Here is a 144179-nt window from a genome sequence, read left to right on the forward strand (position 1 = left end):
AGGCAAGTCTATCGGTGCCATTTTTCCAACAGCATTTGTTCTTTGAGTCTCTGTGTCACATTTTGGTAGTTCTCACAGTATTTCAAATTTTTTCATTATAATAATATTTGTTATGATCTGTGATTAGTGATCTTTGATGTTGCTATAACTCACTGAAGGCTCAGATGATGGGTAGCATTTTTTAGCAGTAAAGGTTTTGGTTTTTTTTTTAAATTTATTTATTTTTGGCTGCATTGGGTCTTCGTTGCTGCGTGCGGGCTTTCTCTAGCTGTGGCAAGCGGGGGCTACTCTTCGTTGAGGAACGTGGGCGTCTCATTGCGGTGGCTTCTCTTCCTGCAGTGCATGGGCTCTAGGACCGCAGGCTTCAGTAGTTGTGGCCCATGGGCTTAGATGCTCCGTGGCATGTGGGATCTTCCCGGACCAGGGATTGAACCCGTGTCCCCTGCATCGGCAGGCGGACTCTTAACAACTGCACCAGTTGGGTGCAGGGAAGCCCAGTAAAGTATTTTTAAACTAAGGTATGTACATTGTTTTTTAGACATAATATGATTGCACACTTGATAGACTACAGCATAGTGTAAACACGACTTTATATGCACTAGGAAACCAAAAAATTGCTTTAGTGAGATATTCGCTTTATTGGGGTGGTCTGGAACCGAACCCACAATATCTCTGAGGTACACCTGTCTAAATCTTTCTACTCCAATTGGCTGATATGATTTCATAGTCCAAGATTTACAATGACTTAAGAAAACGAATGTGTTTTATTTTACTTTCCACGAATCCTTGCTACCATGTAGATTTCAGTTGATTATCTATGGAAACAGGACTTAGAATTCTTTGTCTTTTTCAGTTTTCAAAAAGGCTCTGGCATCACTGATGGTAATGGGGGTGATGACACATGTCAGAACCTGCCTGTTACTTCAGTTTTACTTCTGTTGTTTTTTCTCCTGGACCCTTAAGGCAGGGGCCAGACTACACACCTGGGCATGGGGACGAGGAAAGGAGGGGAGGAACTCAAGAAAGCCAAGAGAGGCTACTAGCTCCATGCGGAGAATGTCTCAGAGCTATGCCCTCCGAGGGCAGGAGAGGGCAGGATGAGAGCCGTGAGTGGGTACCAGTCATTCTGGGAGGGAATCATGGGCCAGTCCTGCCCTTTAGCCTTCCTGCGGGGTAGGCAGGGGTACAGTTCATAATTAATGCTCATTCAAGGCCTCAGGGATGGAGTTCTAGGAGTCCCACGCTTTCCTGCTCCCCTTAAAGAGTGGCCCGTTGTTGACAACCCTGTCTGAGATTCCTCAGAGTCCCCTGACCTTTGCACATCCTCTTCTTGTTGTCTGGAATGCCCTCTCTTCCTTTATCTGCTTCGCAAACTCCTCTTTCCCTTCAAGACGCAGCTCAGGCCTGGCCCTCCCAATCCTCCTGTTTATCTCTGAATCCTGCTTCTATCCCCAACATCTGGCACAAAGTAGGTGCTCAAGGAATGCACGGGATGAATGAACTTTCAGGCAAGACGGTTGGATTATGGAGACAACATGGGCTCTGGCACTGGAGAGAGGTCCATTTGCATGTCATACCTGAAATGCACTAATGGTGAGACCTTAAACAAGAGACTTAACCTTCCTGTGCCTCAGCGTAATCACACAGGAAACAGAAGTATTTACACTGCATTTCCCACAGTTTAGCTAAGGTGAAAGCATTACGTGAATTTTTAAAGTGCTTTGCCAAGGTCAGAAATAAGCAACACTTCCTGTGTTCTTGTTGCACACCAGGCGCTCTCACCTCCTACCCCAAGGAGCCCCACCGTGACTATGAGATGGATATTCATACCCTAAATTCAGACAGGTGCAGGGACTTGTCCCAACACGTGGCGGACCCAGGCTTCACCCAGACCCCTCCCACTCCTGGAACGCACGTCTGCTTGATGTACCGCAGGAAGGGGCATATCCGGAAACAAGGACCCCAAAGAGCTCATCTCCAACTGGTTATAGCCGAAGGGCCAGCAAACCATCCCTCACTTATGAATTATTCAAGCCCAAACCTGAAACCCCAGTGAACGTTTAAACGCACTAAACGCTGCTGTTTATCTCAAACTTCATAATCAGTTTATTTTTTTCCTCTCCCGAAGGATCCCACTTGCATCTCAATGGCACAGGGGTGTTTCCCACTCAAATCAGGTTATTTCCCGGTAGGACCAAGTGAACCAGGACACAAAGCAGTTTCAAATCTGATCCTTTGCTAAGATGTATTCCATGACTGGCAGAGACCAGGCAGCCGCTCTTCCTCTTCTTGTTTTTCCCTTTGAGTGGAAGGAACCAGTTGTTTCTCGAGAGAGGAGAGCCTGCCTGTTACTTACAGGTTGTGTTGAAGATCCACTCTGTGTGTCAGCCATGCACGGCAGGGTCAATCAAGGGTTCAAGTTCTGCGGCTGTGATGTGCTGCCCAGAGAACAGGATCCTGCTTGCTTTGTGACAATTCACATTTTCCAAATAACAAAACTGGGTGAGGGCCAGGGCAGTGCATGGTTTCAGGGCTTTTACTATCAGTCATCCCCAGCAAATGCCAGTTATCCACTGCTCTGTAACGAGTTCTCCCCAACACTGGGCTGAAAACAATAATCATTTTATTATTATCTCTCATGGTCATGGGTGTGGACTGGGGTCACCTGGGCTGTGCTTGTGGGACTGCTGTCAGCCAGTGGCTTGGGCTGCACTCGTCTGGGGGGGTCTTCTTACCTGCATGTCTGGTAGCTGATGCCTGCTGTCGGCTGGGAGCTCAGGATGGGCTGCCAGCCCAGACACGTGGCCACCCCGTGTGGCCTGAGCTTCCTCGCATCATGGAGGCCGGGTTCCTAGAGAGAGAATCCAAGAGGACCAGATGGAAGCTATTCCACCTTTCAGGCCTGGCCTCAGAAATCACACCATAGCCCCTCTGTAGTCACAGACCCCCCGCCCCCCCAATTCAGAGAGGGAACGTGGTCCTGCTTCTCAAAGGGAGGAATGTCAACATCACATCAACACAACATCACATCAACACAACTTTTTAAGAACACGTGGGATGGGAGATGGTGCTGAGGCCGTCTTGGAAAATATTATCTACAGGGTAGAACCTGGACACGCTTGGCCTCATGACTTCTAGGTCAGTGCTTTAACTCTAGTTCATGCTGCTTTGGGAGGTATGTGGGGTAGTAAAATTGACTACCTATAGATTAAACCCTTCTATATGGTAAAGAAACCACAAAGACAAAAACCGAAAATCCCTGGGATATATTATTTGCAATGTCTATGACAAAAGGCTAATTAACTTTAAAATGTATAGGGCCCTTATAAATCCATAAGATTGTCCCAATTTTTTAAAAAACTAAGGACTTGAAGACTAAATTTACAAAAGAAATTAAAATAGGAGCATACATTTAAAAAGTTCAACTCAACTAAAAAAATTAGGTTTTAATAAACAACACCCCCGTGGGTATCTTCTAATTGTCAAAGATTAAAAAAAAAAAGAGAAGAAAAACAAAGAACCACCAAAAGGCAAAAATATAGGGAATGGGCCCTTCCAAACACTCCTGCTGGTGGGTGTAAGTTGGTACAAACTTTCTGAGGGGCAGCTGGGCAGTATTTATTAAAAGCCATAAAATTTCAAATAATAGTGAGTTGGAATTTATCCTAGAGAAATGAATAAGGACACCTTGGTACACCTGAAACTAATACAACATTGTAAATCAACTATACTTCAATTAAAAAAAAGGTTTAAAAAAAAGTGCTATTCATGTGCACATTTAAGTGGAAAACAAAAATATCTAAAAGTATATTTAGCAGGATCCCACTTTTCTTATGTAATTTTTACAAAATATAACAATTTTTAGAACATTTCTGGGATAAGATACCAATGTATGAATGATCGCTGAATAATGAGATTTCTTCTTGTACCTTATGTTTGTTTTCCAGTTTTGTAAATGCAAATGCGTTAAATACAAAGAAATAATAAAGTAAGATAAAGTAAAAATAAATTTCCACTTAAAATATTTTGTAAGGGAAAGGTGGGAAGGATGTGAAAAGCATGGCCTTTAGAGCAAACCAGATCTGGAGCTGGACTCTGCTCTGATACAAAGTGCATGATCTTTGCCACGTTTACTTCACTTTGGGCCTCAGTTTCCCGAGATGACCAATGGGTGCAGTAAATTCTACTTCACAAGGTTCTAATGAGGAGGGACCCCATTTCCCATTACATTCAGTAAAGGAAATCTCACTCTGGGATCCCTGCTGGGCGCCCTCCCTTCTTTCATCTCTTAAAGGCCTGAACGTTGGAACTCATCACTCAGCACCACCTGGTACCCATGTTGACTAAGCAACGAGACACACTTGTGGGTGAGGGCAACGTCTTGTTTGCAAGGGGCCTGCATGGTCTGGAATTTGCCTTGTATTGTGTGTCATTCTCCACTGAGGTACACCGGGAACCTGGTCCCTGAAGAGAAGGGTACACTCACGTGTACACAGAGGCACACTTAGGAATACTGTGTGTTCCTCGTCACTGTGTGTTCCTCATGTCATGTACAGATGTCTATAAATGCTTACTGAATAGAGATGACAGACTCACAGACACAGAGAACACACTTGTGGTTGCCAAGAGGCGGGGGGGAGGGAGAGGGATGGACTGGAGGTTTGGGATTAGTAGATGCAAACTATTATATATAGGATGGATAGATAACAAGGTCCTACTGTAGAGCACAAAGAACATTATCCAATCTCCTGGGATAAACCATAATGGAAAAGAATATTAAAAAAGGATGTCTACATGTATATAACTGAGTCACTTTGCTGTACAGCAGAAATTAGCACAACATTGTAAATCAACTCTACTTCAATTAAAAAAAAAAGACTCTGGGAGGAAATGCTGGGCTGTTTGGGGGAAATCTGCAATAAAATATAGAGGCTTGAACACATTTGGGACACTAACATTTAGACTTCCTTTGGTAGCAGGTTAGGCAACCTGACTTTTAAGGAAGTTCGTTAGCAGGACGGTGGGAAAGCTTGAACCCCTCTTCTTTCGGGGGAAGTTACGTGAGCGGCCAGGCATGGGAGCCTCAACACCCCGCCCCCCATGCCCAGCAGGCATTGAGAGGTGTATCCTGCCCTCTAGTGGTCTCTTCTGGAATTGCCTCCAAGGAGAAACCTTGACGCAATGGGGCTGGAGAGCTCTCACGCTGTCGTCTGGGCCCGTCTACCTTCGCCTGTGCTTCAAGCAACCAGGGCGTCATTCTCAGAGCCTGTTTTTCAAGGCTTTTTGGCCCTTTCATCTCTTAATTGCGTCTTGTTTTAACAAGGGCCCCTTGTAAGGGTTCTTCTCCAAAGTAAGAGGCTCTGCTTTAGGCATCCTGGCTCAAGAGGTGAGGGAGCCAGCAGTGCTGGACCTCAGAGCCATAGCTGGGCAGTGACCGCTCCGCCAGGGGGGCTGGGGCCCTGCCTCCACCTCCTTCCAGCCCTCCTCAACCTGCTTGCTCCAGGATCTGAGAAAAGAATTTTGCAAAACCATGTTTCCTCTTACATTTTTATTCAGAACATTTTTCATCATAGGTTCCCTCAGCTGTAAAGAGATGTAACTTCAGAGTATTGTCCATGTTGGTATTAAAAAAAAAAAACTGTGGGCTTCCCTGGTGGCGCAGTGGTTGAGAGTCTGCCTGACGATGCAGGGGACGCGGGTTCGTGCCCCGGTCCAGGAAGATCCCACATGCCGCGGAGCGGCTGGGCCCGTGAGCCATGGCCGCTGAGCCTGCGCGTCCGGAGCCTGTGCTCCGCAGCGGGAGAGGCCACAACAGTGAGAGGCCCGCGTACCGCAAAAGAACAAAAAACGAAACAAACAAAAAAAAAAAAACTGTTACAACCACTCTACAAATGTATCCAGTGAACCCCAATACAAGAGCATTTCCAACCTACCATCAGCTGTTGAAAAGGGCTGTGAATAAGCCCTTTAGAACGTCCTTCCCATTCCCCATAAAATGTTATTGTAATGTGATGTGTTTTTGTCCTGGAAAGTCTTTTATTGACTACCTTGAACTGAATAACCCAGACTAGAGGGAAAGGAAAGGATGCCGGAGTGAGGCACCCCAGGGGGAGGGGCAGGGCAGCCTGTCAGGTGGTGTGGACCCACACAGCAGGGAGCAGACAGGGCTCCAGGGCCAAGGAGCAAGGCTGAGAGATGTGCAGGGCTGCATCCTCCTCAGACTATTTTCTATCGTCCTCAATTCCCTTGCTTGCTTCAGGAGGGTCTGTCACCCTCAGCACAGTAGCTGGGGCAGTACTGTGGAAGGAGCTGAGGGGTATGGGGAGGCGGGGTTTGCTCCGTGCACTGCCCTCTCCTCGGAGGCCTTTGAGCAGGAAGTCGGCAGTAATGGGCCTGGGAGGCTTCAAGGGGCACATGGGCATCAGCGCCAAGGACATCAGAGGTCCCCACGGAGCAGAGAGGAACACAGACCCACAGGCTCAGCAGCTAGAAGGCAAAAGACATAAGACAGCTGGAAACTCCAGAGGCAGGAGGTATAGGTCCTGAATGCAGCCCCTTCTCAGTACAATCCCTGGCCCCAGAGAGCTCAGCTCCTGCGGGAATATGCCTGAAAGCCCCTCACCTACTTCTGTTACGAGACCATTCATTTCATGCCTTCTGTAGTGTCAGAAATTCTAAATGTTGGGACTTCACTTGCTGGTCCAGTGGTTAGGACTCTGCGCTTCCAGTGCAGGGGGCACGAGTTCGATACCTGGTCGGGGAACTAAGGTTCTGTATGCCACAAGGAGTGGCCAGAAAAAGAAAAAAAAGAAAGAAATTCTAAATGTTAATATTTCTATTATCTGAGGCCCAACACTATATGTGTACATAACAGATACTCAATGCGTGGTGGTAGTTTTTAAACTAAATCCATGAGTGGATAAATGAAATAGTGGAAGCCCTCTTGGGCTTAGTAATCAGACCCCCAACATTTATTCCTCAGGTAAGAAAAGTTAGCTGCTATAAGTATTAAAATGAAATGGCTTAATAGAGAAGGAGAGTCAATTGGCTTTGAGGATTGCTGATCAAAGCAACTATATTTGCACAGTGTGTCTGTTTTTTAAGACCCAACATCTTATTCCCAATAAAAAGCCTTTCTGGATCAGTTTTACCCTTATTATTTCTTTTTTTTCCCTGGACGCACCGTGCTGCATGTGGGATCTCAGTTCCCCCACCAGGGATTGAACCCGTGTTGCCCTGCAGTGGAAGCACAGTCTTAACCACTGGACCGCCAGGGAAGTCCCATTTTTATTGGCCTCTTAAAGTGTGTGTGTGTGTGTGTGTGTGCGTGCGTGCGTGTGCGCGCGCACACACGCAGGTAAATCAACCATTGGAAGCATCAAGCTATGGGGTGTCCTTTCTCTCTACACCCCGACCCTCTGGGACTACACCACTGGGACTACATTGGTCCCAGGAGGGCTGTTGTTGGAATGATGGTGAACAAGGTGTGAGACCGAAAAGACTGCCAAGGCCATGCCTGAGGGCAGAGGAGTCCCCACTCTCTCCGCCCCTAGAAGAACTCAGAGCAGGGGCTGGGGGAAGGGAGGTCAGGGCACTCCTGACCCGGGAGCCGAGCCGGCGGGAGTAGGGGAGTGGCCCCCGAGAACGGGCAGTGAGGGAGGAGGGCAGCCCACCGACTGCCTTGTCTCCCTCGGGGAGGGAAGAACAGCGCACCTTACCCGGTCTGCAGAAGGGCCGGGGAGCCGCAGCGGTCCAGGCAGTCGGGATGAGGAGGCTGCAGAGTGACCCCCGAGGATCAGGGGACCAAAGACACCCACGGAGGGAGACCCTGGGGCAAGAGAGCCTCAGAGCACAGCAGCACCCCCGGAGGGCCACTCGGAGGGAAAGGCTTCAGGCATCCTAAAGTAGCACGTCCACAAGCTCCAGGTGTTACCAGACACAAGTTCGTGTGCCCCATGCATAGTGAGGCTAAATAAACCGAACCCTCGAAGTGAAACAGGAGGGAACGGGGCAGGGCACAACCTTTAAAAGGATGACATAGCCATTGAGGACACGACAAAAACTGGTTAGAACCGATTAGGCCCAAGATGGCGGAAGATTCGACTTCCGGTAGACCTCGAGCCTCATTATGCACTCATTGTAATATATTAGCATATGATAATCACGCACGCACGCACGCGCCATGACAGTTCCGAGGCTGACCATAAAAGGCCAAAAAGTGGCCAGTGGCCCAATTCCCGGAAATCCCTGCCCCTTTCCCAAAACAATTGGAATAATCCTCCCACTTGTTAGCCTATGAAATTACCCAGCCCATAAAAACAAACCACTCCATATTTCGGAGCCGCCCTCGTCTTTTGAGATGGATCGCGTTCTGTCTATGGAATGTGTATCTCTCTAAATAAATCCACTTCTTACGTCTCACTTTACCTCTTGCTGAATTCCTTCTGAGCTGAGACATAAAGAACCTGAGCTTCATGAAGTCCTGACACCAGGTGTGCGATCTCAATTAAAAGACAGTGGGTTAGAATCCCATCTGAGTTGTGAGGTTTCAGGAGTTTGGAGCAGAGAAAGGTTTATTGAAGGGCCAAGGAGAACAAACGGCTTGTGCTCAAGAACCCCGAACTCCCCGATGGTTTTGGGGGTGAAGTTTTTAAACAGGCAAAATTTGGGGTGAGGGCTGCAGGGTGTGTGTTCTTTCTTCTGATTAGTTGGTGGTGAGGTAACAGAGTAATGTTCCAGGAATCTTGTGCTCAGCCTGAAGTTACCATCCTCCACCTGGATGGCGGCCTTAATTCCCGCAGAAGAACTGAAAGATATTATATATATATCCCTTGAGGAGGAACGAGGATCCTGCTTTAATAGCTACACTATAGTTTCTTGACTGGTCCTCTTCTGTTTCTGCATTCCTTCCCTTCCCTGATTAGTAATTGTTTGAATCTGCCCTGTGGTACTCGGGAAGGTCTAGGCGGCTGAAGTCTTTATCCTGTAAATAAGAAACTGGGGACAAAAAGGTTTCTGTGCCCAAGAGGACCTCATGGGGTCCTGCTCAGTTTCACAGGGAGCTTAGATTTGGGTCTGGGGGAGAACCTGAGGAAGGATGGGGCAACGATGCTCCTTAATATAACTGAGTTTGACCCCAGAGTGGCTGAGCATTTACTGTAGTGAACTAGAATTCCCCAGAGTGAGGAAATTAAGTTTTCTGCCGTTGCAGGCTCTGCACCTGAAAGTCAAAATGAGCTACAAAATAAATAGGACTTTTTGGTACGTTTTTCTGTACATCTGTATAATTCATACCTGCTAGTTACACTGTAACTAACATGTATCCTAACTGGACACAAGTACATGTGAGGTGTGGTTATAAAAAAGCTTTTTAATTTTTTTTAACTAAACTACAAACATTTAAAAACATACTCAAAAGGAGATCATAGAGTTATGAACTTACGTGTCAGTTAGGGTTTGTGCTCGAAGAATGTCACCTGCCATATCAGTAAACAAAGGGTTTTGCTGCCATCAGTCACTGCAGCCACCCTGGACCATGCACCCTGAGGGGATTCAGGATGGAGAAAACCAGAACACTGGCCCTAAATACTAAGGTGCATATCAAATGAGAAATTTCAAGAAGCCCAGATTCTTGCATCTTTCCATACACGGAAAAGCGCTGAATTCATTAACTTGAGATGTCTGGTTTTCTTTAGTTCTTTAATTAACAGGAATCTTTTGATGTTCCAGCTCCCTGGGGGTTTTTTTGTTTGCTTTTTGTTTTTGTTTTTGCAAAAACTATTTATCCGGCTCCTCCCTTGCCTCTTTGGAGCCGAGTCTCAGAGTGATCTGAGAGGCTGTGAAGTCCTCAGTTAAGTCTGCTGAATAGTACATAATTCTCAGCTTTTAGGCTGTGCAATTTTTTTTCAGTCGCAGTCTCAAAAGCCAGATGTATCCATGTTACGATAATATGAGGGAAGTTTAAAGTTATGGCTGGGGTGTGAGGAACCTCAGAGGGAACGGAGCAGTCCTAGGGGAAAGTGCCAGGAGGCTGTTACCTCCCTGAGGTCCAGAGACCAGGGAAGAGAGTGGTTCCTGGGACCCTAGCAGACAGCGTGAGAAGGGGGACACCTGGAGAGGGGCAGTGACCTTCGGTGGTCAAGGGGTAGAGATAACCTTCAGCAAGTCGGCAGGGAGAGGGAAATAAACATTTAGATTCACTCTCCTCTCTCCCTCCCTCTCTGCTAGGAAACCAGGGGGCAAGGGAGACACAGAGATCATCCTTAGATGGACTGGCCTCTTGGGGTCCAGCTAACCAATAATCTTAATTCCATCTGCAAAGCACCTAGATTAGAATCTTGGAATCTTTAGAATTCAGCCAACCACAACAATGATCAGCATTTTGCCAATCTTAGGTAACTCGCCTTTCTTTAAATTACAGTGTATTCTTAGAAAGCAGGTTTATTGAGATTATAATTCATATGCCATACAATTCACCCATGTAAAGTGTACATTCCATGTTTTTTTGGTATATTACATTAGTAATTAAAAAAATTGTGGTAGAATATATATTACATAAAATTTGCCATTTTTAAGTGTACATGTGGCATTAAGTACATTCACAATGTTGTGTAACCATCACCACTATTTATATCCAAAACTTTTTCATTACCCTAAGTAAAAACTCTGAAACCATAAAGCAATAACCCCCATTCCTCTTGCCCCTAGCACCTGGTAAACTCTAATCTACTTTGAGTCTCTATGAATTTGTCTATTCTAGGTACCTCACATAAGTAGAATCATATAATATTTGTTCCTTTGTGACTCGCTTATTTCATTTAGCACAGTGACTCCAAGGTTCATCCATGTTGTAGCATGTGTCAGAACTCCATTACTTTTTATGGCTGGATATTATTCCCTTGTATGTGTACACTAGATTTTGTTTATCCTTTCATCTAGTGATGGAATCTTGGGTTATTTTCATGTTTTGGCTATTGTGAATAATGCTGCTATGAACATTGGTGTACAAGTATCTGTTCGAGCTCCTGCTTTCAGTTTCTTTGGGTGTATACCTAGGAGTGGAATTGCTGGATCATATGATAATTCTGTGTTCAACTTTTTTTTTTTTTTTTTTTGCGGTACGCGGGCCTCTCACTGTTGTGGCCTCTCCCGTTGCGGAACACAGGCTCCGGACGCGCAGGCTCAGCGGCCATGGCTCACGGGCCCAGCCGCTCCGCGGCATGAGGGATCTTCGCGGACCAGGGCACGAACCCGTGTTCCCTGCATCGGCAGGCGGACTCTCAACCACTGTGCCACCAGGGAAGCCCCTGTGTTCAACTTTTTGAGGAACCGCAAAATGGACTTCCTTGGTGGCTGCACCATTTTACGTTCCCACTGGAAATGCACAAGGGTTCCAATTCTCCACATCCTCCTCAACACTGTTATTTTCTGTTTTTGATAGCCATCTGCCACCCTAATGTGTGTGAAGTGATATCGAATTGTGGTTTTGATTGGCTTTCCCCTAAAGGTTAATGATGTTGACCATCTTTTCATGTGCTTATTGGCCATTTGTATATCTTCTTTGAAAAAATGTTTATTCAAATCCTTTGTCCATTTTTGATTGGGTTGTTTTTGCTATTGTTATCGTTGAGTTATAGTTCTTTACATATTGTGGATATTAACCCTTATCAGATATCGGATTCACAAATACTTTATACCCTTTCATGGGTTGGTTGTCATTTCACTTCTTTTTTAAAAAGATATTTATTTGTTTATATATTTATTTGGCTGTGTCAGTTCTTAGTTGCGGCACGCGGGATCTTCGTTGCCGCGTGCAGGATCTTTTTAGTTGCAGCATGCGAACTCTTAGTTGTGGCACGTGGGATCTAGTTCCCTGACCAGTGATGGAACCTGGGCCCCCTGCATTGGGAGCACAGAGTCCTAGCCAGTGGACCACCAGGGAAGTCCCTCATTTCACTCCTTTGATGCACAAAAGTTTTGAATTTTGATGAAGACCAATTCATCTTTTTCTCTTGTTGCTTGTGCATTTGGTGTCATAGACAAGAAATCATTGCCAAATCCAACATCAGGAAGACCTTTCCCTCTGTGCTGGCCTCCAAACAATTAAAAGCAGCGATCAGAACCCACACATCTGATTTTTGGAGAGCAGTGTTGTTCTTGTCGCTCACCCTGGCCCTAACAAGCTGCACTAGGAACGTGGGCTGCTGTCCCCACAGCTGAGTGTCTTGGGGCCGAGGGGTGGGTGATGGTTGCCACTATTAAGAGGAAATTGACCAAAATGTATCAGCCTTTCATCAAGCTCTCTCCTGGGTGCTGCAAGCATTCTACTGGACACAGAGTTCCGAAGTACTTTATTCAGACGGCTCCTGCCAGTTCAACTGCTGTTTTGACGGATGGATGGATTCCTAAACCTTCCTACTCCACCATCTTCCCTGACATCACCTTTATGATTTTATGACCAGAATCAAACACTGGAAGTTTTAGCCCTAACGTAAGTTGTCCCTGTCAATAAATCCACATTGGCAGGCTGTAACTGATTCCACTACGGTGCCATTTTACAAGCAGGCCCTGACGTACCAGGTCCCTTCTCTACAACAACTTCAGCTCTGAGCACCTTGTTCCTGCTATTTCTGAGCCCCCTTCACTCTGTCCAAGTCAACGGTCCATTCTCATCCCCCCAGGGGTCGGCACGGGTGGCACTCCGCATTGGTGGCAGCTTAGAACGGAACGGGGGTCTCACTCCGTGGCCAAGGTCAGGAAGGTATCTTTGTTCCTTCTGGACATGAGGAGGGGAGAAAAACACAGCTCATCTTCAGAACTGAATCAGGAAACCCTATTGCCTGTAGCTAAAATTTTTCTAAAAAATGAAAACAATGTTTGGGCTTCCCTGGTGGCGCAGTGTTTGGGAGTCTGCCTGCCGATGCAGAGGACATGGGTTCGTGCCCCGGTCTGGGAAGATCCCACATGCCGCCGAGCAGCTGGGCCCGTGAGCCATGGCCGCTGAGCCTGCGCGTCTGGAGCCTGTGCTCCGCAACGGGAGAGGCCACAACAGTGAGAGGCCCGCGAACCGCAAAAAAAAAAAAAAAAAAAAAATGAAAACAATGTTTAAAAGGGTGACTTGATGTCCACAATAGAATTAATTTTTAAGTCAAATAGCAGCCCCTAAGTTCAGGGACTCACTTGGGAAACAAACCATCCCTTATAACACTGGTGACTAAATAGGTTTTGCAGATTATTAAATGGCTATCTTTCCATTGTGAATCCACCTCCCGAGATTAAATATCTTCATTCATACAAGATAGAGGGAGATTTTTTAACAAAAAAAAAAAATTTATTTTCTGCACTAATATTTATACAGCTGTAAACTCAAATAATCATCCAATACTTGTACAAATCTGGGGAACAGTTAATAAGCACCTTCAATGGTTTCCACAGTTTAAGAATTTATCATTTACAAAATTTTAGAATGAGTTTAGTAAAATGAATAAGATAGTTATAAACATTATACAAAGTCATGACAAAACATTTGATATAGAGGGCTCAATATGGAATGATAAATATAAAATTAAACTAATTTACGGGGTTGGGCTATATAAAAGACCCATGTGTTCCCCAAACCTTGTGATTCTTGGGGATATGTGCCTCTCAAAACAAACTCCAATTATTCAAGGAAAGGCTCTCTTGATTCAGGTCTCATGTACTGCAGAAAAGGGGGTGGGAGGGGCTGAGTGTCCTGAGGTTTGCAGGTAAGAAGAGGGGTCTCTTCCTTAAGGAGAAAAACAGGCATATTCTTCCATGTCAAGTGTGTAAGTGTTCTCTGGCAAGGACATACCATTTTTTTCTTTGGCGTTATTTAAGAGTTTTTCTCATTGCTATTGTTAAATCCCCTCCTCCACCCTTTCTCTTGGGCTTTCCATTCCTGCTCTTGGTCAGTCTCTTTGAGATACTTCTGAGTCTTCTCTACTCCCTTACCCCGATCTTTACTGACTCAAATTCCTTAATCTCAGCTTTCAATCCAAAATTTCTATCATTTTAGGACTCTGGGAAGCAGTTGACAAAAAAAACAAGCAAACAAACAAAAAAACCCACTAGCTATATATAGTCAGGAGAGGTTTTCTAAACAAACTGTAGAAACATACACATGAAATGTGGCAATGGTCCTTTTAATTACACCAATGAGCAATAAATGGTCTGGATCACTAGTATATTCAGTTTGGCCCTCCTGGATTGTGATTTTGCATGAGAATACAGCCAGCAAGGGCCATGGATAGAGGGAGAAACAAAGGAGAAGAAAGCTTATGGTTGATTGTAGATTGGATCTCATGGGTGGAGGCCAGAGGTGAGGGACTATACGGGGTGTCATCACTGGTACCAGCCCCAGCCTGTGTCTCAGATGGGTCTCCATTGGGAGGCTGGACACAGGCGCCAGCAGTGGGGCTGTGCCACCCCAGAGACCAGATGCTAGGATCCAAGTGCTCTGGTAATCTTTGGTATAATTTAAGGCACATCTATAGAATCCCCATCCTCAAACATCTGACTCTACACATTGAAAGTCCTACTACAGGACACTCCTTTGATTTGAGCATTTGACTACCAAAGACGACTGCTGAAATGCCAATAATTTAGCTGGGAGAGGCTTCTCAGTATCATCCACCAAATACCCACGTATCCTTCTGACAGGGTGGGTTTTGACCAAAAAGCAGGGCTTGCTCTCTATAATGTGGGCCTTGGGCAGGATGCAGGTGGTACAGAACTCAGAGGCTAAAAGCCAGGAGTATAAAGAGGGAAATCAGAGCACCAAGACGAAAGTGTGGGAGGGCTAACTCCCTCCTTTGCTCACAGCCTTGCCTAGACAATCCTGGCTGGTGTGTTCAGCAGCTGACGGGATGATGGGTATCTCAGAGTGAGGCTGAGCTCGTAAGGCCACAGGGAAGGGGCAGTTCAGGCCTGGGGAGGTTCTGCTCACCCCTGGGGTGTTAAGGTTGGGGAAAGTTTCCAGCACCAGGATGGGGCATATAATCTTCACTCAGGGCTGTATAAGCTTGTCTGCGGGTTGGGGTCAGGGAGGTTTTCTGTCTTTGTGTAGGAGTAGAGGCTTTCCCATTCCAGAAGTGCAGGGCATATGTTTTGGGGAACAGTGAGGGCAATGCTGTTGGGGCTCAGGCTGGGTTGGCCCTGGACCTGGTGGCCACTTAGCCACCACGTCAGACAGTTTTCAGTCTGGACCCTTTCAAGTAGGGTGTTGCTGTGAAATACTTTAGAGAGGGAATGAGGCACTCTTGTCTTCATTTCCGCTCGATACAGTCAACGCCCAGGGTATTGTCAGGGCAACGGCAGGTCCTGCTTCCTGGGGTGGCCAAGCAGAGGTGGGTGCAGCCACCATTGTTCACTGAGCAGTAGTTGTGACCTGGAAAAGGCAGAAGTCAGCTCAACAGCTAAGAGAGTGGCCTCCATACTAGACCCCTTTTTGGTCTCTGGGAGGCCAAGCTTGTGGGGGCTCCTGGGGAACAGGGAAGGCTGCACAGGGCACTCAGCTCAGCTTATCTATCGGCTGTTTCCTCATCATTAAGGATTTGCCAGATGTGCAAAAACCTTGATTCCTGATCTGGGGGCTATGCAGATTTACCATTGAAGCTATTAAACAGATCTCAGGGAGGGTTTTCCAGCTCTGAACAGAACATGGGGTTGGAATTTTAAAGCACAATGTGTTCTTTATCTAGCTTGGCCACTTGACTGGGGGACAGGAGGGAAATCAGGAAGGAGGTTGGGTTAGGGGAGAGAATTTGGAGAGGCAGCCTAGCATAGACTCAAGCCAGGCTGCATAGCTCATCCCTGGTTCTGCCATCGTGAGCACCATAAGTGACCATGTGACTCTGGGCAAGTGGCTTCCGTTTCCTTATTTATAAGGTGAGCATAATAACAGTACCTACCTCATAGGGTTGCTACAAGGATTAAGTGAACGAGTGGATACGAAGCACTTAGTATGCTAAGTGACTTAATATATGTGACGTACCTAGCTCACAGTAAGTATCACATCCATGTTTGCCTGGTAATTATTATTATTATGAATTACTGCTGTTGCTGGCAGGCCAAATGGATGGATTTTAAAGCAGCAGAGATCCTAACACTGATGTTCCTCCTTGGAACCTGAAGACCGCATACTTTTAGACTTTTCCTCACCCTTATCCTCTATCCACTTCATTCTTTAACATTTTCTATTGATTCATCTTGGCTCACCTACTCAATAATGAAGACCCATGACGGAAGGGACTGTGTCTCACCTGCCACGTGATAAGGGCTATGAGAGGCCACATAGGTAGCAGCCGGAGTGTGGGCTCTGAGTCCCAGAGTGCTTCCAGCCCCCTGACCAGTTACAGCACAGGTGAGTTACCTTCAGGACACTGAGACAGGGCGGTGGTGATGCCATACAGCCGGGTCTCTTTGTGGGGATGGAAGGAATCCGTCTCTCTGGAAATAGCGAGATCCACAGCGACCACGGAATTCCTACAGAGCACCAAAAGATGGGAGGTTACAATACATCTAAGGTCTTGAACTCTTCTCTAGGGGGCAGCCTCTTTTGTTGTTTGGAGGCCATAAACAGATTCACTGGCCTTGCTTCCTAGCCATCCCTCCCTCTTCCTGGGATGAGACAAGCGTGCAATTCTCTGGCTTCTTAAAAAAAAAAAATTGGAAAAGGTCAGCTAGCTCTTCCCTCCGGCTCTAAATTCCAAGCTGGGAAATCGACTTTCTGTACAGATGCCCTTGCCACATCTGCTTGCTTGGTTTAACCCCACCTTCCTGCGGGAAGAGCTGGTCAAGAAGCGGCTTTGGGAATACTGCAGTTTATAAAATAAAATGGGGGCATGGAGCCCACCAGCCAGGTGACCGAGATCGGCTCCTGGGGAGAGAATAGACATGCTCAGGAAGTCCAAGTCTGCACTTGAAGCTGCCCATCAAGGAGCATCCAGATGATACGTGGCACCCCCTGCTTCCCTAGAAGCCCCGCCTCCCATTCCTTGCCCTCCTCTCTGACAACCAAAGGGCGAGGCAGAGGGGGCACCTCTGGAGGCGGGAAGGTCAAGCCAAGAGGCCACTTGGGAAGGGTGTGGCCTCCAGAGAGGGCGGCAGGGCAGGCCCCCCGGCCCCCACGCTCCAGCTGCTGACGTACGTCTTCCAGTCTGTGTAATAGAGATTCTTCCCGAAGCTTGTAACGGCGAAAGGATACTGGAGCCCTTCAAGAACCTTGCGTCTGCTGGGCTGATCGGGCTTCAGGCATTCGGCCCGATGGGTGCCTGTGTGGGGCAAACACAAATCGTCCATTGTTCATACAAGAAATGGGCCCTTTGTGTCCAAAAACGAGAGTAATGAGGGCAAGGGTGAGAGGGAGCGCTACAGGCTCATATCCTAGAGAACACAAGAGTTGCTCTTCTAAACTGGAAAGTTGTCTGTTCATCCTCCCTGGCCCCTCATTGATCAACACCCCCTCCATCCAGTACCCATACCTGGTTCTGATGGGGAGACAGAAGCTGGAGCAGAGGAAGAGCACCCCGTTTCACCAGTTCCCGGGGACTTAGGAACGATGCCATCTTCCAGCTCCTGCTCAAGCCCCTCCTCCTTGAAGCCTCTCCACACCTCCCCTCCCTGCATTCAGAGCCCTTAGAATTGCCGAGCTGCACAGCCTCGCATCAATACCCGCATCATGACCAACTTAAGGCTTGGGCTTTCACTTAACTGTGCACGCTTTACTCCCTGCATCCCCCATGGCACCCGACAGTGTCTAGAACAAAGCAGGAACACAAGAGAGACTTGATGGATGGCTGACATTCCTCCCCGACTGAGCATCTTGCCCACATCCCTCGCCTGAGGGACACCCCAAATCTGCCCAGGCAGGAGCACACATCAGGGCTGCATTACTTTATCTTCCTTGGCCTCAAGTCCTGCCTAAGCCCCCGGGGACAAGCGGGAGCTACAAGAATGTTAAGTTGTGACCTGCTTAATAGGTATCAGGATGAGGACAGGCTCTGGGGGGTCAGCAAACTTTTTCTTAAAGGGCCAGTTAGTAACTAGTTTAGGTTTTGTGAGCCAAGAGGCAAAAACCCAGGACATTATATAAGCATTTATATAACCATTTATTTATTTTACAGTATCAATCTATTTTATTAATGTAAACAAATAGTTTACTGAAAATGCCAAGGTTTAGTTTGTCCCCAGTCTGAAAGGTGGAGTATTTATATCAAATTACTTGGTCTTTGGGAGAAGACTTGACCGTACTGAAAATGAGTATGACTAGGCTGAATGCGTGATTTGTACTACATTTCTGAGATGTTCAGATTCTTGCATGTGAAACATAAAATGAGCCTCAGGAGTGTGAGACTAATAAATTTGAGCCAACTAGTTTGTCTGCGACAAAGTCTATGGATTGAAAAAACTTTTAGATAGCTCTAATGCCAACTGAATTAAGTTGTCATTGCCTTAAATCTGAAACTCTGAAGCATCCTATAATAAGAAATGTTGCATTACCACTTGAGCTTGCCTAAATAGTCCTATAAAAATGCAAATTAAAATACACAGTGTTTTGGAGGCCTCGGTGACATCGTATGACGGCGTAGTACTCAGTTAGAAATGACCATGTAGATTATACACTCAGTAAAAATGGGTAGAGTCCAGAGCACACGATGGCACTGGTAACTGCAGGCAGGCCCATCAAACTCTGCTTCCATCTTTTAAAGCTTTGTACACAAGTACTATTGGATGTGGAGGAATGAGACACCTTCTTTATATCTTTGGAAGTTCTTTTCCCTTTATGTGGCCCTTCTCTTCCTATGTGAGGTGGGAACTTGCCATGGAGGCCTCCCTGTTTTCCAAGAGGCAATGAGAATGCATGATCCTGGGCTGCTTCTTTAAGGCTCTTCACCGGGGCTTCTTAAAATGCTTGAGGGAAATGAGTAGGAGAGAGGGAGGGATCGATAGCGCACGGTTGATGCAAGATGCTGATAATTTTGTTGGTGGCAAATAGGAAGCTGAAACTCCAGCTACAGTTTTCTCTCTCCAAACTCCAGAACTCCACACTCCAGAGGCCCTCCTTTCCACGTGCTGTATATAACCTTTTAAAATGTAACATTTAAAAATGTGAAAACCGGGGCTTCCCTGGTGGTGCTGTGGTTAGGAATCTGGCTGCCAATGCAGGGGACACGGGTTCGAGCCCTGGTCTGGCAAGATCCCACATGCTGCGGAGCAACTAAGCCTGTGTACCAAAAGTACTGATCCTGCGCTCTAGAGCCCATGAGCCACAATTACTGAAGCCACAACTACCGAAGCCCGCGCGCCTAGAGCCCATGCTCTGCAACAAGAGAAGCCACCGCAATGAGAAGCCCACGCACCGCAGCGAAGAGTTGCCACAACTAGAGAAAACCTATGCGCAGCAAATGAAGACCCAACATGGCCAAAAATAAAAACAAATAAATTAATTAATTTTTTTTAAAATGTGAAAACCGTTTATAGCTCCTGGGTTATACCAAGGAGGTTGGATTTGTCCCAAGGCTGTAGTTTGCTGACCCCTGACCTGGAAGATTAAGAGCGCTCCCTAGACTGTGTCAAGCCTAGAGAAACAATAAATTTCATAGCAAAGATATGCAGCTATTGTTTGTGCAGGAAAAAAGCAGTTATCTTAAGCTCTCTTCCCCATAACAGATAATCTTGATAGTACAGGGGGTAACAATAATTGTTTGGTAAAAAACGAGGCACTGTTCCAACCCCAGGAGCCAGGCCTGGGGCTTTCCATCACCTGCATCCACCCAGCAGAGTTGAGATGAGTAGGCGTCAAAGGTCAGCCCGTTGGGCAAACCCAGGTCATCCTGCACAAGGATCCTCCGGTTTGTGCCATCCATGTAGGAAGTTTCGATTTTGGGGCTATCTCTGTTCCAGTCTGTCCAATAAAGATTCCTGGAGGAGGAAAAGGAGGAGAAAGAGGAAGAAAAACATGAAGATGCATGAGAAGTTCACTTAGAAAACACTTAAGACTCACAGTCTTGGAGAATGAACTTATGGTTACCAGAGGGGAAGGGTTGGGGGGAGGGATAGTTAGGGAGTTTGGGATTGACATGTACACGCTACTGGTGGCGCAGTGGTTAAGAATCCGCCTGCCATGGGAGGGAGGGAGACGCAAGAGGGAAGAGATATGGGAACATATGTATATGTATAACTGATTCACTTTGTTATAAAGCAGAAACTAACACACCATTGTAAAGCAATTATACCCCAATAAAGATGTTAAAAAAAAAAAAAGAATCCGCCTGCTAATGCAGGGGACACGGGTTCGAGCCCTGGTCCTGGAGGATCTCACATGCCACAGAGCATCTAAGCCCGTGCGCCACAACTACTGAGCCTGCACTCTAGAGCCCATGCGCCACAACTACTGAGCCTGCATGCCACAACTACTGAAGCCCAGGTGCCTAGAGCCCACGCTCTGCAACAAGAGAAGCCACCTCAATGAGAAGCCCACGCACCGCAACAAAGAATAGCCCCCGCTTGACGCAACTAGAGAAAGCCTGCGCGCAGCAGTGAAAACGCAACGTGGCCCAAAAAATAATTAATTAATTTTAAAACAATGGATAACCAGCAAGACCTACTATATGGCAGAGGGAACTCTGTTCAATATTACGTAACAACCTAAATGGGAGAAGAATTTGAAAAAGAATAGATACATGTATATGTATAACTGAATCACTTTGCTGTACACCTGAAACTGACACAACACTGTAAATCAACTTGACTCTAATATCAAATAAAAAGTTAAAAAAATAACAACAACAACAAAAAACTTTAAAAGAGGGGAATTCCTTGGCGGTCCAGGGGTTAGGACTCTGCGCTTTCACTGCTGAGGGCCTGGGTTCCATCCCTGGTTGGGGAACTAAGATCCTGCAAGCTGCAAGGTGCAGCCAAAAAAAATGAAAATAAAATTTAAAAAATAAAGTTCATTATGGAAAAAAAACACTTATAAAGAACCCATGGTGAAGACATTAGCAGACACTGAGACACAGAACGGCTGAAAAGGATCTGCAGGCGTCTAGACATTTCCCTTTGCCAAGACCCTTGGATCTGGCTCTTCACTTGAATTTTTCTGTTACTCTCGATTTCACTCCCCTTAAACGTAAGTTACATATTATATCTCAGTAAAACTGTTTAAAAAACCCCAGAACGGGCTTCCCTGGTGGCGCAGTGGTTGAGAGTCCGCCTGCCGATGCAGCGGACACGGGTTCGTGCCCCGGTCCGGGAAGATCCCACATGCCGCGGAGCGGCTGGGCCCGTGAGCCATGGCCACTGAGCCTGCGCGTCCGGAGCCTGTGCTCCGCAGCGGGAGAGGCCACAACAGTAAGAGGCCCGCGTACCGCAAATACAAACAACAACAACAAAAAAAAAACCCCAGAACACCATAACTGACATAAACACATGGGAATAATTCCCATATGCTGTCACCACACAGGAAGGCACAGCAGACCCAGGGGATGAAGCCCAGAAGCAAGGCTGGCAGAGGCAGTGGTCAAGGCACCTGCTGTCAGGCAGGTGGCTGAGCGGCCACAGAACAAGAGGTGTGGTCTCAAAGGGAAAGAGTCAAAGCGTCAAGGAGACACGGGCCCGGTGTGTAAGATGTAGAGCTTGCAGTAAGGGAAAGGGAGAAAAAGCACTGATACGCTGACAAAACCCATAGGGAGGGACTCCAAGGTGTTCATGCTGGGTTGGCCCCCAGGAAGGAGCCCCAGGGGGACATTTATGCTACCTTGATACTCTTCTGGGATCGATACAAGTCAGGTGTTGATTCACATTCAACCCAAGTGGAAATATCCAATTTCTGAGCTGTCAGCTTACAAAGGCTCTTGGTAAAAGATTGGAAAGTGGAACACGGTATCAAGTCCATGATCACACGTAAACATACTGCCATTTCGCCATGGATATCTGCAAGCCACCGACTGTAGACTCACTCATCCTAAACTCATTCATTTCAGGAGAGCAATGCTGGAGTTATAGCCTAACATTTGAGAAAATCCAAAAGGGCAGATGCAAATAGGAGAGACGCACACACAGATTTACACAAAGATACCCTCTCACGGAATCCGTCACGATGCCTCTGGGATTCACCAAATCAGTCTCAAACAGCACCCGGCGCTGGGTCCCATCCAGCTTTGCAACTTCTATCCGATCCAGGTGAGAATCCGTCCAGAAGATGTTGCGGCCAAGATGGTCAAGAGCAATGCCTTCTGGGCTTCCAAGATCTAGAAGCAAACACCAAACATGGGCTTCCAAGATCTAGAAGCAAACACCAAACACTCCTGATTTTTTTTAAAGCAAGTCAGATGAGGTTTTTCTGATTACTCAGTGCTATTTCACCTGGCATCCAATCCTTGCACCTTGAAAAAACAAATGGGAGTGTTAAATGCTTGTTGTTTAAGATAAGTAACACTTAGTGACAAATTGAAAAATGCTACTCATTCCCTCGATGGACATCCACCCTGTGCACTACATTGGGAGCCAGGCCCATAAAGATGCTGAAGCTGTGGCCCTGCCTTCAAGAAGAAGCCCACAGCCAATCACAGTTCAGACCGAGTTCCAGGTTCTGTGGGAACATGAAGGAGGGACACTGGACTCAGCGTGGGGACACCAGGGAAGGATTCCTGGGGGAGATAACACCTCCTAAAGCTGGTTCCTGCAGAAACAACAGGACTTTGTCAGGCAAAGATCCTGGATAAAGGTTTTCCAGGTAGTGGGACCAGCACATAGGTCTAAAGGAAGAATAGACACGGCCTGAAGTAAACCATATGTCATTTTGTGTGGCTGGAGACCCCAAGGGTGGAGGGTGGCCAGAGATGAAATTAGGATGCCCGTGTTAATGCGCTTAGAGCTTATCCCTTATGCAAAGGGGAGGCACCAGAAGATCTGAAGATGGGAACGGGACAGATTTACCTTATTCATCAATGGGGGAAAAAGGTATTTCAGAGAAATAATATATGCAAGAAATCACAGCGTTACTACTTCGATACAAGTATTAGGATTACAAAGAAGGGGTGTCAGGAATTGTGAATAGCACCCAGAAGTCCTACTAGGCTATAAGCAACTGATTTCCAAGCCAGGGGTTGCCACAGCCTCAGCTGACTGCAATGGGAACCTTCAGCACCCACCTAACCCAATCAGGAGTTCAAGATTGCAATGGTTTCCTGACTAGAAATACAATCAAGTTAAAAGCTAAAACCCCACCAGGGTTTTACTGGTGTCATCTGGGATTCTTTCCCCTCTGCTGATTATAGAATCGAAGGTCATCTAGTACAGCTGGAAGTGGAAACAGGAAGGGGGAGAGCCGAGGATGGAGCTAACCTGCCCCAGGGGCCTGGAACGAGGAAACCAACCCAGCACTGTTTTATTTCTTCTTTATTTATTTGGTTGCATCGGGTCTTATTTGTGGCAGGCGGCCTCCTTAGTTGTGGCTCGCTGGCTCCTTAGTTGTGGCAGGTGCAGCACTGTGTTCTTTCATCAATAGAGGAGCAATCCCGACCTTCAGCCCCCTCCACATCGGCTTTCACTAGACCCCTAATACAATCATGACTGTGAATGCCGGCAATGTCTAAGCCCCCTCAAAGGACCCCCAACAGAGGAAGTTTATTAAGGATTAAAAACAGCAGTTTCTAATTTTAAACAAGTTCTTTATTGTTCTATCCAAAAGTAAAGATTTATGAAGTATTAAAATATTTTCCATGTCCCTAGAGGCAAAGAGATGGTGAGACTGAACTCCAAAGGCCCCTTTCAACTTTCAGACAATATCAGAAGAAATCATTCTGGGGTATATTTGGAATGAGTACATCCTGTCTGAGAGGCATGAGCTATTCAGACACACATAGAACAGTGGGACCAGGGAAGGCTGTTCAATGAGCGTCTCTTTACAAGTTCCAGGAAGGAACTCCGTGTCACGTTGTCTCTTTATAAACAGCCCTGCTCTTGACGTCAAACCCAAGAGCAACCCTACCTCCTTCCCCAACCAGGGAAATACTTTATGGGATAAGGAGCCAAAGGAAAGGCCTGGAAAACCTCATCCTTTGCTGTGAGTCAGGGCAAGATGGGAAGACGTCAGGGCAATATATTCCACACTGATTATGTTGAAAGGAAACAGATGACGATACTTTTCAAAGATATTTGGCTAGGACTTTAACTCAAGGAAAGACAGAGAAACCCAGGATTCAGACGTTACGAAATTAAGAAGAAAAGAAAAAGAAAAGATACACACTGCCATTTTCACTCACTAGGAATGTACCAACACATACCACGATGAAGATGTAAGTGGAAGTTTCTTTCTCTCTTTTTGAAATTAAAAAAAAAAAATGTATCCCTAGGGATCTTTCTTCTACAAAGATCACATTCTGATTTAATTCTGTGTTTTCACAGTGGGCTTTTGTCTGGAATGTTTCTTACTGAGCTTAAAGCTTTCTTGGATTATCAGTTCCAAAAGCAACAGGAAATAGCAAACGATGACCTACTCCCCTCTTCCACTGGGTTTTGAAGTTAAATCACAGATAATAGCAACAACATTTTTAACAGTGATAAGATGCAAAAAGGCATTTTCAAACTTCTGTTCATTAAAGCAAGCCATGAAAACTAGCAGACATTATTTAAATAGCATACTGGATCCCAGAAAAGGATTTGAGGTCTATGTCCAAAGTCGGACATATTTAACTCAACCTCAGTTTAATTCCTGCTGCATCATCTCTTCCGAAGGAGCCAAGGAAGGAAAAACATGCCCCAGGGGCTACTCCGCAGACACAGGGACCCTTCCAGAGTACCAGCTTCTAGGGAAATGTTAAATTGGAAATTGGAAAATCTACAGTTGGCCCCAAGTAAAAAGAAATACCAAAGAGGCTCATATATTTTAAGGATGTATCTTTGATTTGAGTGTTTTGCAGAGGAAACAAGATGATTTTACACAGCAAATATCATTGGCATGACAATGTCTTTTGATTGAAAATATCTGCAAGTCAGCTGATGAGTCACAGACTTCGTGATGTGTAATATTTGACCTTTTCAGTACAGGAGAATTTTTACAGGCCCTTGGGTTTTTGTCATAATGGACTTGAATCTTGATACAACATATCTACGTAAAATAGCCTTGGCTTGTTGAAGGTAGGCATTAACATAATAGAGTCCTCAGCTTAAATCAGCATCCGTAAGTTAAGGAATTGAGGTTAAATGTTGAGGGGTAAGCTGTGCCAAAGTGCCATGTGCTTTATCATCAGTGAGGCAACAAAAACAGAAATGTCTGTAAGAGTTCAGCCTGATTTTCCGTACTCTTCTGGCAATCTGAGCAAGGTCCAGTGGGGGTGAGGTAGAAGAGAGGAGACCCACCCCACCATGAGATTACAGGTTGAAGTGACAACCCTTCAACTGGAAAACTGTCTTGCGAATAGACTCACTTCTCAGGGACAATATTTGCCAATATGCTCGTGATCCTTCCATCTTTACGATCTATCTGCTTATTGCCTGATGGACCACCCACCCTGGGGCAGACAGTCTGAGAATCGGTTCTAGGCTCAGCAGCCAGAGGGTGAAATGTATATCCAAACTGGATGGTGGAGTTTGGCCTTTATTATTCCTTAAAACTGGCTACAGAAGCTTTCAGAGACAGGCATGGACATTTACCCCGTTTTAATTTTACTCTCCTTAGGCTAGCAACAAATCCCAGCTAAGATGTTCATGATTTAGTGATGAGTCCTCAGAGGACTCTTCAGAGAAGGTTGGAAAGGGCGATGTTTGAGGTTGAGAACACAGCCCCTCTCAGATTACCATATCCTGCAAACAACCATACACCGCACCCCTCCACTCTCTCCCAAGAGCCACGTGGGCTGCTAGAAGCAAAACCCGAAAAGGAAGACTGACACTTGCTTGCCCACCTTGTCGAATGATGGTGCTTGGCTCTCCACCATGCAGACTGGCTCTCCCAATGGAAGGCTGACTGATGTCGGTCCAGTAAACCATCTTGTCCACACAGTCGAAGGCCAGTCCAATGATGACTTTATCCTGGAAGTGCAGACCAGTGGTGAGAGTGGTCCACCTACTAGTGAATGATGATGGGGGGACTCTTTCCTGTGCTTAGAGGCATTTAGATACCTTTTGAAATGAATTGTCTTCAAGTCTTTGTCTTTTTCTTTTTTTTGGCTGTGCCACGCAGCATACAAGATCTTAGTTCCCCAACTAGGGATCAAACCCATGCCCCCTGCAGAGGAAATGCGGAGTCCTAACCACTGGATGGCCAGGGAAGTCCCTCTTTTGTCCATTTTAAAAATTAAATTATTGAGTTGAAGGAGTTCTTTATATATTTCAGATAAAAATCTGTTGTCATACACATATATATACGTATGTATGTATATTTTTTCTCAGTAAATAGCACTTTTTCATTTTCTTAATGATGTTTTTGGAGAGCAAAAGTTTTAAATTTGTATTAAGTGCAATTTTATTTTTCTTTATGGCTAATGCTTTTTGTATATCATCTAAGAAACCTTTGCCCAACTGAAAATCATAAAAATTAAATAAAAGACATAAATATTGGAAAGGAAGAGGTAAAATCACTCTATTTTAAGACTATGATTATTCATGTAGAAATTCCTGGGAAATCTATAGTAATATTTTAACTAAAAATTGAATCTAGCAAGGTTGCAGGATCCAAGGTCAATGTAAAATTGTATTTCTACATACCAGCAAAAAGTAGAATTTTAAAATAATAATGTTTATAATAGCAGCAAAATATTTAAGAATAAGTATTTTAAAATGTGCAAGATTCTATACTGAATACTATAAAACATTGTAGAGTGAAATTAAAGAAGACCCAAATAAATGAAGAGACGTTAGTTTAATGGATCGTAAGATTTAATATTGCTAAGATATCCAAAATAGAGTTTAGGATATCCCTAAATAGAGTTAAAGATCCAGTGCTACCCATATCAAAATCCCAGCAGGCTTTTCTTTTCTTTTCTTTTTTTTCCTTTCCTTTCCTTTTCTTTTCTTTTTGGTAGAAACGTATAAGCTTACTCTAAAATGTATATGGAAATGCAAAGGGAGGCCCTAGGGACCACAGAAGTGCAAGACCAGGATGCTCTTTTACTGGGAGAATCAGGGTTATCAACAGACACTTGCCCTCCAAAACTCATGTCATAAAGGAACAGAGATGCTTACCATACACCATATACAAAAATTAGCTCCAAATGAAGCGAAAGTCTAAATGCAAGAGCTAAAAATACAAAACTCTTAGAAGAAAACATAGTTGAAAGCCTCATAACATTGGATTTGGCAATGATTTCTTGGATATGACATCAAAAGCAAAAATAGATAAACTGGATCTTATCAAAATTAAAAGCTTTTGTTCAGTAAAAGACACAATCAACAAAGTGAAAAGGCAACCAACCCATGGAAGGTGATAAAATATTTGCAAATCATGTAACTGATAAGGGGTTGATAGAATATATAAAGAACTCCTACAACTCAGTAACAATAAGAACAAAACAACCCAATTACAAAATGGGCAAAGGATATGAATAGACATTTTCCCAAAGATATATAAATTGTCCGTAAGTATATGACAAGATGCTAACATCACTCATCATTAGAGAAATGCAAATCAAAACCACAATGAGATACCACTTTACATATATTAGGATGGCTACAATTAAAAAACAGAAAATAATAAGTGTTGACAAGGTAGAAGGGAAATTGGAACCTTTGTGCTCTGGTGGTGGGAATGCCAAATGGTGCAGTGCTAAGGAAAACCGTATAGTGGCTCCTCAAAAAATTAAAAATGGAATTACCATGTAATTCCAGGTCTTGTTTATATACAAAAGAAGTGAAAGCAAGGACTTGAACAGATGTTTGTAAATCCATGTACATAGCAACACTATTCACAATAGCCAAAAGGTGGAAGCAGCCCAAGTTCTCCACGGATGGATGAACGGATAAACAAAATGTGATACATCCATACAATGGAATATAATTCAGCCTTAAAAAGGAAGGAAATTCTGACACGTGCTACAACATGGATGAAATTTGAAGATATTATACTAAATAAAGTAAACCAGTTACGAAAGGGCAAATACTGTATGATTCCACTTATAGGAGGTCCCTAGAACAGGCAAATTCATAGAGATAGAAAGTAGAAGGGGATGCAAAGGGCTGGCAGGGGAGGAGGGATTTTTTATTGAATGGATCCAGAGTTTCAGTTTGGGATGATGAAAAAGGTTCCGGAGATAGATGGTGATGATGGTTGTACTTAATGCCACAGTGGCATTAGCTACAGTTAAAACAGCTAGATGGTAAAGACAGTTAGATAGATACATACATACATACATAGAAGGACAGACAGATAGATGATACATAGATAGGAAGGACACAGTGAATATTTATAAGGTTGTTTCAGCACTCTCCCTCCACTGATCCCATCTCAATTTCCTGCTTTTCATAGCCTCATTTGGCATTTAAGCCTCTCCCCTTGGTCTTGGGGGAAAACGACTTTCACACGGAATTTAACCCACTCCCACTACCCGGGAGTGTGTGCTAGTGGATACGAGGAAGAATGATGATTACCCCTTGAGGGATTTGTGCTTCAGTGAGGCAACAGGAAATCACAAAGATCACTTACACATTTGTTCAGCAAATATTTTTCAAGTGCCAAGCACTGTGTGGGATCTGCAAATACCCCTGTGAAACAAACACCTCCATGAAACAGACGGACAATTTCTGATCTTGCTGTGCTTATATTCTTGGTGGGAAGAGATACATCAGACATAGAACATGTACCCTGATATACAATGTTTTGAGTAGTGCTGGGAGCCTGATGAAAGACAAAGCAGGGTAGGTGGAGGCTGCAGTCTGGACAGGGCAGCCAGGACAGGTTTCTCTAAGAGCTGATATGCCAGTAGAAATTCAAGTGACATGCGGCAGCGAACCGTGCTAGTGTCCGGAATGAGAGAACTCCAGGCAGGGGGACAGCAAGTGCAAAGGCCCTGAGGTGGGAGTGTGAATGGTGAGTTGAGGACTCAACTCAATGGTGAGTGAGGGGGCAGTGGTAGGGAACGGGGTGGGAGAGGTAGCCGGAGGCCATGGAAAGAACTGGATGTTTTTCTGGGTGAAGGGAACCCATCAGAGGGTTTTGTGTTGGCGAAGAACATGAATCCAATCACGGCTGCTTTGCAGGAGGCTTTTTGAAAAGCATTTTTACCATGGATGGACCTCGAGATTATCATCTCTAGTAAGTTAGTAAGTCAGGAAGAGAAAGACAAATACCATATGACATCATTTATATGTGGAATCTAAAATATGACACAAATGAGCTTATCTATGAAACAGAAACAGACTCACAGACAGAGAACAGCCTTGTGATTGCCAAGGGGGAGGTGATGGGGGTGAAGGAATGGGAGTTTGGGATGAGCACACATAAACAATTACATGGATAAACAAAAAGGATAAACAACAATGGATAAACAAGGTCCTACTGTAGAGCACAGGGAACTATATTCAATATCCTATGATAAAACATAATGGAAAAGAACATGAAAAAGAATGTGTATATATATATATATATATGTATAACTGAATCACTTTGCTGTAGAGCAGAAATTAACACAACGTTGTAAATCAACTATACTTCAATAACATAAATTTTTTTAAAAAGAAGCATTTTTATTTTGCAGACTTTTTTGGATCATGTTTCCTCCCTGGTCAAAAAGAAGAGGGGGTATGGCGGTATGCAGAGATCCATGCAGGAAGAGAAAATAGGGCAGGTGGGAAAGACAGGGGAGTAGGGAAAGGAAGATGAGAAGAAAGTAACATTTCTACCCGGAACCTTTACGCAGGCTCTGCAACCAGCACGGAGGGGTAATGAGGATTCCTGCTGGACTTTCATCTCTAAGAGCTGGTAGCCCACTCGCTGCTACTTCTTCGTTCCTTAGAGGACCCTGATGGCCCCCACTGCCCTGGCAACCCTGAGTCCACAGCCAGAAGCCTCCACCAGGTCTCAGGTTTATTTTCCTGGCAGGAGGTCAGGATCCCAGACAGAAAAGCTCCTCAGAAGTGTCTGACCTCTAACTAACGGACAAAAATTCCCCAACTCACAAAATGCATCTTTGAAGCTTTGAAAAGCTCTGGTTACTTACTACTGCCTCTGGGCAGACAGGCGCATCTTGAGCTGAGCGGCTGCGGAAAGATGAGTCACGTTGCTAATTTAGCAGGGACGGCAACATCAAACCTGGCAGATGCTCGCAGACAAGAGAGCAAACTCACGTGATGCGCCCACCTGAGGGGTCAGATACCAAAGGGGTCTCTCTGGAAGGCCTCCTGTTTCTGCTCCCACCCTCGAGCCTCACGGGGGTGCTTAGGAATACAGTGGCCCCATTTAGAGGTGGACACCCAGGGCCACACAGAATGAAGAGGTCCTGGGTCCAGGGGTCCAGCCCTGGTCCCTGGGCTGACTGCACTCCACTCGTTGCTCCAGGCCATTGAAGCAGAAATTGTCACCAAGCGCCATCGGCCAGCACTCACCGGGGCATGAAGCAGCGCCTTGGCTTCCGTCTTGGTCATGGTGTTTCCCTCCAGGGGGAGGTGCTCTATCTTCCCGGTCTGGGCGAAGAGTAGGTGGGTCCCAGGTGGCAGGGGGATCACGGCGGTAGGAACTGAGGGTCCGTGGTGAACCGGGGGAGCCACTGTACTCAGACCTGGGTGGTGGGAGATGGCAATGAGTAAGGCCCCCGTGCAGTAGGAATGCACAAACGCACACGTGCGGGCGCGTGCATGGACTCACACACACGCACCCACACCGGGTCACGTCGCCTTCATGGCACCACAAACTGCACCGTCACATGTGCACATTTAATATCCGAAAGCACAAGGAGCAGGAAGACCTCAGTCAATCAAAGGGCATTTGTGATGAAGATGATGCAGGGCCAGAGTTTAACATTAAAGGTCGATTGGAAAAAAACAATGGCTCAGTCTCCCCGTTAATGGAACTAACCTGGCTATCGGTGCCCTGCTCTGCATATGGGCTGCAGCAGTGAACAAAAACAATGCAACAGCAGCAACCCTGAAACCCTGACCACAGAGAGCTCGCACCCCAGCAGGAAGCTGCTGAGTATTTTCATGCTCGAGGAGACCATCTGAGTGGACTAGCCCCACTCACCCCATCCCACGGGGGTGGGAGGGTCTCAGACGCCACAAACGGGAACATAGGCCTTCTGGGCTTTCCAGAACGAAGTGATGGGCAGGGCTAATCCTCCCTCAGACTCGGCCTTGCCTCCTACCTGCTGACCTGGTGACCCAGCACAGCTCCTGGCTCACCTGACAAGAGAATGTCCCAGGAGGGGACAGGCAGCCTGTACTGCAGGTAAGGAACATGCAGTGGCTGTCGGGAAACCTGGGCCCCAGACCTGGCCCTGACACTCGCTGTGTGGACACGTCGTGGACCTTCCTGGGCTCGTTTCCTGCTCTCTGAAGTGAGAGAATGGGACCAGGTCATCACCGAGCTCATTTTCAGTTATTTCCTCTTGTCCATCTTGCCTGTTATACCCAACCAATGATATAAAACAATCTGGTGGACCTTTTTAATATCTCTGGAATCTATCCCTCCAAACTCACTGCCAGCATCTCAGTTCAGACCCTCGCCAGTTTCTCACCTGCATTAATTAGAAATACTGCAATTAATTAATTGCATCCGCCTCCCCACCACCAGGGTCTCACTCCTCCCTTTCAGCTCTTCTAAAACTGAAACCTGGTCACATCAGCGCCTGCTCGAAACCCTTCCTGGGCTCCCTCGGGACCAATCCAGACCCCTCAGCGGGGCACCTGATGTCCTTACCTCCATTCTGCTCCCCTCCCACAGGACACAGACCCCTGCGGGTTTCTTTCCTGCCTCTCCGCCGGTTCCTGCTGCCTGGACCACGGGTCTCCTCAACCCCTTCTCCCCAGCGCAGCTGACTCCTGACCCTGCTCAAAACCTTGGTTCTCACAGTACTGCTCTGCAAAGCCTTCCTGGGCTAGCCCGCAACCCCCCAAGCCACTGTGCTTCCTGGCCCACCTATTCTCTCTTAAGGTTCCTTTCCCTACCCTGCACCTGTTTACCTGTCCTCTGAGGTTCTGGGGCTGGCACTGGGGCTTCCTTCTGGGCTGCCAGCACTGACCACACCAATCTGACACTCAGTTAATGCTGGCTGGCTGGCGTAATGAAGATTGTGAGTGATCACTTGTCACTTCCCTTTTTTTGGCCGCCCCTCACAGCATGTGGGATCTTAGTTCCCCAACCAGGGACTGAACCCACGCCCCCCTGCACTGGAAGCGCGGAGTCTCAACCACTAGACCGCCAGGGAAGTCCCTGTAAGTTATCACTGCTTACTCAGCAGCCTCTTAGCAGCTTTGGGAAACTATCTGGTAGGGGATCAGTTTATGATTATTAGCTAAATGGAGAATGGAGAGGCAAGGATTGATTGTGTTAGATTTGGGTAATTTGTGACAATTACCATTTTCTACGCCTGGGACAGAATTTCAGAGCTGAGAAGCATCCTAGAGATTATTTTGCTTGAATCCGATGTTGAGGCCGACTCAGGCAAGTATCTGTCCAGGGTCACAGAGCCTGGCCCCCAGCTCGGCGCCTTCCCACCGTCGCAGAACTATCTTGCAGAACCCTTTGCGGCTGTTTGCTCCTGGCGTTCTAAATGGACCGAGTACCTAAAGGTCCAGGAGCAACTGTGAAAGAGGCAAGTGTCCCAGGAAGAGAACAGTTCCACGCCTGAGTAAGCCCCTCCGTGCCTGGGGAGGGGCTCCGGTTGGTCTCTCCCATCCCTGCGCTGTGTGCCGGCGCAGAGCCGCTGGAATGCTGGGCCACCCACTGCAAGGTTTACCTCGGGGACCCCGGAGCACACATCCTCTCTGCTACCAATTGCAGCCTCAATGCAGCGGGTCCTGCCCATCATTTGCACAGAACAGGTTTGCACAAAACAAGAGGAGGAAAGGCTAAGAGGGAGGAGAGGGAAAGTGGGGAGAGAGATGGTGGGGGTGGGCAATGATGGGGAGATGGAAAAGGGGGCTGCAGAGGGGAGAAAGGGAGGGGGAGACGGGCTTCGAGCCAGTGGTGCAGGTCAGGATTTAGGGCAGGCAGAAAGTGCCAAGTGCACCTTTGGCAAGGGTCCCCGGCAAGCGTCCCCGGCGATACTCGCAGGTGCTGAGACTTCCGGTCTCCAGCACTGTCCTCTGACTTACACGGTGGCCTCATCCCGGGCGTGGTCCTGGTGCCCTCCACCTCGCGGCCGTCGCGGTCCACACACCAGCAGTAGCCAGTGCTGCCATGGCACTGGGTGGGCGCGTAGTATCCGTGCTCATCACACTCGGGAACAAACAGTCCCGGAGGCCGGGGGCGCTGGGGGTCCACCGCCCCGAGGATGTGTTCTCGTTCATGCTGGCATCGGGTTTTCTCCACTTCTGTGAGAGAGGCGAGCAAAAGGGGGGTCATCAGCTCAAGTCCCCAAATCCAACTCAGAACCTCAGGAGCTGCCTGTTCACTACTGAGTTTTGTTTCATTAATTTAAAAAAATGTTTAATTTATTTTTATTGAAGTATAGTTGATTTACAATGTTATATTCGTTTCAGGTGTACAACATAGTGATTCAAAATTTTTATAGATTATACTCCATTTAAAGTTATTATAAAATATTGGCTATGCTCCCTATGCTGTACCATATATCCTTATAGCTTATTTAAAAATTTTTTAATTTAATTTTTATTTTATATTGGAGAATAGTTGATCTACAATGTTGTTAGTTTCAGGTGTACAGCTAAGTGATTAAATTATACATATACATATGTCCATTCTTCTTCAGATTCTTTTCCCATATAGGTTATTACAGAGTATTGAGTAGAGTTCCCTGTGCTATACAGTAGGTCCTTGTTGATGGTCTATTTTATATATAGTAGTGTGTATATGTTAATCTCAAATGTTTTATTAATTAAAAAAAATTTAAACATCATTATTATTTAGTGAATTTAACCGTCAAGAAGAGTATATCTACATTTTCTTTTCCTTCCTAGGCCATTTTTTTTTTCAGTTTTGAAAAACTGAGGCAAACTGACATAACATAAAATCAATCTTTTTTTTTTTTCTTTCTGGCAGCACCCCGCGGCTTGTGGGATCTTAGTTCCCCGACCAGGGATCGACCCCGGGCCCTCGGCAGTGAAAGCACCGGGTCCTAACCACTGGACCGCCAGGGAAGTCCCCAAATCAACCACTTTACAGTGAACAATGCAGTGGCATCAGTACAGTCACAACGCTGAGTGACCGCCTCCTTCCTCTGGCGCCAACGCATTTCCTCACCTCAAAAGGAAACCCCAGACCTATTAAATGGTTGTCTCCACTTCCTCCTTCATCCCAGCCCCTGGCAACCGCCAGTCTGCATCTGTCTCTATGGATTTACCTATATTCTGATTATTTCACATAAATGGCATCGTACAATATGCGACCTTTCGGGTCCGGCTGCGTTCACTCAGCAGAACGTTTTCAAGGTTCATCCATGTTGTAGCCATGTAATAGTACTTCATTATTTTATTGTTTTAAGATTTTGTTTGTGTGTGTGTGCGGTACGCGGGCCTCTCACTGTCGCAGCCTCTCCCGTCGCGGAGCACAGGCTCAGGACGCGCAGGCCCAGCGGCCACAGCCCACGGGCCCAGCCGCTCTGCGGGATGTGGGACCTTCCCGGCCCGGGGCACGAACCCGTGTCCCCTGCATCGGCAGGCGGACTCTCAACCACTGCGCCACCAGGGAAGCCCTAAGATTTTTTATTTTTTTGTTTTTTTGGCTGCACCACGCGGCATGTGGGATCTTAGTTCCCTGACCAGAGATCGAAGCCGCGTCCCCTGCAGTGGAAGCGCAGAGTCTTAACCACTGGGACCGCCAGGGAAGTCCCAGTACTTTGTTCGTTTTTGTGGCTGAATAATATACTATTGCATGGCTACACCACATTTTGTTTATCCATTCATCACTCGATGGACAGCGCTGATATTTGTTTTAAGAAATTTCAAGTGTTTCTTAAATTTGTCCTCTTTATCATCACCAGCTTCTTGATTATCCACACTGAGTCTGGGTCAAAGATTTGGGGGACCAAAGATCACAGGGCACATTTACCAACATTTGTATGTTTCCTTTTAATTACGTGCTAGTGTTTGGCATGAAACATGGCCTTTTGACTGTGTAACTCAGATCCCAAGGCTGGGAAATACTGCTCTATCTTTGGGAAATTGCTGATGAGAAGCTATGAACTGGAGTAAACTCCCATGTTTATAGAGTTGTAAGTGGCAGAGTTGCAGCTGCTTCCACGCTGGCTAGACTCCAGCCACCACAGCATCCAGCCAGACCAGCGCTGCCATCATCTCTGCGGCAACCGCCACCCAAAGCGATGCCCAGACACTGCCGAGAGCCACACATCAGCCAAACTGAACCACATCTGCTGCCCCTCTCCTGCGGGCCTTTCCATGCACCGTTCATTGTGTGACTCCCCACCCACCCCCGCCTTCTGCCCGGTGAATCCTTCAAGAATCAGCTCAGGCATGTGCTTCTCGGGCCCTCCAAGAGCTCCCAGGATGCTCTGGGCTCGCCCGCCCTGTGACTCTCATCACACTGATGCTGAGACTCTAAGGCTGTTCCTGGTCTGTCTCCCTGAGCAGATTCCAGCCTCTGAGAAGGTAATGAGGGACTGCATCCCCTTAACCTTGACTTAGGAAGCCCCTCCTGGGCTGGAGTGGGGATGGACATGGGAATAAACCCCAGGCCCTGCCCTCAAGGAGCTCCCAGTCTGGAGGGAAGGGAACAAGCAAACACACAGTAACAATCCAATGAGTCAGTGTCTTGACAGAAGAGCCCAGGACACAGCACATACACACAAGAGGTCCTCTCAGTAGGGCTTGGAAAGCAAAGGCGTGCTGGAGTGCCTTTTTTTGATCTATACTGGAAGACTGTGGTTATATAATCGAGGGCAGGGCTCCACTGACTTTTCCTGCTAAGGAGCAGAGAATAATTATTTTTGGTTATATGGGCCATATGGTCTCTGTCACAACTCAACTCTGTGGATGTGGCATGAAAGCATCCAAGTTTAATACATATTGTAAATGAATGAGTGTGCCAATAAAACTTTATTTACAAACAGTGGGCCAGATTTAGCCTGTGGGTCTGTAGCTGTCAGCCCCTGCTCCAGGGCATTGCTAGTTATGTTAGGGAGAAATCTTATATAAATACTCTAGTTAATATATTAATGTGTATTAATATATTACTGTGTTCATAATATATATATTGTAATAATAGAATATATAATAATATATTACATATTTCACAGAATTTCGTGTCTGAAAAATGTTTTTGATCCTCAGTTCCACCACTTCTGGCCCTGTCAGCAATGCTGGTTGACCAGCGATGGCAGGAGTAACTAATCCCACGGTATTATTTGAGGCGTGAGCAGAATGTGATGAGACAATGTGAACGGCTGGAATTTTAAGTCTTGCACTCCAGCATTCATCTGTGACTGTATCTACGCCGGATGACAGAAGGAAAACAAGTCTGTGGGCCACAGATAATTTCGGGGAGTGAGTTAAGCTAACGTGTGTGTGTCACCGTTGCCATAACACGTTCAGTGAGCAGGGGGCGTCCTAGGCACTGGGCATGTGGGTGCAGAGGGCCCGGGGCTGGGCTAGGAGTCCAGAGACCCGGGTTCTAGCGTTCATCTGTGACTGTATCACACAAGAGATCCTCTCTGTAGAGCTTGGAGAGCAAAAGCGTGCTGGAGTGACTTTTCTGATCTTTACTGGAAGTTTGTGGTTATACAATCGAGGGCACGGCTCCACTGACTTTTCCTGCTGAGGGGCAGAGAATATTTTTGCTTATGTGGGCCATATGGTCTCTGTCACAACTCAACTCTGTGGATGTGGCATGAAAGCATCCAAGCTGAATACATATAGTAAATGAATGAGAGTGTGTTCATCCGGGACTGTATCTACACCAGGCCTTCACAGTGCATTCGGTGACGTGTTGCCGATGAACGTTTAAAGTGCCTTTGTGCTGCCAGTTCTCATGTCAGCCTGCTGGACATGGCTGGCCCCTCGATTAGAAACAGCGAGCCTGCCAGAAAAGTGTGTGTTGAACCTGGGAGGGGAAACTGGGTCTGCTTTCTCTTTTGTCCCAGAGGCTAATATAAAAAACAAAAACAAAAGGCCCTACTGTATAGCACAGGGAACTATATACAATATCCCGTGCTAAACCATAATGGAAAGAATATAAAAAAGAATGTATATATGTGTGTAACTGAGCCACTTTGCTGCACAGCAGAAATTAACACAACATTGTAAATCAACTACACTTCAATTAAAAAAAATAAAATTAGGGCTTCCCTGGTGGCGCAATGGTTGAGAGTCCGCCTGCTGATGCAGGGGACGCGGGTTCGTGCCCCAGTCCGGGAAGATCCCACATGCTGCGGAGCGGCTGGGCCCGTGAGCCATGACCACTGAGCCTGCACGTCCGGAGCCTGTTGCTCCGCAACGGGAGAGGCCACAACAGTGAGAGGCCCGCGTACCGCAAAAAAAAAAAAAAAAAAAAAAAAATTAAAAACAACAACAACAAAACGTATTTGATGTAGGAAGAGCCAAACAAAGACACAAATAAGCCGTCTGGTTGATGATAAAAATGTTGGTTTTCTTCACTCTTGGATGTAGGGCTTGTTTACTTCCTCAGCATCTTACATTTGTACAGGGCTTTAGTTTCTGTACAAGCTGTCTCTGCTCACACATCGTTCACTTAATTCTCACCATAATTCTATGCAACAGGCAACTGCGGTTTTTACGTCAAATGAGAGAACGGAAGCTCAGATTGGCTTCCCCAGGCCACAGCACTAGCGAGTGGCTCAGCTCAAGCTAGAACCCGGGTCTCTGGATTCCTAGCCCAGCCCTGGGCCCTCTGCACCCACATGCCCAGTGCCTAGGACACCCCCCGCACACTGAATGTGTTATGTCAACGGTGACACACACAAGTTAGCTTAACACACTCCCCCAAATTGTCTGTGGCCCACAGACTTGTTTCCCTTCCATCAACATATGTGTATGGTGCCGCCTTTCCAGCTAGAAAACAGGCTTGGTATTCTGTGTACTGTCAACCAAATCAAACTTTTAAGGGAGGAAGAGGTACCTCCCTTGTACGCGGCTGACAGTTTTGGGTTAGCCAATACACAAAATCTCAAGTGATCTAGGATTTCCAGTGGAGCTGTATCTCAACTGTATCTTTTTTTTTTTAACATCTTTATTGGGGTATAATTGCTTTACAATGGTGTGTTAGTTTCTGCTTTATAACAAAGTGAATCAGTTATACATATACATATGTTCCCATATGTCTTCCCTCTTGCTCAACTGTATCTTAAGTGCTATATCTTGAACTTATATTAAGGTGGGGGAGACCTCAGTTGTGACTCAGGAAACAGAATTTCAAGTGTGTGTACTTTTTGTTTTTTGGCCGCTCTGCGTGGCTTGTGGGATCTCAGTTCCCCGAACAGGGATTGAACCTGCGCCCTCGGCAGTGAAAGCACCGAGTCCTAACCACTGGCCCGCCAGGGAAATTCCCCAAGTGTGTCTATGGAAAGCTGTGATATCACTGTGTTCCCTGGGATGGCTTCTCAGCCTGGCCCACAGCAGCCCCTGTGGGTGCCTCCTGTTCAAGGCTCCAGGCTCCCACAGGGAATGTCCCACTGTGGGTGGGGTGGGGAAGGGCTAATAAAGACACGTCGGCCTTGCTTCTGGTTGATAAAATAACTGAGGCAAGACTCTCTTTGTTCACCTAGTTTAATCTGCTCGGGGGGAGGAAGCATTCGAGACCTGATACTTATCCAGGGAACAGCAGGGAGTCTGGGGTGACTCTTCTCAAATTGGGGACAAAGAGAATGAGAGGAAAAGGAAATAGATGGAGAAGAAAAAAAGCACAGTTTTTGTCTCTTGATTTGCATCCCATTCCCTTGCCTGATTAAACTTCTCCCTAGGTGTTAATTCAAATAAATAACTCTTGTAGCCTCTGATATACTCAGTGGGATGGAGGAACTCGCTGGGGGGGGGGGGGGGTTCCGTTTATTCAACCTCTTCCTGCACAGTCCAGCCCCCTCCGTAAGGGGCCATCTGCTCCCAGTGGCACTGCCACACACACGCATCTTGGGATGAGCGTGGTTTCCAATACCCATCTGATGTGAGGTTTACTAAGGACACCGCCACAATCTCCACCACCGATGATGATGATGGTGGTGGTAAAAATTTCTCTACTTATGAACTCTCTTCAGGTCCCTTCCCAACATTTGCCCCCAATCCTTACAGGACTGGTGAGGAAGGAGATTGCCCAGAAAGGGGGAAGTAAACTCGCAATTGGCAAAGGGCAAAAGGAGAGGGGAAGGCAAAAAGGTCATAAAGCATCAGGAAGAGAAAATGCACCTCTAGCCTGTGTGCCGTCTCATCGTGTGAAACTGCGTCTTTGGGTTTTACTCCCGTCTCCTCGGCCCACCCCCTGCATCCTTCCTCTCCTGACACCCCATAAGTGTGGGCCTTTTTTTGGGGGAGGCCCATTGTGTGGCTTGCAGGATCTTAGTTCCCCGACCGGGGATCGAACCCGTATCCCCTGCAGTGGAAGCGCAGAGTCCTAACAACTGGACTGCCAGGGAATTCCCTAGTGTGGGCTTTTTAAATTTGTGTATCTCTCAGATCAGGAACCCCATAGACCCTTGAATCATTTATGTATTTGCTATAAGCATTTACTGAAACCTCTGCGAGCCAGGTGCCCTGCAGGCTGCGGGCATTGTTGCTAGATACGAGGGCCCTGGGAGTTCACAGGACCCCACCAGGGTAACGCATTGTGAGAAGTGGCTGGTAGCGGTCGAACAGGCTGCTTGGGAGCTGAGAGGAGGACCACCTCGGTCAAGGGGTCACCTGACACCGAGGGCAATCAATCTGCAGTGTTCCTAATACACCCCTAATGCTCTGCGTGGTTGAACCCAGTGGCCTGGGTGTAGGACTCACCTCAAGCTGGGGGTTTTCAGGCCGTGCATGGAGGAGGATAAAGAAGCCAGGAAATTCAGGATATTGGTGAGGGCGGTGACATGATGCTTCTTGGGGTTACGGTGAGAGGACTTCGAGAAAAAGAAGGGATGGAGAAGCCGACTTGGAAATGAGGCTGTGTGAGGCTGCAAGGCAGGGAGGTAGTGGCCAGAGGGGGCCACAGGCCTCAAGACCATAGGAGTTCTCCAGCCTCTGGGGGCCTGGTTTTCGGGATCCTCTATGTCCTGACCTCACCTGAGCTGCTTAACAGTATCTCGTCCCCACTATTCCTCCCCATCTCCTGTTCAAATCCTACCCATCTTCCAAGGCCAAATCCTACTTCTCACGCTTTCCCTCACTTCCCTAGCCCACCTGGATCTCCCCTCCCAGCCACGAGTTACCACTTCCAGACTCGCTATAGTTTCAAGTGCTCTCTTTTCCTGCACAGGGACAGTGTGAGCTCCTCCCGAGCGCAGACGTTACTGTTTATGTGCCGAGTACAGTGACAGGCACATCACAGATGCTTAAGAAATATTTAGCAGTTGATATTGGCTAGTAAGCCAGGTGCCTTGGGCAAGTTAGTAGCCTGTCTAAACCCTCATCCATTCAATGAGGTTCATCGTACCCCCAGTGACACATACCAGACAATGATGGAGAAAACTAAGAGGTGTGGTACCCTGGACACCAAAAGAAGAAAGTGTTTTAGGCGGGAAGGTGAGGTCAACTGTACCAAGCGCTGCTAAGCAACGGGGGCGGGGCTAAGATCTAACAAAGTGAAGGTCATCGCTGGCTTTTACAGGAGCAGTTCCAGGGTGGGGAGGGGGGTTGGGGGACGGTAGGGCAAAGCTGGCTGCAGTGGTGAAACCAAGCAGGACCCTGTGTGGCTCCTGGGCACAAAAGCCTTCCTGTGTCCCCCCCCCATTTCTTAATTACAGGAAATAGGCTTCATTCAGCCTCCAAGACCTTCCTTGAGTTCCAAAGGGCAGGTTCAGACCGTTGTTAATCAGGGAAGGGAGGGGATGCAGAGACAAGAGAGGAACAGTCAAGAAACAATAGCGCAGCCTTGGGGCAGGGTCCTGGTTCCCCCTCAAGGGATACACAGAACAGTATCTTTTAACTGTTTTGCAGACACTGAAACCCTCACCAGGTGGAGGAAGTTAACTGTTTGCTGCCCACAAGCACTAGACCCCAGACTGGTTGCAACCAAAAGGTTGATGATGCAGACTCCCGCTTACCTCACCACCAACCAATCAGAAGAAGGTCCACGAGCTGATCACACCCTCTTTGAACCATTGCTATAAAACTCCTCACTACTCCCTCCAGGTCAGGACACACAGTGTTGAGGGCATTAGCCCACTGTGTCCCCCTTTGCCTGGCAAAGCAATAAAGCTCTTCTTTTCTACTTCACCCAAAACTCTGTCTCCGAGATATAATTGGGTATCGGGGTACAGAGGCTGGATTTGGCTTCAGTAGTTCAAGAGGGAATGGGAGGCTCTGGGAAGAGGGTAACAGCCTAGTTTTAGAATCTAATTAAAGACAGAATAGCTACAAAGCCATGGGCAACATTTACAATGAAACGAGGTGACCAGGTTGTCCTATAAACCCCCAGACACAAGCAGGGGTCACAAAGCCCCCCTGGTGTCAGCGTCTGTGTAGAGAAAGGAGAGGGAAGCGGCAGGGCATCTAACAGTTCTGGGAACAGGAGAACCCAAAGAGCTAACAGGTGCTCAGCTGGAAAGTGAGCCAATTTGAAAATGGCAGCTGAAACTGGAGGGATTTTTCTATTCCAAGGTGGAATGTAAAGCCAACAGCAGCTGGAAGATCTAGCCCCTACTGGGGAGAAAGTGCTGGGAATGGAATCAAAACTAAGGAGGATGAAGATGACACGTACAAGGAAAGAGAAGGTCCGGCGGGGGAGGGGAGCAGAGCCAGGAAATTGTAATGTAAGCTGAAATATTTTTAAACACTTCACCAAAAGAGCAGAAGAGGAAGCTCTGTGTCGCTAGAAAAAGCTATCTGCACCAAGCTTCTTTCAGAAAGTTCAGGAAAACTAAAACTCTCATAAAAATGAACAACAGAAAAGTATGGAAGGCAAATCCAACACAAAGTTACTATAAGGAAAAAGGATATAAAAGGATAGTCAGGAGTACAACAACCCTACAGAGAGTGAAAGCTTGCCAAAAAAGATGTGCTAACGGATCAAAACTGTAATCGTCTATTGGGTTGGCCAAAAAGTTCGTTAGGGTTTTTCTATAAGATATTATGAAAAAACCCAAACGAACCTTTGGCCTGCCCAATATTTCAAGTTAAGCGAAAAGACAGTAGAAAATGATTAAAAAAACAGAAAAGAACAAAATGAATCAGCATTTGAAAAACTCAAAAATGAGGCAACAGAATTCAGGGAAGAAGTAGAAACTTTTAACAAAGAATCATTTCAGAAATGAAGACTCAACTAGACGGAACACGAAGTGAATAAACAGAACAGAGTATGCCTTAGGAGAAACAGAAGGTGGAAGCGAGGAAAACGTTTAAAGAAAAAAAGAAAGGATATCAAACAAATTTAGGAGATTCGGGCGAATACTGGAGACAGGCAAAGAAGGTTCAATACGCAAAATGGAAGTCCCTAAAAAATAACCCAAAGCAAAAGGAAAGAGAACAGAAACTAAAATTCCAGAAAACTTTCCTGAAATTAAAAGATGTGAAATGACAAATTGAAAAAGCACACCGTGTAACTAAGACCCAGAAAAACCAACACCAAGTCATATTCTAGTAAACCTGTTGAACTTTTGAAGGGAACTATGGAAGAGAAAGAAAAAGAATCCTTTGGGCATCCAGGTAAGAAGGGGGAAATTATCTTCCGATGATCATTTGCCCTTTGGACAGCCATGCTTTACGTCAGAGGAATATTTGAGATAGTCAGAGAAAGAAAATGAACCAAGGAATACTGTTTTCATGAGCCCTTCCCGAGAAATTTACTAGAGAACAAGCTTCTGACAACCAAATAACTAGAGAGGCATTGACATAAGGACTGGTAACAAGCAATAAAGAGTGACTTGCTGAACTAAGACCCAATGAGGGTTCGAAGTGAGAGAACATAGGGACTTCCCTGTCGGTCCAGTGGTTAAGACTCCATGCTTCCACTGCAGGGGGCGTGGGTTTGATCCCTGGTTGGTTAACTAAGATCCCACGTGCTGCAGAGCACAGCCAAAAAACAAAAACAAACGAAGTGAGAGAATATAGTAGGTGTTGGTTACACGTACATGCCCAGGCAATGTAGATATAACTACAAAAATAGGAGGGCACGTGCAAAAAATTTTAATTGTTCTAAGAAATTGTATTGGTGGTATGTAGTATTTGAATTCTCAGCCTGTTATGTGTGTAATGTGGAATAAAGTAAATACGGACTTATGGTCTATTCTAATTCTTACATCCACTGTGCCCTTGAGAACCAGAATTCTCAGTGTGGAAGAAAGGAGATATGGATATAATCTAGACGGGGTAAAGGAAAAACGCTGCGGTCATGTATCTGAATTGGAACTATCAACATGGACTCATGAATTCCTAGCTCTGTCTGAACATTTCTACTACTTAGATTGTGGTCCTGCAATGCTATTTCCCACTAAAAGAAGAGCTTCATGGAAAAAAGGCTGGTTCTAGTTCAGAGAGCAAGGAAGATATTAAAGACCACAGTGGACCCTCTGTATCTGCAAGGTTCCACATCCTTGGATTCAACCAACTACAGTTCGAAAATATTAGAAAAAAAAAATCCCAGAAAGTTCCAAAAAGCAAAATTTGAATTTGCCACACAACTTACATAGCATTTTCATTGTATTTACAACTATTTACATAGCATTTACATTATTTTTACAATTTTTTACATATCATTTACATTGTATTTATAATTATTTACATACCATTTACATTGTATTAGGTATTGTAAGTAATCTAGAGATGATTTAAAGTATCGGGAAGGATGTGGATAGGTTATATGAAAATACTACACCATTTTATACAAGAGATTTGAGCGTCTGTGGATTTTACTATCCTCAGGGGTTCTGGAACCAGACCCCCATGGATACGGAGGGTTGACTATACTAGGATCATGTCAAAAGGACCAGAGGCCAAATTGAAGAGGTTCCCATGGGCCAAAGATGGGACTCTGAATCACAATGAGAATAATGATTACAACCAATAGATACCCATGAGTCTATGATGCTATTAAAAAACTAACAATTAATTAGCAAACTTCATTGGCTAATAAGGAATCAATCTGTTATCTTGTCAACCAGTAAGAAAAAAAAAAGGGAAAGATCCAAGCATTTATCCTGCCTTTTCTTTATGAGATGTACCACTGGGCATCCAAAGGGTAGATGAGGGGAAGCATTTCTTTATAAGTAGTCCAACTAATAAATGAAAAAAAAAAAACCCACCATGATGATAGAATTAGACTACTGCCATTTTGTTACCCACTAAACATTAATGGACCTAAGCAATGAGCATCAATTCCAACTAATAAAGGAGAAAGAAATGATAGAATTAACATCTCACCATTTGCCACTCCCTGGAAATTAATGGATCTACGACATAATCATTAATGGCTCCTAACATCACCTGGAGTGAGACAAGCAGACTTTATGCGCTTCTGATGTAAGGTAAGACCACCAATTGTCTTGCCAGAAGGACTGAACCCAAGTCTGATCAAGCCTCTGGACTCAGCTGCCAGTTTGCAGACGATATGGAGAACAGAGGAGCGTGCTGAACTGCCCCAGACTGTGGGAAACTACAGCTCAAAAGTCTTGGGTTCTTCAACAGATAAACTTCAAGGACAAGAAAGGGATGGCAGAGGGAACTAGAGATAGAAAAACGAGCAACTCTAAACCTATAGTGTCTAGGAATGTACATGTATGATGAAACAAGAAATGCAAGGAAGTGATTTCTGTGAAGGTGATGTTGGTGGTTACTTTTGGAGAGAAGGAGAAGGCAATGACTGGAACAGAGCACCTGCAGCAGCTTCTGGGGCTGCTGGTAAAGTTCTACTTCTTGACCTGAGTGGTAGTCACATGGGGGTTCACCTTAGCTATCCATCCTTGAGCTATCCATCTGTTCTATACGACTTCCTGCATCTATGTTTTATCTTACAATAAAACGGTAGAAAAAAGGAGAGAAAATGGGAGAAGAGGAAGCGGAAGTAGAACTCCAGACAACCCTCATGAGGAATTAAACACTATAAAAGGGAGGAGGAATGGGACGGCAGTTGGGGAAGAGTGGAGGCTCAAGGGAAGTCCTCATTTGTGTCTTTTTTTTTTTTATTGCGGTACGCGGGCCTCTCACTGTTGTGGCCCCTCCCGCTGCGGAGCACCGGCTCCGGACGCGCAGGCTCAGCGGCCACGGCTCACGGGCCCAGCCGCTCCGCGGCACGTGGGATCCTCCCGGACCGGGGCACGAACCCGCGTCCCCTGCACCGGCAGGAGGACTCTCAACCACTGCGCCACCAGGGAAGCCCCTCATTTGTGTCTTTTGGATGAGAAATGGCTTCTCTGCAGGCTGATTGGAATTATCCAGTAGAAATGGAAAGAATAACCATCCAGGATGGGGGAGGCTACCGCAGGAATGGCAATTTCATCTCAGACAAACAATAGTCTCGCACATTAAATTAATGTTGATTGGAAATTTATGATTTGACATTTGGTTAGTATTTAATATGTAAATGAGTTTTGCTTTTATAGTTATAAAAGAAGTTGATACCTAGATTTCTCCATAATAATCTAAGCGCACCCTGGAGATCTTAAAAGTGTTTTTCTTTCAAAAAGGGTCTTACGCAATTTTGAGAAAAGTTGCCTTAGGAAATTCTTTTCTATAAAGAGTTCAAGAAACCTTTTGTAAACTAAGAAATTATTCGGACCTCATGTTCCTTATTTACAAAATAAAGGAGATGAATTACAGAATTTCTGGAGCCCTTTCCAGCTCTCAGTGGGAAATTCAAGTTTTCTAACAGTGGGTTTGCTTGAAACAAAGTGCAAACTGTAACACAAACAACAGACACACAGCAAACAAAAAGTACATGTTAAATTCTTCCTCAGTTTTCCTCCCTTTACAATTGTATTAGCCTAAATGTTTTCCTCTTTCCATGCAGCCCTACTTTCTGAACTCTTTTTTTTTTTTTTTTTTCAGTACGCGGGCCTCTCACTGCTGTGGCCTCTCCCGTTGCGGAGCACAGGCTCCAGACATGCAGGCTCAGCAGCCGTGGCTCACGGGCACAGCCGCTCCACCGCATGTGGGATCTTCCCGGACCGGGGCACGAACCCGTGTCCCCTGCATCGGCAGGCGGACTCTCAACCACTGCGCCACCAGGGAAGCCCTGAACTCTTTACTTACCTTTCTGTCTATAAATGGCTATGGATCTGGAAGCAGTAAGCTGGTAAGCGGGCCTGGTGCCAAGCGTAAAGAAGAGTGACCAAGCATCCCCAGGTTTGGTACTTGTCCTTAAGAATTCGGCCTTTACGTCTCTAGCCCAGGATTCTTCATACTCCTCTTTCATCCTCTAATAAGCTCTCCTATATTCCAAACCTCTACCCAGTTCCATTCCCCCAGACCTGTCACCTCCTCATATTCCCACACTTAGGTAGTTCCCTTTCACACTGTAGGAGGGTTGGCCTGTGACTACCAGTATCAGCAGAAGTGACAGCATTGTCATTTCCAAGGTTAGGTTACAAAAGACTGTGGCTTCCATAAAAAAAGAATGAAATCATGCCATTTGTGGCAACATGGAGGGACCTAGAGATTATCATACTAAGTGAAATAAGTCAGAGAAAGACAAACATATATCACTTATATGTGGAATCTAAAAAAAAATGATACAAATGAACTTATTTACAAAACAGACTCACAGACATAGAAAACAAATTTATGGTTACCAAAGGGGAAAGGGGTGGGGGAGGGATAAATTAGGAGTTTGGGATGAACAGATACAGACCACTATATATAAAATAGGGAAACAATAAGGACCTACTGTGTAGCACAGGGAAATATATTCAGTAACTTGTAATAACCTATAATAGGAAAGAATCTGAAAAAGAATATATATATACATATATATCACTGAATCACTTTGCTCTACACTTGAAACTAATACAACATTGTAAATTAACTATACTTCAATGAAAAAATGCAAAAAAAAGAAAAAAATCTTAAAAAAATTTTTTTTGAAAAAGACTGTGGCTTCCATCTTGGGCACACTCCCCTTCCTTACTTGCTCTGGAGGGAGCCAGCTGCCAGGTCTTAAGCACACTTAGGCAGCTCCGTGGGGAGACCCGTGCTATGAGGAACTGAGGTCCTCCGTCCAGCAGCCCGTAAGGCCTGCCAACCACCATAGGGATCCGTCAGCCCCAGATGAATCTCAGAGAAGATGGTAGCCCGGCTAAGGTTTTGACAACCTCTTGAGATACCTTGAACCCAGATCACCCAGCTAAGCTCCTGAAATCCCTGCCCCACAGAAACTGTGAGATAATATACATTTACTGCTTTAAGCTGCTAACTTTGGGGGACAATTTGTTACACAGAAATAGATTAACGTGGCAGCTTTCAAACTTCCTGACCACAACCCATAGAAATGCTTTCCGCTCTGCAATTCAGGACACACACGCATGCTTACACATACACACACATGCACACACTCAGCCATGCACTAGACAAGCATCCACAACTATTATTTCATGAAACAATACTTATTCCTACTGCATATATTCGGCATACTCTATTTTCTCGATTATTGTTTTTTTTCATTCCATTCCATTTTAAAGAAAATGGTAATAGTGCCCCGCTGAGCTGATTTCACAATCCACACATGCATTTTGGGCAAAGAGTGCAGAAGGACAGTGGGGAACAAATCATCATTTTTTTTGTTTTGTTTATCATTGGCTGATACTGCAGTAGTCATGACCTTAACTGACACACCCCTAAAGCTAGTTTAGTTTTTTATTTTTTTAAACTAGCCCCTCTGTATAGAGTAGGTACCCAAAACTGCTCAATGTCTAATCCCTACACTTCATTATGTTTGGTAATAGGAGTCCAGATAACACTATACTTAATTTTTCATTAATATTTCATTAACTATTTAGTCACACAAAATTTAGAAAAATATGATGAAAACCTCAGTGTTCATATTCCAGTTAGGGAAAAAAGAAAACATTAGAAATACAAATGCAGACCTTGTGCAGCCCTTCCCAACCCCAATTCCCTCTCCTACCATAGAAGTAACCTTTATCCTGAAGTTTTTGTTTCTCATTCCCATGCATGCGTTTTATAGTTTTATTGTATATGTTTATACATATGCAGGTTTCTTTTCATACAGGCTTATATTTCATATAAATGGGATCATACTTTTATGACTTTTTTTTTAATACGTAAGAAGTAAATTTATTGAGAGAGACACACTCCGTAGACAGAGTGTGAGCCATCTCAGAAAGTGAGAGTCTTTTATGACTTTTTTATGCCCAACATGCTGTGGAGATTTATCCATTAACTCTAGTTCACTCAGATTTATTTATTTACTTATTTATTATTTAATGTGTTCATTCATTCATTTATTTATTTGCTGCACCTCGCGGCTCGCATAATCTTAGTTCCCCGACCAGGGATTCAACCAGGGCCCTTGGCAGTGAAAGCGCGGAGTCCTAACCATGGACCGCGAGGCGATTCCCTCTAGTTCACTCATTTTAACTCCTGTATATTATTTCATGGTATGAATTGTACCCAGACTCATTTGTCCATTCCTCCTGCTGGTAGTCACTTAGATTTTTTTTTCTGTTTTGAACAATACTCGATGGACACATACATTTCTAGTGTACATTCTCTCTCGAGCATATAAATAGATGTTGAATTTCTTAAGAAAACTTGATGAAATACCTAAATAATCCTAGCAAAGAACTCTGATCGGTTTTATCCTTGTCCCATTTTTGTATCCCAGACTATAGGTCTGGATTTGTTTCTGTTTAGTCAATAGAGCCTCGAAAATGGGGCGAGGTGTCGGGTTAAAAGAACAAAAATAAAAAATGAAACATCTGCTTCCTTTTGAACTGGAGATGTGAAGGAAGCCTAAGGAGATAATGCCTTAGTCATCTTTAATAGCTGCTGGAATGTCTTAACTCAAATTATCATGAACTTTTCTCTATGTAACCTGCCTATCAGAATCTGTGGGGAGAGCCGTGTATTTTACCCATAATTTCAGGAACAAAAGGTTGATCCTGCCTGGGTTCATCTAGGCTGGGGACCAGCAAACTTTTTCGTCAAGGGCCAGGTAGTAAATATTTCAGGCTTTACAGTCTCTACCACAACTACTGACCTCTGTCTTTGCAGAATGACAGCAGCCATAGGCTATTCATAAACTAGAGTATGAGTGTTCCAATAAAACTTTATTTACAGAAACAGGCAGTGGACCAGATTTGATCTGCAAGTCATAGTTTGTTGAGTCCTGTCCTAAGCAGAAGAAAACAATTTAGACCAGCAATATGTAGTATTGTATATCGAAATTTAAACTTTAATCTGATATTATTCTCCTTTTAGATGGTCAATTATCCTAAAAACTGGTCACACCCAGTCCTGTTGAGAGTGCGAATAAATAATTATCAATACTATTATACACTGCCGGTAGGAGAGGTGCATTCATTTATTTCCTCAACAACTATAAAGAGCTATGAGCCCCAACAGAGGCCACATACTCCACAGGATACTGGGGACATGAAAATAAAGTGCACAGGCACCCTATGCTCAAGGCACTCAAGGCTACTGAAGGGAGGCATTGAAATAGCTTGTAATTGCTCAAAAAAGTGATGAAGGACTTCCCTGGTGGCGCAGTGGTTAAGACTCTACGCTCCCAATGCAGGGGGCCTGGGTTCGATCCCTGCTCAGGGAACTAGATCCCACATACGTGCCACAACTAAGAGTTCGCATGCCACAACTAAGGAGCCCACGAGCTGCAACTAAGACCAGGCACAACCAAAAAAAAAAAAGTGATGAAATGGAAATTTCCATGTATCCCTTATTGAAACATTGACAGTGGCATAAATATATTTTGCCAACAACAGCAGCAGCAATTAAAATAAGTAACAACTCAACTGGCTAACTGCAGTCGGAGGCATCAGATACATCCTTAATCTCATGACAGGGTACCATGTGATTTCAGGAACTGAATCCAGGCTGGAGTCCATCGGGCAGACCTGGGTTTGAGACTTAGTTCTAGGACTTACTACCCCTGGGACCTTGATTGTGCTTTTATCTCTGCGTTTTAGCATCCTCTATGTAAATGGACATAGTAATAGTACTTACTTTAAAGAGATGATTATGAACATTACATGAAATAGTGTAGGTAAAGCACCCAGCACACAGTAGGCTTCATGCAAATGGCAGCTAATTATACGTATTCATCCAACAGCATTTGTTGAGTGCCTCCTAAGTTCTAGGATCATTCCAGGTACTGAACTAGGGCTATCATTATCCTCATGATCTAATGAGATACCCCAAAAGTCTCAACTTTAGGGCTTCCCTGGTGGCGCAGTGGTTGAGAATCTGCCTGCTAATGCAGGGGACATGGGTTCGAGACCTGGTCTGGGAGGATCCCACATGCCGCGGAGCAACTAGGCCCGTGAGCCACAACTACTGAGCCTGCGCATCTGGAGCTTGTGCTCCGCAACAAGAGAGGCCACGATAGTGAGAGGCCCGCGCACCGCGATGAAGAATGGCGCCCGCTTGCCACAACTAGAGAAAGCCCTCGCATAGAAACGAAGACCCAACACAGCAAAAATTAATTAATTAATTAATAAACTCCTACCCCCAACATCTAAAAAAAAAAAAATTCTCAACTTTAGAAGCTGCACAGTCCAGGTGTAATAGGTGGTACACCCAATTCTGCACAGTCCTCAGCCTGCCTCTTCCCACGACTGGTGGCCCTTCACCTCCTCCACCCCACCCCAGCACCATTCCCCGTGACTCTTAGCAATCTGTGATGGTTAATTTTAGGTGTCAACTTGACTGGGCCACAGGGTGCCCAGATATTTGGTCAAATATTATTCTGGGTGTTTCTCTGAGGGTGTTTCTGGCTGAGATTAACCTTTCACTCTGTAGACTGAGTAAAGCAGATGGCCTTCCCTTAGGTGGGTGGGCCTCAGCCAATCAGTGGAGGGCCAGAATTGAACACAAAGGTGGACCCTTCCCCGAGTAAGAAGCAATTCTCCCCTCCTGGTGACCTATGGATGGAACATGAGCTTCTTCCTGCCTTTGGATTCAGACACTGGCTGGGTCTCCAGCTTGCCAACTACAACCCCTGGGACTTGCCAACGTCTATAGTTGTGTGGGACAATTCCTTCTGATAAATCTCTTTATATATAAATAAATATATTTCTCTCTCTCTCGCCATATATATATATATATATATATATATATATATACACATATACACACACACACACACACACACATCCATTAGTTCTGTTTCTCTGCAGAACCCTAATACAGACCAGTTCTTACCCTGTATTGCTCAAGTCACAGGGATGACCAGCCTCCAGGCTGCCAGCACAGTTCTGGTCCAGGTGTGGGACCCCCGGAGTTGTGCAGTGTGCAACCCGCATTCTCAATACTGCAGCTGTGCTCTGATCGCCCACCTCAACTCTCCACGGAGCCTCCCACGTCCCCACCTCGCCTTCTCTCCCAGGGCCATGTACTCAGTACTCATGGACAAGGCAATGACCCAGCAACTCCAAACGTCCCCGACACCTTACCTCCAGGCACGCAGTGGAAGCCGTCTCCCTGATAACCAGGTTTGCACTGGCATGTGAAGGACCCTGGAGTGTTGTAGCAGACGGCATCAGGGTGACAGCGGCTTAGCTGGCATTCATCCACATCTGCAAGACAGCCACCAAGCCCGGGGATAGTGAGACTCCTTCTAGAATTCCTAGTTTCCAGGATAACATAAGCCACTTGCTCAACTTCTGGGGACTCAGTTTCTGATCTGGGAACAGTGATTTAGGAACTCATCAAACATTAATTATCAAAACACTAACTCCTCAATTTCTATCCAGTGTATTTACAAATGTGTTTCACTTTGATGTTTTCAAGAAAAATCAAGCATGCAAAAGGAAAAACGAGAGGATTTTTTTTCATTATTTCCTTCTCATCATAAACGAGAGCTTCAGAAATGTCTGAGTTTGGAGACAGATGATTAACGGCTTGACAGAAAAATCTCAAAGACCAGAGAAAATTCACATGTTCAGTAACAAAGAGAAAGTATTTCAGAAATTATAATCTCTTAGAGAAGCTTGGACTTTCCAGAAATACTCCATGGTGTAACGTTAAGTAATTTTGCAAACCAGGGGACCGGGGAATGGTGTTCAGAGTTATTTCACTTAAAATTATCTCTAAGAGCACCCTGGCTGCCAACAATGGACTGATCTGAGGTCTGAATTTTGTGGAACCATTTATTCTCTGCATCTGAAGTCATTTATTCAAAAAGGGGACTTTACATTTTTGGAACACAAGGTTAGAGCAGGCCAGGTGAATGACTGTATGTATCTTATTAAATAAAAGGCTGGACTTTAAGCTCCATGTGTGTAAGGATTGTTTGTCTTTTCATGAAAGACAAACAATCTCCTCAGTCCCTAGCAGACAGCAGGTGTTTAATTATTGCCTGAACGAGCAAGTGACATGGAACAAAATGGTACAGGGAGGACAAGTGTCTTCCCTAATGAGAACAGCCCCCCCAAAGAAAACACATAATTCAAATTACTAGAGATACAAAATACAGCCCATCTACTCAACAGAGTTGAGAGAAGAATTCTCTCTTTTTTTTTTTAATTTTATTTTATTATTTTTTTTTGGCTGTGCGCGGGCTTTCTCTAGTTGGGGCGAGCGGGGGCTACTCTTTGTTGTGGTGCACCGGCTTCTCATCATGGTGGCTTCTCTTGTTGCGGAGCATGGGCTCTAGGCGCAGGGGCTCACTAGTTGTGGCACATGGGCTCAGTAGTTGTGGCTCACGGGCTCTAGAGCACAGGCTCAGTAGTTGTGGCACACGGGCTTAGTTGCTCTGCAGCATGTGGGATCTTCCCGGACCAGGGATCGAACCCATATCCCCTGCATTGGCAGGCAGATTCTTAACCACAGCGCCACCAGGGAAGCCCGAGAAGAATTCTCTTGAATTTGGAGTTGAGTCAGTAATTAGCATGTGGTAAGTATCACCCAGGGAATTTTTTCAGGTTACACAGGGAGGAAAGTCAGAGTGACCACGTACCTTGGCAGGCTCTGCCATCCCCAGAGAAGCCTGGCAGACAGGAGCAGGTGTAGGAGGAGCCTCCCAAATAGATGCACTGGGCCCGCTGAGAGATGTCACAGTCATGAAGGCCAGTCTCACAGTAGTTGATGGGGCGCTGGTCCATGACAGCTTCAGACAAAAGGTTGACATGCAATGTTTGGAAGAGTCCCCTGAGCAGTCCCAGGGCCCTTCCAAGCAGTGTAGTCCACTAAGGTGGACCATGTCTGGACCCCAGACCTCCAGACATCTCTTCAGGTTCATCCCTGCTCCCCGCTGGATGGTACCCCTGGCTCTCCTCCTGTTTCCTCCCACCTGGATCCCACCTCTGATAAGTCTTCGCAGCCTGCCACTGCAGGGGGTCAACCGGCCTGGCTCTCGACCTCAGCTTCGCCCCAGGGCTCTGTCTCAGGCCACTCTCCACACCTGGTCCCCGAAACCCAACTTTCCCTTCATCTGGATGTGGAGGTGGAATCTGCAGGTAGACACGCTTCCCGTGGCACCTCTGTTGGTGGAGCGTTTGGAGCTGAGGATCTGAGACTTCCACGGTATCTTTGCCCTCGGCTCACTGGGCAGGTGGAATGTTCACTACGAATGCCAAAGTCACCCACGTCCCACCAAGGAAGGTGAAATAAACTTTCCCAGGGAAGTGAGATGGGGATGGTAGGATGACTGTGGGCCTCTGGGGTGGGCAGCCCTGGGTTTCTACGAGGTGCATGAGGCCACCCTGTGGCTTTGGGTAAATCATATAACTTTTCGGAGCCACAATTTCTTCCCCTGTAGAATAGGAATGACTTCCAGCTTGCCAAGCATGGGGAGGCCCAGTAGATGGGACTATTATTTTCTAAAGGGTCCTGATGACAAGACTCAGAGAATGAGGTTGTAGGAAGTAGGCATGTGACACACAGGCTAGAAAATCATACCCCATCTTGTGCTGCTGCCTCAAGATGAAAGTCAAGGACTAAGGTCTAGGGGGTGATTTCCAACAGCTGGTTCAGATACTCTGGGGTTTGTAAGGCACTTTAACTTCTGGTCTTAAAGCTCTAAGGCCCAGGTCAGAGTCCTGGCCCTCATGATGCCAGAACAGGACACTTTCTTCCTGCAAGGAGGCCCTCAGGGTTTAGACTATCCTGGATACAGGAGGACTCCTCAACTGTATCCTCAATGAGTCTTCCCAAGATTAACTCCAGTTCATCCTGTCTCAAGTGCTTCGGCAGAGAGAGCTCCAAGCACCGTCAGGGGACAGGTAAAGAAGAGGATCCTGTCTGCGCCCATGAGAGGTTAGCAAAGTACCGTATTGGTGGATGGAGGCCCAGCCTGCGGACTCAGCAGTTTAGACTCCTGAAGTTGGACTGTTAACTAACTCCCATGGGACAGGGACCATGGAACCAAGTCTGTGGGCCAAAGGGTTACTGGATTTTAAATTGCTACAAGTGGTCCAAATTTCTTTCCAGACAACAGTAGCCCAGATTACACTGAACCAAACCAAGGACACACTGTTTCCTTGGGCCACTCCTGTCTTCTCTCACTTTTCATCGTTTCTAACATTCTTCGTCTCTCCAGGGTCCTCTTTCCCCCAACTCCTTCAGCTCGCAAAGTGTGAAAGGGACACTCTCGGAGAATTGGGACCAAAAGAAATGTAGGGGAAATATACCCAGACAGAACAACCAGGAAAGGAGTCTCACTTCTCTTCCATCAAATATTCATGTCATTAGAGTGCATAAGTGACCATTTTACACATTGTGTTCGCTCCAGCCTCATTGTGCCCCACCCTTGGCAACATGGGTAGGTCCTAATGTCCCCTGCCCTGCCATCACCTTCACCTTTGCTTCTTTTTATTTATTTATTTTTTTTGGCCAAGCCGCTTGGCTTACAGGATCTCAGTTCCCCAACCAGGAACTGAGCCCCGGGCCCACGGCAGTGAAAGTGCAGAGTCCTAACCACTGGACCGCCAGGGAATTCCCACACCTATGCTTCTATAATCCTCAAACCCTTTCTAGAAAAAGGTAGTTTATAATTTAATTTTTTTTAATTTATTAATTTTTGGCTGCGTTGGGTCTTCGTTGCTTTCCCTAGGCTTTCTCTAGTTGCAGTAAGCAGGGATTACTCTTCGTTGCGGTGCGCGGGCTTCTCATTGTGGTGTCTTCTCTTGTTGTGGAGCACGGGCTCTAGGTGTGTGGGCTGCAATAGCTGTGGCTCGCGGGCTCTAAAGCGCAGGCTTAGTAGTTGGGGTGCACGGGCTTAGTTGCTCCGTGGCATGTGGGATCTTCCCGGACCAGGGCTCTAACCCATGTCCCCTGAATTGGCAGGCGGATTCTTAACCACTGCACCAGCAGGGAAGCCCCTAAAATTTAATTTTTTAAATCACGTTTTCCTTTATGTAAGACCATTTTTCACGCCAGAGCAATTTTCTTCTGAGGGAAGCTTTAGAACTTTTCAACTCCAAACAATTTAGTTCTACCTTTTTCATTTTCAAAGTATACAAAGCATTTTTTTTCTTTTTCTTTATTTTTTTTAACATCTTTATTGGAGTAGAATTGCTTTACAATGGTATGTTAGTTTCTGCTGTATAACAAAGTGAATCAGCTATACGTATACATATAGCCCCATATCCCTTCCCTCTTGCGTCTCCCTCCCACCCTCCCTATCCCACCCCTCTAGGTGGACACAAAGCACCGAGCTGATCTCCCTGTGCTATGCGGCTGCTTCCCACTAGCTATCTATTTTACGTTTGGCAGTGTATATTTTTAAGCAAAATATACAACAACACAAAGGAGACCTTTTCACTGATTTACACAAGTGGGGCCACCAGCACATCCAGCTGTGCTTCCCTCAAAGGCTCCTAACCCCGCAGGCTGGCAATTTCCTACAATTCTCACCCTGCCTGTCAACTAGCAGCGGGTACAGGGTGGGAGGGAGGGGAAAGTTTTGGAGAGGACAGAAAATCAGGCTCAAAATGGGATTTAAAACCAGTATGGAGGTTCCTTAAAAAACTAAAAATAGAATTCCCACATGACCCAGCAATCCAACTACTGGGCATATACCCAGAGAAAACCATAATTCAAAAGGAGACATGCACCCCAATGTTCATTGCAGCACTACTTACAATAGCCAGGTCATGGAAGCAACCTAAATGCCTATTGACAGACGAATGGATAAAGAAGATGTGGCACATATATACAAAGGAATATTACTCAGCCATAAAAAGGAACGAAATTGGGTCATTTGTAGAGACGTGGATGGATCTAGAGACTGTCATACAGAGTGAAGTAAGTCAGAAAGAGAAAAACAAATAACGTATATTAACGCATATATGTGGAACCTAGAAAAATGGTACAGATGAACCGGTTTGCAGGGCAGAAAGTGAGACACAGATGTAGAGCACAAACATATGGACACCAAGGGGGGAAAGTGGTGGGGGTGGTGGAGGTGGTGGTGGGATGAATTGGGAGATTGGGATTGACATATATACACTACTATGTATAAAATAGATAACTAGTGAAAACCTACTGTATAGCACAGGGAATTCTACTCAGTGCTCTGTGGTGACCTAAATGGGAAGGAAATCCAAAAAAGAGGGGATATATGTATACGTATAGCTGATTCACTTTGCTGTACAGCCAAAACTAACACATTGTAAAGCAACCATACTCCAATAAAAATTAATTTTAAAAAATTAATTACAATTACATGTTCAGTTGGGGTTTTACTTTTCTAGCTCCTGCATTTCTGAAGAGAACCCTGGACTGTGACCTGGCATGGGCAGAGCCAAGGAACTGCCCTGAGATGCCGCCACCCCATGTGACATTGGTCCCCGAGAGACACCTGCAAGGCTGGCTGGGGCCAGGAAATGAGACAACGCGGAGAAGGGAGGTGATGCCAAGAAGGAAGGACAAAACGAGGGAAAGAAGCCACGTGTTACAAGGAGAGAAAAGGGCGGGGAATGAAGAGCCTTTAGGAGAGTGGCTTCACAGCCTCTAGTTACTTTAAGTTCTGAGAAAAAGATCACAGAGATGAATGATTCACAGTAATTTTTCCTAACAACATGACAGGAGAGGGAGGGAGAACAGGAACGCTGGGTGAGCCAGGCTGAGCCTTTAGCTGAAGCCCAGCCCTGTTCCCCCGACCGACGGGCAGGTGCATGGTGCCGTGCACTGTACAACTCGGGGTCCCAACCTGCCCATGCTCCGTACGGGTCACGTATCACAGGCGGCAACTGTATCTACACATAAAGGTGATTTGCGGGTCAGCGGAGGCTCTTTTCCTTTGTGTCAGCATACTTTGCACATTCCAATTAACTAGAAGTTTGCACCCAGTGGAAAAGGGAAAGTCACAGGCTTGCAGAAAATGACAAAGATGGAAATCCACAAAGCAGCCCCTCCCCTAATGGATACCCATCCTCATGGAAAGACAGTCACCTCTGGCCATCCACACACCCTGCATGAGTGCCCAGCCCCTCACAGTCGTCAGGACACAGACAAGCATCCAGATTCTTTCCTCACGCTTCCCTGCTCTGACCTGACAGACATCAGTCCCAGGCTGTGCTTCAACCCAGGACGTAGCTTTAACAAGGAATTCCCGGAGAGTGAAACCGACCCGTAAATTATCGAGTGAGGAGCCGGACTCTGTGTGTGAATGCATTCAGGCAGACTTGGTTTCACCCAGTGAGCCATCTCTCTGTGAGGTGAGTCTCAAAGGAGCCAATTAAAAGAGGCCAAAAGCCAAGTGGGATGGAATTGCACAGGGGGCCACGGGCAGGGGGAGAATCAGGAAACCTCGATGCCAGGTCTTGGTGGAACTTAATGATCTTCAGGTGGTTTTCACACTTGCTTCTGAGAGGGGGGGAATCCATTATTCAAACAAAATCTTACTCAGAAATTGATATACAGGAAAATGAAATAGTCCTTGTATCCCCACTGGCAGATCCTGGGGCATCTCCAAGGGCTCCACGGGACACAGGAAGCCCATGATGCAGTCTAATCACCTCATTTTACAGGTGAGGAACTGAGGCCCAGAGAGGCTGTCTTCCTCAAAATCAAATGCCTAGGAGTAGACGTTTGCCCACCACCTGTCTTGCACCCCACCCTAGCCCTTCCGTGAGGGTGGATCCCAGGAATGGCTGGAGACAGAAACTGAGGACACAACATGCCTCACACACGTCTGCCCCAGGACTGTCCACGTCACCACCCAAGGGATAAAGGATCCACCACCAAAGCTTGAGCCGAAATATAATGCAAATGGTGCTGCCACAGAAAACAGATCTTTGAATCTGCTTCGTCTCAAAAAGCAGAGAAGGAAGTCAGGCCAAATTCACAGAAATTGTTGTTCTTTATGGAAAAAAAAAGAAGAAGTAACTTTAGCAGAGCTGAAATCTCAGCTCTGTGCAAAGGGGACTGGCTGTCTCTCAGTTCACAGATGTTTGGGTCATACTCAAAATATGAGAACGGCCTGTTCCCTCCGCCCTCAAGACACCATCTCACCCTGGGACCTTGGCGGCCTCATGTGAATTTCAAGACAGAGCAAACAGAAAGCATGCTAGGGTTTAGTAAACAGCAAGGAAAGGACAAGGATTTGGTTCACTGAGGCAGTAAAAGAGGAATCTGTTGTAAATTGGGAAGAAATGTTCAGTTCAGATGGCCCCTTTAGCATGCTGCCCTCCAGACCTGGAAATCTCCAAGAATCTTTGAACTTGAAATTCTTGGAAACAACAGGTCAAAGTGCAGCAGTCAGAAAAAGTGGGGAAATTTAAACAATCTGGCTCTTTGGAGTTGGCCCATCACCATCATCACCAAAATCATCAGCAACCTAAAGCATAACTAGCCTAATTAATAGGCTTAACTTCTAACTTTGATAGGCTACGAAGTTATGCCAGTACTTGGGGCTTGTAAAATGGAAATCCGTAAATAGAAAGGCTCCGAATGGAGTTTTAGATGTAAATCAGGAAGAATTCAATCGAAGGCAGGTAATGACACAAATGCCTATAAGGCGTTCCCTCCACGTGAATCCCAAGGCCACTAATTATAAGGAGAAACATGTCTAATTGTTTGAATAGCTATTAAAAGAATAATGGAAAGAATTAAAAGGAATTTTATAAGAAGGGAAGGGTATTACCAGTGTAGACAGGCAACACTGCTTATTCCTTGTACCTGTGACTCTCCAGGCAGTCGGAGGGAAGGAATGAAGTCTGATTCACCTTTGTAAACTGTCCTCCCCAACAGTACAGGGAACCCTCCATCTCAGCCAGGACAACTACCTGGGGCAGTACCATTCACACAGGTGCTGACATACGTCATGTGAATTACTCGTGTTGAAAAGTCACCCACAGAACTTACCCACACACGTTCCCTCCTCTGAAAACCGGTAACCCTCCACACACTCGCATCGGAAAGTTCCTGGGTAGTTATTGCAGATTGCGTGGCTCCCACACACCGAGGGCTGCTCTGAACATTCGTCAATATCTACGGCAAAAAAAATGTTTTTAAGACTTATTTATTGATTTATTTATTTTTGGCCTCGCCGCTCAGCTTGGGGGATCTTAGTTCCCCGACCAGGGATCGAACCCAGGCCCCCTGCAGTGTAAGCGCCAAGTCTTAACCACTGGACTGTCAGGGAATTCCTCCCAAATTTTTGTTTGAATGCAGACTCTTAAAAAAAAAAACACCTCTTCAAACACCACTAAACATAATAAAATAGAAAGCATTTTGGCATGCAAACAGATCCACTTTAAAACACACCTTTTTATATTCCAAAAATGATGTTAAAGAAATCTTTTTTTCTGTGCATAATTTGAGAGTGATCCCAAGGCCCTCCTCCTAAATACATGTGTACTCCCCACTCCCCACCCAACCCGCCCTGCCTTTTGGAGTTAGTTGCTGAGCCTGGCGCCCACTAACATCAGATGGGCAAATACGTGTTAGAAAGACGTGCAGACAAAGTCTCCAGACTCTGAATTAGGTTCCTAAACTACAAAACGTAATTAAATATGCTCTTGTTCAAAAATATTTCCTTTCTCCAACGATACTGACAAAGCAAAGTGGGACCGTTTAAAGCCTAATTGTGAATCTTGGAATGTTACCTGAGCTTAACGCACTAACAGGAAAACCATTAACTCATAAGATTGTGAGTGATGCTCTCCCACAGGACAATACTGTCGCCATCGCGTGGGGTGACTGGAACAAAGGAACGTATGCTCCGGAGCTGGACACAGCTAGGTTCAAATCCTGCCTCCTTTCCTTACCAGCTTGTGTGGTCCCGGGCAAGTTGCCTCACTACTCTGCCTCAGTTTCCCCATTGGTGAGTACTCACGCTACTATTCATCTTGAGGGGTTCTACTGAAGATTACAGAAAATGAATGTAAGCCTAGCCTGCTCGAGAAATGTACCTATTGGGACTTCCCGGGCCAGCCGGCGGTTAAGACTCCACACTCCCAATTCAGGGGGCATGGGTTTGATCCCTGGTTGGGAAACTAAGTTCCTGCATGCCACGGGGTGCGGCCAAAAAATAAGAAGAAATTAAAAAAAAAAAGAAATGCACCTATTATTATTATCCTACACTACCAGCCACAGGGGTGTTCCAATTCTAGGAACATAGCCCTCAGGTGGCCACTGGCACTGGGGGCCAGTCTGTGGCTACCACTACAGGAAGGCTGGTTGGCCCAGATAAGAAATCAAGCTACTCTGTCATCACCTGGGTCACCTGTCCACTGATGGATTGAAATAAATACAGTCACACAAGATCCTTCTGTGCCAACCTCACTCTCAGAGTGCACAGGTACTTCTGGCATTTTTAGAACTCTTGGAGATGCGTGTGAGGAAGATTTTATAGTGGCTGAGACCACACAACCCCCTCCCCCTCTCAGCTGCCCCTCCTCAATTCCATCATGTGAATCTTCCTCACGCTCCACCTCCGATGGCCAGTCCAGCCGGTCTCTTCACTGGTGAGGCAAAAGCCCTGCTGGCTTTTTGGACTACATTGCACAAGACAGGCATTTTTGCCACTTCAGCCCCGTAGCTGGACCTATACTCAGAAAAAAACCCAAACCAAATGGCATTCAGCTTTTGAAACTACACTGCAACGTAAGTTTCTGTGACGTGTTTAAGATACAAGATCTCGGGGCTTCCTTGGTGGCGCACTGGTTAAGAATACGCCTGCCAATGCAGGGGACACGGGTTCGAGCCCTGGTCCGGGAAGATCCCACATGCCGTGGAGCAACAAAGCCCGTGAGCCACAACTACTGAGCCCACATGCCACAACTACTGAAGCTTGTGCACCTAGAGTCTGTGCTCTGCAACAAGAGAAACCACCGCGGAGAGAAGCCCACGCACCGCAACGAGGAGTAGCCCCTGCTCGCTACAACAAGAGAAAAGCCCACACGCAGCAAGGAAGAACCAACACAGCCAATAAATAAATAAGTAATAATAAAAAAGGTACAAGATCTCATATCACTTATATGTGGAATCTAAAATTTGGCACAAATGAACCTATCTACAAAACAGAAACAGACTCACAGACATAGAGAACAGACTTGTGGTTGCCAAGGGGGAGGGGGGTGGGGGGAGGGAGAGGGATGGACTGGGAGTCTGGGGTTAGTAGATGCAAACTATTACGTTTAGAATGGATAAACAACAAGGTCCTACTGTATAGCACAGGGAACTATATTCAGTATCCTGCGATAAACCATAATGAAAAAGAATATAAAAAAAGAACGTATACATGTGTATAACTGATTCACTTTGCTGTACAGCAGAACTTAACACAACACTGTAAATCAACTATACTGCAGTTAAAAAAAAAAAAGATCTCAGACCAGAATATGGCTCCAGGCACAGCTGGAAGGTTACAGAACAAAGCCCCTCCCAAGGCAGCCGCTTAACCAGCTGGAGCTGGGATGGGGGTGGAGGGATATTCAGCAAGTGTGGACTTTCCAGCTCCATCCACCAGCTGCTGCTTCAACAACACGGGAGAAAAAGATCATTCTGCTTCACTGTGTTCTGCACTACAGCTCTCAGAGGACACTACAGGCCAGATGTCTGGACACGCTGTGCAAACTGCAGGGATCCACGGCTGAGGCTCAACTGCCAAAGCACGAGAGCACAGAGCAGCAGTTTTCAATCAAAGGGACAGAACACAATCACCAGGGGAAATTTTCCAAGCTTCATTCCACCCCTAGAAGGTTTATGGAAAGGGAAACTGCATGTTTCAAGAAAGCTTCTTAGGTGATTGGAAGGATGCTCATCCGGCACACCCTACCTGGAGAACCACGGCAAACAGGACCTGGGGGCCCATGGGATGAGGGAGGGGATGGTCCCCTAGCACGACCCCCACCTCCATGCAGGTCTACACATAAAACCCAAGCTGGGCGACTCCTTCTCTTTCAGAGCAAAACCCTAGCCATCTCCCTGCTATTATTTCACGGTCCTTACAGTTTGGAAATTCTTCCTAATGCCTAATTTAAACCCTCCCTTCTGTAATTGGAGGCTAGGACTCTAATCCATTCTTTAATAGAAACAGTGAACTAGTGATAACTGTTCCTTATAAAAGATCACAATATCTGCTTGAAGATTATTGTTCTTATTAGTCATGATCTGGTCAACGTCTTCACTGGGAAGAGGTTTCCTTTCACATAAATCATTCCCTAACCCAACAGGAAAATCCTGGATTATTCTTGTAATCACTGCTTCCTTTTCGACTTTTTTTCAGAGTGGCTACTTTTCAACAACTCTAAGTTTCTCTAAAGTGTGTCCTTTTCGTAAACACCGGGCTCTTATTGGAGAAGAGTCTCAGGATTTATTTGTTAAATGCCTTGTGCGCACTCAATGAGAGACTGTGCAAAACCCTCTCTTACAGCCTCCCAACTGAGAAATATAGGGAAGCCATTCTGTCAGGCACCAGAGCTCTTGTGATTCAACTGGAAATCTCCAAATTAGCTCGCAGGGTCACTCTGCAGTGTCTAATTAAGCCCAGCCTTACTTTGAATGTCATCTATCATTATATCAACGCTACACACACTGAATGACAAAGGCTCACCCTCATCCTCTTCAGAGGCACTTTCCAGGTCAAAATAATATGTGAAGTGATCTGCTTAATGCAATTTCCTATCAACAGCCCGGTGTCTCAATGCATTAACACTACGAGGCTTATTCTCGTGACCCAGAACAGAAAGTAGCCTGACTAGGAATATACCCACATTCCATGGTGCAAATCTGCCAGGGCAAAAGCAGGTGCGCACAAACACCTGTCTTCCTGGGCCAACACATCGGAGGGGTTTCCACGATAGCAACAGATTCCATCCATAAAGCATGGCTGGTTGTGCCTTGGGAAAGTGAAGCAAGCAGTCCCACCACAAGCTCAGGCACCAAAAGCAGAATTAGCCAGAGGTTATAGGGCAGCAGGTTGGGGTAGCTCCACGTTCTACTAATACAGTAATCCCCCTACATACGAATGAGTTCCATTCTGAGAGTGCGTTTGTAAGTCCAATTTGTTCGTAAGTCCAGCAAACTTAGGCTAGGTACCCAACTACCACAAGCATCTATATACCGCTGATTTTACGCATGCTTCCGGACATCTGGGCTTGAAACAAAGATACTGTACTACCGTACTCTATACAGTACCGTACAGTAAAGTACACAAAAGCACAACCACTTATAGAGGATGCACGCACGTGACAATGTACACCAGACACGTGAACTAACTTACATGACGGGACACGCAAATGCACATCTGCAGCTTTGAAGGTTCACAACTTGAAGGATTGTACGTAGGGGACTTACTGTATTCAGTTGGCTTATGAAGCTGAAGCACAGCTACATAAAGACTAAGGAGGTATAGGCTTCCGTTGGAGAAATGGGAGCACCTCATCCCTTCGTGGTGTCCATCACCATCACCATCACCATCACCATCACCATGGCCTGGGAGGTCTCTGCTCACACACACACAGTATCCCCGTTTCAAAGTGGCCTGAGCCAATTTAGCCATTCAAGACTGTTGGGCTCTTTGGGGAAACACCGGGGGAACTCTGATGATCAGAGGTGAGGAGGAACTATGTCCCCTGCCCAGTGGTACGTTACAAGGGAAGCGAGTCTCAGATTGAATTCTACCACACGGACCAAGTCCTCAGCGAGCCGGCTAAACAGTGGTACAAGCTGTTCCCGTAAGCCCAGTCCCTGCTCTCTATCCTTTCAGACGTTCCAATGAGCACCTCACATAAATTTCACTCTGAAGTAACTGCAGCAATACCCCAGCAGCAGGATCTGCTCACCTTCACGTGAAATCAGCACACTAAAGCTGCCGTTCATTGGAGGCATCCAATGGATTCAATTCAACGGATTCCAGACCCAAGGCATCGTTCCCAAATTCCAAGGCTGCTGGGCTCCCCAGATTCTTATGCCCCAGTCATTCAAGGGGGCTGCTCATCATTCTGGCCAAAAAGACATGTGCACACCCCCCATTTCACTAGGGAAGCTTACTTCTAGCACTCCCTGCATTTGCTGGTGAGCCCCTGTGGCAGGTTTAGGAAGCTCTGACATTCTTACCCTAGTTGCCTCTGCTATATGGACTCTTCACAGAGTCAGGAGTCAACTAACCGCCTTTTGGCGGTGGATTAAAATTTAGTAACAAACATAAATATCAACCTGTCTACGTGAAAGTATTTAAAGTGAAATCATAAGCAATAAAATAAGTACAGTGAAGACAGTATAATATACGCACTTGAGTCAGAGACTCAAGGTCCAACGTTCTAATGTCCCCGGCTCATCTGTAAAAACAGGAATAGACCTCCCACCCATTAGGATGGCCGCTATCCAAAAAACAAAACAAGTGTTGGCAAGAATGCGGAGAAATTGCAGCCCTTGTGCACTGGCGATGGGATATAAAATGGTGCAGCTGCTGGGGAAGACAATATGACGGTTCTTCGAAAAAAATCACACACAGAATTGATGTGACCCAGCAATTCCACTTCTGGGTATATCCCCAAAAGAGTTGAAAGCAGGGTCTCAAACAGATATTTGTACCCCATGTTCATAGCAGCATAATTCACGACAGAAAAAGAACTGAAGCAACCCAAGTGCCTATAGACAAATGAATGGATTAAAAAGAAAAAAGAGTATGTGTATGCAATGGAATATTTCGCAGCCTTCAAAAGAAGGGAGATTCTGACCCAGGCTCCAACATGGATGAACCTTGGGGCCACTATGCTAAGTGAAAGAAGCCAGATACAGCAAAGGACAAATACTGTATGATTCCACTTACATGAGTTACCTAGAATCATCAGATTTGTAGAAAGGGTTATAGAACGGTGGTTGCCAGGGGCTGGCGGTGGAGGGGAGGGATGGGAAGTTGTTATTTAATGGGAACAGAGTTTCCGTTTTGCAAATGAAAAGAGTTGTGGAGATGGATGGTGGTGATGGTCACACAACAATGTAAATGTACTTAATGCTGCTGAACCGTACACTTCAAAAGAGTTAGAATGATCAATTTTATATTATGTCCATTTTACCTCAATTAAAAATAATTTTTAAAAGACAGAAATGAATATCTCATTAGCGTTGCTGAATTAAATCAGTTAGTGTTTGTGAAGCACCTAACACAACAATGCCTGGGTACGTCGCAGTTGTAGTCATATTATGTGTGTTATAAACAGCGCTGACTTTCCCCTCCTTTAAGCCCATGTATTCTCGACGTGAAGTGGAGTGTGGCCTTATAAATTCTACTCTGCTGCTTAGAGTCAGGGCATCTGACCAGATGAAGGAAGGGCCAGGACCCCTAACCTCACGGAGGGAACACTGAGCGTGACCATCAGTGTTTATCTCACCGGTGCTGCCTCTTCCTCGCCCCTCTGCTGTACAGGATCTGTTTCTGCAGCCCCCCACCCCGCTGCCCACCACCACCAAGTCAGAGTGGACAACTGTACCGTAGCAGGTCTCTCCGTCTCCCCGGAAGCCGATGGAACACTCGCAGGTGAACTGGGTCCCGGGGCCGGGGCGACAGGCTGCATTGCTGTCACACCCATGAGTGCCGATGTAGCAAGGATTCTGAAGAGCATCAGGGGAGCCGTCTGTGAAGGCAGAGACATTGAAACCCAGTGAGGATTCAGAAACTCTTATTCCTCCAGAAACCCCAGAAAGTAAGGCAGGACTGATGACCAGAAAACCCGCCGACTCCTGAGTCACCTGGGGGTCACCTGAGGCGGGATCAGCAAACTACATCCCTTTGGACATTTGTCTGTTTTTGTAAATAAAGTTTTACTGGAAACCAGCCACACCCATTCACTTGCATACGGTCCTTTTGTGCTACAGTCACAGAACTGAGAGAGACTGCACGGCTGGCAAAGCCTGAAATATTTATTGATACTGTCTGGCCTTTTAAGAAAAAAATACGCCAACCCCTGATGCCTGAAGCTACAGCTGTCAAAGGAAGGAGACAGACACCTGCCCTCCTTCTGCTTTATGGAGCTGAGGACAAACTCGACTAGCTGGAGAAGTGACCCGGGTACAGAGAGAGAACCAAAAATAACTGAAAAAGAGAAACACCTTCACACCTAGACCCCAAATATACACAACCCCTAGAGCTTAAAGATTTGGATGATGTGAGACCTGACACTGGGCTGTCCCACTAGCTGCAGCTCCTTCCATGCAGCCAGAAGCACCCCAAGACTAGACTCCGCCTCTCGCAATGTGCCGTCCCCGGGCAGAAAGCTCGTTGTAGGCTCCGTGCCTGACTTTCAGCAGATTTGATTAAGATTTCCCCAGGCCCTGAGCACACAGTGAGTATCAGAGTGTTTTAAATGCCTGGCCATCCATAGGCACATGACAAGATGCTCAACATCACTAATTATTAGAGAAATGCAAATCAAAACTACAATGAGGTATCACCTCACACCGGTCAGAATGGCCATCATCAAAATATCTACAAACAATACATGCTGGACAGGGTGCGGAGAAAAGGGAACCCTCTTACACTGTTGGTGGGAAGGTAAATTGATACAGCCACTATGCAGAACAGTATGGAGGTTCCTCAAAAAACTAAAAATAGAACTACCATATGGTCCAGCAATCCCACTCCTGAGCATATACCCAGACAATTCAAAAAGATACATTCACCCCTAGCAGCACTATTCACAATGGCCAGGACACGGAAACAATCTATGACATGGAAACAACAACAAGTGAACTTATCTAGGATACAGAAATAGACTCACAGACATAGAGAACAGACTTGTGGTTGCCAAGGGTGTGGGGGAAGGACAGGGATGGATTGGGAGTTTGGCGTTAGAAGATGCAAACTGTTATATAGAGAATGGATAAAGAACAAGGTCCTGTTGTATAGCACAGGGAACTACAGTCAATATCCTGCAATAAATCATAATGGAAAAGAATAAAAAATAAAATAAAAATAAATGCCCGGCCATAGGCAGCTGCAGCCCTTGGATGGTCTACTCTTTAAGGCAACTCAAGGATTATCATTCTTCTCTACCCCAAATGGAATAATGAGGAGGCCTCAGGTTAGCAGAACAGAGACAGGTAGGTTTTCTAAGAATCATAAATGACAAGACGTTTATTTCTGCCGGGAGCTATTTCAGCATAACTTTCTTCTTCTTACTGAGAGTAAGAGACGAAAAACAACATGTCAAAAGCACCGAGAGAGCCGTGCAGGCAGACACACACGACGCCCAGTCTGAGCTGCCACCTCTTACCCCTCACAGGACCAATAGAGTTGCTCAGAGCATAGCGCAAGATCCTCTCCTCCTGGTTGTACAGGACAAACACGCTGTCCACTGAGAGCTGCTGGGTGCTGGGCAGGGCCGGCCGGGAGTCGTCGTGGACGCACTCCTGGAAGGTGATGGTCTGGCGCCACTGGTAAGTGTGGACGTGAGAAGGGGCAGTGCCATCCCGCTCGGGTTCCATCACTGTGTACTCCCGGGTGGAGGATGATGTGATCACTGGATGCGGGAGGGAAGCAGGGAGACAAGGCAGAGACACAAAGGAGAGATCTTGAGGCTACAAGAGGCTTAGTCAAGGGCTCTAAAACCATCAGCAGTATTCTCTGCCTATACTGCTACCAGATGAGAGATCGGACGGAACAGCACACATAAAACTATTTATTTCAGCACTGGGACTCATTCTGCCACCTAGATTTCCCATACTATTATTGATGTTGTTTGCATTAGAAACAGTTACTGCTTTTTCTCATCAAGTGCTTCTCTATAAGTTCCTAAGTCACCCAGAACCAACCCAGAGTTTAAGGTCTGATGGAAAGAGCACGGGCTTGGAGGGAGAGAGACCTGAACTCACACCTTGCCCCTTCGCTCACAACGCGTGTGATCATAGGCCAGTTACTAACTTCTTTACCCTCTGTTTCCTTTCCGACATGGGCTGCGGTGAGGATGAGATAATGTATGTAAAATTTCTGGGATCAAGCAGGCTAATACTCTTATTAAGACACACCACCGTCTACGGAGCATTTACCACGCGACTAGCAGAGTGCTAGCTGCTTTTTACGGGTTATCTCACTTAGGATTCAATAAATAGAGGCTGCTATAAATAACCCTAGATTAAACGGTTCTCTGATATATAAAAATGAGACACTCATAGGTTTCAGTAGCCAATTTCTATAAATTACTAAAGAGCCGTGAGCAGATCTCACTAGAGAAGGGAAAGTCTTCCCCACTTAGAAGACAGCTAGCTTTTCACCCATACGATGAAAATCTCAACTTCCTATTTTAAAAAAAGTATAGAAGACTCTTTATATCTGTGTGCTCTGTGGTAGTTCATAATCAAAGCCAGAGGATACATAAAAGATTAGTGTAAGCTGCCTCCTGTCCAGCTCCCACGTGCTGGGCTGCCAGAAACACCTTCTGGTCGTAGCCTGACTTGCAGACCGGGGTGCTGCGGCTCCTTGCACCTCCTACTCACCCACTCGTTTTCCCCAGAAGAGCCGGAGCGAGCCACAGGGCCATGGTAATTGGTACAACCATTCTGGATGGCCATTTAATAAGGGCCTTTAAAGAGTCTCCCTTGTTTGACTCGGCACCTCTATTTCTAGGAATTCGGTCAGAAAAGAATCAGAAATGTGGTCAAGATTTATGATGAAGGTGATTATTTCAACTCATTATGAGAAGGAAAAATTGCAAATAACCTAAGCTTTAGAAAAGAGAATGGTTTACATGGAGAGCCATACAACAGAATGGTAGAGATTCATTAAAAAGTGTTTGCAAAGCCTAGAATGAAACTATCAAGTATTCATAATTTGATGCTAACTGGACAAGTGAAGATACAATAATGTGGTATGACTGAAATTATGTAAATAGAAACTATACACTTGACTGTAGAGTATACAGTAGTATTGCATCAATGTTAAATTTCCTGATTTTGATGAGTGTACTGGGACCGTGTGAGAGGATGTTCTCGTCCTTAGGAAGAACACGTAAATTATTTAGGGAATGAAGGATCATGGTGCCTACAACTTACTCTCCAAAAAAACCCCATATATATATATATATATATATATATATATATATATATATGTATGTATGCGAGAGAGAATGATAAATAAATGTAGCAAAATGTTAACAACTGGTGAGGCTGGGTAAATGATATGTGGAAACTGCTATTTTCAACTTTTCTGTAAATTTGAAACTTAAAAAGTACATACAGATGTATATTATAATAAAATTATACTGTTTTGAAATTATATAATATGGTGAGATTTTATGTTGGGATATTATTTGTGTTGGTATATATACATATGTTGGGGTATTTTTTATATGGAAGGAAAAGGCTGAAAGGAAATACACTTAATCTAATAATAATTGCGTCCTGGTTTTACATCTGTAAGTTATGTTTATTTTCTTTTCTGCCCTCAATTCTCTCCAATGAGTGTGCATGATATCTATTAGAGAAAAGGTGATTTGTATAAGGTACCCCTGCACTTCCCTCTCCGAAGGCCAGGAGATGGCATGAGCTCAGGGCTGGAGCCTGTGGGTGACGCTGGCCCAGGACGCGGCACTGGCCCGGGACGCGGCGCTGCGGCTCACCCTGGTGGGAGTAGTGGTAGAGCTCCGTGTAGGGCTCGATGTGCACCGAGGAGCCGAAGGTGATCTGCGGCACTCGGCCCTCCAGCTCCGTGTCGATGGTCAGGTGTCCGTGCTCGTCAATACCGCTGAACTGCTGCTTAATGAACAACTTGTCCGGGTGCCCCACAAAGGTCACCTCAGCCTGGCGGGTGAATTCGCCCCCTGCAAAGCAAGGTCAGTCTGTCACGTTGCTGTCAGGGAAGCCACCCTCATGCCCACCCTGGGCTCACTGTGGGGACAGGCTCACACCTCCTCTGCAGATGCTTTAGTTTGGTTAGTAGAAATGGGGCTGTTGACACCAAGGACAGAGCTGGGACATCCATATGGCCCAACTGAGTCACGCGCAAGAAACAGAAGCTGCTTGCCAGCTGCAAACCAGCATCTGAGATGGGTGGGCTCATGGCTTGTGCTGGAAAAAGCAGGGGATAGGAGTTGGACTCCCAGCTGTGCTGGGTACTGGTTGGGTGAGCCTGAACAAGTTACTTAACCTCACGGGAGCCTGCATTTCCTGATGATGAAAAAGGGATACAATCTGTCTTGGGGAAATTAGGCAAGTACGTTAAAACGTCCTCTGCCCAACATCAAGCGCTCCAGGACGTCGGCTGTGGGAATGACTACTATAAAGAGCTAAGCCCTGGTCAGGATGGGCCACTTGTTCAGAGCAAACTATCACCAGACCCAGAAACCATCCTAGGAGCACACACTAAGGTGCTGGCTCAGGATCTCCCCTTGGTCTGGGCAGGGAGACAGCCCCCGACAAGCAGGAAAAAATACCCCCCCTTCTTCTAGCTTCCTCCCTTTGCCACCTTTGCAGACGCCTGATAGCAGAGCTGACAGCCATTTCATGATATGTGAAAAGTACATGAAATTTACATTTCAGTGCCCATGAAGAATTTCATTCCAACACAGGCATGATCATTCATTTGCATATTATCTTTGGTGCTTTCGCTCGACGACGACAAAGTTGAAGACAGTTAGTCCCCTACGTACGGATGAGTTCTGTTCCGAGAGCGCATGCGTAAGTCCAATATGTTCGTAAGTCCAACAATGTTAGCCTAGGTACCCAACAAACACAATCCGCTATCTAGGACTGTACTGTAATAGGTTTACAATACTTTTCACACAAACAATACATAAAAAAATAAAGAAAGAAAAAAAAATAAAGAAAACATTTTTAATCTTACAGTACAGTACCGTACCTTTCAAAGTACAGTAGTACCAGCTACATCACCGCTGCTTTTACGCTTGCTTCCAGACATCCTGGGCTTGAAATGAAGATACTGTACTACCGTACTCTATACAGTAGTGTACAGTGAAGTACACAAAAGCACAACCACTTGCAGAGGATGCACTCACGCGACAATGTACGCCAGACATGTGAACTAACTTACGTGATTGGACATGCAAACGTAGGTTCGCACCTTTGAAAGTTCGCGACTTGAAGGTTCGTATGTAGGGGACTTACTGTAGCTGTAACAGAGCCCGAATAGCCTAAAACATTTAGGCAAAGCTTAAAATATTTACTAAATGGCCCTTTGCAGAAAAAGTTGGACAACTCCTGCTTTATAGCCCCCAGGTCCCAGGCAGATTTCCAGCTGATAACACAGGGGCAGTTAAGAAGGACCATTGTAGTAACAAAGATTTGCTGTTGTAGGGAATTTGTAAAGACTCCCTCAGCCTCCCTGAAGCTGATGTAAGTTACAAAGGACCATCCATTTAAGTCAACCCATATTCAAGGCAACACCAATATGAAATGCTGTGTAGCCAAGGACTAGGATCTGTGGATCTGGCCGCAAAGCTCAACTACGTCTGCAAAGGGCAGAGCATGTGTTTGCAAGAAAGCCTGAACATCATTATGATACTCAGGGTACACATGCCTGTGGGAGAGGGAGAAAAAACATTGGACCATAAATAAGGTATCTTATACCCTTTTCAAATATATATCCTCTCCTTTCTTAAAACGTCCACATTTCAGGAAGTTAGGTATTTATGCTCTGTAACTTTGGGAGGGGTGTCTGTGCAAAGCCTACAGACCCTGCTCTCAGCAGTGTTTTCATGATAAAGCCGTGGCTGAAGCTACAGTGAGGCTAGGGGTGTCGGAGAAGGCAGGTCTAGGCGGCGGCTATGTACCTGTGCCCCAGAACAGCGGGTTCCAGGTCCTGGGAGCGGCCAGAGATGAAGGATGCAGACTCCTCCAGCCAAGCAGTTCCAGGAAAGGGCCTCCAGCACAGGGGGAGCAGCCTCAGCACAGCATGGGAGAGGCCACCACTGCTCCAGGGAAGCATCTCCTCCGCTCCCACCCACCGACAATCTGCCCACATGTCCCCTAAAGACTGAACTTTCCCCGACGGGACACGGTCTCTAAGCAGCTCCAAGGAAACTCAGCTTTCCTAAGACTCGCGAGGATTATGCTTATCAGGCTGACTTTACCAGCTAGAAATGACAGGTTCCTTCTCTCCAAGCAGATACTGAGGAAATGTCAAATGTCAGTTTCAGATTAGTTGGGAATTTGGAGGCAGGCTGGATAAGTAGAAGAAGCCCCATACGTTGGGTTGTGAGGATATAGGAGCAAACATCATTTGCTCCGCCTAAATCTAAACCTCCGCCCTGAAATCGCTCCCTGATCAAAATGCAATTCTAGACAGTCTTGGTTAACGTATATTAATTGAAAAACTTCTTGATAATTTTACCTCAACACCTTATTTCCAGAGCCACAAAATGCTTATCGGTAAGTTACTTGCAGACATGGAGTTCCCTTTCCATTCACCCCAGCCCGTTAATTTTAAGGTCTGACGTCAGTTACCTGTGATGCTAAACCCATTCTTGAATCCATCTTGCTCCACGGCAAACATCCATCCAATGATGCCTCCAATAGGGGCCAGAGGAAGCAGAGAGTACCCGATGGTCTCAGGAATGGTGCTGATGGCTGTGTAGGAGCGCCCATGGTTCATTACCACGTAGGAGTGGAGGTCGGTGTTCTCAAAGACAATGGGAACTTGGCTGTTCCCCACAAAGACCTTCCCTTTCACCTTGCCGTTAACTCTCTGGGGGGTACCTGAGTGAGAAACAAAGAAAGCAGCCAGCCCTTCAGAATAGAATAGTATGTCTGGTAGGATCTGTACCTATAAAAGCAAAGAGCCAAACAGTGCTGGGGTAAAGGGCTTTGGGGTAAGTGAAAGCAGCTGTTCAAAAAAGGCAGTTCCTATGGCTGTGTCTATGAGCCTTACAAATTCCAATTTCTTCCTCTCTTCCACGCTGATGGATAATGGACAGCAGAAAAGTGAGACCCATTGTTGGATGGAAGAAGGTCTGAGGCAAATAAAACGATCTCATAGAACAGTATCATGGGTGGTCTAGAACTAGGTGACATAAATGTCTCACTTTTGAGAGTATCGGGGACAGAATTAGTCATTTCACTGGGACAGCAGGGCTAAACTGGATGGGACATTTGGTTGCCTGATCTGTAACACATCTTAAAGAGCATCTCCGGCTCAAACATAGGACTGCCAGTCTGAGTCCTGGACCTTCACTCAAGCCAAGCCAGACAGAAGTGGCCACAGTGGATATCGAAGGCCACACAGATACGCCCTCTGACCCAGAACCCGCTTGTGGGCTGGGGTGTGTTTGTTGTTCCATTTAGCCAACTGGGAAAGATGGGAAACTGACTATGGCATGTTTAAAAGCTTTCTTCATAAATTGCTAAATAGTATATGTATAGGACACCATTTCTGAAAATCACATTAATGATAAAAGTTAACATACACTTAGGGGCAAATATCTGAAGAGGTGTACACAAAACTGCTACCAGTGGCTAACTCAGGGCCATATGGTGAACTTTCATTTTCTATACTATACACCTCTATAATGTTCAAATATTTATAACTTGCATATATTTATTATTGTTTAATCAGGACAAGATAAGTTCTCAAGAAATTAAGTTGTTCTTGTATTTGAATAAGAAAACTGAAGGTTACCACATGACCCAGCAATTCCAACTCCTAGGTATATACCAAGAGAACAGAAAACATACGTCCACCCAAAAACTTGTACACGGACGTTCTTAGCAGCATTATTCGCGATAGCCAAAAAGGGAGAGCACCCAAATGTCCATCAATTGATGAATGGATAAACAGAATGTGGTATATCTGTGAAATGGATATTATTTCGCTAGAAAAAAAGAATGAGGTACCCGATACATGCTAAAACATGGGTGCACCTTGAAAACATCATGCTAAGTGAAAGAAGCCAAACACAAAGGTCCCGTGTTGCAAGATTCCATTTATATGAAATATCCAGAACAGGAAAACCCGTGTTGACAGACAGTAGATTAGTTGTTGACAGAGACTGGGGATGAGGATAAACTGAGGGTGACGGCTAAGAGATCCAGGGTTTCCTTCTGGAGCGATGAAAATGCTCTAAACTTAGAGGTAGTAGTTACACCACTTAGTTAATACACTAAAAAGAACCAAATGGTATACTTTAAGTGACTGTGTTACTTACATCTTAAAAAAAACAACTGAAGGAAGAGGTAAATAAGTCACCTTGGACTGTTCAGGTTTGATGTAGAAATTCTATCACTTACTGACTGTACATATTGTGTTTCTCTTCCTAGATTATAAATGTCTAGAGACAAGACTTTCCCACCCAACTCCCTGGCTCCGTCTTAGCAGAGGTTTCTGTGCACAGTAAGTTCTCAGTAAGGTTTGTAGAATAACCTGAGACAAACGAGCCCTCATCTGAGCATGGTCTGAAGTGTTCTGAAGACTTTCTGTGTTCTGAAGACTTTCTGCTGTGTTCAGTATGCCTTAGCTGCTAAACAGGGTCACTGAGGGACTTCCCTAGCAGTCCAGAAGTTAAGACTCCACACTCCCACTGCAGCGGGCATGGGTTCCATCCCTGGCCAGGGAACTAAGACCCTGCATGCCGTGTGGTGCGGCCCCCAAAAATAAAATAAAATAAAATAAATAAAATAAAATATAAAATAAAATAAACAGGTTCATTGACAAGCCAAGGCAGACTCGACACAGAGCATTTCTGCAAATAAACTATGTCATTACACTGGGGGATGCTGTGAAGTTAGAGGACTAATATCAAAAAATGCCTCCCCCAAACAATTACAGAAACAAGCAGGAAAGCCAGGGGTAAGGAAACCAAATTTTTTCCACCAAACTTGGAGCTAGAAAACTATGTCAAAAGTAGCAAGACTCCAAAAAAATATTTAAACCACAAAACTACGACGGGGCGTGCACAGAAGGTCAAAAAATGCAGCCGAGCAATCTGTCACATCTGAGCTTCCTGCCAAATGCAACCTGTCGGCATTTTCAGTCTGATATCTGGCACAGAAAGAGCTAATGAGATTTTTGCTCTTTGAGAAGAAAGGTTCACTGTAGATTGTGGAAGCTGCTCCCAGGGTGAGAGAAATATAAAAGCCAAGCCTAAAACAAAGCAGCAAAGGTACACCATCCCTGGGGCGGTGGGCTTTGGAAGCAAACAGACAACACATTTATAAACGTTAAAAACATCCCCCCAAATTCATACGCAACGTATCCAAAATTTTCTTTCGTTGCTGCAGATAGTATTTAACCATCTAACTGTGACCTAGGAGGGAACTTTTTTATTTTAGCAAATCAAAATAACTGATTTCACTTTAGCTATGGCAGGGGATCTGAAAAACAGAAAAGTGTTCCTCCAGCTGAGTTTTATTTAGTTGTGTTGTGTGAAGCAGTTGAGGTTCCTCATTAAACACACGAGGAAAATGACAGGTGACAAGTGAGGTGACTTGGCATCTGAAGGAACAAATGTTCAGTATGGTCGGTTTGGGTTGTGTTTAAATTCTGATTTATGGCCTCAGGTTCCCATAGGTCTCCCTCTCGAAGTAAACTCTTATCCAGACCCTCTAGACTTTTGCAGAGAAGATTCTTCTGACCATCTGAGAATGTCAAGACTGGTTGGTCCTTTTCCGGGGGCAGAGCTCAGAACTGATGCCAGCCCACTGACACCAGCTGAGTCCCTTTTGGAGTGGGCCCACAATGGGTCTGGGCTCCAGAGTTAGCTGTGATGCACCCGTTATGCTCCTCTATCACCACGTTGGGATTCCAGGGGCATGAGGACAGGTCTTTACCCGCTACATACTTTGGTTTCCACCAGCCCACTGTGGCCTTGCTGGAGTTGAACCACCATTAGGATGGTCTGAGTGATGCCAAAAGAAAAGGTTTGAAAGAAACGGAGGAAAATGGGGGGCACTGACAATTTGTGGTCCAGGCTGCATAATTTCAACACTTCAGCCTTTGTCTCACGCTATAGGGACAGCTGTGAAGATGGGCTCCCAATGGTCGTCATTTCAGAGATGGAGAAACAGCACAGGAAAGAAAGAGACCTCCCCTTATTAGAAAAAAAGGACACTCCCCAAGACCACACCCCCAGTAGAAAAATACAGGCAAGAATGGGGAATGAGAGATCAACTATCATTGCCCGACTGAAAATACCACCCCCGTTTAGAGATCTAGGTAAAGGAAAGATTTCAAAACAAGCACCAAGGGGCTTCCCTGGTGGCGCAGTGGTTGAGAGTCCGCCTGCCGATGCAGGGGACATGGGTTTGTGCCCCGGTCCGGGAAGATCCCACATGCCGCGGAGCGGCTGGGCCCGTGAGCCATGGCCGCTGAGCCTGCGCTCCGCAAAGGGAGAGGCCACAACAGTGAGAGGCCCGAGTACCGCAAAAAAAAAAAAGAAAACAAGCACCAAAACAAAAACTCCACTCCTCCCCCTTTCTCCCCCTTCAAAGGGAACAGACAGAAGCAAAGTACCTTCTGCAACACACTGCCGGCCATTCCCCGTGTAGCCGGAAACACAGCTGCAACAGAAGCCGGTGGCAAAGTCCCTGCACTCTGCGTGCACAGAGCACTGGTGTCTGTTGTTGGCACACGTCTGGCGGGAATCTGTGTTGTAGCTGAAAACTGCTTGGAGAGAACACAGCACACCTGTAAGCGCTTCACAGGGCTCTGGACCAGGAGGCTTTCTGACCCTACGCCCTCAGCTGTGCAAGACCTGACATCTGCTCAGGCAATTCAGACCCAGGGCTCTCTACCTGTAGCCACTTAAATAGTATAGTGGTTCTATTATTCAAGCCACCAAAGCAAATGGGTCTAAAGGGAGTTTGAGAAATCACAAGGGTGAATTCTTTAAAAATGCTATAATCCAATGTCCTCAGTATCACGGAATCAATATTAGGTGACTGCCACCCAATGTCAATCTTAATATGGCATCCATCTAATGTCGTCAGATCCGCTTCACATTTTGGGCAGGAGGGACCTTAAAATTTTTAAAAATTATCTTTTATTGTGGTAAAATATCTATAACATAAAGTGCCATTTTAACAAGCTTAAAGTAGTTTTTAAAAATTTTGACCCTTGGGCTTCCCTGGTGGCGCAGTGGTTGAGAGTCCGCCTGCCGATGCAGGGGACGCGGGTTCGTGCCCCGGTCCGGGAAGATCCCACATGCCGCGGAGCGGCTGGGCCCGTGAGCCATGGCCGCTGAGCCTGCGCGTCCGGAGCCTGTGCTCCGCAACGGGAGAGGCCACAGCAGTGAGAGGCCCGCGTACCGCAAAAAAAAAAAAAAAAAATTGACCCTTTCTTCTCACCAGGGGATAAATCCTAAGCTCTTGAGTCAAAAGCTAGTTAGAAATAATTCCTCAGTCATACCTGGTCTAAAAGCCTCTGACCCAAGAAACAAGAAGAATTTCTCCCTATTTTAAATGTCTCTTAAAAAAAAAAAAAAAGTCTCCCTCCCAGGTTCATTTTATTGGATGATGAACTAGCTCATTAAACTCAAAAATCCAGAGCAAATTAATTTGGGATGAAGTTCAAAAACACAAAAGGGGATGAACTTTTATAGGGGATAATGACCCACTTTATAAATGACTGTTACGAGTGAAGAGAAAAGTAAAGTTTAACTCCAGGTAGATTCCATGAGTCCTATACACCCAGAAGGGAATTTCCTGTATTTATAAAGATGGCGTTTGGAGCTGAAAATACTTGGGCCCTGAGCTGAACGCATGTGAGGCTACTGATTGCTTAAGCCCAGCTCCCAGTGGGTCTGTTATGGTCGACGTATCTGTGGGTGACCATTCAAATCACACCAGGAATGCACTGCTGGCGACAGAAGACTGACCTTTCTAATAAAAACAGTGAAATAACTGGGATCGAGGGCAGAAAAACATCTCTTTTAAACACAGTTGGGGTTCAAATCCGGGCTTTTCTTTTTACTAGTACCAAGGGATATACTACCATAAGCTGCTGGGACTAGCTATGCTCTCATTTAAGTGAAGGCTTCACAAATGAGAATTTCAGAGACACGTATGTGGGGTGAAAGCAGGAGGAGACTCAAAGCTCACCCTGAAGGTAAACATATGTGCCGGTAAACATATGCAATCCGTCTTGGGGCGACCACTCTGAGACCCAGCTATAAGAGCTGAGTGCGACGTGCTAGGTGTCAGCATTACCCCAGGAAATCCAGGGTGCCATGTGTATAAAGGGAGCCCTGAGACGTGAACCACGTACTCATCATGTCACTAAGGGCAGCTTCTCCGTTTCTGTGCCTCAGAGGTAAGTAAGCACACTACCCCGGCCACCAGATACTGTCCATGCTTTGGGATACTCGATAAGAACAAACATCCGACTATTGCTACGAGACAAATCACAAGTAAGGAGAAATAAAAATGGGTGAATAATGTGGAACTGAGTAGATGTTTTGAGGGCCTTAGGATAACTTCATAGTTGAAGCAGTTGTGCGTCACAGTAAACATCATTTAAAGGCTTGGACTGTCCCCTTGATAGGAATCTTAATGGATTATAGGTCAACCTGAAGGGCAAAAAAATAATGAACACAGTCTAGTTCAAAAGTTCTTTTGTAAGACAAATCAAAGCATGCTGGGGTTCCAGTGGTTTTCCCTGAAAATGTAGCCAAAATCTGATATAATACGGTTGATCACAAGATATTGTACTTTAAAACCATCCTCAAAAAGGGGATCTACTTATTTTGTAGTTTTAAACGTTCACAAACTAACTCTGAAACTGAGAGGGTCTGGGAGGAAAAATCATCAACCATCCTCCTTCCAAAACCAAGAGGAAATAAATTTCAAAGATAAACCGTGTCAACAGCCAAAAGAGCTTCTAAAATGTTTTTTCAGGTGGGTGAATACACTACTGATCTCAGAAGTCACAAATAAGGAAGGAAATCTGACTATCAAAATAATTCTAAAGCACTTTTCTCTTTAAAACAGAAAAAAAAAAAAAGAAAGAATAATAGAAGACTTGAAAGAGGACATGTTCTACAGTCTCCATAACCCCAGCCCTAATGGCCAGATCCCTTGGAGTCTCTGAAGCCTTCGGGCCCATCGACCGATGCTCTGCAGCTGTGAGTTCCACCCCTCCTTCCCCAGGCACTCATCCTTACAAACCACCAAATAATGCGCACAGCTGACACCCCACCAGCAATGCTCCCCTGTCTGGAAACCCAAGTATCCAAGAAAGTACCACCTGCAACATAAATGGCCTTACCAACTCCTGTTTCCTCAACTTCATCCACATCTATGACCTGTGGTTGCTGCTGGGGAAACCTCTCCGCTGGCAGCTGGAAAGATCTGGTCCTCTCCGTGGGAGGTCCAGGGGGTCTCTCAGTAGCCAGGCGGCGGGGGGGCAGGTCACTGGGCACGTTGTATGTACCAGTGTCTCCCTTTCTCCGGGCCTCATAGGGGAAGGATGTGGTGCCCGTGTCCTCCAGGCTCAGAGGTGTCACCGAGTCATAATCCTCATCATCATACTCTGCTCCATCGTCCAATCCCAGGTTCACGTCCGAGGGCACCACGCCACTGGCCGTGGCCGGACTCCCAATCTCAAACACCCAGATGCCCTGCTGCCCAGAGTTGCTGCTCCTAGGGGGAAGGACAGGCTTCTTGGAAACAGGCCAGCAACCCACAAACAGCCCCCAGCAACCAAGCAGAAGGAGCCCTGGGGATCCGTGTCAATCTGAAACCCAACGCCTGCTTCTGCCCACAGCCTCGGTAGAGGATGAGAGAGCAGATGCAGTCCTGTCTGGTCATCACTGAGCTGAGACCATCCAGGGGGATACGGTGAGGCTGTATCCAATGGGCCCAACCCTAGCAAAGGCTCAGTCTTGGCCACTCGAGAGGCACGCTTCAGGGACGTTTTCAGGCCTTAAAATGCAATTTATAGGAATCACTGGTCATGTGCTTTACCATATAAGCAACCTGTTGACCGGAGTCATCCATTTTCTCAGTTATTCTCTTTCCAGGGCATGGTGTGATATGATAAGAAATATGTATTTGGTCCTTGTCTCTGGTTCTGGCATACAATCCCTAAAATCCCTGTTATCTCTGGAGTGATACGAGTGTCTTTTTGTATGCTAATGAGATGGCTGGTGGCTGGGGACCCTGGGTAGCTTCAGGATGGGGGCTGGTCACTAGGAAGAATAAGGCTTGGGGCTTCCCTGGTGGCGCAGTGGTTGAGAGTCCGCCTGCCGATGCAGGGGACACGGGTTCGTGCCCCGGTCCGGGAATACACCACATGCCGCAGAGCGGCTGCGCCCATGAGCCATGGCCGCTGAGCCTGCGCGTCTGGAGCCTGTGCTCCGCAAGGGGAGAGGCCACAACAGTGAGAGGCCCGCGTACCGCAAAAAAAAAAAAAAAAAAAAAAGAATAAGGCTTGATTACAGGGCTGGAATTTTCTTCCCCACGCCCTGACTTCCAGGGAGGGGGGTGAGGAGTGGGGTTGGAGAATAGGTTAATCACCAACGGCCAATGGTTTAATCAATCATGCCTATGTAATAAAAATTCCTAAGTGATGAGATTGACAGAACTTTGGGGCTGGTGAACACATCAAGGGGCTAGGAGGGTGGTGAGCCCAGAGGTGACACGGAAGCCCCTCACCCACTCTTCCTCCCATACCTTGCCCTATGCATCTCTTCTATTTGCCTGTTCCTGAGTGTATCCTTTATAACACACTGGTCATAGTAAGGAAAGTGCTTTCCTGAGTTCTGTGAGCCATTCTAGCAAATTATCGAACTTGAGCAGGGGTTCATGGAGATCCCCGATTTATAGCTGGTTGATCAGAAGTGCAGGTGGCAACCCAGGACTTGCAAGGGATGTCTGAAGTGGGGGCAGTTTTGTGGGACTGAGCCCTTAACCTGTGAGGTATGTGCTGACTCCAAGCAGAACTGAATCGAATTACAGGACACCTAGCTGGTGTCTGAAGAGTTGGAGAATTGGTTGGGGGAAAAACCCCACAAATTTGGTGTCAGAAGAGTTATGAGTGAAAATGGTACAGAGTTGGTTTATTAGAAATCCCAACACTGTTAGCTGTGGAACCTTGGACAGGTCTCAGTTTACCTTTTTATGTTCAAAGTGTGTAGTGAAATACAAATGATATTGAGAATCTAAAGGCATTTTATAGTTATAAAATACAATAGAATAACCCTAATCTCTACTTCTTGCACCACCATTTTTACTGTTCTTCTGTGTGTGATTGGAAGTGTTCCTATAAGAAATTATGTAAAATGACCAGCTCGTACAATGGAAAGAAGGGACATACACTACTTGGTAGAGAATACTGAGCAAAAGATTGGGGTTAGACAGGGAATGAGGAATCAAGAAAGTCCTGCAGAAATTGGACGTCTAATCGATCTGTCTGCTTGGGACTCAAATAAAGGCAGTGCTATGCAGGAGCTTGCTTGAACCAGCTGGTAAAAAATTAAAGTATATAAACTTACAATTAAATAATCTATATTAAAATGAGAGGCAATCAAAAAGATACATATACCCCAATGTTCAGTGCAGCACTATTTACAATAGCCAGGACATGGAAGCAACCTAAATGTCCATCGACAGATGAATGGACAAAGAAGACGTGGTACATATATACAATGGAATATTACTCAGTCATAAAAAAGAACAAAATAATGCCATTTGCAGTGACATGGACGGACCTAGAGATTGTCATACTGAGTGAAGTAAGTCAGAGAAAGACAAATATCATATGATATCGCTTATATGTGGAATCTAAAAAATAAATAGTAATAAATAAACCTATTTGCAAAACAGAAATAGAGTCACAGAGGTAGAAAACAAACTTATGGTTACCAAGGGGGAAGGGCAGGGATAAATTGGGAGATTGGGATTGACATATACACACTACTATATATAAAAGAGATAATAAGAACCTACTATACAGCACAGGGAACTCTACTCAATACTCTGTAATGACCTATATGGGAATAGAATCTAAAAAAGAGTGGATATATATATATATATATATGTATAATTGATTCACTCTGCTGTGCAGCAGAAACTAACACAACATTGTAAATCAACTACAATAAAAATTAAAAGAAATAAAAGCAGAGGGAATAAATACTTGAGACTCATATTAGCTATGTTCTTCAAGTTATTTGAATCTACTGCACCACTATGGTGAGAATACTATATAATGGTTCACCTTTTCTCAACCCCAGGTTGAGCGACATGATGTGAGCAGCTGTAAACGGGCCATGGGTAGGAGTATTTACACCACGGAAATAGGCAAATGCTATAAATGAGGGCTTCCCCAACCCACCTAAAGCCAGTGGCTAAGCATTTACCAGCACACCATTAAAGTGTAGAGGAGTTTTAGACTCAACTGGCAATATGAAATTGGGAGGGGTTTTCTCAGCCTTGGGGCCATAGCAGGACATAGTTTTGAATAACTTGTATTTCTAACTTTATACATATAGAAGAGATGGTAAAGCTGTCTCAAATGAGAATGATATCTAAAAACTTGGATACCTGTTCATTCTAAGAGTATATTCCCTTGAGTTCATCAGAAAAACAAAGTACTCCATAATGTAAAAATTATATACAAAATTTAAATCCATGGGAACATTTTCAGGTAATGTTCTATATTGCCCATTACATTATTCTTAATAAAACAGTCTTATAGACTGTTTTAAATAGTTATAGACTGTTTTAAATAGTCTTACAGACTTATAGACTAATGATAGTCTTATTAAGGGGAGAATCTACTGAAGAACAAAAAAAAAGCATACTTGGCCAAGTTTCCAAGTGATTCTCTGTCATTAGCAAATACATTATAAGCTCCGTCACTCTTCCATATGAATCCTACTAAACCTTGGCTGAAAGCAACCACTGCGGGAACTTGGTTCTCATCCTTCTTTGAGAATGTCGTATAGAACTGCAGACCATCTTCAGGATAAAGGAAAATGGCGTAGGTGCTGGAATCAGAGGAGGCCAGAACAGCCTGGAATGTGTTTCTCTGTGAAGATTAGTTAAAATTCAGTTACTCAGAAAAAAAAAAAAAAAAAAAAAAAAAAAAATTCAGTTACTCAGGAAAATATCTACAGATCTTAAAATGTGCTCTTCACCAGATCGTATCTAAAAAATACAGAGATGGCAGTATTTACACCTTATTCTAAAGAAATACTTTTGTAGGACCAAGTATTCCAGGATAATTCCACTTAAATATCTCTAAAGCTATGTCAACATGAAATTTTCTAATTAATCAATGAATACTTTCTGCATAACCGTGACCCTAAGGTTAATGCAAAACTACAGATGACACCTCCAGGTAGTGGCCTAAATCTCATGCAACTTAGCAAATTCTTACCCACAGAATTTGTTTCCACAGCCATTAAACATATTCAACCACATTCATTATTTAGCTGATTGAGCCCAAGCACCGTGCAGTAAGAAAGAAAATGAGCTTTGAGAGAAAACAAATCTGGATCCAAATCCTGCTCTACTCCTCACTGACTGTGTGACCTTGGGCATGTTACCTAACCTCTCTGAACCTTGATCTGTGAATCTGTAAGACGGAGATAAAGCCACCTACCGCACAGAAATGTTAGGAGGACTACGTGAGCTAGCATAGGAAGGGCCAGGCACAGAGAACATATTCCTAATGTTAGTACCTCTCCTTCACACCAGGCATTGTCCCGAGCACTGTGAAGACGAATAAAAGTATGCGATCGCCGCACTTGAGAATTTATAGTCTAGGTGGGAAAATTGACATGTGAACAAAACGTTGCCAAACTGGAGGATAGATTCTGTAATGGAGTTGTGTGCAGGCGAAGTGCCCGATGCTGGGAGGAGTGGGGGCAGAGGAGGCGGAAAGAACAAGCAGGAGCTAGACACGTGCAGTGAGGGTCAGGGAGAGGCCATCGCAAGCAGAGAGCACAGCTAGTGCAAGAGACTGTGGGTAAAACAAACAAGCAAAAAGCCTCAGCAGGGAATTGCAAATAATCTGATACAGCTGCTGCAAGAGGGTGCAGAGAAGTAAGAGTGAGGGGAGATTTGGCCCGTGAAGCAGGCAAGAGCTCTGTACAAGGGGCTGGGCAGGTATCGCTCAAGTGAAAAGGATGCACACTCGAGAAATTGAAGGTTTTAAACAGTTTTCCAGTACAGCACTCAGGCAGATACAGGTGGCAAAGCAAAACGTGTCAGACAGACTTCTCCAAAGTGTGCTCTATGGGATGCAATGTGTCTTATTTGGGAGGGAAAAGGGTATGGCCAAAAGGTTTGGGGATGGCTAAATTAAACAAAATTAAGGTTTCTGTACTATAGGACTTTCCAGAGTGAGTCACCATGAGGGAGATATAGTTTTAGCGCTTCCCAAACTTACTTGGTCTGAGGAGTCCTCTTCCTCAAGGAATATCTGTGGGACCAGTGTTCTGTGGTACACACTTTGGGAACCACCAGCTGGGAATATCCCCCATTTAAAGAGAGTGCTTTTGGACCTTTCAAGTTGCTCTCTACCCTGTAATGCTATAAAAATTAAACAATGGGGCTTCCCTGGTGGCGCAGTGGTTGAGAGTCCGCCTGCCGATGCAGGGGACAAGAGTTCGTGCCCCGGTCCGGGAGGATCCCACATGCCGCGGAGCGGCTGGGCCCGTGAGCCATGGCCGCTGAGCCTGTGCGTCCGGAGCCTGTGCTCCGCAACGGGAGAGGCCACAACAGTGAGAGGCCCGCGTACCACAAAAAAAAAAAAAAAATTAAACAATGGCGGAGCAAATTTATTTTTCCAAGGAGAAATCAAAGCATGTCCTAAAGAGTCACCTCAGATCTAGAGATGGCTTCTTCAAATATTCCCCCCTTCCTCCAAGGGCAAGTCCAAGCTCTACACACCCTAACACCTTTCCCAACCACTGCATCCACAGAGACTCCCATCCCTGGTTATGATGAAACTTGTTTCCTGAACCACCCACATGGTACAAATGGGTTTTGTCCCCCCAACTAGAGTCTGGATCTGGTCTTTATTTCTTCACATCTCTTGAGACTGCTTTATTAGTTTAACCTATCACTTCACATTAATAAATTCTCTATTTATCTAGAAGCCACCTCCCACTATCCACCACCCAACGTAAGAGCAGCTAGGGCTGTAATTTATCAGCCCTGTTCTTGCCATGTGGCAATCTTCTCAGGAATTGGCTTTCTTTACATCTAATCGTCATTACAGCATAGATTTAAGTAGCCCTGCAGATAAGGTTTTGGAAGCTTCAGACCTGCAACAAACAGCTTACTAGATTTTGCTTTGGATGTCTGTCCAATCTTTATCAATCGCATGGGCGTGGTGTACATCAGAGTAGCACAAACCAGAAGACCAAAGTGTACAAAGCCAACATATTAGACTATTTGCCCTTGAGCCTGGGTGGGTGCTTACCTTGCCTTCCTGGGCAGGGTCCTTGCTGGGCCCTTGGTAGGGAGCCACGGATTCCCAAGTGACAACCACCACGCTCCTGGGCTTGAAAGAGACTTCTGGGAACCCTCTCTGGACACACTCCGCTGCCAACTGAGTGACAGAGGGAGATAAGTCTTCCCGATAGTAAACCTTCCCAAGGCCATCTGTCGTGTCCAAGTCCGCCAGGAAAGGGGCGACTGCTCCGAAGGTCGGTGGGAATAGCCCAGGATGGGCTTCTTCGGCTGGGGGCTCACTCATGGCAATAATGCCATTTGTGGTAATCTGTACAAAACCAAACATCATTAAAAGGAGTGCAGAAACTGACAATCAAAAATTGGGAGCAACCCAAATACCCATCAACAAGAGAACAGGTAAATAAATTCTGGCCATTTCATACAACGGAATGCTATACAGTAGTTTTTTAAAATACACAAAACAACACGAGTGAATCTCACCAATATTAAGCCAAGCAAAAGAATCCAGACACAGTATATGATTTCACTTATGTGAGATTCAAGAGGAAAACAGTGTAGTTCCGGTAACTGCCATTAATCTCAAATGTACACAATAGTTGCACTTGTAGAGTACGTAAAGATAAAATTATCTCAGCTCTTTTTTCCTTGAAAAAAGAAAGGAAAGGAAAAAAATAAAAGATGTGCAGAAACGACATCTTCTTCAGGGAGACTGAGCTCCCGTTCACAGAATGCTGTCATAGTGTATCAAACATGACAGTGTGTCAAATACAAAAAAATTGGAGAAAGACATGATCCAGGACTGTAAAACTCAGCATTCTTTTCCTGGGGAGGACGGCCTGGTAGAAGGAACAGGGGCAAGAATCACAGGACCTGACTCTGGCGTAGTCAGCAGACCTTGGGCAAGGGTCTTAAACTTCGCATCTCAGGCTTCCCAAGTGTGTGGTTTGTGGCACACGAAGGACCATTCAAACATAAGTCATCATCAAAGACTGTGTTCATTTACTCAACAGAGTAATCATTACAAACCAGGGCTGTGCTAAGCACTGTGGGTCCACAAATAAGTAGAACCCAGGCTCTGCCTTCAAGGTACCCACAATCCAGAAAGACATGGAGATGGACTTACACAAACAGATAATAAGACAACAAGCAAACAAGTGTCAAGAAGTAAACGTGATGGGTCACGATGGTGGCGTTATTTTGAACAGATGAATGAATTAGATCAATAGCTAACATTTATTGAATGTTTACCATGTCCCAGACCTCTTATTAACATCTAATCCTCAGAAGAACCCCGTAAAACTAGCTATTACTATTATCCACATTTTTCTGAGGTGGAAAATGAGGTAAGTTAATCAATTTGTCCAAAGTTACCAATAAGAGGCCTCACCGGGATTTGAACCCAAGGAGCCCGACTTCGAAGTCGGCCCTCTTGATCACTACATGTACAGCCTTCTTGAAACCAGTTATCAGTTATCACTTCTTGAAACCAGTTTATAGTCTATGAAAAGATTTCACTGTTCTTATCCAGCTAAAACCCACATTCCCTGGGAAAATGGGGAAGGGACTACAGCCCCCTGGCAGTGGGCGTGCTTGGGCCTCCTGCAAAGCCATGCTTAGAATGAGGCTTTGAGCCCTTCCCACATCCTTGTTAGTGCACAGTTCACTGGTGACAGAGAACACCACGCCAGTGATCTTTTTACTTCTGGAGTCTATGAATTAAAAACAAAAAAATGCCTAATCCAATGGGAGCGACTTTGCCTATGGCCCTAGTTTGAGCTTCAAGAGGTTACAGATTGGAAGAACACAGCAGCAAAGGGAGTTACAATTGTTCAGGAGTCCATGAGAAGGCCTGTGGGTTTTCCAGGTCACTTACTTATCCTTCCCACGGCCTTATCCTTCAGTCACTTCAGACCTCATCCCTAGAGAAGGGGCAGCGGCCGACAAGAAGGAAAGGAACTTAAGACCAAACTCTGCAACATGCCAAGAACCAGGTAAAAAGCTTCGATGTGATGGAGCCAATGTGGGCCCCGAGAAGGGAAAAGAACAGGTTTGAGAGTTAAGTGTGGACCTAGCAAGATCCTTCCTTTTCACCAAGCGTCACGGTCTGTTAACTGTTCAGGTGACGTATTTTCCATCATCACCTGGCACCAGCACTGATTTTCTAGAATGCACGGACAGGCCGCAGAGAAGGGAGTCAGGGAAGGAGCCTCGTCCAGCTGCTCTCCTGCCCTCTTCGCCTCCACCCCATCCAAACATCTCCCAGCACAAACATCCTGATTGGGTTGCCGTGTGGGAGCGTGGGAAACGGCTCACTTTCTCAAGCCACCAGAAGTTGGCAGTTACCAGTTGCCAGTGGGAAGTGATCACATGGAAGCCACATACAGACAACTTGGTTTTAAAAAGCTGTTTTCCAGTGAAATTTAAATCAGGGCAACAATTCTGAAAATGTTCCCGGTGCCTTACATTATTGAGAAACTGGGCACAGGAATTTCTATTTTCACAAGGAATGCTTTAGGAATTGAGTTTTTAGACAAGAAGCATGACGCCCTGCCTGCAAATGCTTTGGACAAAGACCAGATAACCCTCATTAGTATTAGTAGGAAAATTATTTTTCAGGCAGTTTTATGGCACATTCAACTCACTTGTCTATGATAATGAAGAAAGATGTCATATACAGAACACCCGGAAGTTTCATTTGATTCCTAAACTTCTTAGTAAACGTTTTCAGTCTTGTTTTTGTTTTTCTCCAAATGTAACAATTAATGGCCAACTTGATGAACGATATTCCTTTACATTTGGGTGCCAGGCTTATTTCACAAATCTGTCCAGCTCATGATACTCCTACTGGCCTGGATCCTTTTCTCCGTCTTGTTCAAGTCGAGCAATTCAATAGAAGGGCAGGCGCACAAAGGGAAGGAGGCCAGGACAGACCTGCGTACCACTGAGAAAGGCTGGGACCTGGGACCCTCTACCGGGGCGCTTGCACTTGGACCTGGACAGACGTCTCCTCCAGCAACAGAATACAAAGGAACTATAGGGGACTAAAAATAACTGTGCGCATGCGCAGTTGGGACAAATTATGAACAATACGATACAAAAAGGCCACAAACCAATCGCCACTTCTGAGGTCCCTGGAGCAAAAGCAGGGTATTGCACATGCCCCCTGCACACAGCACCACCAAGGGGGTGGGTAGGCCACCTAAGCCACCCCTCAGGCCCGACCCACCAATCCGCTCCCACCCTCACCCCATTTAAGGGACCAGCTCACCGCGCCCCCCCTAGGAGAACAAGCAAGGGCGCCTGTTTCTTGTTTTTACCCCTCAAGCTGCAGCACAAGTCCCAGTAAAGCCTTGCCTGAGTTTCTTGTCTGGTTTCTTATCAATTTCTACTGATTAAAGAATCCAAGGACTGGGCTTCCCTGGTGGCGCAGTGGTTGAGAGTCCGCCTGCCGATGCAGGGGACACGGGTTCGTGCCCCGGTCCGGGAAGATCCCACATGCCGCGGAGCGGCTGGGCCCGTGAGCCATGGCCACTGAGCCTGTGCTCCGCAACGGGAGAGGCTACAGCAGTGAGAGGTCCGCGTACCGCAAAAAAAAAAAAAAAAAAAGAATCGAAGGACCCAAGTCGGTAACACCATCTCCAAAGGGACTAGACTGGGCACCACAGAGAGAGTCACGCAGCCTCCTGTCCAGCTGCCCAGGGCTGTCGCCATAACAGCTGTTCACCCAGTTGCTTAAGCCAGGAAACCTGGCAGGCGGCCTTGATTCCTTGCTCCTTCTCATCCCATGTCCTGTGTGTCCGGCCTCCAAAGTATACGGCACTTTCTCCATCCCTGCGACCACCAGCATCCCTCTTCCCCACCTCCTGTACCCATGTAACGGGCTCTTTCTCGCCTCTTCCAGGGCTCAGCTGAAGTAACACCTAATAAGGGAGCCTCCTCCATCCATCCAGGGTAGGCTCCCCTGGCTGGCCCCTCCTCCTCCCTTCCCTCACGCCTGGCCCCCATTTATGTCTCCGCCTCCTATCTGTGTCCTTCCGGGCACAGACCACAGATTGTAGGGATCTCACTGACTCGTCTGCCAGCTCTGGCCGCTCTCCCCACCGCCACAGTACATCCCTTGCGGTCCAGGACCAGGTCCGTCTTGGTCTGTGCCATAGCTACAGAGCTTATCCCCTGCCTGGCACACTGAGCTCCCTCCCTTCCCGACTCCCTCCAGGAAGTGCACAGGGGAGGTCCATAGGGATAAAGCCTCCCACCAAGGCTGTGTTTTTGTTTCTTTGCGGTACGCGGGCCTCTCACTGTTGTGGCCTCTCCCGTTGCGGAGCACAGACTCCGGACGCGCAGGCTCAGCGGCCATGGCTCACAGGCGCAGCCGCTCCGCGGCATGTGGGATCCTCCCGTACCGGGGCACGAACCCGCGTCCCCTGCATCGGCAGGCGGACTCTCAACCACTGCGCCACCAGGGAAGCCCCCAAGGCTGTTTGAGAAATACTGCCCGGTGAGTTTCGAGAAGGGCCACAGCATTATGTGTCCGCGGTTCTTCCGCTGGAGTGCGACACGATTTACTAAAACACTTTGCATAAATGTGAACCGATAACTCAAGTCTGAGCTAGTCTCTAGATGTAACTACCACTTTACAGGAAATACGGGGGACAGAAGCACACTCAGAGGATAGCATAGGGTTGTGACCAGCAACATCCAGAATATGGGACATCCTGAAGGACAAATACCCAGTTTCTTTAATAAATGCATGGAAAAAAGGTGAGGGGAACCTGTAGATTTCAGAAGTCGTGAGGTACCTATCGACTAGACGTGATGTGTGGGCTTCGCCTGGATCCTGATTTAAACCAGTCAACTGAAAAGTCAAATAAAATATTTTATGAACCTATGTGATATTGGATGACATTAAGGAAATATTGTTAACTTTTTAAGTGTGATCATGATTTTGCAGGGTTTCTTTTTGTTTCTGTTTTTATTTTTGGCTGCGTTGGGTCTTTGTTGCTGCGCGCGGGCTTTCTCCAGCTGCCGCAAGCGGGGGCTCCTCTTTTTTTTTTTTGGGGGGGGGGCTCCTCTTCGCTGCGGTGCGCGGGCTTCTCATTGCAGTGGCTTCTCTTGTTGCGGAGCACCGGGCTCTAGGCACGCGGGCTTCAGTAGTTGTGGCACGTGGGCTCAGTAGTTGTGGCACAGGGGCTTCGTTGCTCCATGGCATATGGGATCTTCCCGGACCAGGGCTCGAACCCATATCCCCTGCATTGGTAGGCATATCTTAACCACTGCACCACCAGGGAAGTCCCCGTTTTGTTTTTAAAAAGTCACTTTTTTAGAGATACAGTCTGAAATATTTACAATGAAATAAAATGTTTGGGATTTGTTTAAAAACAATTCAGTTTAGGTAAGAGGGGAGAATATTAAGAATAGGTGGGGATATAGGTGAAACTAGACGCACCATAAATGGATACATGTTGAAGCTGAGTGATTCATGAGACTGCATCATAATATTCTATTTGTGCATATGTTTAAAATTTTCAAAATGAACTTTAAAAAATAGATAATGAAGTGATTAATCTAAAGTTTAAAGTTTCTAAAGAAAGGCAGTTAACTTTTATAGCTAAGCCCACATGACTGCTCTCTGCGAGGAGGAGGGCCCACGTTCATTGTCTGAATTCCTCCTTCCCCAGACTTCCCCAGGTCCACCCCTTCCCTCACAACCCCTGCCTCTCCTCTACCAGAGATTTTCAGGAATGTTAGTTGCACTGGGCGCGCTAGATTGTGTTAATGAGTAGAAGGTGCTGGTGAAAGCAGGTTTAGTAATTAACAGGAACCAAAAGTTGCAGATGCTTGAGGCACCAGGTGCAGGGCCCGGAGTCCAGAAAGAAACAACTATTAAACATAAGTATTATACAGCAGTCACCAGTATTATTTTCTGTTCACCACTTTGCACCAGCTGAAAAATTACGTGGATTTTAGGACCAGGCTTTAGTTTTGATATGAATGTTGGTAAGGAAAAGTCTAGAATAGAAATAGATGCGCTGGAATTTTTTTTTTTAATTGCTTACACTTCTCCAAACTCACCATGGTGTTTCACCTACTTAACACTGCGTGCTTTTGCATTCATGGTCCCCTCGGCCTCAAAGACCCTCACTCAGCTCCTGTCCGTGGCAAAGTCCCATTTCTCCCTGTGAAGCCCTCCTGCCCTCCCCAAGCAGGGTTTAGCACCAGCTCCTTTACATCTGCACCTCTTTCTATCTTTGGGCCATTTACAGGCCCAAAATGGAGTCGCTTATGCTAAGCCCCACATCACCAAACTGAGGCTTGATTATAGTTTCCACTCTATATGGAATCTTAAACCAGTCAATCAGAAACCACCCGATCAGCACTAGTGAGGTCATCTGCTGGGTAGACCCCTGCCCTCCCCTAAAGAAAAGTAACTTTGCAATACTAGGACCTGCTTTTTTTGGCCAGATAACTTCCCTGTTCCCACTCCCTCCTGCCTATAAAAGTCTTTCATTTTGCATAGCTCCTCGGAGCTCCTTTCTATCTGCTAGATTGGATGCTGCCCGATTCAAATCGATTTTTGCTCAAATAAACGCTTAAGAATTTTAATATGCCCCAGTTTATCTTTTAACAGTTTGCAATTAGCACCTTGGAGTCCTGACTTAGGAGCCCTGAGTCCCAGTGGCACCAACACATTCCTTGCTGTGAATTATGTAATAGGGAAGAACAAATCTAACTCTGTATTGGATCTGTTTCTTTCATTTTAACCTTGAAGCAATTATACTCCAATAAAGATCTATTATTAAAAAACAAAACAAAAAGAATGTTGCCTGTAGCCTGAAATATACAAGACAGCCCATTCTCAAGGCTTTGAACTTTAAAGGTAGAACACTTCTCCATTCATAGAGAGATAAAAAGTTGCAGAACAGAGAATAACATTTGTCCTGTTGGACGTTTATAGGAACATTGTCACCAGACCTACATGGACAGCTGCAAGAACAAAGGATTCTGGCACCAAGAAGTGGGCACCAACCAACCACACCCCCTTGCCTTTTGGTATAAAAGAAGCCCGAACCCTAACTCAGGGAAGATGGTTCTTTGGGACACTAGTCCCCCATCTTCTCAGTCAGCTGGCTTTCCAAATAAAGTCACTATTTCTTGTCCCAACACCTCTCTCGATTTATTGGCCTGTCATTCAGCAAGCAGTATGAGCTTGGACTTGGTAACTATAACATGGCAAAACTCTTGTGAATTTTTTTTTTTTTTTGGCCACACTGCACGGCTTGCAGGGTCTTAGTTTCCCAACCAGAGGGCGAACCCACGCCCCCTGCAATGGAAGCCCGGAGTCCTAACCACTGCACCGCCAGGGAAGTCCCAAAACTCCTATGAATTGAATGCATTCCTGAGAAAGTCTGTCTGTATTATTGAGGGCTAAAGTAATAATGATGATGATGATGATGATGTTATATTATTGTCTTAAGGTAACTCTAACCAAAAATTGCCTCGCTGAGGTTTTTGGTAGCGTAATAATACATTGCTTCTTTATTGAAAGACAGCTACCTCCAGCACACTGACCAACGTAAATACCGCCCTGAATCTTGCTGACAGTTCACACTGGGAAAAAGAAGTTCCTTCAGCAAAGTTAATGTTCAGCTCAGCGTGTTACTAGTGCAACTTAACAGCCCTGTACAGAACACACCTATTCACTCACCCCAAGGAACACACCAAACAGGCTCTTCAGCCAGCTGCACCATCAATTACATCACAAAACGCCCCTGGGTGAAAATGCAAGCCTCACAGGGCTAACAGTTGGAGCCACTTACTTACAATTGTTTCCACTCAGCTGACAGTAAGAGGCAACAGAGCACTAACTCACGATGAGGAAGTGGCCCCCATTTAAAAGAAAAAGCACTTCCAATCTCCCGTGCATCTTTAAAGTGAACTCACAGGCAAATGAAGGCCTGGAGAAAGTCTAAATGCAGATACTCCATACATTAAAATTATGTGTTAGATTCCTTACATTCAAGCAAACGCTGAGGAAGTGAAACAACAGCCATCTTTCTTGACTTCAATGAGCCTGGTAGCCGGCCCCAGGGCAGGATGCTTTTCCCCTGCAACCCTGAGGGGAAAGCCTTCTTTAAAACAGATGTGGTTAAGAATACTTGAGGTAGGCACAAATAAGAAACAAATGGGCTCCTTTTAGAAATGCAAAGAGCAGTACTGGGAAGACAATGAAATTGCTTGCAGTTGCAAAAGCAAACTCCATGGGTGGGAAGAAGCAGGAACCTAAGGTAAAATAATTTAGGCCAAGGAAGGAAAGGGAGGCAAACACTTACTGCTAGGTTTGAGGCCCTTTACTAAAGCTGTTTGCATTTTTTTAAATTTAATACAACCACCCCTCTTCTCACGTGTACGAAACAGACAAGGAAATGACAAGAGACTTAATTTAGCTTCATGTCACACAGCCAGCAAGTGATGGGACCAAGATTTGAACCCACATCTGGTCGAGTCCATTACCGGTGCTCTTTCTGTTATACTCAGCCACCTAGTTTAGAGAAATGGGGAGCAAAAGTCCTGGAAGTTGCAAAGCTTCATGGGATGGCTCCACAGATAGAGACTGGGCAGCTAGAAAAACCTAGAAAATGAAAAGGGCCTAAGAAAAGAAAAACTTGAGAAAGAAGTCCCTGAAATAGCCTGAACTAATGACACAATCAAGGTGGAGGTTAACTGATTCCAGCCTAGAAGCCCAGAGGGGACCTGGGGCCTGCCCCCCTTGAGTGGTACTTGACAGTTTACAAAGCACTTTTACTCCAGTTATTGTAGTGAACCTAGTAAAGCATGCATTAATATAATCTCCATTCTTCATTTGAGAAAAAAATGAATTTCCGTTTATAGGACTTGCCTAAGATCATACACCAGAAGTGCGAGAACGAAACTCTTGAGTCTAAATTGCAAATATTTTCTATTAACTCCACAGAACCAGAGAAATGACTCTGGCTTGAATTAGAAATAGAAGCAAAAGGATTAGCAGATAAAAACAAGGGGCAACCTGGTAGTAATAGTTAAAAGATGAGTCAGTGTTTTAAACTTAATCCAGTTAATGTCTAATGAGAGACTCAGGATAAGTTACCCATCTCTTCTGCAGGAAATTTCTACCTGAGATTATCCGCCAACATTTAAAAATGGTTGGGAGTGGGCTTCCCTGGTGGCGCAGTGGTTGAGAGTCCGCCTGCCAATGCAGGGGACACGGGTTCGTGCCCCGGTCCGGGAGGATCCCACATGCCGCGGAGCGGCTGGGCCCGTGAGCCATGGCCGCTGGGCCTGCGCATCCGGAGCCTGTGCTCCGCAACGGGAGGGAGAGGCCACAACAGTGAGAGGCCCGCGTACCGCAAAAAAAAAAAAAAAAAGAGGTAGAAGTGTCCTTCAGCATTCCAGAACAGGAGGTGATCAGGAAAGGCAAGAGAAGGGCCTTGTCCAAACCCTCAGTCTCTGGGGAGAAGTGTGCCCCTCCTTAACACCTTGGATAGAGATATCAGAAGTTCACCTGGGCTGACTAGGGCACCAGGACTCCCTGAATTTGGATTATACCAATCCCTTAATTTCAACACCAGTCCCTTAATTGGAACATCAGAAATTATAGGGAAAGAATTAAGCACTTATCTGCCTTTCCAGAACAAACCATGTCAGTGTAACCCAAAAGCCCCAGTTGATGAGGTAAAGCTCTTCTTTACAGGAGTATGCCAGCTAATAAATGTAGAAAGAATGCTAGAAACCAACAAGTAAACAACAAGACAAAATAAGACACAATTTGGCAACCGTTAATTTAATAATTGATTCAGGCAAAGATCGTCAATGGTTGCTACAGACATTAAGTGAAAGGTTGGTGGGCAAAGGGACAGTTACATAAGGCCAAAGTATCACCCCATAGCTTGCTCTCTGCTTACAAGGGGAAAAACGTAACACGACAGACATGATCTAGCTGTCATCACCTTAACACGAGCAGCTAGCAGAGCAACAACCAGACATCACTTGCCTCCTGATATTATTAGTTCCTCAAAACGTTAAACATAGAGTTACCGTATGACCTAGCAATTCCACTCCTAGGTATATACCCAAGAGACCTGAAAGCTGGCGTCCACACGAAAACTGGGACACGGACATTCATAGCAGCATTATTCATAATAGCCAGAAAGGAGAAACAACCTGAATATCCATGAACTTATGGAAGGAAAAATAAAACCATGGAATATTATTCAGTCATAGAAGAACTAGGCACTGCTAAGTACTGCAAAGTGGAGGAGGCTTGAAAATGTTATGCTCAGTGGAAGAAGCCAGTCACCAAAGGTCACATGTTGTATGATTCTATTTACGCGAAACGTCCAGAGCAGACAAGTCCATAGAGACAGACAGTAGATTAGTGGTTCCCAGGGACCGGGGCAGCGGGGAGGTGGGGGAGATGGGGAATGAATGACTGCTGAAGGATACTGGGTTTGTTTGGGGGGTGAGCAAAATATTCTGGAGTTAGACAGTGGTGATGGTTGCACAAGTCCCTGGGTATACAAAAAACACTGAACTGTACACTTTAAAGCGGTGAATTTTAGGGTAGGTAAATTATATCTCATAACACTGTTATTTAGAAAATCAAGGAGGTGTAGAAAACAAGGGGGAATGTGTACATACATGTGTTTGTACATTTGAGACTCTCTCTGCAAAGAGATAAAAAATTCATGAATAGTGATTGTCTCTGGGGAGAGAACGATGGGCCTGGAGGCCAGGGTAGGAAGGAAACTTCCCTTAACACTGTTTTTACAAGTTTTGTTAACCATTTGCATTGTCTTACTATTCCCCAAATTAATTTAAAAATAAAATTCTACGTGTTTTCTAAAGAAAACAATGTTTAACCTGAATATTTTCAAAATTACCAGTTTTCAGAAAATACAGAGATGGAATAACAGGCTAGACTACATTACAAAGAAACAGTCAAATGCAGAAGGTGGGACCTTCTACAGGACATTAAGCTGTGACTCTTAAATAAAGTGAGAAATAAAAAGGGGGAGCGTATTGGTCAAAATTAAAAGAGACTAGCGACTTCCCTGGTGGTGCAGTGGATAAGACTCCGTGCTCCCAATGCAGGGGGCCTGGGTTCGATCCCTGGTCGGGAAACTAGATCCCACATGCATGGCGCAACTAAGAGTTGGCGTGCTGCAACTAAGGAGCCCACATGCTACAACTAAGGAGCCGACAAGCCGCAACTAAGGAGGCCCAGTGCAACCAAATAAATAAATAAAATAAAAAATTAAAAGAGACTAAAGAGCCAAATGTAATGCTTGTCATCCTTTGGGCCCCAGTCTGAATGAGTCTAGCTACAAAGGACAGCTTTGGGGATATTGGAGAGATTTGACATGTACTGGGCATAAACTGGTAACAGGAAATTATTACTGATTTTGTTTAGTTTGATCATAGTATGCTGGTTAGGTAGGGAAATGCTGTTACTGTCTTAGGAATGCATAGTAAAATATTTGGTGATGAAATGTCATGATGACTGTAATTTATTGTTACTTTGGATACATGAGTAAAGAGAAATTAAACAAATAGGGAAAATGCTAACAACAGTTACCTTTATGTAATGTGTCTATGGGTCTTCATGATACTAATTTTTCCCCTTTTGTGTGTGTGTGTGAAAACATTTCTAATTAAAAATTAAAGGGACTTCCCTGGTTGTCCAGTGGTTAAGACTCCGCACTTCCACTGCAGGGGGCACGGGTGCGATCCCTGGTTGAGGAATTAAGATCCCACATGCAGCACGGCCAAAAAAAAAAAAATATTTAAGAAAAAAATCTACCTGAGGACAAAGCACTTAAGAAACCTGCTCCTTAAGGGATAAGAACCAACTTTTTTCACAAGCAATGCAATGGGGAGTGTAGCCTCACACACCTGGCCCCTAAGTCTGTACATTACAGTGCTGATGAGAGACTGTCAAATGAATAAATGAATGAAGGAGGGGAAGAAGTCGGTATCCAAGGTGGCACAGTATAAAGACCGCAGAACTAGGGGTGGGAAGATCTGAGTTCACGGTCTACCTCGACCCGAGCTGAGTGTATTTTGACAAGGCCCTTAGCTGCATGTGTCAGTGTTCTTCTCTATAATAGGGGGCTCATCCTATCACCTGCCTGAGCGACCTCACAGGGCTGCTGCGTGTCTCAGATGAGATAACACATGAGCAAGCCTCATTGCACTCACCTGCAAATAGCTCTAGAACCCACAACCCGTGTCCACACACCACCGCCACCCTCCCCTGGACCCTGGCAACAGGTCTTTAGCTGTGGAAGTCACTCTTCCTCCTCCACACCTCCCCTAAAAGCCCTTTACCCACAGGCAGCATCATTTTTTAAAAACTTTTATAATTAGACTACTTTTTTTTTTTTTTTTTTGCGGTACTCGGGCCTCTCACTGTTGTGGCCTCTCCCGTTGCGGAGCACAGGCTCCGGACGCGCAGGTTCAGCGGCCATGGCTCACGGGCCCAGCCGCTCCGCGGCATGTGGGATCTTCCCGGAACGGGGCACGAACCCGTGTCCCCCGCATCGGCAGGCGGACTCTCAACCACTGCACCACCAGGGAAGCCCTAATTAGACTACTTTTAAGGGAGAATTTCCAAACACACACAGAACAATAACCAAAATTATCCACACACTCTAGTTCTTGCTTTATCTATTCCTTCCACACATGTGCATATTTATTTTTTCTTTTTTGAAGTATTTTAAATGAAATCCCAGGCATCAAATTATTTCACCTGTCCATATTTCCATATGTATCTCTCCTAGAAAAGCAGTTTGCCTCCAAGATGTGTTTTACGGCCAGTTTGTTTCCATGTTTCCATCAGGATCCAACAAAGTCCTTACCTTACATTTGGTTAGCTTGTCTCTTAAGCCTCTTTTAATCTATGCAGTTCTCCCTCCTTTTTCTCCCATGCCATTTATTTGTTGAGGAAATGGAAATCTTTTACAAATAAATCATGTGGGGGGGGGATAAATCAGGAGTTTGGGATTGACATATACACACTACTGTATTTAGAACAGATAACCGACAAGGACCTATTGTATAGCTCAGGGAACTCTACTCAATATTCTGTAACAACCTAAAATGGGAAAAGAATTTGAAAAAGAATAGATACATGTATATATATAACTGAATCACTTTGCTGTACACCTGAAACTAACGCAACATTGTAAATCAACTATACTACAGTATAAAATAAAAATTTTAAAAAAATCATGTCACTCATCTAGCTTGAATCTCTAATGGCATCCCACTGCTTCATAGAATAAAGTAAGGAATACCTAGCGTTCATTCATACCTTCATTCATTCAACAGATCATAACAGAGCACCCATTATGTGCCCTGGACCCTACTCCTGGTGTGTACCTGGGAGACAGCGATGAATAAGGCAGGTCAGACGCTGCCTCAAAGGGTTCAGACTCTAACGGGAAAGCTGAGCAACACACAAGTAAACAAATAAACTAGTTTTAGGTGGCTATACATGCTGGGATGAAATAAGACAGAATGCAACAAAACAACACGCACGGGCGTCTGCATGTGAGCAGAGACCTGCGTGACGGGACGGTGCAGAGGGGAGAGGAGTGTCTACACCTGGGTGGGACAAGCTGGCTGTGGCCGAGGAATCGAAAGTGGCTAGTGAGGCTGGAGCCCAGCACGTGAGGACAGCCAGGGTAATAAGGGATGACGGTGGAGAGCCAGCGTGACTGTACCATCACCACACGTGGTGAGAAGCTGGATGTCATCAAGTGCAAAGGGAAAGAAACACCTGGAGGGCTCTGAGCTGCAGTGTCCGGGTCTGACTTAGCTCCCCCAGTTCTTGCACCACCGCCCTCACTCACACTGGCTTTCATTCTGTCCTGAAGACATGCCAAGCTCCTCCTCTCTACAAGCTCCTGGTCTCACACTCAGTAACGAGGCACCATTCTGCCCCTTCCCCTTTTCACATGGCTAACCCCCTACCCATGCTTTAGTTCCAGGTGGAGAAGGTCTAGCTCAGTTTCACCACAATATATGATCTTCTTCCTCATAGCACTTATCACAGTGTCGTTACTAGTTTAATGTCTGTCTTCCTCACTAGACTGTAAAGAACAGAAACAACACTGCTCTGGTTTCAATCTCTATCTCCAAAGCCTAGCACTGGTCCTGGCATGTTAGGCAACAAATTAAATATTTGTTGAATGACTAGATGATGTACCTCAACATTGCACTGCATTATATGAGAAATAATAACCAGTGTCCTGTACATAGTAAAGGTATATATTCAACACCTGGTCACTTGATCAGAGAATACCAAAGATCCACGATAAAACGAACCTTAGAGATAATCTTATCAAACCTCTTTGTTTTATAATAAGAGAGGTCTGGAATAATAAGAGGGTGAGATATGAAGTGACTGGACCTCAATTATAAGTTGGTTAATCAACCTGATTCATCAATTTCACTTTAGCCCCCATTAGAAATTAATACTCTATCAAGTATTCTGCGACTCAGCCAGGGCCACTGTTAGACCACAGGACGCCTTTGGGCAAATTAGAAGCAAGTACCCCTTCCTCTGAACGGCCCCAGGCCCATGCTGAGGTTCAGGGCTTGGTGAGTGGCCTGAGGGCTGGACTTTAGCCGGTTTGGCCCCTCAGTCAGAGCCTTGTGCTGCAAACCACCTGCATAACCATGGGTGGTGGCCCCGGACTTAACGATAAACTTCCTATGTGCCAGTAAGTGTGGCAGGTCCACGAGTGATGTCAAGAGGAATACGACACAATCTCAGGGAGCCAGGCCGGCCTGCAGGTCAAGACTAGGACGGGGCTGCATGTACCCTCCCATCAAACCTGCGCCTCCCCAAAAAAGTCACGGGACCATGTCGAATATGGAGAAACACCTATTTAACTTGTAGTTTGCTGACAGAGAACTTAATAACAATGCCAAGAAATATGAGAGAGAAGAAAAGTCTGGAAAGGCCAAGATTAAAAAGGCCATTTAGAAGAGCAATCCAGAAGTGGCAAGAATACACACTGAAAATGCAATCCACCAGAGGAAACAAGCAATTTCTGGAGTGTGAGCGCTGGGGCTCCTGCTGTGGCAGCAGGAGTTCAGACTACGGGCAAGGTGACCAAGTTCACAGCCGTTGGTTGGCTCTGCAAATGCTACATGCAGGGGTATGAACCTCCATGAAAAGATGTTTGTCCCGATGGACACGTGTAAACACCAACTGGAAATGCTGAAGGTTCAAACACAACAAAGGGAGGACACGATGAGTCACTCCACAACCCTAACAATATACCACAAAACCAAGTGGATATGTTGCTTCAAGAAATGGCAGATGAAACTGGCCTTGATGTCAAATGCAACTACCACAGGGTCAGTAGGTTCTATAGGCACAAGTGTTGCTTCAATGGAACAGGATGAACTCTAAGAGACTTGCTTGTCTGCATGATCAAGAGTAAGTTACAGGGCTTCCCTGGTGGCGCAGTGGTTGAGAGTCCTCCTGCCGATGCAGGGGACTCGGGTTCGTGCCCCGGTCCGGGAAGATCCCACATGCGGCAGAGCGGCTGGGCCCGTGAGCCATGGCCGCTGAGCCTGCGCATCCGGAGCCTGTGCTCCGCAACGGGAGAGGCCACAACAGTGAGAGGCCCGCGTACCGCAAAAAAAAAAAAAAAATCGAGCACGAGGGACTTCCCTGGCGGTCTAGTGGTTAAGACTTCGCCTTCCAATGCAGGGGGTGCAGGTTCGATCCCTGGTCAGGGAAATAAGATCCCACGTGCCACGCAGTGCGGCCTTAATAAATAAATAATTTTTTAAAAAAGAATTCCTTGGTAAGGTTGGTGGAATAAAGCAAAATTTTCTTTCTTTTTTTTTTTTTTTTTTGCCGCGCCTTCCCCATCAGGGATTGAACCCATACCCCCTGCAATGGAAATGTGGAGCCTTAACCACTGGACCACCAGGGAAGTCCCTGAAGCAAGTTTTGAAGAAAGTCAGTGGCCTGTATTGGCAGAGAAGGTAGGGTAAAAATAGGAAGAACGATAGAAGATCTTAAGAGTTAAATTTATCTTACTTAAGGAAAGATTCCTATATGTAAGTGGTATAATGAAAATCAGTTTGTGGAAGATGTATGTGGGGGGTGTGTGTGTGAGACAGAGAGACAGACAGACAGACAGTCATGAGGAAGGGAGATGAGGAGATGCATCAGGAGAGCAGTATACAATCTTTTTGCTTCCAAGGATATTCTTTTATTACTTTTTCATAGCCATAAAGAATTTTATTTCCCAAACTGAACTTATTGAACAATAACTAATTCATTTCTCCATGTGTATGAATCAAGACATGAATAACATCATATGTAATCAAATCACGTACTAGATTTAAACACTGGCCCACTCCCCTCTCGTTACTCAGGATGGGGTCCAAAGAACGACTGGTTTCATCACTGGGACTGTGCTGATTTAAAAATAAAGAGATTACTCCACGTGGAGAATCAGATCTTGTCACGCAATGGCCCACAGGATCAAGTTAGGAAACCAAGATGGCCCCTCGCTCCACCATGGAATATTCCCCAGCAATACCCTCTGCCTTGGAACAGCTCTCAAATTAAGGCAGAGGCATACGATGTCTAGATACCATCAAATCAGCAGCTCTTGAACATTTTGGTCTCAGGACCCCTTTATATTCTTAAAAATTATTAAAGAACTCCCGGAATCTCATGTTTATATAGGTTATATTGATCAATACTTATCATACCAGAAATTAAAACTGAGAAAAATTTAAATATTTATAATACTTAAATAATAATGAACTCATTCCATGTTAACATAATTTTAAAGAAAATAAAACCCAAAAGTACCTAGGGAGATAAGTGTTGTTGTTGTACATTTGGGCAAATCAATTTGATGTCTGGCTTAATGGAAGATGGCTGGATTCTCCTACCTTCTACATTCAATCTGTTGTGAAAAATATCACAACACATGTAGATATCACACATCCTGTAGCCTCTAGTGAGCTCCACTATATATACATGAGAGCACGGGAGTATAAAAAGCAAACAACGTTTTCTTATTACCAGGAAAAGAGTTTTGACCTTGTGAATTTCTTGAAAAAGTCTCCAGGACGCCCAGGAGTCCCCAGACCGCACTGTTAGAACTGATGAGTTGGGTCATCACTAATCGTACCCTTTCCAAGGGCTCCAAACCCAGCTCTCAGCTTGTTCCCTGCTTTCCTACTTCCCCTCGTAAACCAGTGTCAAGGCTTCCATTCACCTTCCAACCTAACTGCTCTTTTGAAGGTCTACAAGCTCCAGGGCATCTCCATGTTCTGGTCCCCTTCTTGGTCTCTAACACCAAGTCAAACCTGGACTAATGCCTTTGCACTCGAGTCAGCTCTGCCAACCATCTCATCATTCACTCACACCTCAAGACCAAGAACCTCTCCCTCCCTGCCTTCTCCTCCGCGTTCCACGTGTGACTGGTCAGAAATCTTGCCGATGCATCTTAGATCAACTCAGGTTCACCGGCTCCTCTCCTTGCCCCATTCCTGTACGCTCTAATTCCTGCATATCTGATAAATCAGTAACTTATGGGACTGGTTTTCCTGCTCCCAAACTCTTCTTGTCCATTTGTTCATGCTGTCTTGCAAACCACTGCCAGACTTATCTTACTAAAGACGGGCATGCCTTGTGACCAGCTACAGACAGTATAACCCAGCAACCACTAACCTTCCAGGAGCCGTCTTTCATGACCCTCCATGTAGTGTATTGCATCGTTTGGCTCCACATCTTCAGCTCTCCCTGTATCCATGCCTGTTATCACCACGGCGGGGGGAGGGGGGGGAGGGTGATGACCTGCCTCACCCATTGACTCTGGGCTCAGCCATGAGACTTGCTTTAGTCCCTGAGATGTTAGGAGGCATGACCCAAGGGAAGGCTTTGCATTTCCACTTACTCTTTTATGATTCTGACATCTCCATGAAAGAGGACATGCTTAAGCTGGCCCCCTGAAGCAGCACCATCCAATAGAATTTTTAGTGGTGATGGATACATTCAACAGCAGCATTGTCCGATCTAGTGGCCACTAGCCACTAGTGAGGGTGTTGAACATTTGAAATGTGGCTAGTGTGACTCAAAAGCTGAAATTTTAATATTATTTCATTTTAATTAATTTAAAATAGCTATACATGGCTAATGACCATATTAGGCAAAACAGCTGTGGAGGTTGAGACACCTCCCTCCCCCACCACCTCCCAGAGCAGAACCAGATCATCCCAGTTGCTCCTGCTGAAGCCACCTTAAATCAGCCCACCACCTGCAGATTTCAGATACATGAGCAACAAGTGCTTATAGTTATATGCCGCTGACGTTTTTGTGGCTGTTTGTTACACAGCAAGAGCTAACTGATACATTTATCCCCTGACCCCACTGCCTATCCCAGACTGAACCCTCCTATGCCCACAAAAACACTCTGCTCCAGTGGGGTCATATTCCTCACTTTCCCAGCATATGCCAAGCTTGTTCCCATCCTCATGCATTTACCCCTGCAGTACCTCCCACCATGAATGGCCTCTCCATTTCCCCCTCCGCCTACTGAAAATGGACCTGTCTTTCAAGTCTTAAATGTAACCTCCTCTGTAAAATCTTTCCTCACTACTCTAACTCACAGCACTCCCTTGGGTCCATCACATGTTTTAGGTCTGATGCTTGAAAGCATTATGAGTCAGACACAGATTTGGGCTGAAATCCTAGTTTGGGTTTTTTTGGGTTTTTGGGGGGTTTTTTTTGCGGTACGCGGGCCTCTCACTGTTGTGGCCTCTCCCTTTGCGGAGCACAGGCTCCGGACGCGCAGGCTCAGCGGCCATGGCTCACGGGCCCAGCCGCTCCGTGGCATGTGGGATCCTCCCGTACCGGGGCACGAACCCGTGTCCCCTGCATCGGCAGGAGGACTCTCAACCACTGCGCCACCAGGGAAGCCCTAGTTTGGGTATTTTTAACTGACGCGATGGCCTTGGGTAATTACTAATTATTATTATTTCTTCATCTGAAAAAAAGGGGGCACGCTGTTTTGAGGATTAAATAATGTAAAACTAGCAAGTTCCTGACACATGTAGATATACTCATCCAATAATCACTTTCCTTCTCAGTGGGTTTCCTTTCATTTTCTTAATCTAATGCCCAGAACAGTACAGACCATCTAGTTCATGCTCACACTTCCTGTCAATTCACCCTTTCACTCAGGGCCATGTGAGGGTTTCCATCAGCTCAAAACAGCATCTACAAAACTACAAATAGTGGTGGGTGCTGTGATGCGGCACCAGATCCTCATTCAGCTCCTGGGAATGCAGTCCTCAGCCCTCCTCTTCGATAACCGCCTCCGTGGAAAAAACTGCCTGGGTCCAGGGCAGCCCTTATGGAATCACTGATCACTGTAAGGACATGGAGGTCCATCCCTCTCAGGAGACTTGAGAGAGCTCTGAAAGGCCATCCCACCCCCAGAGCTCCCAGGGGACTGGCTGGATGCCCTTGCTGGCCTGCACTGCAGCTCCACTACTCCGCTCAATCTTTCTTCACTGCCCTCCCTTCTACAATTGTGGATCTGCGAAGCTCGCCCTAATGAAATAACCTACCTGCTAATCTCCATCTCAGAGTCCTTCCTGGGAACCCAACCTGAAGCACAGAAATAAGATGCAAAGAGAGCTCTGGGAGTCTTTCTCACTGAAATGCACATTAAAAACCCAAATTGGCTCAGAAGGTGTGGACTGACAGGAATCACTTTGTAGCAATCGATTTTCTAGGTCTTTAGAACGTAATGTGGTTAGTCTGATGCCACAAGTAAAGAAGGGCGGAGGGCCCTAATTTAACATAGGGGTTCATGAATAGAATTCAGTGGGTCTGTTAACCTAGAGAGAAAAAGAAATTTCATTTTAATTTTCAGTAACCCGTAACTGGTATTTAGCATTTCCTTCCACTATAAATGTAGGCAACAAAACACAGTAGTATTAGCACTTAATGACCTTGCCACTAACAGAAGTCACAGATATTCTCCTATTATAGTCACAGTAGGTGTCTCTGAATATTGTTTACAGTCCCCATGACCTTGAAAGTTCCGGCATTAGCTGATCGTACACTGGATCCACTGCTACACCTTGCTATTTAATACGGTTAAGAAGAAAAAAACCGCATATATTACTTAATACAATTTTTAAAAAATATTTTAACTCATTTTTCAACAGAATTGATCTCCTTGGCAATCCTGTGGATTTCATCTTATGCATTTAAAAACCTAAGACAGGGTTTTACAGGCTACAGCAGACTGTGCAAGGAGGTCAGGGCAGTCAACCAACAAGGGGACACCCTCTGTCGGTGGAGACTTCGAGGACTCATTCTTTTTGGGCAAAGCCGACAAGCTCCACGTGGGTGCTGTCCCGGGCGAGATCTGCCCCGGCCAGAAGACGAGCACAGCCATTTCACCGGCAGGACAAGCTCCAGCCGCTGATGGCGTTGTTCCCTCCACTTCTGGAATGCACACAGCTTTATATGAAATCCACATGGTGCGCGGCGGCGGCAGGCGGCGGCACGAAAGGACTTTACCAAGTTGACAGCGTCCCCGAGCCCGGCCAGTTCAGAGAAGGATCCAGAGAGCGAAAGGTCCCTGTCCCGCTCCCCATCTGGCCGCCCTCCCCCCGCCCCCCATGGTGACAGTGCTCGGCTACAGGAAATTGGATCACCGGGGCGCCCTTTCCCAGCCCTTAACTCTGGACTGAGAGCAGAATCATTGCCAAGGCATATCCGGAGTCCACACACACAAATGCAGGGGCTGTCGGCTACATTCCCGGGGCGGAGAGCCCGGTTTGGCGGTCTTTTCCTGCCCCGGCACCCACGGCAGTCGCAGGGCCCGCGCGCCGGCTGCAACCCAGCTCTGGCCTTTGCCCCGCGCCCGCGCCTGGTCCCAACCGCACCGGGTCCTGTCCCCAAAAGGCAGGGGACAATGGCGAGACGCGGACCGACTTCTCGGAGGTGATGCGGTCCACAGCCGCCGGGGTGGAAACGCCGCCCGGGTCCCGGGGTCCGGGGTCGCGGGGTCGCGGTGTCCCTGAGTCGGGCAGTGCGCGCGCAGAGCGGCGCAGACGGGACGAGCTCCCCAGACCCGAGTGCACCTCGGACGACAGTGACCAGGCGGCGGGGAGGTGTCGGCGGGCCGGGCGGAGGCGGGAGCCCCCTTGGGCTTGGAGACCGAGCGCCGCACCCCGCGCCCCGGCGGCCTGCGGGTCTGGGTCCCCGCCCACGACGCTCACGTCCGTCCGGCTCCGCGGGCGCCCCCGGCCCGCCCGGGCCTTCCTTCCGACGCCGCGTCAGCCCCCCGCGCCCTCCCAGACAACTGCCCCCATCTCCCGCCCGGGGTCGCACTCACGTAGACCGAGTTGAGGTCGGATTTGTCGAAGAAGCGGAGCGCAGTGCTCAGCTCCAGGGCTGGGGAGACGCGGTCGTCCCCGGCCTCCAGCTCCAGGTCCCCCTGCCCGGGGCCGAAGGGAAAGAGCTCCTGGCGGCTCAGGCAGCCCCCGGGCCCCGCCAGCAGCAGCTGCAGCAGCAGCGCCCGCGTCCACGCAGCTCCGCTCCGGCGTACCGCGGCCAACATGTTCCCGGACTGCCGTCCCGCAAACCGAGGGGCTCTGCGGCCGGAGGCTGAGGAAGGCGGAGATGTAACCGGACGCCCCTCGGCAGCCCCTCCGCGTATCCCGCCTCCCGAGGTTCCCACCCCGGGAAACAGGGGAGGGAACCGAGGGAAGATGGGGAGGGCCCCGCCCCGTCCACAGGGCGCGCCGCGGAGGCTGCCCAATGGCCGCGAGGGGGAGGGCGAGGGGCGACACCTAATCCCCTAGCCGTTTTGCCCGGGTAGCCCTCCTTCCCCGCGGGGTGATGGGCGCTGGTGGCCGCTATTCCCGAAACCAGCCCAGTTCCCACCGAACGGCCCCTCCGGGAGTAAGAGCAGAGGGCCGGGCTCTGCACCATTATCCTCGGCCCAGGGCTAAGTCGTGGAGATCGGGCGACGCGGAAATGCCCTGGATTCAGGGACACAGTCCACCCCAACGCTGCTTGGTGGCGTCCGGAGGTCGGACATGGTCAGACTGGTAGGAAGAGGAAGGAGTAGGTGCTGAGGATCAGCAAGAAGGGATCGGGCCAGGAGCATGGCCATTTACTCATCCCTCCATTTTTTCAGCTTTATTGAGTGTGGGAGCCTATGCTTGGTAATGGGAACTTCGGCCAGAAGTCGGGTCCAACCCCCAAAGTCATGAGTGTACAACAGTGTTAGGCGGGGTGGAGCGCCCAAGTGATAAAGGACATCGGGAATGGAATAGCTGGTCAAGGATAGCATCTTTGGGTATATGGAAATCAAACCAGGTCTTCCGGAAGGCATAGAATTTCACCAGGGGGCTGCAGGAGGAACTTTCTAGAAGCTGGAGGGCTGAGCTGTGGGTGGATTCAAGGTGCCATTCCCCGGTGGAGAATTCGGGAAAGGAATTCCCGAATTCCAGTTCGAAGTAAGTTTAATACTAAACCTAGGAATTTGAACTCGCTCTAACCCTCACAGGAGAACTATTGAGAGTTCTTGACAAAGGGAGATAAGCGACATAAGTGGTATCCGAAATAATCCGTTGGTCATTAATTTGGCACTGGGTTGAAAGAAGAGACACAGAGGTCATCAGAGGATCGCTGAAAGGAAAAAAAAAATAAGAATGAGGAAAGAAAAGTGGAAACCGAGAAGAAATGAATCTAAAAGGCATTACAGTGAAAGAAGGAATAAGACCTGATTATAAATTTGATATGGGGGATGGGGTGAGAGGAGAAGAGTTTAAATTGGGTGGAAGGTTTTGAGCCTGGAGGATTGCAAAACATGTGTTGCCTTTTGAAATCAGGGAATGGGAGCTGGGAAGTTGGGAGTTGGGTATGTGTTTGATGTCAGACCTGTTAACCTGGAGGGGTCAACAGGGTATCCCCCATTGCCTGTTGCCCACTAAAATTAAGGACCTGGGACCCAGTTTGGGAGAATTCTCCCAATAAACAGCAAGTTCTGTATAATGTTTAAGGAGCATGAGTCCAGTAGAAAATATGAAGAAAAAGCCAACGAAATACACCATCGTTTTGCAATCATAATACCCCTAGGAGACAGAAACCATCCCCACTTTACAGAAGAGAGACAGGGACCCAGAGAGGTTTAAATCACTGCTAAGGTCGCACAGCTGCAAGCGCGCCCAGGACCCAGGGTGGTCTGGTTCCCCCTTCACCACTACACCAAGTGGAGTCATTATTGCTACACTTGTTTCTCTTGATGTTAAAGAGCAACTAACGCTGCCTGCCTGCAATCTGCTGCCAGATCCAGTGACTCTTCTTTCAGTTCCCTCCCAGAATTGCAGCGCCCGGAGCCTGAAGCCTCCGTCCTGCCCCAGAAGGACTTCCTACTCTACCCCATGCCATCCGTAGCCTCAGCTGCTGCACCGCCCGTCTCTGGGCTTCTGGGCCCCAGCTCTGCCCCTTCCAACGGAGAGAACTCCATACAGAGGCTCTTCTTTCATCCTCTGTGCTCACCTGCACAGGCCCCAGTTTTCCCAGTGTGTGCTCAGCCAGCCCCATCCGGCCCGTCCCTCAGACTCACCCCCTTCCAAACCCCCACCCCACCTTCTGTCTCACATCAGAGCTGGCTCTGAAGCCGCTGCCTGTCCCTGGAATGCTCTCACCCCCTCTCCCGAATTCTCTGCCTTTTTAGTACTCAGACAGCTTCTGAAACTCCTATTGGTCGGTGGAATTTTCCTCGGCTAATACAGAGCAAGAGCTGTTCTCCGCTCAGCGGGTAGCTTGGAGTCCAGTCTGGCTGAGGCCTGGGCTCTGCCATTTACTAGCCCTATGAACTTGCGCAGGTTTCTATATCCTCCTCATTTGCATGGGATGTTCATTCCCACAAACAAAGAATTGTTATGGGAATGAAAGAAGATGATCCCTGAAATGTTCCTAGCACAGAATCGGAGCATAAAGGAAGTACTCAGTTAATATTAAGCCATCATTATTATCTAAATGTCTGTTTTTCATGACTCTTATCATTTCCACAATTAATAAGAATCCGCTTTGTGTCAGATACTGTAGTAGGAATTCGAAATACGAAGACCATTAACTCATAATCCCTTTTGTAAGCAGCTCATAGCCTACTGGGAGAGACAGACACAACATTAACACAGTGGGATGTTTAACAGAGACACAGAGAACAACAGCGGATGCTCCTTGTTGAATGCCTGCTTCTGCTAGATGCTTTATGGAGCATCGAATTTAATACTAATAACAATTGCACAAGCTAGTAGCTTTATAGTTGATGTAGGGAAAATGAGATCTGCAAAAGTTAACGCGCCCAGTTTCACACAGTGGAAGAGCCAGGATTTGAACCCCCGTGTATCTGAAACCAAAGTTGATACTCTTTCTACCACACCCTCCTGCCTTTCTGTAGAAGGAGAGCTTTCTCCCTCAATTTCCATCCACAAAACATATTTGCTCCCTTGTTTATACACAATGTTCATGCTCTGTTTATGTATGCTTCTGTTCCCTAATTTCATTAGTATAGTCTTGCTTAAGTTAGTTTGTATATACTGTAAACTATCTGTCATTTCCTATTTATAGCCCTGCACTCACCACACGTTGCCTGGTGCTCAGGGGACATGACATCTATGCTGTGCCTCCCGTTAGGACAATGTGGGCCAGGTGCCAGCCACTCCTTTAGAATTTATAGTTTCAACATTTAGTGTGTAATCATAATCTTCATCATAGAATATTTAATTTCATATTTTGCTCTGATCATTTTCTAAGTGTATTTAATACCTAGATGTTTTTCTCTAGTTGTTTTATGCGGGGTTTTTTTTCCCCAGATATAAGCTCTTTGGGGCGAGGATCAGTTATTCTGTTTCTTTTCCAAAGTTCACAGAGCCTAGCACGATGCTGCATGCACGTTAATAAAAGTCAACAGTTTGAGAATTCAATAGTACTTTTAAGAATCATTTGAGGGACTTCCCTGGAGGTCCAGTGGTTAAGACTTCACCTTCCAATGCAGGGGGTGCGGGTTAGATCCCTGGTTGGGAAACTAAGATGCCACAGGGCAACTGAGACTGCGTGCTACAACTACTGAGCCCGCGCGCCTCAACTAGAGAGCCCGCGTGCAGCAAACTACAGAGCCCACGCGCCACAACCAGGAAAGAGAAAACCCGCACGCCACAACTAGAGAGAAGCCAGCACACAGCAACGAAGATCCCAAGTGCCACAACTAAGATCCGACGCAGCAAAAAAAAAAAAAAATCATTTGATATTTGCAGTAGCAATATGCACCCACAATTAAATGACTATGCCAGTTGTTTCTTTTTCTTTAAGTTAAACCCTACTTTTGAGACATGTACTCTTTCATTGACTGCTGTGATGGGATAAGGCAAGAAGACAAAATTTAGGAAGCAGGCTATACCTATAAGAAGCCAAGGTAACTTTTCTATTTGGCTTATTTCAGACAAATGTCCAGGCAACTGAGTGGAAAAATAGCTCAGTTGTCTATTTCACTGAAGGAGACGTCAGTTATAACCTCACTCTCCTGTGAGGTTTGGCCACTGACCACATATGGCTATATTTATTCCTTTATTTACCAGATGTCATGCAGAGTTCAGCGTATCAGTGTTTCAATTCCAGGGGAATTCACTTAACTCATAAATAAGGTGATTGCTATTTTAAACAACTTTAAACTGTTATAAGGATATCCTAAGTTAAGTGACCATCCCTACCAAAGGATGAGAATCAAGCAGGATTTGGTGCTCAACTTATTGTATTCTCAAAGGAGATTTGGATAAAAAGTACTCGGGGGAAACACATTATGTCCATCGATGTGTTTGGTTTGGAAGATACCACAGTTTTCAGGATAAAGTTTAATCCTCCTATTTCTACATCCTGTTTTCATCTGGATCGTTTGCTGGTTCATTAACATCAAACCTCCAGCATAACCTGCCTTTTGTTGTTGTTTTAATATTTTATTTTGATTTATGTAATTTGCAGACTTACATAAATGTTGCAAGAGAAATACAAAAAGTTCTCATATACCCTTCACCCAGATTTCTTCTTAAAGTTTTACCGTAGTTGCTTTAATTCTGTCTCCTTTCTCTCTCTCTCTATAGATAAATAGATAGATAGATATACACACACACATTTTTTATCTAGACTATTTGAGGATACGTTTTAAACATGATGTCTATTTACCTCTGAATACTTTAGTGTATATTTCCTAAAAACTGGAACATTGTCTTACATAGCCACAATACAGTTGTCAAAATAAGGACATTAACACTGGAGTTAACTTTGATCAGTTGATTACAGTGGTGTCTGCCAGATTTCTCCACTTGTTTTTTTCCTAAAGTGAAATTAATTAGTAATGTTTCCTTAAGCACCAGAATTATTACTCTTTTTATTAATAAAGACTTATTATCTTTCCCATTTTCAGGGTTTGTAAAGCATCTGTGTATATTTAATTCCATTTCCAATCACTGTTTTTCTAATTTTTCACTTCATACCATTTTTCTTCTGTATTTTTTTCTCTCCAAAATAATTTGTGAGAGTATTTTTATAACTATGTCATGTTCCAAGAAAATGTTCATGCCAAGATAGTACTACAGAAAACTTAGGTGATTAATCCAAAAAGCTTATATTTATGGCTTCTCAGCTGCAGTTCACAATTTTCATATTCCAATAATGGATTTTCATACGTTAATCACCTTTATGATTTTTTCTAGCTTTATTGAGATATAATTGACAAAACTGTGTACATTTAAGCTGTACAATGTGATGATTTGATATACATACACATTGTGAAATAATTACCATAATCATGTAATAAACACATCTATCACAATTATCATAATTAACACACCTGCCATTTCACATAGTTAGCATTTTGTGTGTGTGTGGTGAGAACACTTAAAATCAACTGTTTTAGCAAATTTCAGGTCTACAACACAGTATCGACTATAGATAGTCACCATGCTGTACGTTACATCCCCAGAACTTACTCATCTTTTAACTGAAAATGTGTACCCTTTGACCAACGTCTCCCCATTTCCTCCACTTTCCGGCCCCTGGCAACCACCATTCTACTCTCTGATTCTATGAGAGAATAGCAAATATTTTTAATATTGTATGTTTCATTGAAAACAGTAGTGACTTGTGATAGATGACACTCATGGCCTAAGATTGTTAAATATCAATCTGAGTCAAGTGCAAGTAAAGGTATTAGTTCTTAATTTTCTTTTGTTAATAAATCTTCATAAGGTCCCATTTCCATGTGGTAAACTTTATTGTAACGAAAATAAACATGAAGTTTGCATAATGAACTAAATTCAGCATAAATTGTGACGATTGTAGCTGACTGTACTCAGTCACAGCAAGAAGGTCGTTAGACCACGATGACTCATTACTTTGTGTTAGCTAATTAGATGAAAAATAATTACAAAAGTATGTTTGTGAAAAATGTCCTTGTTGGCATTGGATTAAGCAGTCATTGCCATTCAGCCTCTGGTTCTACGTTTGATGCTGAGACAAGCTAACCACTGAACAAAGTGAGTGGGGAACAGATTTTTCTAAAAAAAAAAAAAAAAAGTAACATGTTTCCATATGACATCAAGTATGCTTACGGAAATAAAGTAAAAACAATACGTTGAACTAGAAGTTCTTTGAACAATCTAGTTCTCTGGTATGGGCTACATGTCATTTCCTTAGTGCTTAGATGCTGTGCTTAGAATCGGTACCTCCTGGGCATTGTAATTTCTTCTCTGGATAATTTATCTTTCTACAAAATGGGCAACTGCCTTCATGGAATTATTTTAGAGGGTACAAAAAACTCCTCCAATTCCCATTTACCCACTGGTTTTAATTTTGTTTGTTGAACTTGAGGTTTTCCTTCCAATTAAAATCAGAGCCCACTCAGGCTGGTGCAACGTCACGCCGGCCTCTGCCGCCGCAGGCTCACCCGGCACTCCGTACCCCTCCCTCCCCCTGGCCTGAGTGAGCCAGAGCCCCCTAAGCAGCTGCTCCTTTAACCCCGTCCTGTCTGAGCAAAGAACACATGCCCTCAGGCGACCTACATGCAGAGGCGGGGCCAAATCCAAAGCTGAACCCCGGGAGCTGTACGAACAAAGAAGAGAAAGGGAAGCAGCCTCAGGAGCAGCGGATTAAATCTCCACAGTCAACTTGATGTACCCTGCATCTCTGGAATACCTGAATAGACAACGAATCATCCCAAACTGAGGAGGTGGACTTTGGGAGCAACGATATATATTTCTTTTTCCCCTTTTTCTCTTTTTGTGAGTGTGTATGTGTATGCTTCTGTGTGTGATTTTGTCTGTATAGCTTTGCTTTTACCATTTGTCCGAGGGTTCTGTCTGTCCGTTTTTTTGTTTGTTTTAGTATACTTTTCAGCACTTGTTATCATTGGTGGATTTGTTTTTTGGTTTGGTGGTTCTCTTCTTTCTTTCTTTTTTTTAAATTACTTTAAAAAAATTTTAAATAATTATTTCTTGTATTTTATTTTAATAACTTTTAAATTTTATCTTTTTCTTTCTTTCTTCCTTCCTTCCTTCCTTCCTTCCTTCCTTCCTTCCTTCCTTCTTTCTTTCTTTCTTTCTTTCTTTCTTTCTTTCTTTCCTTCTTTCTTTCTTTCTTTCTTTCTTTCTTTCTCCCTTTTATTCTGAGCTGTGTGGATGACAGGCTCTTGGTGTTCCAGCCAGGCATCACAGCTGTGCCTCTGAGATGGGAGAGCCAAGTTCAGGACATTGGTCCACCAGAGACCTCCCAGCTCCACGTAATATCAAACGGTGAAAACCTCCCAGAGATCTCCATCTCAACGCCAAGACCCAGCTCCACTCAATGACCAGCAAGCTATAGTGCTGGACACCCTATGCCAAACAACTAGCAAACACGAACACAACCCCACCTGTTAGCACAGACGCTGCCTAAAATCATAATAAGGCCACAGACACCCAAAAACACACCACCAGACATGGACCTGCCCACCAGAAAGACAACATCCAGCCTCATCAACCAGAACACAAGCACTAGTCCCCTCCACCAGGAAGCCTACACAACACACTGAACCAACCCTAGCCACTGGGGGCAGACACCAAAAACAGCGGGAACTACGACCCTGCAGCCTGTGAAAAGGAGACCCCAAACACAGTAAGTTAAGCGAAATGAGAAGACAAAGAAACACACAGCAGATGAAGGAGCAAGATAAAAGCCCACCAGACCTAACAAATGAAGAGGAAATAGGCAGCCTACCTGAAAAAGAATTCAGAATAATGATACTAAAGATGATCCAAAATCTTGGAAATAGAATAGAGAAAATACAAGAAACATTTAACAAGGACTTAGAAGAACTAAAGAGCAAACAAACAATGATGAACAGCACAATAAATGAAATTAAAAATTCTCTAGAAGGGATCAATAGCAGAATAACTGAGGCAGAAGAACGGATAAGTGACCTGGGAGATAAAATAGTGGAAATAACTACTGAAGAGCAGAATAAAGAAAAAAGAATGGAAAGAATTGAGGACAGTCTCAGAGACCTCTGGGACAATATTAAACACACCAACATTAGAATTATAGGATTCCCAGAAGAATAAGAAAAAGAAAGGGACTGAGAGAACATTTGAAGAGATTATAGTTGAAAACTTCCTTAATATGGGTAAGGAAATAATTAATCGCAGAAACATGCCAAGACACATATTAATTAAACTATCAAAAATTAAAGACAAAGAAAACATATTAAAAGCAGCAAGGGAAAAACAACAAATAACACACAAGGGAATCCCCATAAGGTTAACAGCTGATCTTTCAGCAGAAACTCTGCAAGCCAGAAGAGAACGGCAGGACATATTTAAAGTGATGAAAGTGAAAAGACTACAACCAAGATTACTCTATCCAGCAAGGATCTCATTCAGATTTGACGGAGAAATTAAAACCTTTAGAGACAAGCAAAAGCTAAGAGAACTCAGCACCACCAGACCAGCTTTACAACAAATGCTAAAGGAACTTCTCTAGGCAGGAAACACAAGAGAAGGAAAAGACCTACAATAATGAACCCAAAACAATTAAGAAAATGGTAATAGGAATATACATATCGATAATTACCCTAAATGTAAATGGATTAAATGCTCCAACCAAAAGACATAGACTGGCTGAATGGGTACAAAAACAAGACCTGTATATATACTGTCTACAAGATACGAACTTCAGACCTAGAGACACATACAGACTGAAAGTGAGGGGATGGAAAAAGATATTCCATGCAAATGGAAATCAAAAGAAAGCTGGAGTAGCAATTCTCATATCAGACAAAATAGACTTTAAAACAAAGACTATTACAAGAGATGAACAAGGATACTACATAATGATGAAGGGATCGATCCAAGAAGAAGAGATAACAATTGTAAATATTTATGCACCCAGCATAGGAGCACCTCAATGCATAAGGCAAATGCTAACAGCCATAAAAGGGGAAATCTACAGTAACACAATCATAGTAGGGGGACTTTAACACCTCTCTTTCACCAATGGACAGATCATCCAAAATGAAAATAAATAAGGAAACACAAGCTTTAAATGATACATTAAACAAATTGGACTTAATTGACATTTATAGGACATTCCATCCAAAAACAACAAAATACACTTTCTTCTCCAGTGCTCATGGAACACTCTCCAGGATAGATCATATCTTGGGTCACAAGTCAAGCCTTGGTAAATTTAAGAAATTGAAATCGTATCAAGTATCTTTTCTGACCACAGTGCTATGAGACTAGATATCAATTACAGGAAAAAATCTGTAAAAAATACAAGCACATGGAGGCTAAACAATACAATACTTAATAACCAAGAGATCACTGAAGAAATCAAAAAATACGTAGAAACAAATGACAATGAAAACAGGATGACCCAAAACCTATGGGATGCAGCAAAAGCAGTTCTAAGAGGGAAGTTTATAGCAGTACAATCCTACTTTAAGAAACAAGAAACATCTCAAATAAACAACCTAACCTTACACCTAAAGCAATTAGAGAAAGAAGGACAAGAAAAACCCAAAGTTAGCAGAAGGAAAGAAATCATAAATATCAGATCAGAAATAAATGAAAAAGAAATGAAGGAAACGATAGCAAAGATCAATAACACTAAAAGCTGGTTCTTTGAGAAGATAAACAAAATTGATAAACCATTAGCCAGACTCATCAAGAAAAAAAAAGGGAGAAGACTCAAATCAATAGAATTAGAAATGAAAAAGGAGAAGTAACAACTGACACTGCAGAAATACAAAGGATCATGAGAGATTACTACAAGCAACTCTATGCCAACAGAATGGACAACCTGGAAGAAATGGACAAATTCTTAGAAATGCACAACATTCTGAGACTGAACCAGGAAGAAATAGAAAATATGAGCAGACCAATCACAAGCACTGAAATTGAAACTGTGACTAAAAATCTTCCAACAAACAAAAGCCCAGGACTAGATGGCTTCACAGGCAAATTCTATCAAACATTTAGAGAAGAGCTAACACCTATCCTTCTCAAACTCTTCCAAAATATAGCACAGGGAGGAACACTCCCAAACTCATTCTACAAGGCCACCATCACCCTGATACCAAAACCAGACAAAGATGTCATAAAAAAAGAAAACTACAGACCAATGTCACTGATGAACATAGATGCAAAAATCCTCAACAAGGTACTATCAAACAGAATCCAACAGCACTTTAAAAGGACCATACACCATGATCAAGTGGGGTTTATTCCAGGAATGCAAGGATTCTTCAATATACGCAAATCAATCAATGTGATACACCATATTAACAAATTGAAGGAGAAAAACCATATGATCATCTCAATAGATGCAGAGAAAGCTTCCGACAAAATTCAACACCCATTTATGATAAAATCCTCCAGAAAGTAGGCATAGAGGGAGCTTACCTCAACATAATAAAGGCCATATATGACAAACCCACAGCCAACATCGTCCTCAATGGTGAGAAACTGAAACCATTTCCACTAAAATCAGGAACAAGACAAGGTTGTCCACTCTCACCACTGTTAATCAACATAGTTTTGGAATTTTTAGCCACAGCAATCAGAGAAGAAAAAGAAATAAACCGAATTCAAATCGGAAAAGAAGAAGTAAAGCTGTCACTGTTTGAAGGTGACATGATACTATACATAGAGAATCCCACAGATGCTACCAGAAAACTAGTAGAGCTAGTCAATGAATTTGGTAAAGTAGCAGGATACAAAATTAATGCACAGAAATCTCTGGCATTCCTATACACTAATGTTGAAAAATCTGAAAGTGAAATTAAGAAAACACTCCCATTTACCATTGCAACAAAAAAATAAAATATCTAGGAATAAACCTACCTCAGGAGACAAAAGACCTGTATGCAGAAAATTATAAGACACTGATGAAAGAAATTAAAGATGATACAAATAGATGGAGAGATATATCATGTTCTTGGATCGGAAGAATCAATACTGTGAAAATGACTATACTACCCAGAGCAACCTACAGATTCAATGCAATCCCTATCAAGCTACCACTGGCATTTTTCACAGAACTAGAGCAAAAAATTTCACAATTTGTATGGAAACACGAAAGACCCCAAATAGCCGAAGCAATCTTGAGAAAGAAAAGTGGAGCTGGAGGAATCAGACTCCTGGACTTCAGACTATACTACAAAGCTACAGTAATCAAGACAGTATGGTACTGGCACAAAAACAGAAATATAGATCAATGGAACAGGATAGAAAGCCCAGAGATAAACCCACGCACATATGGACACCTTATCTTTGATAAAGGAGGTAAGAATATACAAATGGAGAAAATACAGCTTCTTCAACAAGTGGTGCTGGGAAAACTGGACATGAAAGAATGAAATTAGAACACTCCCTAACACCATACACAAAAATAAACTCAAAATGGATTAAAGACCTAAATGTAAGGCCAGACACTATAAAACTCTTAGAGGAAAACATAGGCAGAACGCTCTATGACATAAATCACAGCAAGATCCTTTTTGATCCTTTCTGATACCTCCTAGAGGAATGGAAATAAAAACAAAAAGAAACAAATGGGACCTAATGAAACTTCAAAGCTTTTGCACAGCAAAGGAAACCATAAACAAGAACAAAAGACAACCCTCAGAATGGGAGAAAATATTTGCAAATGAAGCAACTGACAAAGAACTAATCTCCAAAATAAACAAGCAGCTCATGCAGCTCAATAATAAAAAAACAAACAACACAATCCAAAAATGGGCAGAAGACCTAAATAGACATTTCTCCAAAGAAGATATACAGATTGCCAACAAACACATGAAAGAATGCTCAACATCATGAATCATTAGAGAAAGGCAAATCAAAACTACAATGAGATATCATCTCACACCAGTCAGAATGGCCATCATCAACAAATCTACAAACAATAAATGCTGGAAAGGGTGTGGAGAAAAGGGAACCCTCTTACACTGTTGGTGGGAATGTAAATTGATACAGCCACTGTGGAGAACAGTATGGAAGTTCCTTAAAAAACTAAAAATAGAACTACCACACGGTCCAGCAATCCCACTACTGGGCATATACCCTGAGAAAACCATAATTCAAAAAGATTCATGTACCACAGTGTTTATTGCAGCACTATTTACAATAGCCAGGACATGGAAGCAACCTAAGTGTCCATTGATAGATGAATGGATAAAGAAGATGTGGCACATATATACAATGGAATATTACTCAGCCATAAAAAGAAACAAAATTGAGATATTTGTAGTGAGGTGGATGGACCTAGAGTCTGTCATACAGAGTGAAGTATGTCAGAAAAGAGAAACAAATACTGTATACTAACACATATATATGGAATCTAAAAAAAAAAAAGGTCATGAAGAACCTAGGGGCAAGACGGGAATAAAGACTCAGACCTACTGGAGAATGGACTTGAGGACACGGGGAGGGGGAAGGGTAAGCTGGGACAAAGTGAGAGAGTGGTAGTGTATATATGGACATATATACACTACCAAATGTAAATTTGATAGTTAGTGGGAAGCAGTCACATAGCACAGGGAGATCAGCTCGGTGCTTTGTGACCAGCTAGAAGGGTGGGATAGGGAGGGTGGGAGGGAGGGAGATGCAAGAGGGAAGAGATATGGAGATACATGTATAACTGATTCACTTTGTTATAAAGCAGAAACTAACACACCATTGTAAAGCAATTATACTCCAATAAAGATGTTAAAAAAAAATCAGAGGCCACCTACATTTGTGAGTTTTGAAAAGCACGTTTTGACATAACAGAGAATTTCAAGGGGCTAAAAGAGGTATGAGAGGGCACCATTGAGGACTGAAAAATAATAGTCTGGAAGAACCAGAGTGCTTAAGGCACAGTGGGCCTGTTTCACAGGCCCACTGGGGTCAGCCAGGTGTATCCATTCAAGTACTGAGGACAGGGCATACTTTTTTTTTTTTTTGCGGTACGCGGGCCTCTCACTATTGTGGCCTCTCCCGTTGCGGAGCACAGGCTCTGGACGCACAGGCTCAGCAGCCGTGGCTCACAGGCCCAGCCACTCCACAGCGTGTGGGATCTTCCCATACCGGGGCACAAATCCGTGTCCCCTGCATCGGCAGGCGGACTCTCAACCACTGCGCCACCAGGGAAGCCCAGGGCATACTTTTTGACGGGTTCATTGATGCCAAATAATTTTATCTAGCATTTATAGTTACACTTTTAATAAGCTATACTGATCACTTATTCATCAACTAACATTTACTGAGCACCTACTATGTACCTGACACTGTTGTAACAGTGCTGTGAATAAAAATAAATTAGGAAAAAAATTAGGGTAAGTATTTACATGGGTGGGTGTCAGAGGTAGTTTTATTTAGGGTGATCAGGGAAGTCCTCTTCAAGGAAATACCTTTGAAGCCGAGGCCTGAGGAAGTGAGAGAGTGAGCCACATGTGTGCAGGGTGAAGGAGCATTCCAGGCGAATGTCTGGACAGGGTTGTGCTGCGGTGCAGGGGACCGCAAATTGAAAGTTCCTCAGCAAGAATGGGCCCCCTCTCATCAAAGAATAGCGAGCGGCTAAAGGTAGGTAGAGCTGGCCCTCCGCACCCACCGACACATCACGCTGTGGCCCCGCTTTACTGAGTCCGACGGGGCACTACGCAGCCCCACTCCTGCGGGATGCAGTCACCTCCTTTAGGTGACTTGGCCAAGAGTCACATTGCAGCCTGAGTGTCTTCCCACCCATTCTCCTGTTTCCTCCCTCTCCTTTCACAGGTGTGAGACTTGCACTGAGTCTACGGTAGTTCCCCAGGCCGAAGAAAATGAATGAGGTTTGGGGACTGGCTCACTCACCACCTGGTGGGCAAAAAGGATGGTTACATCTGTGCCATTTACAAAGTATGTATCATATATGTGATGTCATCTAATCATTACAGCAGCCTTGTGTCTGTTCCACTTTACTCGTGAGGAAACTGGGACTCAGAGTATTTAAATGGTTTCCCAAGGTCTCAACGGCTAATAAATATTATAGCTGAGGCTAATGTGCCTCCTTCTAACTCCAAACACAATACTCTTTGCACCCATGTAATGATATTCAAGTGTTTGTGTAAACATTTTTAAGGCAACATAAGACTTACTCAAATACAAGTATTTTTTTTTGGATTCGAATCTGTTCAAATATGCCAGTATTCTATACAGGGCTGCCACTAGAGTATACATACATCACTTTATCCTGCAGCATGTGGGGTCTTAGTTCCCCGACCACAAATGAAGCCACACCCCCTGCAGTGGAAGCGTGGAGCCTTAACCACTGGACTGCCAGGGAAGTCCCATACACTTAGATTCACTTTTTTCCAGTTAACATGGTAATGTCATGATTTTCCATGTTTCCATGTGTAGCTTTCCATTTTCCATGTTTCCATGTGTTGCTTTCATAATTATTACTTTACAAACATTGCATTTATTTGAGCTTAATTCATCTGACCATCTCCCATCTGTTAGCATTTAGGCTGTTTCCATTTTTTTCTTTGGCCGCTGTTAAAAAACATCTGCAGTGACTATTGCTCTTTCTCTCTGGGGATTATTTCTTCAAATCTTCTACCCCAAATAGGATTACTGGGTCAAAGGATGAGAACATTTTTATGGCCCTTGATAATGTATTGCCGCTGTTGGGAGTGAGGGGTAAGGCGAGTTGAGAGGTAGAATGTGGACAAAATCACCACCAACACTGGAGAAACAAGACGTGTGTCTTTTAACCTTTCTACAGAATCAGCTCAAATCTACCTCCTGCAAAAATCCTTCCCAGACCCCTCCCCAAGAGAATCCATCTCTCCCTTTCCTGCACGCTGTTAGAGCAATGATTGTAGCAACGTCTCCTCTTGGCTGAGAACCCTTTAATTTACAAAGTATATCTACAATCTCATGTAATCTGCAGGGGTATTTTAACTCTCATTTTACAGATGAGGAAACTGAGAGTCAATGTAAATACCTCGCTCAAGGATACTCAATTAGCAAAAGGCAATGCTAGGTTTTCAAAGGCAGGGCTCTTCCCTTTACAGAGCTGTAAAAGAACAACTCAGATCAATAGTGAACTTTTTGTCTTTGTCCGAAGAGGTGGCCAGGTTGCCGTGGGACAGCAAGGTGTGGGGGGAAGGGGCTGGAGAGATGGAGAATCATTGATTAAAGCTGAGGAGCTGCTGACTGTCGCGATTGCGCCGTCTCTCCAGGCTCCATTCAGGAAAATTCCCATCACTCCATTTAATTCTCATTACAAACAATCCACTCCTTATGCACAAAGTTATAAGAAAAAAGAAAATTTAAACCCAGACAATGGAAACACATCAAGAAGGGACATTTCAACCTTCTCTTCCTTCTTTTTTTTAAATTTATTTTATTGAAATATAGTTGATTTACTATATATATATATATATATATATATATATATATATACACACACATTCTTTTTCATATTCTTTTCCATTATGGTTTATCACAGGATATTGAATATAGTTCCCTGTGCTATACAGTAGGACTTGGTTGTTTAACCCTCTCTTCATTCTAATGCTAGGAAGAAACATACAGCAGTTTGACCCATGTCCTACTAATGGCTGAGTGGCCCAGTGGGAAAAGACCTGGCCTAGAAACTGTGCATGCCAATGAACTTGAAAACCAACAGGTTCTGTGACATGAATGGTTTTGTTAAAAGTATCTTCCATATTTACCTTGTGAGAGGCTTCTGGGGAGTTCTTCTTCCTTCCTTCATCTGCTGCCTGGGATGCAGATGTGTGGACTGGAGCTCAGCAGTCAACTTGAATCACGAGGCCACCCAGGGAGGGGGCTGCAGTGAGCTGCAAGGGTCCCCGAGGATGCATGGAGCTACCCCACTGCCTGAACTGCTGGCCTCTGGACTTCTATCATGTGAGAAAGGAATCACAGGGAAGGGCCAAGTGCAACACCGTTAGGGGACCAATCACAGAAAGAGAGGCCCTGTCTACAGGGTAGAAGAACCCCAACCTCTCACAGCAGATGGTGCAAGCTTCCCCTGCAGGGTCCATTCTGATTCTCCACTTTTCCAGTGCTTGCACGTTGAATCTGGACTTGGCTGTGACAGGAACTCTTTACAGGATCTGGTCCAGAGTGAGGGCTGGGACCCCTGGGGAGAGAGGAATCCACACCTATACTGTGACTGATGATCTAGTGCAGGAGCCTGCCCGGAGGAGTGCTTCTGGGTCTGCAATTAAAATGAAAATTCTAGAAAGACATAAATCTTACATTTGTAATGATTAGATTGGATGGACATAAAATTACTCTGTCAGGGCTTCCCTGGTGGCGCAGTGGTTGAGAGTCTGCCTGCCGATGCAGGGGACACGGGTTCATGCCCCGGTCCAGGAAGATTCCACATGCCACAGAGCGGCTGGGCCCGTGAGCCATGGCCGCTGAGCCTGCGCGTCTGGAGCCTGTGCTCCACGACGGGAGAGGCCACAACAGTGAGAGGCCCGCGTACGGCAAAAAAAAAAAAAAAAAAATTACTCTGTCAAATTGCTATAAAATTTCCAATCACAGTTGCTCTCAGGTTCTGTACTTGTCTCATTGGGGACTGGTAACAATCCACAGCCCAGCGCTGGGTAGGATGGACCTTTTAACCTATACCCAAAAGGGATATTGTGTGCATAATATGTATATTAATAGGAATGTTTAGTCTAGACAGAGTGAATAATTCTACATTAGGTAATTTTTATGCTGAACCGTCCTACAATATAGGTAAGTAATTTGGAAATGTAACCACTGGTTAGTTTTCACTAATTTTTTGGAGACAATGAAATGAGTGGAAGACACTTCACTGGAGGTCTTAGACCCCCATAGCTAACCACATTGTTGGGCCACTGAATCAACCAGCCCTGCCCCTGGATTTCTGGTCTTGTGAGATAATGTAAATTACCTTTGGGCTCAAGCCATATTGAGGGGTTTCAGTGACTTGCAGGCAAAAAGTCCTAAAAATTCCAGATGCAGGGGCTTCCCTGGTGGTCCAGTGGTTAAGACTCTGAGCTTCCACTGCAGAGGGTTCGACCCTTGGTCAGGGAACTAAGATCTCGCATGCTGCACAGCATGGCCAAAAAAAAAAAAGGAATAAAAATTCCAGATGCTGACCCTCAATCCATAGGGTGATCCTTAAAGAATGTGGCTCAGCCCTTGATCTGTAGCACTCAATGCCTGCTTATGGTCTCTCCTGAAGACTAGTTTGCCGTTTAACCGTCAGCAAAGCCTGGTTGAAAGTCAAAGTTTTAAGGCTGGTTGTTTGAATCATGTAGTCTATTCATCCTTCTGATGACCCTGGAACATTCTGGAACATCAGAAAGATGCACACCTTGATCAGGTTATTTGGCCCCATACAGAGTTGCTCACACTGTCTTGCGCCTGGGCTCATGTAAAGTTACTCCTGGCTCACAAAGGGGGATCCTAGAAGAGACAGCTGCAGGAAATACTCTCATTTATCACTTGTAGATTGTTGAGGACCTTGCTTGTAATGTTATCCAGAGTCTTAGATTGTCTTCAAATCCAAGTGCCAGGAGAAACTTCACCCTCCCTAAGGGACTGCTATGAGTTTTCCCCTGAGGAGTTAACTGACTGATTTTCTCTTTTGGTTTGTCTGCTCATGGAACTCTCAGAGTAAAATGTAAGGTTCACCTTTGATAGCTGTGCAGACCCTATGGTCTGTATTAACTCCTTTATCATTTCCACAACTTTCTTTTTTTCTTTTTTTTTGGCCACACTGTGTGGCATGTGAGATCTTATTTCCCTGACCAGGGATTGAACCCGTGGCCCCTGCAGTGGAAGCACAGATTTTTAACCACTGGACCACCAGGGAAGTCCCTCATTTCTCCCATCTTGATCTTCTGCTTCCATCTATATTAATCTGTTCTCAATTTTTAAAATTTGTTGTCATTTTAATTGTACATCCCCTCAAATCCTTTATGGAAAGATACAAGAGGGTGTGAGATCAACACATACCAGCTGATCCACTTTTCAACGTCTGACTACAGATTAAATCAGATGAATATGAAACTCAAGGGTAGGCGTGAAAGAAAAAGTAATTCATAAGCACAGGTCAGCCTGAAGGGTGTGTGCAAGGGCCAAGGAATGATTTTTGGTCATGGGAGTGGAATGGAAACTAGATGTCAGGTGACAACTTGAGCAGGTCCTCTATCAAAGGATCGGATGTGCAAATAGATTTGTTGCCTTTAATCAAAGTTGCAGGTTTTCTCCACACCACTCCGGTGTTTTGAATCATTCCTCCCTGGTGAAGAGATACAAGCCCAGTGGTTCTCAAAATGTGGAGCCAGCAGTAGCATTTGGAAACTTGTTGAAGTGCACATTCTCAGGGTCCCACCAAGACCTACTGAGTCAGAAACCCGGGGGGTGGGCCCCATATCTGTGTTTTAACAAGCCCTCCAGGGGATTCTGGTGCTGATAGTTTGAGACCCACTGCACAAGACCATCAGATCCTGGTCAGCTGGCATTTACATGATTGTTTCTGAATTCTCATTAGAGAGCTTGGCGTAAGGCCTTGCATCCATTAGTTGGTCCATGAATGTCTTTGGACCAAATGGAATAGACACTTTTCTTCGCTCTGGTTTTGCCTCCAGACTCTGTGGGGAGAAGCGAGGTACGTACCACCCTTCTGTGAGGCCCTGGTCTCACACTCTCCTCATTTTCTTCCCTTCTTCTCCCTCTCCTTCCACTTCTTTCCCTTTCTACTATTCCCTTTTTGTTCTTCCCTTTACTTTGTCCTGTATATACCTTCTGTTTCCTCTGACATCCTCTAACAAACAAGAGAGACACCCACGTTCTCCCCTTCGATCCACGTAATTCCGAAAATCAAATTCCTCCTAAATACAGGCACGTAGTTCCTATTTGAGTTCTTTATTTTTTTACTTTTTCAAAAAATTTTATTTATTTTTGGCTGCGTTGGGTCCTTGTTGCTGTGCGCAGGCTTTCTCTAGTTGCAGAGAGCGGGGGTCTACTCTTCGTTACGGTGCACGGGCTTCTCATTGCGGTGGCTTCTCTTGTTTCAGAGCATGGGCTCTAGGCGCGCAGGTTTAGTTGCTCCGTGGCATGTGGGATCTTCCCAGACCAGGGCTTGAACCCGTGTCCCCTGCATTGGCAGGCAGATTCTTAACCACTACGCCACCAGGGAAGCCCTGCTTTTTAACTTTTTAATTGAAGTATAGTTGATTTACATTGTTGTGTTAATTTCTGCTACACAGCAAAGTGATTCCGTTATACATATACATATTCTTTTTTATATTCTTTTCCGTTATAGTTTATGACAGGATATTGAATATAGTTCCCCGTGCTATACAGTAGGACCTTGTTGTTTATCCATTCTATATGGAATAGTTTGCATCTGCTAACCCCAAACTCCCACTCCATCCCTCCCCCTCCCCAACTTGTGGCAACCACAAGTCTGTTCTCTATTCAGTTCTTTAATTAAAAGTAAAACGGTGGTCATTTATTCATTCATTCATTCGTTCCTTCTTTCAGCATCTACTCTGTGCTGGGCATTGTTTTAGGCTGGGGTAGGTGGACATTTTCTGTAAAGGGCCATATAGTAAATATTGATACTTTAGGCTTTGTGGGTCAAGAGATAATGTCCTCAAATCTTGAAGCAACTGTCTCTCTGAAAAGCTAATAGTGGGTTTTTGTTGTGTTGTTTTGGGGTTTTTTTTTAAAACATTTTAAAATGTAAAACATTTCTGAACTTGCTGGTTATACTAAAACGAGGGTAGGTGGGATTTGACCTAGTGGCTATTGTTTGTTGACCCCTAGATTTAGGCATTGACGATACAGCACTGAATGAAAGCGACGAACGTTCCTTCTGTTATGGAACTTACATCCTAGTTGAGGGAGAAAAAATAAATATGATTAGTAAATTATCTCATATGTAAAAAGGGCCAAGTGCTATGGAGAAAATAAAGATGAGTTGGGGTTTGGGGAATGTGGTGGTGGAAGGGAAGTGTGAATTTTAAATAAGGTGGTCAGGGAAAGCCTCACTGAAAAGGTGGCAATTGAGTAAAGACTACAAGGAAGCCAAGGAAGGAGCTATGAGTGTTCCAGGCAGAGGGAACAGTCAGTGCAAAGGTCCTGCAGCAGGAACCAGCCTGGGATGTGAGGCAGTCGACCTGGCTGGAGCCAGGGTGAGAGAGGGGAGTGGTAGGTGAGGTCAGTGTGTAGACTCATGTGCTGTGTGTGTGCATGCACTTGGGGGGCGCTTGTGTGATGTTTGCGGAATGAGGAGAGGAGAAGCTGCCGAAAGGCCACTACCTGGTCTCTGAACTCTGTCTCGTTTCCTGAGCCTGATTCCAGTCTATCTTCCCAATTAAACCAGAAAGCATCTGCTATGAGCCCCTCCCCAGGGTCATTTGCCTGACCCTCTGCAGTCTGTGCCATGGCTTGACCCAGGCCTGCCACTTCTCCTGGCCAGTGGGGAAGAGCCAGAGGTAGGGATATACGCTGATCAGCAGGGCATCCAGTTTAAGGGGGAGTTGAAAACTCACTAGAACATTCAGGTAACCTCTCAGATTGGAAACGAAGGGAAAAAATAAAGGATTTCCTAATAGAGATGAAAGGACCGAATGGGAGGGGGTGGGATGTTCTGGGTGGTTGTTTTTCAGGATCTGTAATGGAGGAGGGAAAATGAACCGCTTCCTGGGAAAGGAAAGACTCCCACACACCCCACCCCCAGCCTAAGTACCAAGAGGAAGGGAACGCAGGTGGCTGTCTCTGTTTTAGGGCATCCCCTGGCAAATCCAGGTCAGCTGGGACTTGGATTGACTGAATTCAGGCTGAAGAGGGTGCTTTCTATGATGAAATACAAACAGAAATGGACTTTGGGAGCTGAGACCTCATTACCTTTTTTTTTTTTAATTTTATTTTATGTTGGAGCATAGTTGATCAACAATGTTGTGTTAATTTCAGGTGTACAGAAAAGTGATTCAATTATACATATACATGTATCCATTCTTATTCTTCTTTTTCTTTTTTTTTTTTGGAAGCTCAGCTCGGTACTCTGTGATGACCTAGATGGGTGGGATAGGGTGGGGAGGGAGGTCCAAGGTCCAAGAGGGAGGGGAATATATGTATACATACAGCTGATTCACTTCATTGTACAGCAGAAACTAACACAACATTGTAACGCAATTATACTCCAATTAAAAAAAAGATAGGTTAGTGTTTTGGGAAAGGGATAAAATAATTGGATTGAATACAACCTTGTGAGGGAAGGTACCATAACATTTGTGAGACGTTATTCTTTTTCAAATTCTTTTCCCATTTAGGTTATTACAGAATATTGAGCAGAGTCCCCTGTGCTATATAGTAGGTCCTTGTTGGTTATCTATTTAATTTAATTAATTAATTTATTTATTTTTGGCTGCACTGTGTCTTGTTGCTGCTTGCGGGCTTTCTCTAGTTGCAGTGAGTGGGGCTACTCTTCGTTGCGGTGCGCGGGCTTCTCATCGCAATGGCTTCCCTTGTTGAGGAGCACCGGCTCTGGGCACACGGGCTTCAGTAGTTGTGGCATGCAGGCTCAGTAGTTGTGGAGCACGGGCTTCGTTGCTCCGCGGCATGTGGGATCTTTCTGGGCCAGGGATCGAACCTGTGTCCCCTGCATTGGCAGGTGAATTCTTAACCACTGTGCCACCAGGGAAGTCCCCAACAAGTCTTTTTAATTGAATATGGTTGACTATGAAACATCCACTTTATATAAAGACTATAGGAATGTATATGTGACTACATATGTGTGATTATATAGTTTGTAATTATAATACATGTAATTTTTAACAGTGTTACCATGGACTAATGAAAGCTTTGTCACAGAACAAAGCTGACCCCAGGCCCCTGCTTGGGAGCCACGGCTGATGCAGGAGGTGCAGGATCAGTGATGGGACCCCTGAGGCCCTCCCTGGCCCCCTCACGCCCCACCTCATTCTTCACGCTCTGGCCACTCCACACCCCTTGCAGTTTCCTGAGCTTCACTCCTTCTCCCCTCTTTTAGAAGATAGACTCTATCACTCATGCCTTAGAATAGTATCACTTTCAGACTTTTGTCACTGTTAGTCTTTTTCCCTTACCAGACCCTGAATTCCTTGTTCACCTCTGGGTCCTCTCACAGGAGGAAACACATAGTAGGTGCTCATGAAATACTCACCAAACTGAACTGATTATGAGCAGAAACTGTGTTGTTCAAAGCAAAGTTTCCTTAATGAGAACAATTCAGACAGGAGCCAGCTGGATAACAAAACCACCTCCATGGGGGTGTAAACATCAAACACTGCATGGGAGACTGAGTCATTGGTCCCTGTGTCCAGGAAGGTCCTGGGGAAAATGATAGGTGTAGATGGGTTTAAAAACAAATATAATTTAAAATGTCCATCCTCTGATTCACTTCTGCTGAAAACTGAAACTAACACAACATTGTAAATCAACTATGCTCCAATAAAAATTTTAAAAAACAAAAATAAAAAATAAAATGATAGCTCTCAGCATGGAGTCTTCGTTGGTCCAGATAACCTTATTCCACAGATACTACTGAGGAGAAAATACAGCTGATTATTATATTGTTTTTTAAAAAAAAAGCGCAAATGAATAAAACAGCCATTTTGAAGCTGTAACTAATACATCATCTTTGGTACACATTTTACTGTGGGTGGATTTTTTTTTCAACCTAAAACTTGTTCAAATATTATTTTCTATAAGTAGTCTAACTGAGGTGCAAAATACCCTTTTAACTAAAACCTGTCAGCTTGGTTCTCCCATAGGGTTCTGTGTAACGCACAAGAATTTCCTCTCTGCCACGAAGCCCTGCAGATAAATAAATGGACAGAAACCCTTGAGTCCATTTATTCTGCGTGAGTGTACAGACCTATTATCCATATAGTTTACACGGTTTATTTATGTCTGGTAACTGTGTGGACTTAATAGCTTTCGTTCAAGTTAGAAGATCTGAAACTACAACCATCAGCAATCTACTCATTTCAGCCCAAATATGGTGTGACATTTTGGTTCAGAACACACACCCCACGGGGTTGTCCTGCAGTTCAGGGAGGTTTAGGAAAGTCAAGTACTTTTCTTCTTCCAGGAACTCGAGTGCTAAATATTTACAGACGTAAAGAGAGACAGTGCTCCTGAGACCCTCTCAGGGCAGGAGTGTTTGACTCAGAGGGTTTTTTCCTTCCTAAGTTTACACTGAAGATAGATTATGGCAAAACAAATGATGAAAAATGGGAAGTGTGTTGAATTGGTTGTTTGGACAACATCGCACCAGCTGACTTGTTTGGCTCATCTACGGGACAATTCAGTCCCATTCTGCTCGTCTTAGCATCCAATCCACCCTTTACTACTGTCCTGTTACAACATTAGGGCTTTCCACCTGCATCCCTGCTCTCTCTGAGGCTGAGGGGACCATTAGCCCCAGAAATGAATTGTCTTCTTTTTTGAGTTTTATTTTAAGCAAATGTTACCTCTCTCCCTTGTGTATACTTTCCCCTTAAATGTCTAGACCTAAAAAAATTTTCTTTTCTAAATTATGAAAGCAGTGCATGACTGTTAGAAAAACTTCAAACATTCAGCCATGTACAGTGTCGAAAGGAAAGTTTCTCCTTTCCCCTCCCTACATCCCATACTCCAGAGGTCATGGGGGATTTCTATTAGGACATGGTCTCTGGAGTCAGACTACCTGGGTGCAACTCTGTCACTCTCCTTGGAAGACCTCGGGAAGTTCCTCGACCTCCTCCTGCTTCAGTTTTCTCATCTGTAGAATGGGGAAAATTATGGTACCCACCTCATAGGGCTACTGTGAGGATTAAACAAGTTATCACATGCAAAGTGGCTGGAGCAGAGCTTAGCACCTAATAAGCACTAGGTATTTGTTAATTATCATTATTAGTAGTGGTGATACTATAAACACATACCGTATTACTTAGAATATAGGATTAGCTGCTGTAACAGAGGCCCCAAACTACAGTAGCTCAAACAAGACAGATGTTTCTTTCTCTTTCTAGAAGTGTTTGGAGGAGTGGGACAGGGCAGGTAGTTGCCTCTGTTCCATGAAGTTTCATCCTCTAGCAGGGGTCCTTGACTGCATCAAAGCCTTATCTCTGGGGTCCAGCTACAGGAAGGGGACAGAGGAAGTGAACCACTAACTTCCTCTAGAAGGATGTGACCATTTGGTTGCACACATCACTTCTGCTCACATCCCACTGGCCAGAATTTAGGCTCTCTACTAAACCTGGCTAAAAGGGAGGCTTTGGCCGCCCACTTAAGTGTAGGATTGGCTACACTGCCCCCTGGCATCTTCATACCCACCCAAGATAATGCAGTCTTTAGCTGCCCACTTAAAATAGACAGGAGTGGGGGGAGACCAGAATTCTATTACTAAATGAAATAAAGAAGAGATACTGACAAACAGCTAGCAATCTCTGTCCCACACATTTTTTCTCTAATGGTATCATTCCAGACATACTGCTTTACACACAGATTTTCCATCAGGCAATATATTGGGTTGGTCCCCCTACGTCAGTATAAACATATCTAGTTTATGCTGTCTGTCAGCTCACATGTATTCCAGGGAATGGAAGTCCTGTAATTCACTGAGCCAAGCCTTAGCGATGGGCACTGAGGTCATTTTCAACCTTTGCTCTTACAAACAAAGGTCTAGTGTGCATCCTTCCACATAGATATTTTTTGCAATTTTTAAAAAAATTAATTAATTAATTTATTTTTTGCTACGTGGGGTCTTCGTTACTGCACGCGGGCTTTCTCTAGTTGTGGCGAGCGGGGGCTACTCTTCCTTGAGGTGTGCGGGTTTCTCATTGTGGCGGCTTTTCTTGTTGTAGAGCACGGGCTGTAGGCGCACAGGCCTCAGTAGTTGTGGCACACGGGCTCAGTAGTTGTGGCTCACGGACTCCAGAGCGCAGGCTCCATAGTTGTGGCGCACAAGCTTAGTTGCTCCGTGGCATTTGGGATCTTCCCGGACCAGGACTCGAACCCGTGTACCCTGCATTGGCAGACGGATTCTTAACCACTGCGCCACCAGAGAAGTCCTGCAATTTTTTTTGCTAGCACTCCTGTATCATAGGTTTATAGAAGTGGGTTGCTAAGGAAAAGAGCATGTGCATTTAAAATTTTTTCCATACTATGAAATTCCACTCTAGAAATACTGTATCTCTTTGTGTTACCCCAACAATATAGGAGAGTCTTTGTGTCATTCTATCTACAGAGGGGAAATCTCCCCTTTGGAGAGACAACTATCTCCATCTAAAGACCTTGGAGATAGGGTATGTAGCCACAATGGCCCTCCCTACCCATCAAATGATTATCTTGATTTACAGTTGGTCCCAACTGGTGGTACGGAAAAAGGAAAAAAGGAAGGACAGGAGGCAGAAACTTGACATTCATTGAAGACTGGGTATTATTATCCTTACTTTCTAAGTATGAAAATAGAGGCAGAGAGCAGTTATATACTTTGCCCAGTTCCCTTACCTAGCAAGACCTTGTTCCCTTCTCTTTTCTGTCTTTTTGGAAGCTTTCCTCATTCATTCTTCTCTTAGGTACTACTTACATATAATACAATTCACCAACTTTAAGTACACAGTTAGCAAGTTTGTTGTTTCTTTTTTTTTGGCCGCGAGGCATGCAGTTCCTTAGCTCACCACCAGCGATTTAACCTGTGTCCCCACCGGCATTAGAAGCACAGTGGAGTCTTAAACTCTGGGCCGCCAGGGAACTCCCCGCAATTGGCAAGTTTTAACAAATGGATCCTATTGTAACCACCATCACAATCATGACATGAAACATCCTCATCCCTCCCCAGAGCCCTGTTGTGTTCCATTACAGTCAATCCCTTTCCTCCACCCAGCCCTGGAAACCACCAATCTGCTTTCTGTTGCTATAATTTTGTTTCTAGAATTTATAAAAATGGAACTATATAGTATGTGATCTTTTGTGTCTGGCATCTTTCACTTAGCCTACTGCTTTTTATTTTTTAAATTTATTTTTATTTATTTATTTTTGGCTGCGTTGGGTCTTTGTTGCTGCACTCGGGTTTTCTCTAGTTGTGGCGAGCGGCGGTGGCGGGGGGGGGGCACTCTTCGCTGCGGTGCGCAGGCTTCTCATTGTGGTGGCTTCTCTTGTTGTGGAGCACAGGCTCTCGGCGCGCGGGCTCTAGAGTGCAGGCTCAGTAGTTGTGGCACGCGGGCTCAGTAGCTGTGGCTCACGGGCTCTAGTTGCTCCGCGGCATGCGGGATCATCCTGGATCAGGGCTCGAACCCGTGTCCCCTGCACTGGCAGGTGGATTCTCAACCACTGTGTCACCAGGGATGCCCCCTACTGCTTTTTAGATTCATCCATGCTGTTACAAATATCCGTAGTTTCTTCTTTTTTAACTGCTGAGTATCATTCTATTGTATGGATATACAAAAATTTGTTCGTTCACCAGTTGATGGATAACTGGGTTGTTTCCAGTTTTTAGCTATTACAAATAAAGCTACTATGCATGTTTCTTCCCAGGTTTACGTGAACATATGCTTTACTTTCTCTTGGGACAATACCCAGGAGTAGGATTCCTGGGCTGCTTGTAGGTGTATATTGAACTTAAGAAGAAACTTCCAAACTGTTTTTCAAAGCGGGTGTATCATGGTGCATTCCCACCAGCAATGGATGAGAGTTGCGGTTGCTCCACATCCTCGCCAGTCCTTGATATTATTGGTCTTTTTCATTTTAGTCATTCTCAGTCGATTTCAATGGCTTCCTAACCTGTCCTTGATCCCACCCCCACCCCCACCCCCCGACTCCCTGCAGACCCAGGAAGTATGGCCTCTCTGCCTTTCCTCTGGAGGATGGTATTGAACACAACCCCCTCACACTGACAGAGCTGGAAGGCACAGTCCAGGTGAAGTGAGTGAGAAGTTACTTGCCAGAAGGGGGAACTTTAGAAAGAAGGAACCAGGAAGCTAGGGAACCAAAGGCCAAGAGGCTGACCAGAAGGGAAAATACATCTGAATTAGCAAGGGGAGGGGCTAGATAGAGCTAATTATCAGAAAGAAGTGAAAATGGGAATAGGGACAGGATAAAAGAGAGTTCTGGAGACTTCCCTTGCAGTCCAGTGGTTAAGACTCAGTGCTTCCAATGCAGGGGGTGCGGGTTCGATCCCTGGTCAGGGAACTAGGATCCCACGTGCCATGGGGTGTGGCCAAAATTTTTTTTAAAAAGAGAGCTCCATTTTGAAAAAAAGTGTTGTGACGCTGAGTTATGTGAGATGATGCAGAGATATAGCAATGATAGTGTCTGAGAGCACGGACTCTGAGGCAGGCTGCCTAGGTTCAAATCCTGGCTCCACAACTTGCTTGCTGTGCCACCTTGGGCAAGTTACTTAACTTCTCTGTTTCCTCATTTGTTAAATTGGCTAAAAATAGCACCTACCTCATGGTTGTTGAAAGTGAAACCGCACAACTCAGGATGGGACTTGAACCCAGCCAAAACCCAGATTGGGACTTGAACCCACTGTCTTTTAATTGAGATCACACACCTGTTCTCGGGACTTAATGAAGCTCAGGTTCTTTACGTCTCGTGGCAGAAAGAATACAGTGAGAGACGAAGTGATAAGTAAGAAGTGGATTGCTCTGACCTTCCCTCCTGTTTCACAAGGATGGAGCTATTATCAATACATGTAAAGCACTTAAAATAATGTCTGGGTCCATTTTAAGAATGAGGGATGGGTTTGCTATTCTTTCCCCATCGTCCTCATCCCTTGTCACTATGGACCTAGAAGTCAACTAAACTGGATTTGATTCGCACCCCAAGATTTCCTTGCACGGTACCCAAAATAACTGTTCAGTTGATACTCAGAGTCTGTGCACCCTCAGCAGAGTGGGGGACACGAGCCACCCTAGGGCAAGCACCCCAGCCTTTGATTCTGGGACACAGTTCTCTAACTCATGGAGGGAGCTCTGAGGAAGATCTTTTGCAGATTTGCACTGGGATGCTGTTTCATCACGGTGAGAGGAGAATTTGACAGTCAATGGGTCAGGAGAGGTAGAGCTTCACACTAACCTGCTGACAGTGGGAGCAACTATTAAGAGTTCCCACTCAGTCAAACTCCAAACATGTGGTTATACTGATTAAGTATACATAAATAGAGCTTCTTGCCTGCCCTAGACATGTATGGCATTGTCACAAAACGAGACAGGCTTTAACGTTAATTTGAAATGCGTGTGTCTCTTGCAATGCCAAAGATGGTAAAGCAGCTGCATTACATTCTCACGGACCTGCAATATTTCCTTCCTTCCTGACTAGAGTATTTAACTCGCTTCTCAAAGTACTGACTGGCTGGAAGGCAGCACGGGACATCTGGTCTGCCTGCCCCGCCCATGTAATGCGTTCAGCAGACCTGTCCACTACATGGGGCCTTGCCCAACCTCCATCCTATAAGCAAAGACAGAGATGGGCAGAGAAATGGCAAGTGAAGATTTTTTATTCATATGGAAGGGAGAAGAAAGAAAAGAACCAACGGAAACAGAATTGCAGCCCCTTGAAGTGAGGTTTGGGGGGGCTCCTGCAGCCTTTTTGTAAGTTTCTTCTTGTAAGTGTCTGCCTTACCTGTCTTTGTGGGCTGCCCAGAAGAAAGCAAAAGCCCAGTGGGTGGGTTCTGGGTGATCTCTTCTCCCCTGGCAGCGCTGCTTCTGGGAGACCTCTCTCTTCCATCTGCAGCTATTCCGGCATCCTTGTTGGGGGCCTTTCTTCCGCCCCCTCTGCACGCTGGTGTCCTCTGAGTTCTCTCCTCTTCCTACTTGAAGGCCTTTGCCTAAACGATTTCATGTCCTGTACTGGCTTAAACTTCCTCTTCTATGCTGTGCATCCCCCAGATTTCCAACTCCAGCTCAAATCTCTCTACTGAATGCCCGATGGACATTTCCACTGCTGTCCCATGGACATCTGCAATTCAACATTTCCAAAACTGGAACTCAAAATTCTCTCCCCCGAGTGTGCTCTTCTACCTGGATTCCTCACCTGGGTCCAGGACACCACTTTTGTCCTACTTGCTCTGTCTAGAAGCCTGTCTCCTTCAACTTCTCAATTTTCATCTCCCTCCACCCCATGTCAAATCAGTAGTAATCATTATAGGTAATATTTAATGGACACATTCTGTGTGCCAAACATTATACTAACATTTTCATCTGATACACCAATTATACGAGGTAGGTACTCTTATTAGCAGTGCTTTATAGATGAGGAGATTGAAGGACAGATTGCTTGCTCAAGGTCACAGGGCTAATAGACAGCTGGACTGACATTGGAATCTGTTTCATTCCAAAGCTTGAGCTCTTCATCACCACCCTGCACCTTGATCACTCTTCTCACCTCTGCATCCTTCTCTCCATCTCCTGGGCTGCCCTTTTTTGTGCTTGCATCATTGCTCACATGGACCAAAGTCGCCCCCTATTAAGGCTCCACCTTTGAGCCTGCACCTCCGTGTTGTTCGCACAGTGAGATCTAAAACCTTTCAAGGGTTTGCCACCCCCTATAAGAGAAAGCCTGACCTCTAAAGCATGGCCAAAAGAAAACACATTCCTTTGCCGAGATTCTCAGCATCGTCCCTCTGCTTGCCCACACGTATCCTGTACTTCCATCTGCTCCATGATGGGTCATGATCTTTCACTTTCTAGGGACTTTGCCTAAGTTATTTTCTCTCCGGGACCTCTTTCTACTTTCCGTGAATTCTACTTGTCCCTTAAAACTCAGCCCAGCTGGCAACTTCGCTGTGACGACATCTGTGATTCTGTGATGTATAATAAGAAATACCTGTTTGGTCTTCGTCCCGATCCAGTTCCTGGCACAAAGCCCCTAAAACCTTGGAATTTCTTAAGTGATAAGAGAATTCAAAGAAGTGTCTTTTGTATTCATCAAAAGCCCCTTTCAACCACAACTGCGTTTATGTTAATGAGGTCACTTTTGGAAAGTCCCTCAGGATAAGGGCTGGTTGCCAGTGTACCACTCAGTGATCAGAGAGTTGGAACTTTCAGCCCCCAAACCTCCAGGGAGAGGAGAGGGGCTGGAGGTTGACTCAATCACTGACTGACCAATGATTTATCAATCATGCCTACGTAATGAAGTCTCCATAAAAAAAATCCTAAAGGATGGTGTTCAGAGAGTTTCTGGGTAGGTGCACTCACAGAGGTGCTGGGAAGGGTCCCAGAGAGGGCACAGAAGCTCTGCGTCCCTTCCCCCATACCTAGCCCTGTGCATCTCTTCCTTCTGGCTGTTCCTGAGTTGTATTTTTAAATTATAAACCAGTAATCTAAAAACAAAACAAAACAGAAAACACAGAAAACAAAAAAGCAAAAAACAAAACAAAACAACCCCCAGTAATCCAGTAGGCAAACTGCTTTCCTGGGTTCTGTGAGCCATTCTAGCCAATTACTGAACCCAAAGAGGGGGTCGTGGGAACCCTCAATTTATAGTCGGTCAGAAGCACAGGTAACAACCTGGACTTGAGGTTGGTGTCTGGAGTGAAGGCAGGGGCACGGTCTTATGGGACTGAGCCCTTAAACTGCGGGATCTGATGCCATCTCCTGGAGATAGTGTCAGAATTGAGCTGAATTGTAGGACACCCTGCTGGTGTTGGAGAATTGTCTGGTGTAAGAAAATCCCCCTCATATTTGGTAGCCAGAAGTATTAAGAGGAGAGTGGTAAGTAGAAGAGAAACACAGTGAGTTTTCCCCTTTCAATATCCCAGTTCTCCTAGGCAGGACTAAATGTTCTTTCCCCTGTGCCCATGTTATTTTATTTTATTTCTTAATAAGCAGTAGTAATCATTCCTTTATCTGTGTGTTACTTACCCTAGAGTTGCCACTTCTCTTCTCAAGCGGATTCATTGCCACTGTTGCAAGTAGATTCTTAATCACTGGCCAATGAGTCATTCAATAAACCCTACCTGAGCTCCTTCACTTAAATCTCAGACACTGTGCTAAGCGCAAGTGATGGAAAATGAGTGAGAGAGAGACCTGGGCATTGAGGAGCTCTGGGTTCGTGTTAAATACACTTTTAGGATATAGCTTATCCCATAGGGCTGGGACCAGGTTCTAATCACACATGCATTTCCAATGCCTAAGATAAGGCGTGCTCAGGGCAAGTATTAAATAAATGTCAAATGAATGAACGAACCTGAGTTCTATTTCTGATCCAATTTATGGTTTGAAAACAGAAGTGAGGAGAGAATAAAATCTCTGTTGAGAGACCGACCTCCTGTTCTCCAACTAACATCCACAGAGGATTCCAAGAGAACCCCAAAGCATACAGCACTGCACTGGCAGCAATGGGTCCCCACATGCTCTGTTTAAGGGCCCCTGTCTTGAGGCCCAGATAAAATCATTGTTATCGTGCTGCCAATGGGTAGAACTTTTACAGGCCGAAGAAGGTAGGATTTTGCTTTCCTCCTAATGATAGAACCTATTACTGACCTCAGTGAAGCCTTTAACATCAAAATGGAACCTGCAGTTCACTTTTGAACACCTGAAATCATTTCCTTGCTTCTCATGTTCTAAACACTCAAAAGGAATTACTCACAGTTGTTTGTGGGAAACTCCCGCCAAGGTTGTTAACAGTCATCTCAGAGGGAGGAGGGGGGATAAGGGGCGTGAGGGCGACAGCAGAGGTCACTGGCAGGGTGTCCCCTAGTTGGAGAGTTCCTGCAGCCCAGATGTACTAACTCCACCATGGACCAAATTCAGTGACCACCATCCCATCTCCAGGAAGGACTGGAGACCCCAGGAAACATAGAAATAGCTGCCAGGCCTGTAATTCACCAGCAGGCCCCTTGGTTCCAGACTCAAGGCAAAGCTGCCCCATTGGCCCAAGCCAGTGACACTGTACAGCCCCCCGGCTTCGCACAGCCTGGTCCCAGCAAAGCCAAAACCAAGCCCATAGTGTGGAAAAGTGGAGAGAGCCGGTCTTTTGCCATCGTCAGTTTTGGAGAAAATCTTCATGAGTTTCAGCCTCATCAGTACCTGTGTGACTTGTTCCTGGAGATTTCATGTGGATCCCCTGGGAAACCTGAGGGGCGGACAGGGATTGGACGGCCGCCTTTGTTAACGTGGGCATGACTGCTTCTGATCTCACACCACCCCTCACACCTACACTCCCATTTCCAGGCCCCGTTTGGCCACCTGAGCACTCCCCGGCGCCCTCCCACCCCGTCCACCCCCACCCCCACCGCTGACCCCGTCCACCCCCACCCCCACCGCTGACCCCGTCCACCCCCACCCCCACCGCTGACCCCGTCCACCCCCACCCCCACCGCTGGCCCCGCAAAAGGGAACCTCTTCTCTGAGGTGTCCTAGCACGTGCTATCTTACGATAATGACCGCTGCCTGCTTTCTATCGGGGTCATTTGTACAAACGGACAGCACGGGACCCAGCCCTGCTTCCGGCAGCAGCAGCAGCTGGTAGGTGCTCACGTGACTGTGAATCGATCCCAAGCAGCTCAGGTGTTCTCAGCGGGTCCTCGGATGGTTTCCTCCCTCCTTCCCTCCCTCCCTCCCTCCCTCCCTCCCCCAGTTCAGCTCCACGGAGGGCCGGCTCAGGCTGCCTGCGGTTGAGGGGGCAGTACGAGCAGGTCACCCAGGCTTTGTGCAGGCGGCCCCGTCTCCACTCCACACCGTGTGAGGCCCCGGGTCCCCCCCGAGGCTTTGGCCGGTCGGGCTCCGCAGAGATAACTTGCCCAGAGCAGCCGCGAAGGAAGGACCCGGCAGGTCCAACTCCGGCCCGGGACAGCAGCGCGCGAAGCTCTCCAGCCAAGTCGCTGCCGGGGGCGGCTCGTCGCTGCACGCAGCTGGCGCCTCTTTCCTCGATTCCGTTCTGCTGCGGTTACCTGGTTTTAGAAGTTGCTGGAAGTACGTTTCTTTCCCCTGAGAGAGCGAGCTGTGCTGGCTTTGCACCTAGAATCGGGTCTCAGTTTCTCCAGGTCAGAGGCTTTGCACAGCCTTTGCTTTTCCCATTCTCCCTTCTCTAATCGTTGCTATTCTACTGGGTATTCGTATTTTAGGGCAGGGTGGGAGGGAAGAGTCAGTAGAGTTAAAATTCGATCTGATTGCAGATTTGATCAATGTTTTAGTAGGGGAGAAGTTAGTATTTAACTAACGTTTTATTAGATTTATGTTTTCCATGTTTCTTCTTACAAGAGATTTTCAAAATCGACCGCGTATCAGAGAACAAAGTACACAATTTCTATTTTGTCAATTTTATTCAATTCACGCATGGCATGTAAGAACAGCAGCTCCCAGAAGATGGCGCCAAAGTCTGCCTTTTCTCCACTTTCCTCCTGCGCTTCACTGCTTCACTGCTTCACAGTCGGCAGGGTTCACCCTCAAAAAAGTGAAGTTTCCTTATCAGCACAGACCATTTCTGGCGAAGGTCCACAGCAGAAAATCCTCCGTAAGATGTTTAGGGGGGAAAATAGTCTCAAGGGTTGTAGCCTTGGCTGGTGTATCTAGCAACTTCCAGTATTCCAAACTGTAGAACATTTCACAGGTGGGAAGCAATGGAAAATGTCTTGGGTTTGGAGTCAAGGTCAAGCTCTTTTACTTATTGACTACCTGGGCCCGACTACTTGAGCCGCGTTCTCCATCTTTCTTTAATGGGACTAAAATCCTACTTAGTTACAGAGCAGTTATAAAGCTCAGATGAGTTGGGTTTGTGCAGAATGCTATATAAATCATAATGGAGTTTACCAACTTAACAGAGGCAACCTGTAAAATCTGTAAAATGATGATGATGGTGCCTATCTCATCCCAGTTTTATGAGGAATACATAAAATAATGCATATTTATTTTTTCAGTTATTTGATCATATTTATTGATGGTTCCTATATGATAGACACTGTACTAGCTGGGCAGGCATAGAGAAGATATAAAAACCCTTTGTAGGGCTTCTCTGGTGGCGCAGTGGTTGGGGGTCCGCCTGCCGATGGAGGGGACACGGGTTCGTGCCCCGGTCCGGAAGGATCCCGCATCCCGCAACCCACATGCCGCGGAGCGGCTGGGCCCGTGAGCTATGGCCGCTGAGCCTGTGCATCCGGAGCCTGTGCTCCGCAACGGGAGAGGCCACAGCAGTGAAAGGCCCGCGTACAGCAAAAAAAAAAAAACAAAAAAACCCAAAAAATCCTTTGTAGATTATAAAGCTTTTATGTAAAAAGTCCTTTGTAAATTAGAAGGCAACATACATTTTTTCCCCTCAACTTTCTTCATCTTTTCCAATCTGGACACACCCACATTTGCACTAAAACACACCTGCAACTAACATTATACTCTGATGCCTTTGTTTAAACTATAATACATGGCAGCCATCAAAGACAATGGCATGGAAATAAAACTATGACAAGAAAATGTCCTCAAAACATTTTGGTGACTGAAAAAAGAGTAATAACAAAATTCATACAAAATTATCTATACATATATGAATCTGGGAGAGTATACATTAAAATAGTCACAGTAGCTTTCTCTGGGTGGTAAGATTGATGATTTTGACCTTCCTTTCTTGCTCAAACCTAAGTTTTACTTTTTCTACAAAAAATTACCTATGTAATTTTTAAGTTAAAAGAAAACATTTTAATTTAGCTATTTATCTTTTTTTTTTTTTTTTTTTTGGTGGTACGCGGGCCTCTCACTGTTGTGGCCTCTCCCGTTGCGGAGCACAGGCTCCGGACGCGCAGGCTCAGTGGCCATGGCTCACGGGCCCATGCCGCGACTGGGGCACGAACCCGTGTCCCCTGCATCGGCAGGCAGACTTTCAACCACTGCGCCACCAGCGAATCCCTCTTTATCTTTTTAAATTTTATTTATTTTGGCTGCATTGGGTCTTCATTGCTGCACGGGCTTTCTCTAGTTGTGGTGAGCGGGAGCTACCCTTCGTTCCAGTGCGCCGGCTTCTCATTGCGGTGGCTTCTCTTGTTGTGGAGCATGGGCTCTAGGTGCACAGGCTTCAGTAGTTGTGGCTTGCAGGCTCAGTAGTTGTGGCACACAGGCTTAGTTGCTCCGTGACATGTGGGATCTTCCCGGACCAGGAATCGAACTCGTGTCCCCTGCACTGGCAGGTGGATTCTTAACCACTGGGCCACCAGGGAAGTCCCTAGCTATTCATCTTATAGAATCCTAAATGTGGGTTTGAAAGGGGCCTTGGAGAGCATTATAGATGAGGAAATTGAGGTTCAGGGAGATGGACTGGTGGGACTTCCTTCTCTAAATTGGACACTTTTTTCCTTCCTCTCTTTCCAAATGTGTTTGCAAAGCTTTTGATTTTTAGTCTAAACCCATATGCTCTGTAATTAGATTCTCATCTTTAATTATCTTTCTGACTTTTTGATGTATCTACTTACTCTAGCATGGTAGTTTTTCTTTGACTTGTTCTTTTTTTTTAATGTTCCACTGACTACTTGGTTTCTTTGACTTTTCTCTTTGAAAGATGCCTGAGGTAAGTAAGCATTTTAGCCCCATCAGTGGTCTCTTTAATTATATTCTTCTCACATTTGCCTTTTGGTCTCTACCAACTAATTTCCTCAGAAATTTCCAAGGGTGAATCGTAATTCCTCAAAGACATCATTCCTGGAGTCAGAACATTTTTTTTTAATTTGATGTAGATTGAAGTAAGAGTCTTTCAGACAGAGTGTACAGTGTTCTTTAACACAAAGGCTTTTGCCTTCTGGGCCTCAGTGTTTCCATCTGCCAAATGGATGTTTTCCCACCTCACTTGATGACTATTACTTATGGGAAACATCTTGGAAAATCTGAAGCCCCTCCAGCCTCAGCAGACAGACACTTGACTCCTTAGATTGCATGTGAGTGAATGGATCTGGGGCCAGAGATTGTGATAGAAGCCAGAGCAAAAGAGCCGTCCCCCCAAGACGTGGAGCTTTGGACTGTACAAGGGGAAAGCCCAGCAGGGCAGAGCCTAACGTTAGATCAAGTGAATTTGACTCTTTTTTTTTTAATTGAAGTATAGTTGATGTACAATATTGTATAAGTTACAGGTGTACCATATAGTGATTCAGAATTTGAAAAGGTTATACTCCATTTATAGTTATTATAAAATATTGGCTCTATTCCCCGTGTTGTATAATATATCCTTGCAGCCTATTTTGTACCTAACAGTTTGTACCTCCTACTCCCCTGCCTCTATATTACCCCTCCCCGCTCCCCACTGATCACCACTAGTTTGCTCTCTGTATCTGTGAGTCTGCTGCTTTTTTGTTACATTCACTAGTATGTTGTATTTTTTAGATTCCACATGTAAGTGATGTCATACAGTATTTGTCTTTCTCTGATTTA

The 144179-nt window shown here is 45.3% G+C and overlaps 1 protein-coding gene and 1 pseudogene across 2 annotated transcripts; one reads left to right on the forward strand and one right to left on the reverse strand.

Moving 5' to 3' along the window:
• Positions 1-14146: 14146 nt before the first annotated feature.
• On the reverse strand, positions 14147-107882 carry NID1 (nidogen 1). Of its 2 annotated transcripts, none has more exons than XM_060126074.1 (20): positions 107616-107882; positions 86186-86485; positions 83556-83782; positions 80018-80391; positions 77267-77416; positions 73267-73518; positions 70425-70625; positions 68085-68330; positions 66303-66446; positions 59728-59853; positions 53378-53527; positions 51873-51995; positions 33265-33483; positions 30559-30731; positions 25926-26052; positions 22097-22268; positions 19784-19941; positions 17168-17291; positions 16391-16503; positions 14147-15406 (listed from the first exon to the last, which is right to left on the reverse strand). In XM_060126074.1, the coding sequence occupies exons 1-20, from the start codon at positions 107838-107840 to the stop codon at positions 15285-15287; spliced, it is 3726 nt and encodes a 1241-aa protein (XP_059982057.1). In that variant the 5' UTR covers positions 107841-107882; the 3' UTR covers positions 14147-15284. The 2 variants fall into 2 exon arrangements, with proteins under 2 accessions (XP_059982057.1, XP_059982056.1); XM_060126073.1 differs by having other exon boundaries at positions 77267-77419.
• LOC132507071 (charged multivesicular body protein 1B2-like) lies at positions 101084-101638 on the forward strand (annotated as a pseudogene).
• Positions 107883-144179: the final 36297 nt, after the last annotated feature.

Source organism: Lagenorhynchus albirostris, chromosome 16 (genome assembly GCF_949774975.1).
Source record: "Lagenorhynchus albirostris chromosome 16, mLagAlb1.1, whole genome shotgun sequence".
Classification (NCBI taxonomy): Eukaryota; Metazoa; Chordata; class Mammalia; order Artiodactyla; family Delphinidae; genus Lagenorhynchus; species Lagenorhynchus albirostris.

What these genes read in the sequence shown, in the direction of transcription:
- NID1 (XM_060126073.1), bottom strand. Translation starts at nt 107,840, where the DNA reads ATGTTGGCCGCGGTACGCCGGAGCGGAGCTGCGTGGACGCGGGCGCTG. An exon ending in AGAGGAGGGAACGTGTGTGG is followed by an intron (nt 53,528 to 59,727) that starts GTAAGTTCTGTG and finishes TTTTGTCTGAAG; the next exon opens with CTGTCATGGACCAGCGCCCC. An exon ending in GCCCGGGATGAGGCCACCGT is followed by an intron (nt 30,732 to 33,264) that starts GTAAGTCAGAGG and finishes CCCACCACCCAG; the next exon opens with GTCTGAGTACAGTGGCTCCC.